The sequence below is a fragment of the Parambassis ranga genome, chromosome 2 (genome assembly GCF_900634625.1).
Source record: "Parambassis ranga chromosome 2, fParRan2.1, whole genome shotgun sequence".
NCBI classification, from domain to species: domain Eukaryota; kingdom Metazoa; phylum Chordata; class Actinopteri; family Ambassidae; genus Parambassis; species Parambassis ranga.
In genome coordinates, this window is record NC_041023.1 from 42,729,511 (window position 1) to 42,864,907 (window position 135,397).

Below are 135,397 nucleotides of genomic sequence, written 5' to 3' on the forward strand. Positions count from 1 at the left end.
CACCCTGCCTCACAGTCAACTACAGCAAATATAACTTGGAAGAGGATGCAGGCTTAAATCTGATGAGCTTATTTGGTGCCATTTGGTTTTGAATTGCACAGGCATTACTCAGCCAAACACCAGAGCAGAGAGAAAAACACTGCTGTGGACTGTCATGACAGTAAATCACTTTTAGTAGCGGTTCTGTTTGGAGGCTAGCTTTGGCTAATGTCTCCGAAAGCTTTCATTAATACATGCATCTATTTTGGCTACTTTGTATCTGATGCTTAGTGTATCCAGAGACAGGCCTTAGTCCCTAAAGAACCAAATAACGTCCACCAGTCCTCCAGTGGAACCTGCATCTACTTATGCCGTTTTCTCTCCTCCCTTCCTCCTCAGATGGCGTATAAGCCCTGGCTGTGCGCTCAGTATTTCCCCACCACCCAGCAGTGCTGTCAGAGGAGGGTACCGTGCCACCAGTACTGCCTGGAGGTCCAGCAGAGCTGTCCGTTCATCCTGCCCGACAACGACGACCTGATCCACGGTGGCAGCCCCAGCTTCATCTGCACAGGTTAATACCCCCTCACTGACACTTCCTGTGCACAGCATGTGTCTCCTGCCCCGATGTATTTTTGTCTTTATTTGTTATTGTATCAATTCATCCAGAATGTGTGTTCCTGTTCCAGGGAAAACAATCAGGTGTTTCTGAAGGCTTTCTGATGACATCTAGTGGCATCTTTGAGCACTGCAGAATACACAAGGACATTGTAACAGAGCACTGATGAATTGAATTTGTCCTGTCTCTCTGTATTTACTTCAGGTTATTCAATAATAATCACCAGTCTGAGAGGAGCAGACACCAGAACACAAGTTATCTGGACATGACTGAATATTTGTGACCTTTTTAACTCTACACTCGACACTCCATGAGTCTGCTTAGAAATAATAGATAAGTGATGCTTCTTTAAAGTTGCAGAATGTGCCTGAGAATCATCAGGTTCTTGAGGTTTCTTCAATATAATAAGAATCCATTTGTACAGAACATTAAAGAGGAGAATTATTTTAGTGTCACTGGTACAAGAATACCTACAGGGGAGTCAGGCAGGTGCTATTCAAACCCAGAGAAGAGGTCTAATCCACCAGATAAACCCACCCTCCATCTGCTCTCATCCTCCATCACATCCATCCTTCTGCTTTCGTTCAGCCAGGACTCACAGTGAGCAGTGACAGTTGTTGTTTTTTATGTCAGGCCTCTGTGTGGTTGTGGAGTTTAATTTGGGTCAAGCAAAGGGTCACCATGTCTGTTGACTCCATGAGGTCACTGGGGTCACTGAGGTCTGGGTGTTGTGATAGATGATTGATTTTTTTTTTACCCAGATTTAAACAGGATTCATAATCTGAAGGTTGATTCAGATGTTTTTGTCCTCTACAGGAATAAAAAATAAACCTGGATTTTATTTATGAAATGTATTTTTAGCAGTATACAACGAGGAAAAGTCAGCATCTTCATCTGGTGTAATCTTCTCCGCAGGGCTCTTGGGAGATCATCCATCAGGCGGCGAGGCGGAGTGCTGTGATGTCCGATGGGACTCCAAAATGGACAACCCTTCAGGCGGCACACTAAAAAGGACTGCTTCTTCCTGCCAGCCAGAGGCGGCCTCGGTCACCTCCGCCGCCACCCCGAGACTGTGCAGCGGGCGGCTGAAGATTTGCCTGCTGGCCCTCGTCCTCCTACACACTGTCATCATCATTTCAGCCTCCCATAATTCTACGTTGGTGGGCGTGGCTGCCATTTTCTCACCAGAGGAGAGTGCTTCTAATGAGGAGTGAACTCCGAGGCTGTGGCCCTCGCAGGAGGATTTTTGGCTTTTACAGTGTCATGGCTGCCAGGGACACATCTGGTGAGACGTGCTGGAAATGCCTCTACAATCAGCCGCCTGATGAACCATCAACCACAGGAAGTGGGAGGGTTTTAACTGGAGCTAAGGGTGCTGGGATTGGACACTGACCAAACCAAGATGTTTGAGAACCACCCCCCTAAAAGAACTGACCTCTTGCCACTTGAAACCTGCTCATTGTTTCTATTTCATCCAAATGTTTTCTAGCATACTGCCCCCCCCTTCCCGTCCTCCTCCCCCCCCCCCCCCCCCCTCCGTTTTCAGGTGTGTGTGTGTGTGTGTGTGTGGCATGTCAGAGGAGAAACGGACATTGATGAGTTGTGCGCTCTCACTCATCTTTACCTTTAGATTCTTTGCTGCACTTTTTTTCAGGTGCCAGAATGTTTTGACATATCAGCTGTGTTCCACCTTCTAGCCGCCATCACCTTAGAGACGTCTCCTTTACTCCCCTGTATGTGATGTTGCTCCAGGGCCTGCCAGGACCAGCGTATACCCATCACTCATGTCGGGTCTTGTTTCTCTGAAAACAGTGTGTGTTGTTCTTCTGTATTCTGATGTTCAGCTTGTGTTTTTTGTCACACCGGACCTTTTTTTTTTTTAACCCCTTACGACAGTACATGCCTACACATTTTTGGACCTTAAGTGCTCTGAGACTGGCTTGCTGGAGTGAAAAAGGTAGTGACGGTTCACAAATGCAGGGTGTTGCACATCACTACTGGACAGGAAGTAGTGTTATGTGGTTTCTAAAGTGTTCAGTTTACCTCATGCGTTGGCGGTGTTGCAGACAAGCGGCAGCGCGGTGGCTCATCTGAATGTCACACCGAGCGTTTAGACTTGTATCTGAGACTACAGGGACACTAGAGGACAGAGAAATGAAGCCAAAACACCGGGGGCCTCATATATCAATCATGTGTAGCAAGAACATAAGAGAGAGCATCTTTACTGAAAGATCTCCATGTTTACCTGAGAGAAAACTTTCCTAGAATTATTGTTGGTCTGAAAAAGTGCAAGAACCCCTTGTTCAGGTTCCTGAAGTTCTTGATAAATGAGGCCCCTCGGATCATTGAGTGCCTCTTTGCTGCATAAACCCACTGAGGCCCGTACTGGCAGAATAGGAGAACAGCTGGGGTTAGTGTCCTGCTATGTGACATCATCACTGCTGATGGCGTGGCTTTTCGGTATCAGCAGTCGGTGCAAGTGAACAGCCAGCTGATCAATCAAACAATCAATCAATCACACCGTTGACTCTTAAATCACCCTTAGGCGAGCTGATCAACTGCTATCTTTCACAGACTAGCAAAGGGCTGTGTTAGTGTCAGCGTACGAGGAGTGTGAGGAGTTTTCAAGGGCTGATCCATCCCATTTTGTTCTGTGTCCTGTTTCTTTTTCCTCTTTTGCATGGCTGCTGCTAGTAAAGTGACACACAGGGATTAGAAAGAGTTCTAACTGCCCTTTTAGCCAGAGACTGGACAGATAGAGGAGACTTATCCAAAGCTAACACTTGACACCGTGAGCAACTGGTGGTGACGTACCAAAAAAAAATGAAAGCGGAGGATGATAAATCTCTGTCCTCCTGTGATCAGCTAACGACAGACTGAAGTTTTGACTTTGCCTCCAAATTGGCTTCCTCATTTACAGCCTGACCTTACCTCGCCTCGGTGACCATCAATTTGCTCTTCACTGACACATCAGCGTGTCACATCCATGTTTGCCTCTAGTTTTTCAAGATCCAGTGCATAGACCCCCACCCTTGTCAGCTCCTTGTGTTCCACTCCCCTTTTTCTTGATATTATCGTGTGATGTGTTTTTTTTTGTTTTTATTTATCACCTTGAACTCTGTTAAAGAGAACTACATTCCCTTGAAGACAGCATCGGATGTAATAGGCCCCACACTTTGTGCTCCGTCCCCTTGAATTCTAGCTGTTCATGATCTGAGTCCTGTGGATCTATGCAGATGAACCCACCCCAGACTTACCCACCTGCATTCCCACAACCACTCACACGAAAAAAAAAACCCTGAACCCCCATCCTGTCCTTTCTGTTGTAAATATGTCCTGAGGATGTGGGATCCCAAAATGCCCCCCTCCTGCCTTCCCTGACCTCCTCATCCCCCCCTCCCACTGTTGGAATCTCACTGTGTTTTCTGTTCGCCTCCTTGGTTTTTGTCTGTTTTTTGAGATTTTTGCCGCATTTTTTTGTTGTCTAAAGCAGTGGTGTGAGTTGATGAGTAGGACTAAGTTGGATGTTAAAAAGATGATGAGGTCTTAAGAAAAATATATAAAAAATGAAGCTTGAATTGAGAAAAGGGTTTAAATATAGAGAAAAAATTATGATACCGTTGTCATATTGTCATACTAGAGATGCTTTAGTTTGCTAATTTACTTTCTTTTTTTTCTACAAAAGACTTGGATGAAATTATTTATAAAATGCGTCCCACGTCATGATCTTTTTTGGACGTAAAACAAATACATTTATTAACATTTTGTTCAAAAGAAAATAAATATAAATTATGTTAAACATTACTGGTGTTGGTGTTTTATTCCACGTCTTTACTGAAATGTATTTGTTAAAATAATTAAATAAACTTGATAGTAAAATATATTTTTTAACTTTAATGTTCGTCACTGAATTTTCAGCCAATCACATCGAGCCTATGTTATTAGCTTGTAAGCGCAATACCTGCTATATAGGCTAGCTCATATGTCTGTGGGCTAGCTAGTGTTAGCTAGAGCTACAGAAACAGCGTTGCGGTAGCAGTTTATTAGAAAGTTGCTTAAAACAATTTAGAAATTGCCCAAAGGTCACCAAAGAAGCTGATGGAAACAACATATATGACGTAATGCCTCAGACATGCACGTATTTTGTTGAAGATAGCTTCTGACTTTAGCATGCTAACAAGCTAACCGTGGACCATAACATATGCTACGACAGCGCTTCTTTTTGCCAGACGTCACGCCAGGCAGAAGTGCAGCTCTGTGCGGTAAGATTCACACACTTTATAATAACCACTACTTAGAATTTGTCCTTCTTAACAAAACTTTAAAAAGAAGTGACCAAGTCAGGTTAGACACTAGGTACTTTTAAGCACTGTCAGTTCACCTTTCTTCAGCTAAGTGTTGGCAAATTAGGGAAGTACAGTCATAATGATTGCCATAAAAATATGTCTATAGAAATATTATGCCATTACAAAATAAATGAGACTTTGCACATATGCACTGTTGAAATACAGGCTTCATTGATAAAAACACTTGCAGGTAATAACAGTCCCATTTCTCATATTGACCAGCAGGGGGCAGCATAGCATCAATGCTGAACTTAACCTACTGTATTTATTCCGTTTTATTCCACAGGATGGCTCAGATTTCACCACGGGAGGTTTTTCTTTTTCTGAGCGTACAACATAAAAAACACAATTCTGCTTTCAGGCATAATAAAAACAAGCTAAAGATTCAGTCAGGTTAATGGTTTGACTCAGTTTTACATTGAATACAAAAGGGAGAGATGCTTTTGTTTCCTTCTGCTTCTGCTTAGGCAGAAGGGGGCGTCATAAGACTTGATTTAGATCCAAGACTGTGCTGTCATGCCTGCACTAGTTCCTCCACAGCTTTATATGCATACTGAATTTGAATTTATAGGTGGTCTGGTGTAAATATATTGTACTCATAAAAAAAACAAAGGCACACTAAAACGTGTGCTTTTGGAAGAATCTCATACACAGAAAGGTGTTAATACCAATGAAAAAAAGCATAATTGTAGGGGCTGTCTGCATTATACTCACTCAATGTACAAAAACCTGCTCTCCTCACAGCAGGTCTGGCTGTTTTAGTGGTTTGACATCAATTTCCTCTGCGTTCCTTCACCATTTCATGCAGTCTGCCACAGCAGGGCTTGCACAATTCCCGTTCTTTTCTCTCTAAACCACATATCAACTGACCTGACATTTCCCCTTCTCATGGGGTCTTTGTCATAGCCCAGGCTGGAAGACATTTATACAGGAGTACTGGGGAAAAGAGGAGACACTTCTTGAACTCTGAGGTCTTGTTATACTAAGAACTGAAGGATTGTGTCTTCCTTTTATATAAACAAGATAAGTGTAGACAGATAATGCTTACCGGTATATGTTTTTATAAAGCTGTCCTCCACCAACACTAAAGAGCACCGTCTGTATTCTTGTGGTCACATGCTCCAAATGAATCGGAAATGCCAGCCTCCCTCCCACAGCTTGTCCTCTTGCTGCCCACTCTTATTTTCAGTCGCAGTTTATTTATTGAACAAACTGGCATCAGTGACGGCACACAATCCACCATCCACCCGATACCCAAGGAGGTTATATGCATCAGAAACCCTACTGCTGCAGCAGCAAGTTGGCGAGGTGACCAGAAAAACAATCTCCTGGCAGGCTGCATTTGTTGCCACTGTAGCCCGGGGGAGAACAGCTGGGGTTACTGCACTACATGCCTCTCAGAAGCTAGGCATTTTGACATCAGAGAGAATGAGAATACTGTGTTTACACCATCCTTTTTGTCTGAGGGAAGCGTAGAAACAAGGTGCGACACACACAACACCGCTCGAGTCCAGTGACTCTGCACTCTTATGTTGTGCCCGGCGGACACGCGTGTCACTTCCCATTTGTCTTGTGTGCTCTGTTGAACAAGCTTCAGGAGCCATTGTGTTTTCAGTCTGCAACAGCTCCTGCATCTTGAGGAACCCATTAAATTTTAACCATGTCATATGAGTTCCTTCATGTGTGTTTGAAAAATTGTTGTCGATGCTCACAATGAGAAACAATGTGGCAGGCATTTTTTGGCCTCTTGGTGGCACCACTGAAATATTATTATTTTTATAGGGTGTTTAATCTTTTATAAGTGCCACAGTGTGTGACATTTTTAATTGCACAGCTGAAGATAAAAACACCGGTGGCTCTAAATATCCTGAAGGAAGGACAGAAATCATCTCTCTTCTTGTTTTCTGTGTGTGAGAATCTGCACAAAGTCACAATTACCAGCTGGCTTGTGAGATGCTCAATCTAGCCGATATAAGTTCTTGTAAATCTCCTCCTGGAGCTGCTTTACACGTTTTGCCTCTGTCTGTGAATCATTCATAAACTGAGCACTGTATAGCTCCTCTATAAGGGACAGAAGCATCTTTCTTTCAGTGCACACTTATTTTTCTGCCTGTTGTACTGTAATCATTCTATTTTCCTCCTTTGTAAACATCTTAGGGGTCAACATGGGTTGCCTTAGAGACAACATCCTCGCAAGAGTGAGGGATACCAACACAGAAAATACAGCTGTGGATGAAGTGATGAAGCCATTTTCCCTTTATGTTTAATTAAATCTGATATTATTGTCATGTTTTCAGATTCAGCCTCAACATTAGGAAGCAGAATCACAATCAAGACGCACAGCATGACGCAACATAAAGGTCAGTCACATGGAGACGAGCTGGTCTTTATTTAGTGCAATGATTTTTCAATGATAGAGGTACACTTTTAGTTTAAATTGAAGGTTTATTGGGAATATTACTGGCTGCAGTGTCCGGAGAGACGCAAGAAGCATAAGTGCCACACTTTTTACCATCCTCAATCATACCTAGCACCCCCCTTGCTGAATGGAGGAGCTGCTGTAAGTCTTATTAGGGTAAATTTTCCTGCAAGTCGGTTGTCACATGATTTATTCCCTGTAGCAGTGTCTGCTGATTTTGACATTTGACTTTAAGAAATGATGCAAGCATTAAGAACCAGAAATAGGACCTGAAATTGCAGGTAATCACACCAATCAAAAGCTAACAAGTTGGCTGTATTATTCTCAGATAATTCCGGCCATTATAATCATGCAGGTCCTCCAACAAAGCAGGACAAATATATATATAAATACAAATGTCTCTAAAATAGCTCAGGAAAAATGTGTTAAAAATTTGCAGACATGCTTGAAATATGTGATTGCAGTGTGATGACAGCACAATACCTGCATTTCAAAATCAATGTGCTTCTCCCACACTGAGACTGTGTGTCGCTGACAGTCTGATTACGCAAATAGGACGGAGAAATGAGCGGGTGCGAACACCTAAAATCCCCACAGAGCACCCACACGCATCGAGTATAATCAGAAAAGTAGCAGAGAGCAGAGGGAAGTGTTTGCTGTGGAGAGACGAGAACAAAAAGCCCACCACGTAAAAACAATGTGTCCGTGAGTCAAGTAGCTACGGTATTCTGCTAAAAAATTAAGGTACGGTGTGTGTGTGTGTGTGTTTACTGAAGTCCTTCAACCCCTTTATAACATTTTCTCTACATAATGCTGGTGGTACTTTACCCATTAATCTTGAAATAATTTGAATATCCTTCAGTTTACTTCAAATCATGTAGTCATGACCTCTTTTGGCCTGGAGCTACAAAATAATGGCTTCTCTCTCTGTCAGATGACTCCTTTAATACCACAATGGAGGATACATGAAAAGTGTTAATGATGATCTTTTCTTTTATCTCAAGTATGAATAGTAATTTAGCATGGGTTGACAGCTGGAGTGTGTCAACCACATTTGAGGTTGCCGTTGATGCTTTCAGGTGCAAAGTATGCTTTCAGGATGCTCCTGGGAAAAGTATGGATTTTGATTTTAATCATCTCAATCACAGTGTAAACCCGTTTGAGTGAAATTATTTACACTGCTCAAAAAAAATACACTGTGTTATAGGGAACACTATAATAACACATCCTAGAGCTCAATGACTGAAATATTCCAGTTGAAAATCTTTCATTCATTACATAGTGGAATATGGGGAGAACAAAATAACATCAAAATGATCAAGGTAAGTCAATGTTATTATCTCATGGAGGTCTGAATTTGCAGAACCTCTCCTTTATAGGGCTTGTCTTGCTAATAACCTCTTATTTCTACCTGTTGTCTGTTCCATTTGCACAACAGCAGCAGAAACTGATTAACAATCAGTGTTGCTTCCTAACTGGACGGGCCGATTTCACAGAAATGTGATTGACTTGAAGCAGGGGTGTCCAAACTTTTTTCGGGGAGGGCCAGATTCGATAATGCAAAAATCTCCGAGGACCAACAGTCCCCGATGTCATTATTTTAAACAATAAAAAAATGCTGTTTTGTAATATATTACATCTTACACAGCAAATAACTAACATCTTAGCATTCAGATGAACAGATCACTTGTTATCTGAATTTACAGAATACATTTAAAACATTCAGAAACTGTGTGGTTGTGATAACAGAGCAACAGGCAAGGTATTGACTCTACTGTGAAGGTGAGATCTGATCACAGGTGGCAGGTCTGGTTTAAGAGCAGCAGCAGACATCAGTAAAATGTCAGGTAGACTAGGTGGGAGTCATTTAGTGCTGATCTCAAAGGGTCTTGTAATTTAATGTTTACACAGGTTTGCAGTGCATGCCAACGAGACATAATGACGTGCCTTACGACAGATGCGTACAGAATTACGGAGTCTTTTTACAAGAAGTGCCGCGTCTCATTGTACAGCTGACAGTTTAACAACAGAGAACGTTCAAGCAAAGACGGACCGCACCAATAAAACATCACAGCTTATAACAGACAGTCTGCTCACACGACACAAACTAATTCATTGTTTACAAGTGTTCGCATTTCTAACAAAAATAAGAATTGCCTGTTGATTTTGTATGGTTTACTTGGCTGGCGGGCCAAAAATAACACATTTTAAGATAGAAGCCGCGGGCCATAGAAAATCCGTCGTAGTTTGGACACTCCTGACTTAAAGTTAAATTCCCTTTATTTTTATGAGCAGTGTACACACATTTAAAGCAACACTAGGAGGAATTGCTCGCGGGGTCCCCCTACATCAGTCTGGTGAACGCTAGTGTCTTACACCTGTTGTGAAGTTTTTTCACAGGCACATTTGTTTACTAGCAGCAAAGGCAAACTCCTTCAAAGCTGGAGCTGTGTGCCTACACATGTCATCAAAACGGTTGTCAGTTACCTAGCATGTTAGCTCCCAGCTAGCATTCACCTTGCCTTACTGATCCAACTGTACATCAGATGGGCATCCCTCCTTGTCTTTCAGCTGTCGCCAGCGAGTAAAAGCCGGGCTTATATAAATCCTTTTTTTGAACTCTTGCTTTATTGCGCTCCGTACCTATAGGATGTGCTAATGCTCAGGAGTCTGTTGGTCTGAAGTGTCCCACCGTGGCAGGATCATTGCTTTGCTTTCTCTCACTGCGTGTTCAGTATGGTTGCCACAAGTTCTAAATAAGTGACCAAGTGGATTTAAAGTATTGACTTCACAGTAGCAGCAAGATCACAGCTTTAGAATGTGAGAGAAAACCAGGTAGCTGCAGGTGAAAGACCCACCAACCACCCCGTCAGTGACAGCACAGTGCTTTACAATGGCTGTATTCCCAGCACTGAGATGCGTGGGAAGCTATTGGTGGTGCTGCAGGCTTTGAAAACTGCAGCCTTTAGTGCTGTCTGAAGTATACTTGCCTGCACAGAAGCCCTCATAAATAAGTCAGTGTCTAAAGACGCAAAAAGGAATGAAATTAAACCATCAGTCAGCAGTTTGGAAGTTGAGGTTTTTCTGTGATGGATGAAAATCTACAGATAAACATGGGAGACACAGGCAATAAAAACTCATTAACAAGAATGCAGAAAGTCTGTTTACAGGATAGCTGAGATGTAATTAGTCTCCTTGTGTGAGTTAGATAATCATCAGACAACAAACTGTGTTAATGAGAGGACAATTTTGCAAAAATAACAGAATATCAGCAACCTGGCCGACAGACGGTTAAACAGTCAAACAGACAGAGTTGATGGAGTCATGAGGCTTAAGAAACTTTCAGAGTATAATTCATTCATGCTCAGACCACAATCTTTTACGGTTAGGTGGAGTAATGATGGAGGCTCTGCCTCATTTCCACAAATAGGCTCAGAAAAGGCACTTTTTAAAATGTTGCTTCCTTCCTGAAAAATTGACCTGATGTTGAGCGTGTGAGCCGCAGAAGTCAAAGATGTTTTACCTGCATGGAAATCCAAAGTTTTTACAGTAGTACAGCCTCACTGTAACACTTTAGAAGAGGGTGGTGTTGGTGGACTCAAATGATAATATAGAAGAATAATAGAATAATAGAAGAATAAATAAAATATATGACAATTCCACATGAAAACATATGGAATGAACACAAATAATGTAATAATGCCTGTGGCCATAGTCGCACATGGAGCAGATGGCTAACAGCGTTTTACTGTAACGACGCCTTTTTCATCCTAGATGTATGTATTTGTCCTAAACTGCCTCAGTGTTTCACAGATGGTTAGAGATAGGTGTGGGAACTGTGTGCAATAAACACCGAAGAGGAAGTCCACACGTGCGTCGAGTGTGCAACATTTTCACACCTTTAAAAGAAAATCTTCGGCCACACCGTGAGGGTGTAAGTGATAAAGTGAAAAATAAAAACAAACAGCGAGCACAAGAGTTTGTTTTTTGTTTTTTTTACATTAGCATGTGAGAGTTATCAGTGCAGTGTGAGGCCTGAGTTTTGGCCTCTCTCACACAGATGAATGATCCATCTATGGTTCCTTTATTCACTAAAATAATCAGCGTTAAAATATGGACTATTTTCAAGCAACTTCTGAAAAACTAAATTCCCCCATTCCACACTACAAAGTAATGACAAGATAAGGTCTATATTAGAGTCCATTTTGACACTTACTGGTCTGTAGAGTACGTCTTACTCTGCTTTGGTTGTCTGATCTTTGCCTTTGTTAACTATAGGTCAGAATTTAGTTTCCCTGAAGGAGGAACTTTAACACAGAACTCCTCACTTAACAGGTTTGGGGCTTCCGTCATCAAAAATGCACAGAAAATGAGACAAAGCAACATCTAAATGCTGTACAAAGAGGAGCATTAAATCACACTAAGGTTACTTAATCCTGTTTGTTTGAAGATGCGCGACAATGAGGCCTGTTGTTCTCCTTTTTTTTGTCCAAGACGACTGTGTAAACATTTCAAACCATAATCATCTCTTTGAAATTGGAGGGAGCTATCATATTTCTTTGAAAGGAATACCTCATTGTAGTGTTTTCTTTCCCCTCATAGCAGTGAGGCGAGATGTTGTTGCTCTTACATATGGTGCGTCCATCTGGGCTTTTGATCTTTTCAACAGCAGCGATGCTGCATGCTACATGCAAATCTGGCTGGATCATTTTTTTTCAATGCGAAGGCCACACGTGCAAATTGCTGCCTGAATAATGCAGATTACAAATGATATTTTCCTCATTTTATGCTAATATTTCTCCTTATATTGCTTCTTTGCACCCTCAAGTCCTAATTGTCCAACATACAATTTTAATACCGCCTTCTTCACCTTATTATATTTTACTTTGCGGTATTATATCACTAAAAAGAGGCCTGCATGAGTGTTAATGCTAGATGCAGGGTTTTCAAACCAGACTTATTGACTTAAATAAATATTAAAATAAGTCAAATGTTTGTAGATTTGACTCCCCTTCATCTTCAGCCTGTAAGCTAAAACAAATGTGTACAGCACAAAGAAGAGGTGAGGCATGTGACAAATGTTAACACTGAGAGCAGAGGAAGTTCTTTCCTTGGATGCTTCTAAGCTTGTGAAGTTGTTGTTCTTGTTTTTGTTGCTTTATTTCATCTAGGTTAGTGTCAGGCATCAACACTGCTTGGTTAGGTGTAGGTTAGAATCATAATTTGGGTAAAAATACACACGTTTTCCTTGTGCTAACTGTGTTTTTGCTAAGCTAGCTACTATGGAAAATGACCTGAATCAGTGAAAACATGAAACAATTATTTTTAGAGCACCTCTCTAAAATGTAGCATGTCAATAATTGGCTGAAATTCTAGGATGGTTTTATAGGAAAGAAAAAGCTGTGCTGATACCTCCATCTGTTTCAGGTGTTATGAACTCTCCCTTTTTCATTCGCGGCCGTGACTCCTCCTCACTTTCAGTCCCTCGGGCTCGTTGCCTGTCAGGATGATTGACACTCTCCCGCCAGGCATCTGAAGTCAAAACCTCTCTGCTGGATGATGGTTTTCTCTTGGGAGTTAAATTACGTTTCATATTCCACCTGCCACTCGGAGAAAATCTTTTACCCGATGCGGTGTCACATTTGTGACTTTTTACTCCAACACATGAATGAATAGTGAGAAAAAAAAAAGACGTTTATTCTCATTATTCTCATTTGAACATGCTTCAGAAACGAATGCCTCTGAAAATGCATGTGTGCTGAGGCAAATAGAAAATAAATCTCTGAGAAGTGAAGGTTTTAATCTCCTGACCTTCAAATTCTGAACCAATACATAATCACCTAGGACACTCAGGGCCTGAAGAAGGTGTACTCTTAATAAATCTTTTCATAAAGTGCAGCATAAGAAAGAAGGTAGCTCATACACAGTGTGATTTTGCAGTCACTTGCCAACGTTAGAAACCAAATATTGCAATGGAAAAAAAAATCCTCAAAAGAATTTGTGTTTATTTATGTCTACGCTTTAAGAAAAAAAGCTGCGGTATTTCTGGCTTTCTAATATTTAAAAAAAAAATTAATAGATGTGTTTTTATCTGTGTTTTTATGCAGCATGTGAGCTCTGAGTGAAGCTTCTCTCTCTGTTTACGCCGAACTTAATGAAATCCTAATCCTGCTGCTTTGATGTCGTACTGAGGGGATCGTTCCTCTCGGAGGGAAAACGTCAGCAATGTCGACCTGAGGGGCTGCATTAGACCTCATCTGAGAAATCCTTTGGAAGCTTCCAGGCACGTGTGGTATTTTCAGCCATTCATAGGTGCCTTAGCTGGCGACGTTCCAGTCTGATTTATGATTTCAAACTTTGTTCACCTTTTCGTCTGTTGCTCCATCTTTCATTCTGACTGTCCCTGCTGGCTCTCAGAGAGTCTCGGTGACTGAAGCCAGCAGCAGGCGGCCCTGTGCCAAGGTGCCATGTGGTGTGGCCTAGGAGATCACATTTTCATAATGAGGTGTCAGCGAGGATGACGGATGATGTCTCTCTTCCTCAGTTTGGACTCTAAGGTGCAGATACTTGGCAAACTCGGGCCAGAAGGAAACCAGAATGTGGCGGAAATGTGGGAGAAGTGGGCAGCATGACTACATGTTTCTTCCATGTCTCCCATTAATAAAGTCATCGGCTGTGACGCAAGCACAGAGAACTGCCTCAGTCCCTGATGTTACTGCCAGGATCGGTCTGATCTGTTGGTTTCTTTGAGATTAATAATGAGATTTCCACTGACTCACTGGTGCTGCTCATCACCCAGAAATTTTATTATGGTGATTTTGTGCTGTGAGTCAGTAAAAACTGTATTTACTGCTATTTTAAGTATACCTCTGGACTGGATTGTGTGCTTGCTTCTGTCTGCATCTGCTCTGAGGGCTCTAAATGTCACTGTATATGTCTTTGCTACAGGTGTGTGTTGTATATGTGGATCCCTGTTTGGTAGACCTTGAAGTGAAGCTTGGATTGATTAGATTTAGTCTTGTGTCTTGTTTAGTCGTGTGTTCGCCTGGTTTGACTCCGTGTCACGTAGTGCTTAACAGAACAGGCTGATTGCAGTGTTTTGAGGTGATTTTTCCACTGAGGATGAAGCCAAACTGAGACAGAAAACCATTTTTAGCCAGATTACGATGGCCGACACTCTAAATGTCACTGTGTCTTTGCTACAGGTGTGTGTTTTATATGCGGATCCCTGTTTATGAAACACAGGGAGACCCTGAAGTGAAGCTTGGATTGATGAGTTTTAGTCTTGTGTCTTGTTTTGTACTGCAGTGTTTTGAAGTGAAATCCACTTTTAGCCATATTATGATGGCCGACACATTTATGACCTCATCTATTTATGACATGTGTTTACTCAGTCAGAGAGTAAGTGTTGAGTCGAGCTGTGCTCCTGATAATAATTAAGATAATCAAGAAGGTTTTATCAAATGATCAGCCAGTTATTGTATGAAAACTGAAGGAGCGCAGTCTTGCTTTAATCTTAATGTCTGGATGGGGAAATACGTTAAATTTACCTTTATAAATAGTTTCATTTCATGTTGTGAGCCACCTACAGCTCATGATGCTGTTGTACCTTATACACAAACAAATTAAAAACAAGTGACACCCTGGTGTGCTGCTTGTTGGAACTGTAATAATTGCTGGCACTGTAATCATCCAGTTAATGAAGGTCCTGATGATGACACTTATTGCCAGTGACTGCAAAGATGGTCCCTTAATGAGAGCAGTGTTTGTTGCTGTTCATGGCGAGAGGTTTCTTACTGCTCCTTCATCTGCACTGACTGACCCTCACTGTGTTGGATTGAGTGAAGTTTACATCAAAAATGAGCAGAATTGGCCCAACTAGACACAGTTCTCAGATTATAAGCACACTTGTGAAAAGGCCCACAGAGAGGGGTGTAGTGGTGGTCTCATTTCAATTGTCTAAAAACCACATATGTCTTATCTTTGTTGCCTGGACTCGACTGTAGCAAACTCTGCTTCTGCTTAATTGCTTGTGGAAACCATAATTGCGCCAATATCAGTAAAGAGGCGTTAACCTTAGTTATAAATGGTGGTTTTAATTAGATAGCAAAATGATGACAAAGCTAGTGGCAAAGTCAGAGTGACAGCAGGGGGCATGTTAGATAAGCAAAGAGCCCGTTCTTTAAGTAGTCATCCTCCATTTTAGCCTGATACGTGTGTAAGCGAGTCCTTCTTTAATTAAAACATGTGACAAGAGCATTCTCAGGCTTAAAATAACAGTCATTTCCACTCCGGTTTTAATTTTAATGGGTTCCCATGTCACTCTCACCGGTCAGAAGAAGGATTTTTTGCAGAGGACGCCTTTCATCTGTTTGGCAAGACCATTGTGTTTGGAAAAAAAGAGCGTGATGTCAAATGATTCTTTAACATGCAACATCCTGAAGATGCGCCAGAGATGAGAGAGAGAGAGAGAGAGAGAGAAAAAACTGTTACACTGACACTTCTTCACACTCCCCTCTGGTGTAGGAAATGAATGCACAGTGCTTGCCAAGTGCAGCAAGCTGTTGGTCCTGGCTTAGAGATGGCTGGGACAGACCACATGAGCGCCAAAAGAAGGAAGTAGAAAGTCCAATCCCATTACTGTTTGCGCCTAAAACACAGGCCAAAGGATGAGTTTTGCCAGTTTAATGTGAAAATGTGCCAATCCCATCAAAAAGCTGAGAATTGCTGGGAGAGGAGATTCCCACATTTTGTCATTTAGGAAAACGGAGAATGCAGTGACATGGGACATGTATGGTCAGCATGAATACACATACATGCTAGCAAAGGTTTCATTCATATGCCCTCCATGCGTCAAAAAGCCGTCCATTCCTCACATTCTCACACCTCCCCAGCTGACTCGGTGCATTTATGTGTCACACCATTTACTTACGACAAATCTAAACCTAACGGAGAGTCTCAAGGTTAGACTTTAGCGCTGGACTGACTTTTAGATCAGAATAAAGAAATGTCTCTGTCCCCTCTCTCAGCGTTGACCTTTCACAGCTCGCTCTGTGGATTGGTACCACTCTAAAGCTAAGTTGAAAGGCTCTTATTAGATCTGAATTAGCCTCCCAGGACACAATAGGCTTTCTAGAACCTTCCATCACTGCTCTGTGTGTTGCTCACAATGTAAGGTGCCTAAAATGAACAGGAAAAAATGAATGGAACACTTCATGGCCTGAAGGCATACACACAAAAGGCCTGAACATACCTACAACACCTGAATGCTGCTCTGAGTCAGGAGCTATTATACAGTTTCGATTGAAAGTGACCTTTATTTATTTATGGATGCATTGATTCAAGCTGTCATCGCTTCCTTTTTGTTGTTTGCAAATCACCTCATGGAGAAGACCAGAAGAAAAACACACCCAGAGGTTAGAAATATAACTGAAAAGAAGATAAATGGGCTGTCTGTGCTGCTCAGTTGGGGGTGGTCGGTGTGGTAGGGCGGGATACAAGAGGAAAGCTGCATCCATTTACTCTGCTGTGGACTTCCATTACTGATCCCTGTGGCGGTACGTGGCCATGACGAATGGCACATAAAAGCGGCAGGGTAATGACATTACATACGCAGTGTGGGCACCTGCAGCTTGCAGGGACGGGGAAACACACTGCTGGCCGGAATTACAGATGAGATAGCAGCAGTGTGGTGCTGCATACCAGAGGAACCCCACATGTCAGAGTGTTAATCCCACGTTGTTGCCAGGAAAGGCGAAGCTGTGGTGCAAAGTTTCACAAACGATCCACAAACATGCACCCGCTGTGACTAGAGAGTGAACCATTAAATCAAAGGGCTGTGAAGCCAAAACAATAAACTGAAAGACCTTCAAAAGCACCAGGGTCATTGCAGTGTTGTGTAGCCATGTGTCCTGATAATAATTTGTTATCTTATAATAGGTGTATAGCTGTAAACATGTAGCTCTGATTCGTACTCAGTATATTTTGCTGTGTATGTTCCTGCTGTATAAAATATTTAAAAAGCCGGCACATCCTCCTGCACATAGTTTCTGTTTTTATACAGGCCAGCGTCCACAGCTCTGAAGGATAACTTGGGAAAAAAAATACTGTGTTTTTTCTCAGTTTTCTGCTCCGAGAGGACAGATTAGAGTTGCGGCTGTGCGCGTTACTATGACAACGACTCCAGAGCATTTGGCCTTTTTTTCTTCATCCTGGTCCGTGAAATGTGAGTTTGAACTTCCTGAGGGCTTCTCATCCCCCTGTGGACGTTGATTCATAGCACAGTGTACTCGCTGGGGAAGCCTGCCTGCCATGGATTGCTGCTGTTTTTTTATTCATCTGATCTTTTTTTAAATGAGCCATTTACACGTTGCATAATAATGCTGACAAATTTATACAAATAGAAGGGTTAGCAGGTGAATACGCATTTTTGTACTGTCTTTTAATATATGCGAGTATCAGTATGAGGTCCAAGTCTCGACCATCATCAGCTTCCATTGCTAATAAGAGCTATATTCATGATTTCATCACCTCCTCTCTGCGCCTGCTCAAACTTCTATTTACTGGAGTCTTTTTTATCTTCCCCTGAAACAAGTAAGACTTTACGCTGGCCTACATATCACCATTTAAGAAGTTGCCTTCGTGTCTTTCAGCCTTTGAGTAGGAGGAAATCCGAGCAAAAAAATTACCCTCATGAAAAGGAGCAGATGAGCGATGATTCTTTCAGGTACTGAACCTGTACGAGAAAACAAAAAACATATTCATTCGTGTGCCTGAGGGGAAACGCTACAAAAATCACTCTTTAAATATGAATTATTCTCTAAACGAAAAAACAATCCTCTGAATAATTTAGAGACAACTTTTATTTTTCTTTGCCGCTGGCTGAGAATCATGTAACTTTCCAGGAACTAAGAAAAGGAGCTTTGTTTGTTGCATATTTAAGTTTAGATTTTGTAAGCGAGTAATCCCTCAATTAAAGCAGAAATCCTTCAAATTAAAGTCAAAATCACAGTGAGTACTCTTCTTTTAGTGTGCCGTCCTTCCTTCACAGTTTTTTTATTCAAAATTTGTTCCACGTGTTGTGCTGTTTCTTTTCTTTCCCTGTGTGTCCCCTGAAGCACCTAATGGGATTCTTGTTGCAGAAGGTGGAGATTAGAGAGGAACCGGCAGTGTGCGCCGACTCATTTCAGTTTCAATTTGCATCTGGCATTGTTCTGAGGACGAGGTCAGAATTGGATTTCTCACCCTTGGAGGAGTGTTTCTACCTTATTTTTCAAGGCAGAGTTTACATTGACTGTGTCAGGGTGGGCGACAGTTTTTGTCACGAGACACCTGTGGAGCAGTGGTGCTGCTGATGGCTTTCAATGAGCTTCTCTAGCTAAGCAGGGATGAATGTAACTTTAACCAAATTTACTTTATTCAACACGAAAGTTCGTCTGTTTAGTAGTCGGCCATATTTGGCGCCCACCCGTGGCCATGCACTGAATGCATTTGTATCATTCCAACATGTTAGCCAAGAAACATCTGCTGTAAAGTAAAGAAGTCTATGAGGCCTTACTCATTTTTGGAGCCAGCCTCTAGAGGCCACTAGTGGCACTGCAGTTTTTGTTTTTCACGCTTTGTTGACTCAAAAATATATTCTGCATCACAGCAAAGAGTGCTTGAAGAAATGTTACGGGTGGACTGCAGCCAAAGCTGGTAATTGTACATGCTCTGTTGAGTGGAGAACATTGTCAGAAGTTATGTCTGCTGAAGTGGAGGAACACCAACACCAGCTACTGACTCCAAAAGAAAAATCTATTGATTGTTTTTGTTAAATAAATGTTGTCCTTGTTATGTGTGTTTATCTGTAGGGTCTGTTTCAAAGACAAGCAAACATTTGTTTGACTGGGCATGCAGGAAAATTGATCAGTTTCCACAGTTTTCCACATGGACTTGTTTGTTGAACATAATAAACAGCAAGTTTCTCCTCTAGCCAGGCATTTCCTTTGCTCATGATGCACACTGTGAAGGATTTATTTGTAAATCTGAAAGCTGTGTAATATATAAATCAAGACCAGCTTTGTATTAATAGGCATTCTTTTATTTTTAAACTCCTTTTAGAGACTACAGGCACATTTAAATTTGCAGGTCAAATGAATCTATGGCAAAAACATGGAAAACACTCACTGTCTCCTTCTGTAATTACAAAAACAAAGAGGATGCTGCCAGACTAGGAGTTTACAAGTAAATCTCCTCTGAGGATTTGTGTGTGACAGTTGACAGAGCCGAACTCGGTGCTACCTCTGCCACCGCCTGTGCGCTGATCTCGGACAGTGCTTGGCGCTTGCAAATCTGAGCTGTCACCCACACGCCATTGTCATTCATGTATTCAAACGCCTCTGCAGTGTAAAGAATAAAAAGCTGGATGGTAGCAGGGACAACTGGGGAGACATGAAAAAGGACAGAACCACAAAGTGACGGGATGTGACAGCACAAAGCTGTCAGAGCAGAGAGTATGTAGGACAAATTGCACTGCTTTACACAAATCCAGCTGTGTCTGTGCAGCTGAGGCCAGTTGATTAGTAAATATATTTATGCAGTGCTAAATTATTCACTGCAAATCTATGGTAGTTTATTTGATGGATATTGTGAATGAAATCATGATAGAAATAACAAACCCACACTTCGGATCATGTTGAATGGCTCATTTACAGTTTTGTACTTATAGTGCAACAGCCTGCATTTGGCCCACTCTTATGGTAACGCAGTTTGAGCTACTTGCTTTATTGTGTTAAGGCTTGTTGATGTTATTATCATTTTAAAAGACATTACAGGCTCACATCTGCTCTGTTAGTGCAGCCATTTGTGATCAGCTTTATAAAGGCCTGAAATCTGCACTGCAGGAGAGGCTTCCTGAGAAACACCTAATTAGGCTAAACCCGGGAACGGGAGCTTTGTTTGAAGGTAATGCTCAGAGTAATTGGCAGCAGTGCAGAAGGCAGAAAGTCCATAAAAGACACTGCAGCAGAGATAATTGAGCAGAAAAGGTAAGTTTGACTAAAGCACTTTTACGTGCCATTTGTCGAGAGGCTGGAAGCAATTAACAGCAAAAATCAGGCTTTCGTGGAACGACTACCTGTTCTTGTTCTGCTAATTTACCGCCTTAATGTCACTGTCAGCACTCAGCAACACGTTTGCAGTGAAGTTCAAGTTCAAGTTGAAGTTCAGTTTGATCCTACTGCAGGGTGTTGTTGCATATTGAAGTGTGTGGTCATCTTCTGTTTGTGACTTGACGGTTTTGGTGATCGGTGGAAACAGTGTTGAAATATTCAATCTATGTGTTTACTGTATGTAAAGCTTCGCTAAGTACCGGTATGTAAAGGGCTGCGCAGGAGGTGTGCAGGCTCAGGAATAAACTGCGTTTCAGAAGTCATTGGCTGAAATGGAATAGGGAGTGAGCTACTTTCCAGGTTTGTCACCAGTATGTCAGGCAGCATGCTGTTTTTGTAAATAAACATTCTTATTGAGGCCTGGTCCAAATGCTTACTTTTTTAGAAATACATGTAGAAAAGGTGAAAAACACCTCAAAGTTGCAAGTTTATCTTTATTAAATGTTCAACTGTGGACACAACAATGTGAGTACATTTACAATACAACATTGAACAAACATTGTTTAGAGCAATTCAAACACATATTCCATATATGCTAATGTTTACCTTCCCTGCTCCACACCATTCATGTAAATAAATCCTCTCAACAACCCTGAGAGATTAACATGAGGCCCTGTCTCCCTTGTTGTAGAGCTACATAAGACCAGTCTATTGGTTTTTGTGAATGGTTTTATTGGACTAAATTCAATTTCCGTGTTTTTTGTGGACTTTTTTTTTCTTTGGAAACATACATAGAATAAATAAATAAGTTAGACATGAAAACTGTTAATGATAATAGTATATAACAAAAAGTACTCCTTGGTAAGCAGTAACAATTTACCTTTGGCACACTCAGAACATAGAGACAAGTTTTTATATGTACACAAGAGTCGTGTTTTTCACTAAAATGTCTGGTGAAGAAACAAAGCCACACAAAGAGCACAGGCACTTGATGTTCTCTTCAGAATGCAACAAAGTGAGGGCTGCCAACGAGACAAAAGTGAAAGAACGTCACCAAACTGAAACAGCATTTTCTCCGCCTCGCATTCTGCAACCATGCACAGAGAATTTGAAGAAGACCTTTTAAGAAGGCCTCCTAATGAGGGCAGGGACATTACTCAGCACATGACTCAGCATATTAGTATGAAGAGTGACAAACAGAAGATTGAAGCAAGAAAACAGATGGTGCACACAGTAACTGCTGCCCAACAGCCACTGATGCAACCAGCCGGCTACCCCTTGCAGGCTCAGCAGGTGCCAGTGGTGCTGACAGTGGTGTAGCTGAACTTGGACATGGAGGTCGCCATGGACGTGCCCATTGAGATGGCGCCGATGCCCTCCTCTCCTCCTTCCTTCCTTCCGCAGCAGTAGCGGCAGAGACGGTTGCGACAGCAGCAGGCAAAGGTGGAGAGCAGCGCCTTGCGGAAGCGCGTGTTCATGAAGCAGTAAATGATGGGGTTGACGCAGGCTGAGGTGTAGGACAGCAGGTGGATGAAGGAGATGGGAGCTCCTGAGAGGGCACTGAAGGCAGACTTGGAGTCAAAGGCCTTCCAGGTGTTTACAGAGTAAAGGGGCATCCAGCAGATGAAGAAGAGCGCCACGATCACCATCAGCATGCGGATGACTCGCCTCTTGGCCTGCAGCTTGGCCTCAGATGTGTTGCTACGGGCACGCTCGGTCTTGGGCTGGACAGCACTGGACGTGGCAGAGACGGTGGGGAGCTCCACAGAGGAGGAGGGCTTTTTAGACACCTGGATGTAACAACCATCATCGTCGTCAGGCGGCCCTGTTAAGGCTCTGCCGACGCCGTTCTTCTGGCCTGCGGAGAGTATTAGAGGCTGTAAACATCCACACCAACGAGGAATGGAAGGTCATTATTTGTTGCATCACAGAGGAATGAAACGCTGTGCTCAGTGTTCAGCAACAGTTACTGCTGAAGGCTATTTCAGATGGTCTCAACCTTGATGATTCACACACAGGCCTGGACTCCATGGAAACTGCTGCTGCTGTCACACACAGTTACTACAGCAGTTACAAATCAGTTTCAGCTATAACAGGCTTATTCAGCCTTTTCAGTGGGAAATGATAGGATTAAAGCCAGGTATATTTTGGGATAGAACAGGTGCAAAACCTGTTGGTAGCCATAAATTATGTCATTCTGTGCCTGAGGTAAAGCAAACAAAATGACATTCCAATGAACATGTGTAAATGTAGAAGGAGTTTTACATTGTAAGGATTCATAAATCCTACAGTTTCTTGCCTCTCTAATGTAATCCACGGTGGCTCTATAACAAGTCAAAAAAGATTTATTCTCACCCCCTTTAAATCAATGTGAACAAGATACCTTTTTCGGTTTAAATTGAATTTATGATGGATCTCACCGGTGGTCTCACTGTTCTGGCCCAGCTCAAACTGAATGCCTCGGTAGAGCTCTCTGGAGATCAGACCGTAGGCTATAATCATCATCACTCCAGGGATAAAGAACAGGATGATCAGCAGCAGAACGTACCTGAAAAACAGCCCGAGGTGCAAAGAAAGAGGGAAAAAAGTCACTCAATCATTACTCAAAGTTGCTCGTAAACATTCTCCTTCATGCATGTGCTGGAGCGGTGCTGGAGGCTGTGCAGATGGTTGACCCTCCCAGCATTGTGTGTGTGTTTTATTTTTTCTTTTTTCTTGTGAAAGGTGCAGCAGCCTCTTGTGCCTTATCTGCAGCCTCTCTCTGCAGCTCATCTCTTCTTCTTTGGACTGTTCATTTAGCACTGAGGGTGTTCTTACTGATGCAATGTTTGCATACATCTACACATTTTATATAGTGCTGCTGCAACTTTAGTGGAATCGTATGAAACTGACTGAAAGCTTGCCAATCGTCTTCTTTTAATGTTGTGCTCACAAAAAGGTCAAAATCTGTTTATTCTACAGTCATATTTTTCTTAGAAAAAAATGAATGAAACAAACCCATGCTTACAAATTAGTCTCAATTCTAATATATCCAAAGATTCTATTGAAAACATACAACATGTGTATGTTACACATCTAAGAAGCCATTATTTGAGTCATTGTTGAGTGCTGCTAAGCTAGAAATTCAGTAAACATTCACAGAGCTGAGTCATTTTTTAAAGGTGATTTGTAGTTATAACTGTGATATTTTTAAGTCTTGTTGCTCTGATCATGCTGTTTCCACAAAGGTGCATGACTTTCCAGTGAAAAACGAGGTCTCCCAGGCTGACAGAGCCAGGCAGACCGGTTGAACCAGCTGAACCAGCCAGCTGCTGCTGTTCAAAAGAAGGTTATCGCCATCCGGTTTAACCCAGAAAACCTTTTCAACACGTCCTTATCACACCTCTTTTAACATATTGACTGTTTACACAGTTCATAGATGCCCTGTCTAGTTACACTCCATGTAAACACAGTCAGAGATGCTTTAATCCAACTTTGGAAAATGTTTTCTGCTGCTAAAGACCGGGTGTCATTTTCTGTCATTTCAATCACGGCTCCCTGGAGAGTGAGGATAGATGACACATCAAAGAAAAAGTTGGAGTGTAGTGCAAAAAAGCTGAACAAAACGATGACAGGGAGCCATTTCTGAACAGTGTAGGATGCTGAAAGACTCCCAATTGCGACTTTATCAGTATAGACCATCAAATGAATGTAACCTGTGAGCGAGGAGAAGGACGGACACAATTAATGTGAAACAAAAACTATAAAGCAAAAAAGATACAGATGTCACTTTGATGGTTAGAAATCTTTACCATCTCTTAAGTACATCTCCCTTTTGATTGGCCGTAATCAGAGAGCTTCCTGTTAAGTCACAGATGTGCACATCAGTGAGCAGATAAAAGCCGCAGCAGCAGCAGAGAGGAAGAGGCCTCGTTTCATACGTTCTCTGATATTCTAATGTCTTCCTGAGCAACTCTCTGAACTCTACTCAGCCTATACACACAAAACAAGCTTCAGTGGAAGCCTCTCATCCACAGGCTGGCTGTTTGATACCGAGGAAAATCTGTTGAACAAAAGCCGTGTGGACGCGGACATGTGGGAGTGTATGAAATGTTGAGGTGGATGTCTGTGCTTGTTTTGCCTGGACGGGGAAGCCCAGATGGATTGAGCTGAAACAGAGGGATGTATGAATGTTGAATATTCATGACTGTGTTTCCTTCCTACATCACCTGCCTGATTCCACCAGGAAGGACGTGTTTGGCTTATATTAATCATCAAAGAAAATGATATGCACATCCACATCTCATTGTAACACCTGTTGACAGAATTATTTAAAAAGCCTTTTTTCCCTCAAACATTTGCTTAAAGCACCATTTGACACTTTTAAGATCCCCTCCAGCATTTTTAGCAGTGACGGATTGATGTGACACCTGCAGCTGTAAAACCAGATTCCACCCAAACAGTGAAATGTGGCTGAACTTAAACTGTCAGGTGTTGGGCAGGTGTTTAACTGGACTGGATTTTTGCTTCTTGTGTATTAAATCTGGTAGCATTGCAGTTTTTGTCAGTGACTGCTGACTGCTTGTTGTAAAGCTGTTGATTATCTTTGATAAGCTGCAAGAGGGAATTGTCCAATTTCTGGTCTGGGGATGAGGATTTCAGACTTATGCATAAAACCTAACCACACAGGGGTTTTTGCTATTTGCATCAGGTTCGTTTTTTCTTTCTTTTGTGTGCTTAATTGATTAGATTTTATCTATTCTGAAAGTTGAAAACTGTAAACTCTAATCTGAATGGTACTGAACATTGGCCTAAATGAACGTCAGAAAGAGAGTCGATTATATTAATAAACACATTATCTGCTCATATTAAAATGTAATCAGTGGATGATTCTTCAGGGTACATTTGCTGCTCACTTTTGTGTGAAACCCTGAGTAATTCTTCCAAAATCATTACATTTGATCGGAAAAATTGGTTCATTATCTGTATTACAGCTCTTTTGTGGCTCGTCTAAAATGGATGCTTCCGTCTCTGCTTCATTAGGTGCCATTTTCCTGTGGTGAGAAGGTGTTCCCTCCTTACAGGCTGAGTATTCTAACCCCTAACCCTGGTGTAATTTAAAAGACAGAGATAAAGGGTGGCAGTGGATTCAAACTTGAAAGGTACTCTGTGACACAGGAACTTTTGACATCTGAGTCTTGACTTTCTTCCTCCTCCTCCTTCTCCTCCTGCTCGAGAGAGCAGACTAATTAACTGCTCTCCCACTGCCTCCTCACTTCCAGTGAAGCTTAAGAGCTTGATAGACAGTCAGAGAAAAGAGAACTCTTCAGAGTGTTTGACCACAAAAGGCTGTCGGCAAGTATTTGGCTTCTTCTTCATTTTAATTGCGCCATCCAGGAGGACCCATGTTGTTTATGTACAGAGCAGATCTATAAAAATCCCTGAGTGCGGTAGTATATGCCAAGATGATCAACACTTGGGGAGTTTTTTAACAACAAAGCAGCATTCATGGGTCCTCAGAGATGTGTAAATGGGTGGATGGATGTCTGTGGCCATTTCTCTCCTGACCTTTTCTGTAAGCTTTGTTCTTCCCTCCTTCTTAGCAAACAGTCAGGAGTGCAGAAACAGAATTATTTTCATTTAAAATTACAGCAGGGTGAGGGCAGACGTATTATCTATGTTATCACTGCCTAATGATGCACTCTCCACTACACGTTTCTAAGCTCCTCTCTTTGAGTACGACCCCCGCTGAGCCAAAAAACTGATCTATTTCATACTGTTTCTAATTAGGCCTCAACAGGAGCTGTCTGCTCACCTTTTCCATCTTTTAAAACTCTTAATGATTTCATTCACTCTTCTGTAACTACCTTTATAACTTTAGCTGCAGGCTCAATCCAGAAAATGACAAAGATTTAAGAATTTAATTTCTCTTATTTCCGTTGCCATGGATGTGTTCCTCTGGAGCAGAATTACTTCAAGTAAGTTGTGGCTGATATTTTACCAGCACTTCCTCCAAGTACGTGTATCCAGCAGCACCATTACCAACACTGGCCTGTGCCTCAATCAGCAACACGCTTATTTTCCAACTGTGAGCAATCAGTACAGAAACTGGGCTGATTGCATCGCTCCAAACACAAAAGCACTTCTAACCTATGTCTAAATTGCACTGAGTAATTTTATCCTTTATCCCTGCACTTACCAGGCCTGCTCAGCTTCGTGACTGGGCCAGAACAGGCGACATGTGTGACCCACTGTGCCGTTCTTCTTTGGGAAAGACCCGAGGGCGCTGTACACCGGGTAGGGAACCATGATTAAGAGCGACACAACCCAAGTAGCAGCGATGACGCGGTAGGCGTGGGATCGGGTCTGCCATGCGCGAGACTTCAGCGGGTTACAGATGGCGCTGTACCTCTCGATGGCGATGGCCACCAGGCTGAAGGTGGAGATGCTGACAGAGAGCCCTGCAGGACAGACAGAGACAAAGACTAATATTTATTTTCTTTCTTTAGTCTCCTCTATTTAAATGGCCTTTAAGCGTCTTGACACTTTTCCATGTTATGCATGAGGAACAAAAAACACAGAAACACAGTCACAAGATCCACTAATTAAACCTGTTGCTAATTAAACAGAAACACACCCTTGCAACACAAGCGCCTTCTAGGTGAAAGGCAAATAAATACTCCATCATCACCACATCAGACTGTTTTTTTAAAAGTATATATAATCCCATCTCCTTTGTCATTGTTCAAGGATGTGGCTTCCAAATTTCTTCGGAGGCCACGTCTCATTTGCATACATGAATATGCATATTCTGCAGTAGCGGCGCCAGCTCAGTCAGTGTAAAGCCTTAATGTTCTCAGAGCAAGACAAATAGCATTAATATACCTGCACACTAATCCTTTATGAGCAGCAACAACCTCACATATTAATCCCCATTCATTGTTCCTGCACGACGGAAGAACATATCCTGTCCAAACCACAGCGCTGAGTTATGGTTGAAGGGAGGAAGTCATTATGTTGCTACGAGCATGGTGCAATTCAATTTACAGAAACCATATTAAGCTTTTTTTTTGTGTGTGCAGGTCTCTCCTGCAGACCATTGATAAAAAAAAAACACAAACTTTCGATTGTGTTTTTTATCAGAAACTAAAAGATTAAGGAGTGATTTAGTCTGCAGAAAAAAGAACAGCGAGGATATTTGGGATTTGATGTGAAGTCTGATATAAGCGGGCGGCTTTATCTTATTCCTGCGCTGACAGAACAAAGCACTGACTTGTAAAGAACAAAGAGAACATCAGCGTCACAAAAAGATGTCAGAGCGCCTTTTTCTTCTCCTTGTGCATTATTAAAAGCATTTCAGCTCTCTGCTAGCAGGGTAATTTTTTTTGATTGCTGCTGCACCGACATGAAACCTGACAGGATACTACATCACGCTGAAACCACTGAAATGGAGAAGAGTGGTTACATACTGTAACTCTTGTTGCATGTGCACTGACACGGGGTTCGGTCTGCAGAATTGAAAAGTCTAAAATTCTAGGCTGAAGCTGTATCCCGTGGAGTGAATAATGATTATTTTACTCACGCTGAAACCAGAAGAACAGCCCTGAAGTGTGGCAAAGAAGAGCAGTAACCTAAACCTATTGATGTAAGCTTTTACTATGTTGCACTGCATATAAGTGTATATGTTAATGTGGACTAGCAGGGGGAATTGAGAGCTGGAGGTCAGTCTGTAGCCATCCAGGCTTACACCACACAAACTGTACGTTGACTGCTGGTCATCGAGCACAACCACCTCCAGCTCCAGCCAAGCAGACGGAGGTGGGTGGTGCAGTCGACACACGCAGATCTCAACCAAAAGAGTCTCGCACAATAAGTCTCTCACAGCCTCACGTCTCTTTCAAGTGCTAAGCACAGAAACAGCGAGAGAGAAGCAACTCACACACTAACGTTTAGTGTTTTTTTTTTTTCTTTTGTTGATGCTCGAAGGCGGTTTTGCCCGCTGCAGCATTGCCTCACACCGATTGTGGAAATGAGGTAGAAATTTTAGAGGAACAGTCGATGAAATTGAGCCAGAAGGAGTAAAAACTATAAATTATGTATCACTTTCGAGTGCTTTACAGTGTAAACAAACTGAAGCATATGTGAGCTTTAAAGGAATAATTCAGAAATATCTCCAGCAGAAAATGAGGTGATGAAGTCATGTAAACTGCATTAGGAGTCCTGTGGCATTGCTTTCTTATGAAGCAAAAACCAGCTCATTATGTTTGACAAAACAATGTATTGATATGCAGTTTATCCAGGCATGGATGCGTGAAGTAGCCTAGACCGTTTTAGAGAGTGAAGCCTGTGTGAAATAAAGCGTCATGCTGTTTTCAGACCTTACACTCTATCTGCTCTATCTCTCTTAAATTGATGATGCGGAGAAATTGTGTGTTCTTTTGTGGACCCCCAATTAATTATTCTATTCAAAGTTTAATTCCACTTCACCATTTGTTTTATTGAACAGAGAGTTATTAGAACTTTAAAGGAGAGAAAAGTGGAAACACTAGTGCACTAAAATACAATTTAAAACTAACAGCAGTGATGTATGCATCATTCTGTGGCATGCATTAATAGTCTATCTGTCATTAAGTGGACATGGGAGCATTTTTCACCTTTATTTGAATTCTAACTTACTGACTAATGAAAAGAATTAAACCTTATCTAAATGTGCCATTTAAATTCCAGGCAGTAAAGTGCAGTCATCTCTCTGTGCATATATATTACGCAGCGTGGACACTTTTCCATTATGTGCATCTCTTAGTTATTGTGTCCTGGGTGAGTTCTCAGACAGGCGTACTGATCAAAAGCTCCCCTCTCTGACACTAGGCAGTATTGTAAGGCTGACTCTGTTGCGGACAAGGCGCTGCAAAGTTAATTACCACTCAACTAACTGAACCAAATGCTCACATTTTCCCCTCTCTGCGCTGTATCTTCTCTGCACTCTAATCCCTTTTCTTGTCCATTAAAGTCGAGCTGGCGCTGGTCCAACTGATAACTGGCTTTTTGAGCGAAGCTGTGAAGTTTGGAATTGTGGTTCTCTCGACGCACCTCCACCTGGGAGAGAAAGATTTACATTCCTCAGCTGAGTAGTACGCCTATTAATTCTTCTTGCTTGCACGGAATTCTCAGCTGAGTGTTGCCTTGAAGGAACCTAAAGGCTTAAAAACTTCACAGATGGAACTGATGTGTTACAGGTGCCACATATTCAGCTGCTCTTATGTAAAGGTTTGCTGGAAGCTGTGTAAAACTGCAGTGCATTATGCAAACTACACCTCAGGGAAGGCCGACAGACTGAGCTGGTAAGTACGACCGGCCAAGAAAAACACAAATATGAATGCATAAATGTGATTGAAGACTACACACACACACACACACACAATATATTACAACATCGATCTTATAACTGCCGTCGAAACAGCACAAGGGCTATGATTCACATGATTATCGAGCTGGTGGTGGTGGATGGATAAAAGGGCCCGCAGAAGGATGGATGGTGTATTATATGTCTAATGGGCGTGTACTAACAGATCATTTTGAAAAGGGTAGTTTGTCACAGGTTTTCAAGCACAAAAATCGATGGGTAAGTTTGGCCGCAGTGATCCTGCTTATTGATCGATTTTGGGCTGATAGAAGAGCTCACTTATTGGAGCCTCCATTCAGACACTGATATGGATTTATGCTGATGTTCATATAGATGTTTCTCCCCAAAATGATTCGGGTCAGGCTGTTCCACACATGGGTACATATTTATAGATAAACAAGGTGCAGAAATGTGTGCTAAGTTTAATAAGAGCAGATAATGTGTTCATCACCGTAGTGCACCATTAGTGAGACTATTCCAGCCAGGAGATTGTAAATAAAGCTCCTGTGTGTGTCATGCTCTTTGTTGAGTGCCTCTTCTGGCTGTCTCTCAGTATGTGCTCCTGTTAGGTGTTTTTTCCACACAAGAGGTGGCGAGGTGTAGAATCCACCATAGTGATGTGATAAATGTGCAGTGGTTTGATATAAAAAATCCATTTAAAATATGTGTCTTGTGGTTCAGCTGGGTGAATACATGTTGCAATGGCTGTCAGGAGTGCTATTGAACCGCCTCAAATGGAGTTTGTGAGAAACGTAAAGGATATCAGAAAGAACTGTGATGGGTCTGCAGTGTGTCTGTTATGAAGGCGGCTCGTACTGTAGTCAGAAAGGAAGCTTTATCTGCAGATTCACAGCTTATTCCTGTAGTTAAGTGATCATTTCCCACCATTCATTAATTGTCAGGGAAACTACTCTGTAGGTTTTGCTTTCACTGAAATGGTGAGCATTAAATAACACAAAGTTTGTATTGAAAGAACAAGGCAGCTGTCCCTTCTGCCCTCCTTCTTATCACAGCCCACAGAGTCCAGTAATTGAAAAAGGAGATTCGGTGTGCCAATCCTCACAGACGGTGCATCGTATTTATGACAATAATAGGATTGTGAAGCTCACTGTTTAATAGCTTTTTTGAGTCATTCAGAGCCTAAAGTAAACCAAGGAGAAATTTCTGCAGCGGATCTCAGTTTCTTTGCCGTCTCTTGTGCTTCTGTCTGACTCAGGCCTCACGTGGCACCTTGACTCTAGCCTGACGGGAGCCAGCTCATCGCTAAGTCACACTCCTGAAGACGTGTGACTGTTCGAGCACTTTCAGCACGATAGTTACCTTCTGACAGGCAAAATGAAGCCTCTCTGCAAGACAGGCTCTGGTTAGATAGTGAGCAGTTATCAGGAGCAGTGGAAAGTCAGCCTCAAATAAGGACAGTCTTGGACTATAGTGATATAAAAACACATTAAAATCACTGTGTGCTAGACTGAAATGAACCGATCAGAGCCGTATCCATCGCAACAGGCAGTCCTTGAGAAAAAACAGACCATTACAGTCATGTTTGGAGAGAAACTCACCCATCAAGTAGGTGATAATCTTGCACATTGCCGCTCCAAAGATGAAGTCACCCAAAATGTTGGGGATGAGGGTGAATGGCATGCAGAAGATGGCCATCATCAGGTCGCTGACCGCCAGCGACAGCAGGAAGGAGTTGGTTACAGTCCGCATGCGCTTGTTCAGCATCAGCACCACAATGATCAGCAGGTTGCCGAAGGCGCTGAGCAGGAAGATGAGTGAGTAGAGCAGGATGCGGACCGAGTCCATCTCTGGCAGGGACACAGGAAGACAGACAGAGGACGGTGTCACATTACATAACATTAATACATAAAGAGACTGAATCAGGCTGTTCTCATGGGAAATAAGAATAAACGGCATTGAAGTCTATTAGACAACCAAATTACTTCAGCAAACATCTTGGCGTGCAACAGTGTCAATACTGCGCTGCTAGCCCTGAGAGGGAAAACAGTAATTAGAATAATCTCTAAGACAAAGTCAAACAGTATCATCATGTTGAGCCGGTCGAGTCAGGTGCTCTGCAGACTGGAAAAACGATGACAGTGAACTCTTCTCAACATACTTGCTCTCTCTGAATTTGTCTGTTTTTATTTAATGAACCACTTATCACAGTCAGAGGAGAGGGCAAAAAAAAACACAACAGGGGGTGAAAGAACGGCAAAGATGTAAAGTGACAAGATAAATGGGCTAACAGCTGCAAAAAGACAAAATACCCACAAGAGATGCAAAAAATTAGCCACAAACAGATGCAAATTACTATATACTATGACACAGTATAGTCTGCTGCCATCAGGAAAGAGACTGCGCAGCCTCTGGGCCAGGACCAGCAGACTGAGGGACAGCTTCATCCACCAGGCTGTCAGGAAGCTAAACTCTCTCTCTCTGCTGTGCCCCACTTTCTCCCCCTTTCCTCTACAAAAGAACCCTTTTTGTGTGTGCCTTGTAGGTACACTTTTTTTACACTTTATATTATATCTTAAGTTTTTAGTTATATGTTATATGTTGCGGAGTGAAGAGTAACGCAATTTCGATTCTCTGTATGTCCAGCACATATAGCAGATTTGATAATGCAGTAAAACAAGATGCAAAAACACAATTAGAAGGAATCTGTGACACTGAGAGGCCTGTATCAGCCCCGCCCCCTTTACTAAAAGTGTTTCTTATCATCTCATCCTTTCTGCGCTGCCATACAGCTGAGCAGCAGTGAAAGCAGGACGGCCCAGCCAGAGGCTTTTTGGGATGCTCCCTTCACTCACACTGGCCTGTCACAGCGACTCTGTTTGAGAATGAGAGTATCTGACAGGACAAGGTCGGGGGCCGGCCATGTGCTGCGCTGACTGAGCCTTCTGATTAAAGACAGAGACATGGGGAAGAGGGTCTGCAGCAGGGCCTGCAGACAGGACGCCACACTTCACCTTGAAGGCAAAGCAGTGCTCATGAGGAGCGGAAGCAGGACACAAACACACAGCTCATGTGCAGAAAGCAGCTTCATAAAGTGAATAAACTGCTTGGTAATGTCGCCCAGGAGGCTATTTTTATTTTTATAACTTCATCTTGTCCTCCCACACAGAGGGATGCTATTTAATGTGCTCTGATTGGACAAATATGTCAAAATTAAGCTGGATTTGTACATTTGTCCATGCACAGGGCTCTAGGTTTTTGTCTGTGCACCTCTGCATGCAAGGAAAGAGTGCACGTTTGGGCTTAAACTTGCTGTCACACAAGCTGGGGACAGCGCACAGCAAAGATATTATCCGAACCCAGGACCAGGATGCATGCTAATCCTCTCTGACACCTGAGCGACCACCTCTAACATGAATTATTCTTTTGATGAGAAAACCCTGTCTAAGAACGGCTTCATCAGCTCCTACGAGGGACATCCACTTTGTCTCAATCAATACAGGGTGCAGCTGTGGCACATCTGACAAGTTTACACAGTGGAACCGTGCATAATCAGTGCAGCTCCATGCAGGGGTGGGGCTCCTGTGGGCCTCCTTTGTGTTAGACTTGGTGCGAGTGAAAATGAAATGATGTCTTCATTGAGCAGCAGCGCTGTGTTGGCTCCCCTGAGCTTACTGACAGCAGGACAATTTACTTTGATTCCTATCACTCCCTGATGTGTGGCAGCTGTTTTCTCCTAAAAATACATCACAGATACAGAGACAGCGCTCACCTCGTATGTGGCGTGGACTGAGACGTCAAAACTACTGCTGTTTGTGTGTCCTTAGCTCTGTAGTGCAAACTGTAATTAAGTTTCCCCGCAGGGTTCATTAAAGTTTCATCATTATGTCTTATCTTTAGTAGAGGATTAGCATAACTTCATAGCTACAGTTAGCCATCTGAATGCTACTTATTGAGGAGTGTTTTTATGGCTGGATGTCATCTTGAGTAAATCGGTACAATAATCACGAGCTGTAATAACCTTTCATCACTGCCTGGCCATGAGGCTGTATTTCATAGTGAGATGATGAAATGTTCCACATTGTTAGAAATGACTGTCAGCTCTGTCCAAATCTAGTGATCCTCTGTAATTACAGTTGAGCAGAGAACCCTGTGGAAGTGAACCTGAGGAGCAGCCGACATGAGAGCAGAGTTTGTAGGAGTCAACAGCTAATTATAATAAAGAGCGAGCTGTTGACGGGGGTCCTACACATTTATTGCTAATAACTACTTTAATTATTGATTTTTAGCCATATTTCCAGGTCACAAATGAGCTCTTAAAGCCAGATCTGCTTGAGGAATGACTTTCTGTATTTATTGAGCATTAAATTAGTTAATTAACTTACTGCTGCTCAGTAATCCTCTCTCTTACAGTCCTTATTTGTCCAGTATGTTATATATCAGTGACATATTGGTTGATTGCCAATGCAACCAAATCAGACTGAGTTTTTGGCCATCTGGAAAAGTGGGCGGAGGTAAACACCACTACAAACTTCTCTGCTATTTTACCACAGCCAAACCGCATAACAATAAAACAGTAAGTTAATGCAGACATGAGGTAATCTGACAGTCATTACTGATCAATAATAAATATATTAGGCAAATCTAAGTTAGATTGATAGTTGATTAAGTTTTTTCTCTGATTTCTGGGCCTGTGCTAGTTATCACACACTTTTTTCCTGGTAAACATTTGTGGCTGTGTTTTTGGATCCGCTTCATTCTTAGCTATTAAACAAACACGTGGTATGAACGCCTCCTCGGCGTTAAAAGGTTTTCTTATTATTCGTGTCCATGCTGCCAAAAAAGTCAATATCTTCCATCAGAGAGCGCTCCCTATCTCTTTAAAGCCCTGTCATTCTGTTGCCGAGTTGCCACGGCTGATCAGACGCTGCGTCTTTCCAAATAGTGAGAGAGCTGACAGCATGTCTGTTATCCTAAAAGGTTTAATCAGGAGATAGGAATCAGGACAGGTCTGTGTGACCTCTTTATGTTGGGTTTACTCACAGTGGACTTCTTCTTATTATAGACTCTACACATTTCCACGCTGCATTACTGCAACTTGAAAAATAGCAGCATATTATAAACAGCAATTTAGCCTGGTGCACAGTGTGTGGAAGTCCATCCCACGTTTTATCACTGTAATGAGACTGCTAGTGTGACAGTCAGCACAATTCAACTCAATTAGTCTTCCCGCCATGCCACCCCATGAGAGATTAATATTGATCCTACATTAATTAGAATTTTTTTCGGAAAGCTGGAAAGAGCTTGTTTGCAGAGCACCAAGAAGCTCGACACATATTCAATTACCCACGGGTCCTGCCCTGCTGTTTCTGATCGGAAGCATCGTTCTGATTGGAAATCAAACAAATGAGCAGAAACCTCCTCAATACACAGTTGATAGTGTGTCCTGGTGCCTTTGTAATTTATTTAACAGAGCACTAATTCTCAAATAAGAGTTAAAACAAAAGAAAATTCAGACATCTGAAACTTGTTGAAGCTGATTCCCTGCTTTCCTCATTCACTTCGGTGCAGTTTAATTGGAACCACAGCTATTAGAGCAGCTGCCTCTTAAGGGATTTCCTGTATTGAATTAAACATTCAGCCGAGGTGTTTACCACATGAATCACTATGTAAAACAAGCCAGCAGTGAGTTATGCAGTGCAGTGCAACCACCATTTGGAGGTTCTGTGGAACATAGATAGTCTAAAGTTCATACAACTTCTTCAAACGTCACTGTTCGTGTATAATTTTATTAATGAGTCCTACTGAAAAGGGCCTGTATTGCAAATCAATACAGCTGCTTCACGGCCGAGGAATGCCGCACTTTTGAGGTGATTCTTCCCATGCTGCAGAGGCTTCACTGTAAGGTATGCGCTGCTTCCATTGAGTTAAGATAAAGCACTTATTGATTTCGATTTTTCTCATTAAATATACACACATTATCAGGGAGGAGGATTCCTCAGACACTCTCAGTGCTACTTGTTCTGTTCCACCAGGTCACTTCAAATTTTTCCAATTATTTCATCTGATTAGTGTGATCATGTTATGACAAGGTACATCACCGTGTAAATACCCAAAGGGAATAAGGTGGTAATTTCTTTCATAAGACGCTTCGCTCAGAAATTGGTTAGATATTAGAGACTCCCACTGTGTATGCAGTGCACGGCTTTTCTCTGCAGTAACAAGTCTCCCCCTCTCGCTCAGTGCCCGAGGCGACACGTTGGTTTCCCTCTGAAGAACAGTGTTCATTTAATGCTTATGAGATTCCTTTCATGATAACTTATCCTACATGAATTCAAAAGGACGGGGTGAGCTCAGCAAAGTGCCACTTTGAATCAGAGTGTCCAGGCAGAGCCAAGGTGTGGCTGCAGATGTTGCCTCACATAAGCAGGGCCCCCCGTCTGAACCGAGCTGCTCTCAGGAGTCCACAGTGATTACTATAATGTGATGTGTGTCAGGAGTTGTTTCACTTTTGTGTGATTGATTTCAGCCTGTTTAAAAAGCCAGTTGGTGGTCAACAGCTGGTAGTTATGGTGCCTTATTGTTTTGGAATTCTGAAATTAAAGGTTAATGTTAGAATTCGGTCATTTTTTTGAGGTTTCTGACTTTTTTTGACTGGAAGCCTGAAGTAAATTTGTAATTGAATTGAGATATTTCAATCCATTAATGAATAATTAGTCATTATAAAACAGCCTAAAACAGAACTTCTAGCACGTACTTTAAATATTAGTTTGGACAGACAGACAATTTAGCAAAAACAAAAGAGGAGTTAGCCTGCAGCTTTGACCACACAATGTCTTTAAAAGCGGACGCAGTTTGCCGAAACCCGGGATCGAACCAGGGACCTTTAGATCTTCAGTCTAACGCTCTCCCAACTGAGCTATTTCGGCCCTGACGCGAGTCTTGTAGGCGCCTAGCATCTGCGACATATTAAAAGTATTTAACGATATTTTTTTTGTGTGTCTGCATCTTTTTGCAAGCCAAGGGTAAAATCTACAATTTCCTAAAGTCATTTCATAAATGAACAGCGGTCCTTGCGCATGTGGCAGGGTGGGACTTTAATTTCCTGTCCCAGAGAGTAACATGAGGATAATGCACAAAACAACTCTCCTACTGTCTGTGAGTCATCTCACTGATAATTAAAACTGCTTTTCACACTGCATGCCCTGCTCTGCTGCTGCTCAGGCTGATTGGGGTGTTATTGATGCAGAGAGAAACAGCAGTAAATTGGGCTGCGTGGTGATTGACTGAGGCTGGAGGATTATAACTCACATTAAGATGGAGCACATGAAATGGTTAGAAGGTAAAATTAAATTACTGATTGCTTTTATTCTGCATGACTTGTTTTATATAAAAAAAAGAACTCATTTGTTTTGTTGAGATTGAAAAGAAAAATCCTACCTTTGGCTCTGGTGACCGGTCTGGGAAGCACTGAGCCGTTGGTGCAGCTCATGTTAAAGCCGGTAACTTCCATGCTGAGATTCCCCTGCACCGCACAGCCCGTGGAGCCCTCCACCTCGCTCCCGTTTACCGCCTGCAGAGCCATTCCTTCCCGGCGGTGATGAAAACAAACACACCTGCACGCACTGTTACAAACGCGCAGAAATCAGCTTGGCACTCTCGCCGTTTTCTTCATAACAGCCAGTGAAGAGGCGTTGTGGAACTTAAGGAGAGAGACAGAAGGAGTCCAAAGTGGAGTTCAGTGGGTTTTAAAATGTGTCACGGCGGAGTGTGGCAGGTTAAATGATGTGAAGTCGTAAGGGAAGCCAGGAAAAGCGCGCACAACGCCGGACTGTGGAGGAATGAGACTGCGCTGCTAAGGCAACTGAGGAGCTCCCTCTCTCTCTCTCTCTCTCTCTCTCTCTCTCTCTCTCTCTCTCTCTCTCTCTCTCTCACACACACACACACACACACACACTGAACTCACGACTGTCACATGCACTGCAACTCAAATGTTACATTTTCTAAGTCAGGCTAATGCTTCCATTGTCTTACATGTTGCTAATTTATGTTTTATGCAGCCACTTCACATTTACTTGTTTTCCCTGTTGCATCAACACAAGGGGGCGCTGTAAGCAAAACACAATAAGTGGAAGCAGCGGACTTCAGATTTGAGCAAAGTAGCAAAAATGGCTAAGCTAACAATCGGTTGAAAAACACACACATCTCAGGATAAGTTAGCTGTCAGTGTATTCATTGTTGTGTTAATGTGCAGCCATATTGACTAACCAGGCAGGGCCCAGGCCTTAATATAAAGTTATATGCAGTAATGTAGGAGGTGCATCTTCTGTGTTTAGGTATCATTATATTATTATTACTTTCATTATTTTTACCTGTATCCAGGCTTTGTAGGACACAGGGTGAGTGACAGCAGGCCACAGTTCAGAAGGCTTTAGAAAAGAGTAACCTTTTTTAAAATTGGTCATTTTAAACTTGAGGTTTTTCTTTCTTCTTTTTGCCTGTGTAATGTGTTTTATTTGGGTGTTTGGATGACCTGCTGGAATAAGGTGAGAGAGGGTCTGGGACTCCTGATGTGCAGCGTGATGGCTTTGTTTATGGAGAACAATCTCAAGAGTGCCTCAGGGTTTAGTTCAGTCCATGTGTTACATCTTGAGAAATGATACTGCTGATGCTTTCAAAAGTGTCCGGAGGCAGCAGGGGAGGAGGAGGAGGAGGAGGGGGAGTCAGTTTGTACTGTGGGGGAGGAAGGCTACACTGATATTTGTTAGGCGGTTGCTGTCAGTCCTGGTGATGTACTCTTATTACCTTTCTATTGCTCTTGCAGCATGTGTGGGAGGTGTGTGTGTGTGTGAAGCGAGCATGTGCTGGTGTGTTTTCCCCATAGCTTTTTAAAGCAATGCCAAAATTCTCTCCCTTCATCTTCCTCTGCAGCGTTCAGTGTTAAGAGTTTGGCAGCTGTGCCGCATTGATTTTAACTGTAAGAAGGTTGCGGCTCATGTCATGACCAGCATGTCTGATGGGATGGGGACTTTGTCTTTGGATACGTTGGCGTGTCAGAACATCCTTCCTAAAGTAAAAAACTAAATGCAACTGGCCTTTGACTTTGCACAAAGATTGATCACTCCACAGGCCATGGAGTATAGGTCATAACAGTGTACATGTGAAAAATTTTTGTGGCGATTTTTTTGTTTTTGCCTCTTTGCGCTGCATTTTTCGCCCTTTTGCCATGCACGAAAACTCACCAAACTTTGCACACTCATCAGGGGTGGCGAAAAATTTGATATTTTGTGGTCGCTGCAAATGGGCGGGGCAAAATGCCTCTACAGCGCCCCCTTGAAATTTTCAAAACACCCCTCGCATTTGGCTTAGTTTGGAGTAGATGCATGAAAATCGGTACACATGTATATTATACCAAGACACACCAAAAAGTCTCTTGACATCATGACCTTAACCCAACAGGAAGTCCGCCATCTTGGATGGAAAATGGCGATTTTGGCGATTTACACCATTGGTATGCGGGCGAATTCCTCCTAGAGATTTAGCCCGATTGACTTGAAATTTGCTGGAGGTCACCTAAAGGACCTGCTGATCATAAGTTATCAAAAGCTTTCTTCTAACTTAAAGGGCGTGGCCTCTGTGGCTCGCCAAAATCTGGTGACGATTCATGATTTCGCCAGGGCATAATAATACCAACATACATGAAGCCCTTTGTCCCAGTAAATGGGACGAGTCATTAGGTTCGACTTACTTATCTCTAATTACATATCTGATCAAATGAACACAACCTGATTGATCTTTTAAAGGTGTAATGAGTGAAGTGGGATAAACAGTAATTAATGCCTCTTCAGAGGTTTACAGTCCATAAAGATCAAACCTAGAATCATTTTAAATCAATGATCTCGAGTTTTCTGTTAAATATTCATTGCTTCACAGTTGGCACTTTTGAATCCAAATCTTTTCAACATTTGTAAATATCTTCACATCAAAATAATAAAAACGAAGCTCTGATACCATCTGATTTTCTATGTAGAGGGGTCTCTGGCAAGAAGACGGTTAGGAAACCCGTAACAGATGATGTGAATGTATCATCCACCGCAATCTGCTTCTCACATTGATAGAAGAGGGATCTTTGCTGCCAAGGCCTCGCTGCGCTCAGAATGTCTCAAAGTTTCAGAGGCTCCCCTTTGATTTGTGTAGTCCCAGTTCATGTATGCATAATCCCAGCTCTCATTATCTCTTCAACTGCAGGACTAACATGTAGCTGACAAGTCACAACCTTGCCATGTGAGAGGAAATCTACCTAATAGCTGTACAAGGACCTGAGGGCGAGTTGACTGACATTAGTTTGACGATTTCTGTTGCCAAGGGATATTCTCATACTCTTAATGAGCCCAGTTTAACATAAACAACACCCCACAGCTCCTCTGAGGCTCATTAATTACCATATTTAATATATTTCTGTTTATGTACAGGGTGCAGTATGTTAGTATGGTGTATCAAGGGGAAACGTGTTTTCAGAGATACAACCCTAAAGCTCACAATGGTTTCTTTTATCTGTAATTAGTGAGCTAAGAGTCAGGCCAGCTGTTTTCCCCATGCTTCCTCTTCTTAATGCCAAGATAAGCTGACCGTGTCCTGGCTTCATACTTAACAAACAAGTATGACAATGATATCAAACTTTTTAGGCAACACTTCACATAAACTTAGAGCCAAAACGTTCAGCTAGTTGACACTATCTTGCGAAACTTGATCTCTGTTTTATGTTGAAGTGAATTCACCTCAGTGTCATGTTACAAAAAGAAGAGGAAGAAACATTTCCAAGTAATGAAGTCAGGAGTTTGACAGAGAAGTGATGGCAAACACCTACTTACATGCACATGTAAATGCAGCTATAAGACATAATTTACTTCTTGACACAGCTTTTCAACAGGTTTACTGCACTTCATAAATCAAATGCTGCTGCAATGATTATAAAGGATTTGAAGTAAAACTAAAGGGAAGCACACATACAAAATTTAAGTTGCTATTAGTGGAGATAAGGTGTTTCCAAACATGCAGACGGCTCTGAGTCGCTCTCTCATCCAAAAGCATTACGGCTTTCATCCATCATTATGAGGAAAGAGGCTGTGATGTGTGCTGGGACACAAACACAGGGACAGGTCTTGTCTCTATATCTTACGAGCAGCTCATAAATAGACACGATGCACATGTCAGCAAAAAGAGTAGGAACAAAGAGTTGGGTTTGCTGGGGCGTTGTTAACACGCAAAGCGTTTTACAGGCAGGGTACAAACCACGCAGACAGAGAGCTCAGAATGAAGAGAAGACAGCGCTCCTACACTAATTAATCTCAGTGGACTGGTTTATATATACACCGTGGACGTGGTGAGGAAAGGCGACATCGTTTGTTTTGTTACAGCAACTTGTCTAAATAACGAGGAGGTTGACCGTTGGGATAAATACATCCTTCTTTATAGGGTGGACAGGTGTTAGCTTTTCTCTGCGCCATCATGTGTCAATCACAGTCACAGCTTGTTAGCTCTGTATGAAACATTACTGACCTCTGCTGGTCAGTTACTGCATCTACGTTTAAAGCCACAAAGGCACTACAGTCACCTGTTTGTACAAGTGGATGTTTTATAGCGTCTTATTATCATAATATAAATGACAGGATAGATAATCATAAACACATGTTAACTGAAAGAATATCAACGTGCACCCTTAACCTGAACATGTGCAGCTTTTATGTTTTTATGGCCATGTGCTGTTTGGACCAGGAGTGCATTCTTTACTTTTTCTCCCACATCTTTTGTAATCTTGTATGTCCTGTGTTTATACTATAAAAACATATTTCCATGTGTGGCTTTTACAACAAAACAGCAGCACTTTCTTGTGTTTTGAAGACTGTAAACAAGGCTTAGCAGTTTAGCTCATGTCCATTGAATCAATTAGCTTCCCAACCAAAAGGTCTAATTATGGCTTTAAACTCAGATTAAACATTAACCAACATAGTGATAACATGTGAGCTTTCAGTGGTCTGTGGCTGAGGCAAAGGTGCATCTTTATCTGATGCATGTCTCCTAAAAGACTCTCCTGAAATCAGTTTGGGTTCACAAAGTGACAATGCTTAACTCTGCTGGACTGAGCTTTGTGGTGCTGCTCTCAACAGTGGGAGCAGCCACGACAGGGAGGTGAGTTTTATATTAAAAAATGACTCATTGACTAATTTTATGTAAAAGTCAAAAATATAAAAATGATTAAAAATGTAGTTCAGATGTAGTTTTTAGCCAGATGTCTCTGCTTTTACCCTCCTAATGTGACTTGCTGGTAGTCCACTTGTTTTATGTAGTAAATAATCCTTTAAATGAGAAAAATAAATCCTGTATTTTTATGCAACAGAGCTGAGTATGACTACTACAAATACCATCCCATGACAGAGGTGAGAAGCTCCAGTCACTGCCCTCACACACACTTTGACTTTTTGACAGATCACTACACACACATTCTAACATGTAACGGTTGCAGATCACTGCCTGGATGAATCAGATGGTGAAGGAGAACCCGTCTGTGGTGACTATTGCGGACTATGGACGTTCTTATGAAAACAGGACTATTAGTTTGCTCAAGGTAATCTGAATTTCAAATGATAAAGGAGACAGAAGGATGTTAGTGTGTGCTGATGTTTGAGTGTGTTTTTCCAGATTGGCCTGAAGACTGGGCTCAAAAAGAAAGCCGTGTGGATGGATTGTGGCATACATGCCAGGGAATGGATCGCTCCAGCCTTCTGTCAGTACTTTGTCAGACAGGTAGGACGCTTGCCTTCACTTACACACGTCCTATATCCTCCACTTTATCAAAATGAGCCTGATATTTTTGTTTTTTGCTCCATCAAAACAGATTCTGCAAACTTACAAAACAGACATGAAAATGCAAAGAATGTTGAATAACATGGACTTCTACGTCACGCCAGTGCTCAATGTAGATGGCTACATCTACTCCTGGAAGAATAGCACGGTCGGTGCACGTATCTGATGGATATTTATTAATTAATACTTGTGCTCTAGGACTTAAGCCACAGGTCAACAGGATATGATTAGATAATGAAGAGACATTAAATAGGATGTAATGAAAGAAATATTTCTGATGCATGATGTATTTTATAACTCACCCAATCAGACTCGCTTGTGGAGGAAGAACAGGTCGCCAGGAGCCGCAGGCTGCTCTTGTTATGGCACCGATCTCAACCGCAACTTTGATGCCAACTGGGGCAGTGAGTGTTCTCTGGTGAAATCTGTAGCTCTAACTGGTACATACTAGTTGTGTATTGTAAATACTGTGTGATGGTGCATTTACAGCGGTCGGAGTCTCAGATGACTGCTGTTCAAACATCTACTGTGGCACCAAAGCCTCGTCTGAGCCCGAGACCCGAGCCGTAACGGACTTTATAAGAAACCTAAAGGACGAGTTTCTGTGTTTCCTCACCATCCACTCCTACGGCCAGCTGCTCCTGATTCCCTATGGACACCCCAACATCATGGCCCCCAACTACAATGAGCTGGTATTTACATTTACACATACAATGATGGCATCATAACATCTCAGGATACACAGCATTGAAGGCTCCGTATGCATACGTCCACCTTAATAAACACAATATTGCCATAGAAACTCAGCTGCAGATCACAAAACCCACATTACAAATGAGCCAATTGTTAAATTGATTTCAGGGTTTTGAATACAGTGTGTATGGAGCATTAGGACTTCACACAGCGTATACACTCCATGGCAGTGTGACAGATGTCATTAACACGACTAAGCCTGGTCAGACCTGCTCTGCTGAGACAGAGCTGTGAAGCACTGATAGTGGGGAAATGAAGGCCTGGAAGGAGAGACTTAGGCAGGTAATAACCTACTGGAGCCGTCTTCCAAAGAGAATTATGCAAACAGGATTATTTCCAAAGGTGTAGCAGAGAGGAGCTAGTGTGCTCTCTGAAACCAAACATTCATCTTCATCTTGGCAGGTTGCAGAGTCACATCAGGCTTCTATGGATGAGACTGGATTATCCTGTGGCAAAAGTGTCAAATTCTGCAGTTGAAAAGTCATTTAGAGACAGTGTGTGTGCTCCCCGGGTGGTTGTTGTTCCTATCTGACTTGCAACAACATGCAAAACAGCATGAGCTTGCAGGACACAAAAAGAAGAATTCTGCATTCTGCAGTGAAACAGTTTAATTAAAAGTCTGGCTCCTCAGATGGAGGTGGGGCTCGGTGCAGCAGAAGCCATCCGTCGGGTCCATGGAAAGGAATATGTTGTAGGAACCTCACCAGCTGTCTTGTGTATGTACCCATCCCTGATAATCGTTTTGATTTTGATTTTACTGCCAGTAATCTGATTAACTATTTCCTCAGACCCCAACTCTGGCTCCTCCAGAGATTGGGCTCGGATGCAGGGGATCCCCTTCACCTACACCTTTGAGCTGAGGGATAATGGCACGTTCGGCTTCGAGCTTCCCCAGGATCAGATCCAGCCTACCTGCGAGGAGGCGTACAGCGGCGCACTGCACATTATCTCCTACGCCCACGACATGACCTTTAATGCTGCAGCCGCCACCGCCACTGCCACTTTTTGGACCGCACTGCTGGCACTGGGTGTCACTGGCGTCTCCCTTATGTAAGGGAGGAGAGCTGTGATATGAGGCCCCAGCTTTCAGCTCTTAAGTCTGTATCAGACTCTCATAAATTATGATGTATAAATTGTGGAAGTATCTATTAAATCAATAATAATTCATCCTTGTCTCAAAGAAATGTTTGAATGTTCTGAAACATCAATAAAAAGCACAGCTTATCTTCTGTATTTGCACAAATGTTGTAAAGAAGGTTGTAACAGACACTTTCAGGGCTCAGACTGTGTGTTTCTGAATGGTTGGAAGCCTTGTTGTCTCAGGCCAGCCAGCGGCAGGAAGAGCTGCTGCTCTGGAGGGAACTCATCCCATCGTGTCCACGTCCAGCCTGCCAAAGTAGAAGAAGAAGGCCACATCGTCATCATCTTCAGCTCAGGTAGGTGCTTAAATAGACAGCAGCGTTACCTCACGTACCCTCATTCTTCTCTGGTTCCAGGTTCTGTGGCTCTCCTGACAGCTTCCTGTCCAGTTCCCCCTGCATGATGATGGTGACGTAGTGGTACTGCTCCTCCAGTCTGATGGAGTTCACCACTGACGCAAAGCGGACGTTCATTAAACGCACACCAGCTTCCTCCAGCACCTCTCTGTGAGCACATTCCTCCCACGTTTCCCTTTCATTGACAAAAAAAAGTCACATGCACAACAAGGCGTTAATGCAGGTCACATGTCAGATCCACCCACGTGTTCTATACATTCAGACATTTAATGTATGAAGTGCTCATCCTCTCTTGAAATGGCTGGACTTTTATTTTGAAAGGTCTACACACCAAACTCCATTTAAAATACATCTCATTATTATTACATTTAATGGTTGTATGTAACAGTATAAATCTATAACATGTTTAAATGTTGTACTCAGTAATACACACGCTGTATCAGATTTATGAATGGATTCCTACCCGAACTCCAGATGACCGCCGGGGAGCTGGTACGTCCCTTTGCCCATTTCACTCCTCCGCTTCCCCAGAAGAACACAGCCTGGGTGGGCAGAGTCTGTCACCAGCACCCCGACCCCGACCCCCGGACGTTTAACTGGTTTATTTGACATCTGTACGAACTCAGATGTACGAGACGAGTTAGCTAAACGCGGCTCATGCTACACTGTAGAAAGTAACACAAGAGGATTCCATGCTGTGTACTTCCGGGTTTGTTATTTTAGTTTGACGGACTACTTTTGAAAGAGATGCGTTGCTGCCATCTAGTGGCCACATATGTATAGTGGTCAGCTCCAATCACTGCAATTAGCATCTGTAAAACGGTATGACTATAATTTAGACATAATTTGCCTATTTATACAGTAAATTACAGTTTTTGTAAAAATGTATAAAATTAATAATGCTCTTTAGATGTTTATTGTAGGGTTGAAGTAAACATTTTATTTATACTGTACGCAATGGTTAAAACCACAGATTAACATAACCCAAGTAAAGTTATCTCACCCAGAACTGGAAGAAACATAAGTGCATGATTCCTCTCACTCCCTTTGTAATAAATGATAATGATTGGTCGTTCCTGGCATTGAGCAGTTTTCCATTGACACTTGTTTATCTTGCTCAACCTGCCTGGTGGCTCTGGCTCCACCCAGCTCACTTCTGCCTGTTCTCACCTCACAGACATCATTTTCTTCCTGTGTGTCCAGGTGAAACACTTGTACTTCTTACGTCTCTGGATCTCTTTCCTCTGTTTCAGAGCTTACCCTGTTCTTTGTTTTGTGGATTGTGTCATCATGAGTGCCAAGCTGTGGACAGAGGAACAGTTTAACTGCCCCGTGTGTCTGGACCTCCCAAATGATCCGGTCACCATCCCATGTGGTCACAGCTATTGCATGGCCTGTATCAAGGACTACTGGAGCAAGGATGACCCCAAAGGGATCTACAGCTGTCCTCAGTGCCGCCAGACCTTCTGCCCTAAGCCCTCACTCTCCAGGAACACAATGCTGGCCGAAGCTGTGGAGCAGCTGCGCAAAGGGAACCTCAAATCTGATGTACGTGACTCTATCCGCAGTGCCCGTGGGGTCTCCTCCTCCTCTTCCTCATCTAGATCCAAAGGAAAGCTGTCCTCCGCAGCTGTGCTGTGTGACATGTGCAAAGGAGAGGAGCGAGCAGCAGTGAAAAGCTGCCTGGTGTGTATGAGCTCCTACTGTGAGGCCCACCTGAAGCCCCACCAGACCAAGAAGGCCCTGAAGCAGCATGAGCTCATCGCACCCACAAGCAATCTGGCTGATAAGATCTGCACCCAGCACAAGTACCTGCAGGAGCTGTTCTGTCGCCAGTGTAAGGTGTTCGTCTGCTGGCTGTGCACCAGTAACCAGCATAAAGGCCACGACTGTGTGTCCACCAAGGCTGAGAGGCTGGAGAGACAGGTACACAAGTCAAAACCATAAAGTATTTATTTCTACTAAACATCTTCATTTGTGAGGGGTTCAGCCTTCTAGCAGGCCTCCTGTAAGCTCTCCATTGTTGTGTCTAATAGGTTTCTGTTAAAGGTGTCGTCCTCTCTTCCTTTTGTGCATCCTAGCCAGGCTGAAGACATTCCTAACTACATTCCTGTACATTCATAATGCTCCACCCTCTCATGCCATGTCACCCTTACAGCGCTTCCTTGAGTTTGTGCCTGTCTGTGGGATTTGTTTGTGATGGGGTTGTTGTGTCTTCTTGCAGAAAGTACTAACAGAGATGCAGGCAGAGAACCAGCAAAGGCTTAAAGACAGAGAGCAGGAGCTGAAGGACTTGAAGAAGATGATGGAGCTGATGAAGGTTTGTAAAAAGCAGAAGAGTTGTCAGCATAGAAAGCTTTTTATTTCCTATTAAAGCTGTGTATTTGTTGAACAGCAGTCTACAGGCAAGGTGCATGATGACACAGAGCAGGTGCTGGTGGAGCTGCAGCGCTCAGTGGAGCGTCTACAGGAGCTGCTGCAGGAGGTGCTGGATAAGGCCAGCCAGGAGAAAATGGGCCAAGCCCAGGAGGTTGCTGACAAACTTGAAGCTGAGATAAAGGAGCTGAAGAAGAGGGACACTGAGATGAAGGACCTGGCTTGCTGTGAAGACCACATCCACTACCTGCAGGTAGGCTCCCTGAAGCATTTTCACCACATGGTACAAATCAGAAAGGGAGTCAACAGCTCTGACATCCCTCTTCAGCGCCATTCACGCCTCAATTCATGTCAGCTTTGGGTTGTTAATGAGCTGTTAGCCATGTGAGTATCGACTGAGTCACCACCCACAGATGGCCTCAACTAAAAACCTACAAAGTCTCCAGTCGTCTAAACTGAAACTCCAGTTGCTTTCAGCCTGTCTGTGTGTGGGATGGGGGTTTCTGTTTCAATCAGGCTCAGTTGTTTTTTCACACTGGTTGGCTGCCATGTTTGTTTTTTTTGCAGCCGAAATAGCTCAGTTGGGAGAGCGTTAGACTGAAGATCTAAAGGTCCCTGGTTCGATCCCGGGTTTCGGCATTTATGTTGAACTACCTGACTACTAGTCAGTCTTTGGTGATGAGTGATTTTCTGAGCCTCAAGGTTGGAGTTTTATGGTTCTCACGTTTTTCCATCAGACCTGTGAGTTTATGTGCAGCCCCCTCGAGTCTGGAGATCTGCCTTCAGTGCACGTCAATCCTGATGCTTCTTTTGAGCCTGTGCGAGACTACATCTTGGACCTACAAGAGCGTGTGGAGGATCTGTGCAACCAGGAGCTTAGCAAGATCACCAAACAAGGTTGGTCACTCCTGTTTACTGACATATGTGGTAAGGATCTTTTTTCATCATATTGTCTGCTCTCTTTCAGTCAACGACACCACACTGTTCACTCTTGGAGATGGTGAGTTCCACTCGTTGCCTTCTTTTCAATAAAAAGTTTGTAGAAACTTTAAACTTAACTATGACTTTGCTCATGTCATTTAGCCAACAGGAGCACGGGACAGAAAGGAGGGATATTTAAATGTGAGTGTTGTATTTTATTTTGAAATCTGAACAAAGAGAATGAAAAAAAGAAAGACACCGATTCTTCTTTCTCTAGTGTTTTCTGGTTTGGGTTCCCGTGGCACAAACACCCGTTCAGCAGGTATGTTCAGTGTTTTTCTGCCTATATTTAATCCACCATGACTTTATTCATAATGGTTTCAATCATTTTCTACAGCTTCCACACCCAGTATCTCAGTTGGAGTGCGAAGTACGGACAGACGAGGAGTTGGTACTGTACATATTTGTTAAGCTACATGTGACAATAGTAAAAGCAGCTCAGTGACATGACAGACAATGTCTCTGCTTCAGGTACAGGCCTCAAAAGTCAGGATGTGAGGAGCAGAGACACACCAAGAGGTGAGAATTGGCTTCTGTTAGCTTGGAGGAAGTTGTAGAAAAATTTTGTGTGTGTGTGTGTGTGTGTGTAGGTTTAAAAATGTGTTTTCCTTGTTGTAGATCGAGGCAACACACACTCACCCAGGTTAAGGGACCGACAGAGGAGAGAGGAAAGAGAGACAGGTAAGTAAGCTCAGATCAGTTTGTACTCAAGCCACGGAAAAAACCCTGACCTCACATGTCTCTCAAATAGGGAGGGAGACCAACCTCCAGCCCAGACCCAGCCCCACCCCCAGCCGCAGGGAGTCTCAGTCTCTCTGGAGCAGGTCCAGTCAGAGCCGAACTGCCCCTGCAGCAACACCAGCTCCGACTCCAGTCCCTGCTACTCCAGCTCCAGCTCCAGCTTCAACTGGAGGTGTGTTCACATTGTTTCTGTTATTTTTTAATAGTGAAGCTCTGACAAACAGAAAGTGACGCTCTGTTTTTCATTGATCAGGTTTCAGTCGTATGTCATCAATCACCAGCATCTTCCGCTCCCATCGCCGTGGTGCTAACCAGGCCCAGGCTGCTCCAGCCAGTAACACAGAGTCTGCAGGAGGAAATCCATGTAAGTCCTGTGTGGTAGAAAAGTCCTCATTTATAGGACATAAAGCTGATGTCAGTGTGGTCGAATTTATTTGTTTTACATTCATAAGGGGGGATGGCTGCCCTGTCAGAAACACCAACAGAAGGTAAGATGGCTGTAAATACAAACTGAATGTGTCATAATGGCACGGTCAATGACTGAACACAGGCGTGTCTAATGCTGCTTTCCTATTGGTCAGTTAACCCCAGTCTCTTCTTGGACTGCCCCACCCCAGATGCCAATAATCATGCTCCTGCCTTTCCTGCATGTGAGTTTAAAAAAAGGTTTATTATAATAAAAACAATGTAAATACACAAAATCATGAAAATCACGTGTTTGATTTTTCAGTGAGAGAAATAAACATCGACAGCATCCAAGCTCCAGAGCCAAGGACCAGAGAGGAATTCCTGCAATGTGAGCACTGACTTTACAAAACAGATCTGTGTCCATGACAACAGAGAATTCTCTGTGAAATTATTTAAGAATATGTAAACAATTCTGCACCAAATCTTTTTTCTAGATGCTGTAAACTTGACCCTCGACCCAAACACAACACACAAACGGTTGACCCTCACCGAGGGCAACACAAAAGCCATCCTGCAGGGAGCTGCGCAGCCATACCCCGACAACCCTCAGCGCTTCGACGGCTGGACTCAGGTGATGTGCCACAGTCCGCTATATACACAACGCTGCTACTGGGAGGTAGAGTGGAGAGGCCGCGGCTCCTCCATGGGCGTAGCTTACGGGGCGATGTGCAGGAAGGGCTCCGATGCCAGGTCAGGACTCGGCTACAATGCTCAGTCCTGGACGCTGGAGCTATCGGACACCTGCTGCTCAGCCATGCACGACAATGAGAAGAAGGACATACCGGTCACCTATTCCCCACGTCTGGGCATCTATCTGGACCTCTCTGCGGGGACGCTGGCGTTCTACAGTGTAGCTGAAAACATGACACACCTTCACACCTTCCGCGCCAACTTCACTCAGCCGCTGTACGCCGCCTTTGGGGTGGGGAGTGGAGTCGGGGTGGGTCTGGACTTCGCACTTGGACAGTTTACCTCAAGTTCTGATAGCATCAAGATCTGTCAGATGTGAGATTGCAGGAGGGACGACTGACTGACCACACTGACTGAAACTACTCATGGACACTGAAAATCAGTCAAAGTTTCTGATCTGATCTATTTTGGTTCAGACTGAAATATCTCAAAAAGCATTTGAACAGTTTGACATGAATCATAATAACACAGGAAGACAGACATTTAGTTTCCATTGATTTATTTTAAAAAAGAGGCAACTGAATAATGGTCACGGAGGGATGATGATGATGATGTTGGGAGGGAGAGATATGAAGTCATCTCAGATATTTGATATTTGAACTGCTTCACAAAGAAAGACTGGATCTGACCGCTGAATGGAAAAGATCACTGGATGTGCCTTCTTTTAACTTTCTCTACTTGATTTTTTTAAATACATTGCTGCTAATGAGCTCTAAATGCATCACATGTAACCCTGAAAATTCTTCAAAAATAAAAATAATAGCTTGATCTGGATTCCCTTCATGTGGAAAGCAAAAAAAAAATAATAATAATAACATATATGAAAATCTTACACCAAAATGTTAGCATTGTAACAGGCACACATTATGCAAGCTTTTCCTTATTAATATGTTAATAAAAAATAAAAGTGCAGTCACAGATTAATGGATGTTAGGAGCAGCAAGTCTCAAGGTTGAAGGGTCACAGGGAGACACGCACAAAGCTTCATTATTACTATAATATGAGGAAAATCTATATCTAATAATCTAATATATTGTACTGATACAAACAGAAAACCTGGATGTGATGCACAACTAAAATCTGTGGTTTTTTTCCCCCTCTTAAAACTCTGACCCTGAAGGCCTCACAGGCCTGAGACAAGCTTGATGGCTAAAAACTGAAAACCAGTGCTGTGACACTGAGCAGTGATCCTCAAATGAGCACAACCTTAAAACCCCTTCTGAGTGCAACTATATACAAACATGGCTTAACCAAATCAGGACAGTGCTGGCTTCTACATAAGGCCTCATACTGTTAAAAAACACATAAAACGCCAGGACCTGAAGGAAAAGGCAGACCCCTTTTTTTTTGTTTATTTTCTTGAGACTGCCTCCCTGGCGTCTTGATTTGGTTTTGACCTTTCAGCCTGGCCCCACCTGTCTGCCAAACAGGTGCATGCTGGGACCTGTAGGCAACGTTGCTTTTCATGCAGACGCTCAGGCAGCTGCACATGGACGGTTACCAGACATCCGTGCAACAAAGGACTACTGAAAAACCCATTATATAATATTAAAACTGGCATGGTCCGACTACGAGATTAGCCTGGCAGTATGCTGTTAAACCAGCTAAATGTCTTCTAGCTAGTCCTGAAGTAATAAAAGCAACGTCTCTTCTGACTCTGAAGGCTTGTGTTAGTGAGGCAGATGTCCTTTAGCATGATACAGACTAAAGCTTTTCCAACCCACGACAGAACAAGCCCTTGAAGCAGTAAAACCCTGGATACTCAGCCTTCCTCTATTCACCGTCTTCTTTTCTCTTCTGATAAATACCGGACTTGCTTTCATACCCTTTCCTCACTCTTTTCTAATCCACTTCCACAAACCCTCATACACTTACACATTGTTCTTTCTTGCTCTCCTCTCCCTGTAGCTGAATACCCAAAGCCTCGCAGAAGAACCACTAAAACACAAAACACAAAAACTTAATTCGGAGACAAGCTAAGGCCTTTTTTACTAGCATCATGGCAGACATCTACTAACACAGACTCCGCGGTATCACTAAAAACAGTCAGTTTAGTTGTGCTTAAAAATGAAGTCATAAAAAGGAAGGATTGTTCTGCCCACTGATGCCCTGACTTCTCTCTCCAAAAAGCAAAACGGGGAGGTCTATCTGCCTCCACCACCTCAGCGTTTGGCTGAGCTTGATGAGGGGTAGGAGACTGAAGCAAGATGCCGGCGATGCTGTTTTAAGTTTCCCCATGACGGTGGGGGGAGAGCTAAGGAGGTGGGGTGAGGGAGAGGTGCACGGTGTCCGGATGGCTTTCCAGTTTGGGCGCCGATCATAGCTGGGAGGCTCTGGTTGCGCCTCAGGCCGTCCAGCAGGCTCCCCCCGCCTGCCGACACAAAAGTTGCAGAATCCTGGCGCAGCACCGTGGCGTCAGACTCTGACCCGTGAAGGACCTTGGTGAATCCTAACCGCCGCAGCCGCTCCACTAGGCCCACATTGGCTGGGTCGGGCTTGGCTCGGCCTGCCTTAGGTGAGGAAACTAGGGCTGGGGTGTCCTGGGAGGAGCTTGGCAGGTCAGGATGTGGGGCACGGCCCAGGTTCAACCCATAAACGTCTTGGAGAAAAAGCTCTGCGGGCCGTGATGCAAGGAAATTGTCAGCTGGGTGTTGGCGGGACTCGAGTGGCACTGGGGAGGGAGGAGGTGAGTGGGAGGGGGAGTTAGGTGGTGTGCCTGGCAGAAGGCGGAAGAGGGGCTGGCGTGTTGTGGGCTTCGGGGATGAAGGGGGTTTGTCAGTGGAGACTTGTGCAGAGATACCCCTTTCCAGGACTAGTTTAGCCAGGCCGCCTGGGGGCGCAGCAGACCGTCGAAGGGGGAAAGAGTCACCCAGGCTCAGTCTGCAGGGAGTCACAGGGGTGCTGGGCCCGGTCCTCATGGAGCTGGGGGTGTTGGCCAAAAGGGGTGACTGAGAACTAGAAAACAGAGACAAACACAAAAGATGAAGCAGAGATGTGAATTAAATGTGTGCTGTTGAATATCTGTCCTGTGAACGTACCTTTGGGTGACCTGTGTGACGTCACTCGGGTGTAGGATGCGACAGGTGGTGAAGGTGTAGGTGGAGAAGGTGGAGCTCTGACACTTTCCTGGGTTTTGAACTGAACACAAATCAAACTGACTCAGACTGCGAGTTTTTGACACACTGAAAGCTTCTATTTAAATATTAAAAGTGTTATTTACCAGATAAAGATGTTGTTGTTGTTGTTGTTGTTGTTGTTGAGGTGCTGACTTGACTTTGTGATTGCACTGTGGCTGTAGAGGCTCCTGGAATAGGCTGAGCCGATGGGCTGGACTTCTCTGTGACATGACGGGGTGTTAGAAGGAGGTCTGACTGGACTGAGGAGGACGCAACAGGTGTCCCAAGTGATGTCAGGTTGGTGACGGTAAGAGGAGTGACGGGGAGAGGTGACACTGAATGTTTTCTGTCCTTTCTTTCCTCAGGTGTGGATGAACAGCGCACCTTGAACGTGATCCCACCTTCCTCTTCTTCCTCATCATCTTCCTCCTTACTCCGCTCTGCCACACCTTTCTCCAGGACAGCCATCTTTCTCTGTTCCTCGTCCTCCTCATCCTCCTCCATGTCAGACAGGTGGTATACATCATCCTGAGCCAGGGGGCGGAAACCTTTGGTCACTACCCCTGGGTGTGGGTCCAAGATGGTGGCCAGGTGAGGTTTGGCCAGCTGCTGCCAGTGGTGGAGTGTCAGGGAGCCTGAGGAGTAAAATGAGTAAGACTGCTGTAGAACTGATGTAACAGAACCTGAAACAGTAAACGGGACCTGATAATATACCTTCCATGGGTTTGACAATCTGAAGCTTCTCAGGGAGGAACGTCTTAAAAACACTGGAGCTGAAGGAGATGTCTGATAGGTTGGAGAAGGAGGAGAACACACTGCCCATTGGTGAGCTGCAGCTGCTGCCCTCCCCATCCTTGTCCGCTGCTGCCACGGCCTGCAGCTTCTTCTCACGCTCCGTCTGGAAGAACTGACGCTCGCAGAGGAAGTTCTGCCGCCGCAGTGACAGGCGGTGGAGTGCTTTGGTGAGGTCGTTTCCTCCTGGAGAGCCAGGCTGGCCCATTTTCACCTCCTCGCTGCAGACACAGACACATGTTGACACCCTGACACTTCTTCCAGAGAAGGAAGCCATTATTCTTCATCACTCACCCAGTAGACTGGAAGGGCTGTGCCGTCATGACAAGAGAGCTCCGACCAGAACCAGGGATGGGAGGTGTGGCTGAAGCCGGCCGCGATGCAGTGGCCTTGACAGAGCGGACTGTTTGGAAAACTCGCTTCTGAGAAATTCTGCAAAGAGAAAAGGACAAAGGTCAAAGGTCGAAGTAGACTACTGAATGAGAGGCTCCATTTAAGATGGTGCTGGTGTTACCTTTGGTCCTGAAAGGCGGTCTCTTCCTCTACACTCAGCTCTCTCCTCATGGTGCCCTCGATCTCTGCTGCCAGGGAGTCCTGTTTACACAGACACAAGTTTGCTTCTGAGTTCTCCTTGTGTTGAGCAAAGTTAAACTCAAACTGTGTTTGAGTTGAACTCTCACCATCGGGTAGAGGCCGTAGGAAAGATGCCGTCTCAGCCCGGCAGAGGGAGTGTTTTTACTCCGAAGCTCTTTGATCTCCTCCTGTGACTCGTGGAGCATCTCCACACACTCTACGTTCCTCTCTGCCAGCTCGTTCAGCTACAGCATACGCACACACAAAACTGTCAGTTGCACGGTCTTCAAAAAATGCACATAGCAGCTTGTTGTTTGTTGTGCTTGTGTGAGACTGCACCTCTGCTGTGAGCTGTCTCTGGGCATCTTTGGAGGCCTGCAGGTGGATCCTCAGCTCCTCCTTCTCCAGAGCCAGCTAGAAAGACAACACAGGGTTTACACAAACACACACACACACACAGTCCGTGTTTGTAGTTAACCTGTGCCTACCTCCTTCACTCTGTGTTGCAGCTCTACAATCTGGGAGAGCAGCTGAGCGATCTCCTCCTGGTGTCTGAGAAGCTCCTCGTTTTTGTGAGACAGCTCGTCTGTCAGAGACACCATCTGGGTGTTGGACTCACCTGAGACGAGGTATATGCCACATGAGATAATAAAATTACATTTCTGACCTGTAATTGAGTTGAATGTGTGACTCACGCAGTTCCTTGACACAGTCGTTCACTAGCTGCTGCTCCTTCTCCTCATAGGAGATGGTATCCCTCTTCAGCTGACATGCCTGAAGCAGACAAACTTTTATAACACCAACCACAAAGGTAACGTCTCCTTCAGGACTGTAATAACTTCCTGAGAACTACCTACCTCAGACCTCAGTGTCAGGTTCTCCTCCTCCAGCTCCTGCAGTTTGTTCTGCAGAGACTCCAGCTGGCTGAGCGCGGCAGCGGCGGTGGCCCCCCCCAGCGGCTGAGGCTGCCGCAGGGGGGTAGACACACTGGAGTCGGTCTCGCTCTCCTCCGAGGCACTGGCCACCATGCGAAGCAGCTCGTCCTTTTTACTAAGCTCATGCTGCAGCTGGTGGACCTGGACAGTGAGGAGGTGGGTTTCAGTTCCTGTAGTAGAAACATTTAATTTCTCTAATAAGATAAGCTGATGTACATTATTGTACCTGGTCCAGAGTCTGTGCTAGCTGCTCCTCTAAGGCCTCATTGCGTTCCTGCAGCAGATGATTTCTTTGCAGAAGTGACTGACCGATCCGAGCTGCCAGCTCCAGGTCTCTGTCCCGCTGTCCAATAACAACACACGACACCCAGGGTCAACAAAGCTGCTTCTTCATGGAGAGAGCCTACACTTGTGTCGAATGAATCAACACCTACCTCAGCCAAAAGGTGCGTGACCACTTCGATATCATTGTAAGTCTTAGTCATCTGCTCCACGCGGTCTGCACTGAGGACTGCACAGAAGGAACAGTGTTACACATGCAACTCAGAAAACACACTCTGGTATGTGCATGCAAATGTGCAAACAAGCAACAATTAAAAAAAAAACTAAAAAAAAAACACAAAAGCACCACATCACTCTAAAACTAATAGACACACAACTTGAACATGCCAAGTTTACTACTTAATACAACATTCAAACAACACGAGCAGTGGGGTTGCTAGTGGTCTGAATGTAAGAGAAACATTCACTTTAATTTAGTCAAAAAGAGACCACTCACGCTGCAATCAGTGCTACAGTACTACAAGCCATCTACAGCAGATCTATGCTATGTGAACGTCTTATCTGCTGTTATCTACATGCGAAAATTGATACAGGTGCTCCCAGTCTAAGTCGCTCTCAAACACTGCAGATAAATGAGTTTATTAAGCAGAACAGGCAGGTAAGGGGGGAGAGAGAGAGAGAGAGAGAGTGATACCTTTGGAGAGGCTCTGAGAGCCGGGATGGGAATAGGAAGAAGGCTCCAAAGCAAGATATGCTAGTGAGAGACGGAGAGAAGAAGGAACAGTTCAGCAGGAGGGACAGAGCATCACAGAGGGAGAAGTGAGAAGCAGAGAGTGAAAGCTGAGGCTTTAATAAATCAACATTAGTTTGTCGAGAGGAGCTACACATCAATTAGTCTGGTCCACTTTTAGCACCTGAGTGGGTGTCAGCGGCGCTGCACAGCTCCCAGTTCCACCTGTTCAAAGAAAAGTGACACTGGCCTAACAACATCTAGTCTGTTAAAAAAAAACATCAGGAAGAACTGCTGATTTAATTTCAGATACAGAGAAAATAACAACTACAAGTCCTGATAGATTTTCCTTTTTTCAGATTTAGTTTCCATTTCAGCAAAGGATTAAATGCAACAAGCAGAACAGATGAGTGCAGTAATCTGAGGCCCACTGTGACCTCTGGATGTGGACGCTGCACTCTCCTCCAACAACCAGGCAAGTAAAAATAACCGCTGAGCAGCTATCTTTGTTTGATACAGGAAGACAGTAATGGAACACACACTCTAGATACAATGTCACACAGACATAAATTGTCCCTTTACCTGCTGGATGGAACATGGTGGCGTCATTGTGTCCCTTGTTGGATTTGATCGTGATCTACCACACATGAATGACTTACAAAAACAAAGTGACTGCACAGCTTCAAAGTGTAAAACGAGGATAATCCTTTTGATATTGATTCATGGGGTAGGCGCACTCTGGACCCTTTAAGTCGTAGCCGTCTGGACTTTTGGCACCAATAAACTCCAGCTGCAGATACTGTATTAGACATATTTTCAGCTGCAGCTGTCTGCTGTTTTGTTTTACAGCTCTCGCTTCCAATTTCACACCACGACACAAAAACACACCTGAGATGCTTCAGCATGCTTCTCACATATCACTTTATATTTATATTTCTGATGAGCAGGGGCCATTTAGATATTTACATGCCATTGCCTCTCTGCAGGTCTCTATTTATATGCTGTGTTTGATTATACTCTACAGAAGTGGGGCAAACCGGAATATGAAACTAAGCCTCCCTCACTGTGCCCCTTCTCCTGCACGTGCGACACACATTTCTTTCATTTCATTATTACGCCTGTTCCTGCCGTGCACCGCAATCTGTTTTTCTCTGAAAGTGGCTTTGCTGCAGTTTTTCAGTCAAAGTCACTGAAGACGACTTTTCTCACACAAACAAATCTTTCGAGGACACAAAAGCAGAAAGCAAACAAACGCAGGACGTTGTGCCTCTCCAACATTGCTCCCGCATACCACAAGTTTTTTTTTGAATGTAAACAACACAGAGACCAGCCCACTTCCTGTCTTTCAAGTAACACTTTCCCCTCCACCCGTCTCATTCTGTCTGACCCTTGCCAACATGACTACAGCTCGCCCCTTCTCTCTGGCTATCACACACACATACTGCAGTACAGTGCCATCTGCACTCACCTTCCATGGCAAAGTTATCGTACGCCTCCTCATTGTGGATGTTAAACACCGGCATAGTCCTTCTCTGCTGTCTACTGCCTCGTCCTCTGCCTCTATCTGTCCTCTCTGCAGCCCCGCTCACCCCCCCCCCTCTCTCATCACTGTCTGTCCCGTGACTCCGGCCCTGGCTTTGAACTCAGCTGCACTTAACTCTGGCTGGATCACTAGATTCCTCTCTCACTCACTCACACACACACTCACAGTGTCAAACACTGTCACAAACAAACAGACACAATGACGACCCCTGTGTCAAATAATATCCACTGTAAATCCCTGTGATTGTAATTGAACTGGATTTGCACTGTATAAAATGAGTCCCTCACGTGCCTAACACACTCAGATGCGCCATCTGCTCAATGATGTCACTGCAGGCTTAACCAATCAAAAGACACCAAAACAAAGTGGTGATTTATCCATCTATATCTGTGCATGAGCAGCAGTTTTTCCCGAAGCACTTACTCATGTAGCGAAACGTCTCCTCAGCCAGTAGGGGGGAGATGGCGTTGTTCTGGACAGGCCCTTCGTCTGGAGAGCAGCTCGGGGACACCACCCAGTCCTGGCTGTCTGAGAGGTACACAGAGCCGGAGCCGGCCGAACCAGAGCCCACTGAGCCAGAGCCATAGTGCTTCCCACTGCTGCCCAGCCCCTCGTCTGGATAGAGAACATATCAACAAAGTATATTCACTAAAAAACATGCATTAAATATTAAGCAGGAAAATGATGATGGCTGCTTTTGAGATTTGAGCGTGGGCTGAGGAAGCATTTCACCGAGTGTGTGTGGGTGTGTGTGTGTTCTCTTGGCTTGGGCACTGTACGAGCCAATGTCCTTCCACTTGAGCAAATATGTGGTTTACTGGGACAGATGGGGCTAATAATAGCATCAGGCCTGAAGACAGAGCAGCCTCGGGGAAGTGTGACAGCAGCAGTTAAAACTGTAAATCCTGCATCCAAAAACATCCAACCTGTCTCTGTGCTCGACTCTTTCTTCTCCACAGCCCGGGGTTTGACCTCAAACATGTCCTGTCCTTGGAGCTGGGGATCGGGGGAGAATCCCCACCCACACAAACACAAAGCTGGACAGAAGACGGAAGTCGCTATCGCTGTGACATCACATCCTGTTCTTGCGCTGAAGGGTGGTGCCTATGCACCCCTTTACCTGCAACAGAGGAGAGATGTGCAATGAGGACATGAAACCTAATGAGGCAGATTGGAGAAGGTAATTATGAAGACCATACACAGACTGCTGTTGGACAATTCAGCCACTTGTTATTCACCTCCATTCAAGGTCAGTCATTAAGAATTATTGCCACAAGAAGAGAGTAGTAGAAAGCTGCTCAGCTGCTTTGAATGAGGCATCAGATTCTGGGGGGGTCTGAGGGGGAAAGCCTGACCGGTCTCACTTCCTGTTGCAGTGACTCCATGGGGACCTTAAAGGGATGGCTGGAGGAATGAGACAGGATGTGCATAGCAACAGTGAAAACTACATATTTTTAAAGTAAGTACTATACGCCCACCACCATCAGCATCACTGACCTTAGTGCTTGGTCTGTGCACGCAGAGACACATGCATGTGTATGAGTGAGCATGCCTGTGTAAAGAGAGTCCTTAGGCAACATTCAACCTCTGCTTACATAACAGTACAGGAGATTAAAGGAGATGTGATGCACGCAATGCTACTGCTGCTTGCCATTAGAGGCCTGGCAGATATACTGACCCAGTAAAGACCCAGGTATTGACTGACATATACTGGACGTATAACAGTTTGCATTAGGCTTTGAAACAAGTGTATGCACAGTCATCTTCCAAATGCATTCTTCTTCTTTTCCTTAAATGTAAATGGCAGTGTCTGTGAGTCATCTAGTAACACAGACAGACAGCATCACCATGTAGAATAACACACATCCACAACCATTGTTTGGTTTTAAAAGCCTGGATAATAAAATCTGACCCAGAAACCACCACTTAATGTGACATTACAGCAAGGTAAAATCCGCTGCAGCACTGAAAGTGACTCACAAGCAGGGACTGTCTGCTAACATATCCTTTCAAATCTGAGCTGCATATTCAGCTGATGCTCTAATCCAAAGTGACCTGCAACCTGTGCAGCATCATAAAACCAGTGTCTGCACTGAGACCCTACAGAGCAAACTGGACAGGGACTTGAAAATTCACCTTAAAGCCAAAAAATAGGACATGGCATGTGACACCGTCTGGACCAGAGGATTTATTTACATAACCAAAAATCTGTGACTGGAACATCCTCATCATGCCATGCCAATGGAATTACCCAAATACTAATCTGATCTGACTACCAGCAGAATTCCACCTCCCTTTTATCTACAAGCTGAACAAAGCTTTTAGCCGTTTTACATGGAAACCTTGAAAGACAATTATCATTTTTCAAATTGTTTTTATGAAAGAAACATGTAACAACTATTGTAAAGGGGGTCATTTAAAAGGATGGATAGCCGAACTTTAGCAGGCTAGCTAACATGTATTATTACATTATAAAACTAGAGTTTATTTACAGGGGAAAAATTGACGCTGGAGATTCTTTACATTAAATATTACTCATTAGATGGCTTCGCGATCGGATGCCAGCTTCACCGTTGCTTAGCATTGCGTAAGCTAACGATGCCATCGCTAGCTTAAACCGACAGCATTCCTCGCGCAAAGATCTATATATAAATTAAATATAATATTTGAATATTTATAAAGCTCACCCTGTTTCAGTATGATTCCAAAGCATGGGTAATTCCAGAGGTACATGCGGTGTCTGTCAAACCCTTCACCAAACCCTCAAACAATAGAGGTGAAGGAAGGGAGGGAGCTGACAAACAGCTCAGTGCGTCATCAAGTGGTGACAGTTGGCCTGTGACGTTTATATTGTGCGTCAGATGTCTGTGTCAAATTAAAAGTCCCCCTTAACGGGTATATCTTCTCGTTGGGTTATTGTGCGGCGCTTTGTTAACATTAAAACTTACTTGATCATACTTTAGACTAATAATTATATAATGTGATCTGTATGAACAACAAATTGTTAAGATTATCGAACGCTCCTCTGTGTTTTTAACTTGTTTACGTCGAAGCAGCAGAGAGGAGAAGGTAAGTAGCTTCTGTTTGTTACATGTAATATAGAGCTCCTACCAGAGCAGTATTTTAACATTAGCCAACATTAGCTTCTAATATGGGACGCATAATCGTTCTTTAATTTAATATTTATCTGTCTTTAATATCTATTACCTGGTTTAGCTAACATGGCTGCAACGCTGACAATTATTTTATAGATGTGTTGTGAAATTATTAATTTTTTTGGACTCTAGTCAACGACTTTATCAACATGGCCTACTTTTAGTGGACCATAAACAAATCCGCCATTATAAAATATATTCACTGTTCATCAGCAACTCTGTTTATCCAGGATTCACCCACATCTTTCATCCTGATGTCCGCAGCTCTGCCTCTGCTGGCCGGGGACTCCCTCGGTGATCAGCTGATGCAGCCAGGTAAGCGGACGATTTGATGAATGGCTGAGGCTGGATGTATGGATGCTGCTGGCTGCTTTCTAGTATGAGCGGGGCGAATTCTCCGTGTGTGTGTGTTTGTCTCATATTACACTGCTGCGCTTCATCCTGTTGTCTCCTTCCATCGCTGTCGCGTCTCCTGCAGCCTGTGAGCGGATGAATGCCAAAGCCTGTGGTTTTACCGTCGCCAAAAGGACTCCATGTCTTTCTTGGTAAGAATAATGTCACGCTCCGTGTTTTTTTGCTTGATACCTCCGTGTCGCTTAAATGTGACCAGTAGTCACGAATCATGTGATCAGTGCTGTTAGTAGGAGAATGAGGGTTAGATTAGTAGTGTCAGGCTCCAGTGATGTGTAAATAAAAGTAGCATATACAAGTGAAATAGTTCAACATGCTGCTGACATCCTGATTGATCCATTTTGTATCATGACCGCTGTGAAGTTAGTTTTCGGGTCTTTAAATGCTCCTTTTTTCTGTTTTATATTAATATTTTTATTTTAAAAGTGATTTTGGCTTTTCGTGAGTACTTTTAGGTGATGTGTGTTACCTGCTTTCTGCGGTGAAGACTGTGTTTGAAGTGTTTTACAGCTAATATTTCTGCAGGTTTGCAAGCCTGAGTCTAAAAGGTGTAACACCTCTGTATGTATTCATTTACTAATGAAAGTTAATATATATCTAATGAGTGCATCTAACTACGTGTGCAGCTCTCCTCTCGCTCTGTTGGGACACATCTGTCAGTCCCCCTGTTATCATCTCTGATTCCCACCCTGCTCACCACTAAAATGAGTTCAGATTGTCCAATGCTTGCTTCTCTGCCTCATCTCTGACCCTTCCAATGTGGTGCGAGGCAGCACATCAGCCTCCCCACACTCCCACACTCTGTGTTTGCACTCCTCCTCTTCCTCCTCCTCCTGTAGGGCATGTCTCACATGTGCTCCCCCCCCTCCCTTCACCAGGACTGTTCCTGCATCTCCCACTCTCAGGTCCAGCCCATGGACATAGAGGAACGCTATGAGGACACCAGCCACCAGTTCCTGGTCAGTAGCCATGACACTGTCAGCATGAAGACAGATGTCACACTGTTGCATCACATCATCATTACTCTTTTGTTGGGTTATCTGGAGTCACCTTGCAGTTCTCTAGAATGCTTTGATCTAAAGGGATATAGAGTTTCTGTGACAAGGCTCCTCCAGAGTTCCCCCTAAAATTTCTGTTGTTTTAAAGCAGATAACACATTTAATAGTGTTATTGACCAGCTTCATAATAACTATTAATGTGTGTGATACAGACACAAAGAATGTCAGTGATTCACATTATGCAGGTGTGTCTGCATCACTGCAAAAATCCCCCCCCCCCTTTTGCACAGTGTCACAGTGCCACCTGCTGGTGGTCACTCGCCTGTCGAAAGCAGGCTCCCTCTGTGCTGTAGCCATCATCCATGAATTCTGCTGTGGAGGCAGAGTGTCTGCACGAGGAGCCAAATATGGATGCAGTTCCACGTGATTCAAAGTGTGCTTTCTGTTGAGATTGCATTATGTGTGTGTGTGTGTATGTATGTATGCAGAGCTGTGACGGTTCTGAATACACTCTGCAAGGCCCGGCAGGTGGCGATGACATCACTGGGCTGTCAGCTGAGCCAGCCCACTACCAGCTGCTATCTGAGCTGGGTGAGAGCACTATAAACACAGCATTAAAACAAACATCATACACTGTTTGTCATGATCTTCATGTGGAGTCACTGTGTCACAGGCAGGGGCTTCAATAATCTGAGCCTAGTCAACATGGCACGCCACATCCCTACTGGGCAGCTGGTGGCGGTCAAACAAACCAACCTAGATGAGTGCACGGAGGAGGAGCTGCTGCAGCTCATGGTGAACTGCACCCTCTGCAGTGACATTTAATTTAAAGGACATGTTTGTGGTTTTAAAAGCTTCTCTCCATCCAGAACGAGGTCCTGCTGTCCCGACTCTTCCGTCACCCCAACCTGCTTACATCTCGCCTGGTCTTCAGCTCTTGCTGCCAGCTGTGGGTCCTGACACCACTCATGGCTTATGGTACTGCTGCTCCTCCTCAGCCAATAAGGTCAGCACTGTATTATTGCACTCTCAAAGAGTATTGCCTCCCTTTTTTTTGCATGTAGGCTCTGCAGACAGCTTACTGAAGACACATTTCCCAGATGGAATGAGTGAATCCCTGATAGCATATCTGCTGTATGGTGTGCTGAAAGCATTGGAGTACCTGCACCGGATGGGCTATGTTCACCGGTCAGTATTAGACAGTATGAGATTATGCATTACAATAAGAGAATAAACTGTGAATGACTTTGAGTTTTTTGTATCAGGGGGGTGAAGGCCAGTCATATCCTGCTGTCAGGGGAGGGACGCGTCTACCTCTCAGGGCTCCACAGTGTTTACAGTATGATGCGTGAGGGGAAGAGGATGAGGGCTGTGTTCGACATGCCCCACCACAGCCCATCACTGCTGCCCTGGCTCAGCCCCGAGCTGCTGCGACAGGTCAGGACTGATTCCATCAGACATGAGCCCCTCCTGAGTATCCACCTCCTCAGCCTCTGAATGTTCTCCTCAGCAGGACCTGCATGGTTACGGGGTGAAGTCAGACATCTACAGTTTGGGTATCGTGGCCTGTGAGCTGGTTAGTGGCAGGGTGCCTTTCCAGGACATGCCCCCCACTCAGGTAATACTCTGTTTGGGTAAAGGATCCGTTTTTGTGTCTGTTTTTCTTCAGAATGTTTAATCCTTGTACACAGATGCTGCTTCAGAAGCTGCGTGGCTCCCACTGCTGCCTGCTGGACGTGGCTCCCTTCCCTCTGGGAGAGCTGGGTGGGCTGAAGGTGTCACGGTCCGGGGTAGACTCTGGCATTGGGGAGAGCGTAGCCACAGGAAGCCTAACACACAGCACCACTGCTCCCCCTGCAGACCGTCCTCAGAGCCCTGGACCCAAAAATCACTCAGCCACGTTACACAACCTGGTCCAGCTGTGTCTGCAGCAGCAGCCTGAACGCAGGTCTGCTAACAGATACTATCACATTCATACACACTACAAAGGCACACTTTAACTCTTGGCTCTGTGTTCCATAGACCCTCAGCATCAGAACTGTTGACACACGCCTTCTTCAAGCAGGTAGTGTGGCTCAGCTTTTGTTGTTTTGTTGCTTTTGTTGTGAATGAGTGTGAGTCTGTCTGCTGTGTTACAGGTGAAGAGGCACACCAGAGACTCCTTCCTCAGCCTCATGTACCCAGCAGTGCCCCTCACCAGCCCTGAGGACCCTCCAGTATCCAGCCCCCCTGCCCCCTCGTCCTCCTCTGGCAACGCTCCTCTATCAGCCTCTGCTGACCCTGCAGATGCTGTGTGGGACTTCTCCTAACCCTACCTAGTAAGCCAAACAAGACAATCGAAGCAAAGCAATGAGGCCAAATATTACTGTGCTATTATTTTTTTTAAATATTAACCCGACTCTCTGAGCCTTTTTTAAAATAGTTTTGTAGTTTTTTATGTGTTCGTCTGATCATATGGAGATTTTGGATCACTGAGGCGACTGTGAAAGTGCTGGATAAAACAAGCTGCTCCGACCACGCAGTAAGGATGCATTAGATACAGTGATGGACTGAGTATTAGAACAAAAGTCTCATCACACGCTTCATCTGGGGCAAAACACCTGGGAAACAGCTGTATATAAAACACTAACTGTGGTAAAGAGGGTGGATTTATCCTTTAATATGTTATTATGTATTCAGACTGTGAATACTGAGGTACCTAAAAACAAGAATTGCAGCACACATGTGCATATATATTCATCTGAATGGAATATTTGCAGAAGAAGTTTTCTCTGATCTGATTTTTGCTCCTTCTACCTCCACAGCTTACTCAAAAATCACCTTTTAAGGTTTTCCTTCAGTATTAAAGTAACTAACTATGGGTTATTGTGTTTGTATCCATGGATATATAGCAAAGAGGTACTTCTGCTTGCTCATCTGACACACTGTTAACGGTTATTTTGCCAACAAGTATTAGAGGGGTATGAAAAGGAGGGTTTAAGCTGTCACTCATCAGTTCAGAAGTTCAGAAAACTGTCTACACTCCGCTGTACTTTTCTGCTGTCTGTATGTGCACATAGTGTTCCTGTACAGTCATCTTAAAGGGTGTCCTTGTGCACAAGGGGTAAACTGTGCTGTGAAAAATAAGAGCACATGAGCAATAGAATATTCAATATCTAGTGTTTCATGTAGCAGTTAGAGGAAAATCATCAGTGATGTATCAACAAATTTCTACTGTGCTCTGTGACCACTTATCCAACAATTGCCTTTTTATGTTTGAATGAAACCTGCATTCAAATTATGTCAAACTCGTGTAACTGTGATTAAGTGTACTGTGTATGACAACTGTGATTTACAGTACATGTCAAACATGGTAGCTGTAGCCTGAGCCTTATATATACCCATATTATAATGATATAGTATCTATGTGTATATTTAAAAAAAACATATTTCCAAAATTGTGTTTTGACTTATTTTATTTGTATTGTTTTATTTTATTTTATTTTATGATAACAGAAACAAGTGTACATGGCTCCACTTCTCCTCTACTCCACTAGAAGGCAGTAGTACATCAAAACAGAATAGTGGGGCTCTGCAAGGAACCCAGCCCCTAGCAACCACGTCGATCCACATCGACAACGTAAAGCAGAAAAACTGTCGCAAACACACAGAGCGTTATGCTAAAAAATTACAAGTACATTTCGCATTATTTGGCAATATTTGTTTCCATGTATTTATAAAACACAGAAGAAATGTGTATAAAAGCGCTTTATAAGCCTAAACAAGTTATCTTTGCTCGTAGTATTTTGTAGTAGTAGCTGCAGTGGGTTGTGTATCCGGTTTAATCTTTCAAATTAAAAGCGCCGCGTAATGCGTCTAATTTTTAAAGCATAATTTATTCCACAATAATAATTAGAACGCTCCTCTATTGCTACTGATAAAGTCGGTTGTTAGATTTAACATATTTACTTGTATAGTTGTGTGGTTTAAGTAGTGTTTTTTTGTGCGTTGAAGCAACCCCCTCTTATTCTGAGTTAAATCTCAGACAGGAAGTTGCTAGCTTGCTAGCTTGACGCAGCAACAACAACTCTGGAGACGGCGTCAGTGACAGTTGGTCTTTTCCTTACACAGGTGAGTGGTGTTCAAGTTGTCGACGGTTTAAATGTTACTTCTCACGTTTTCGTAATTGTGTTTTTTATCATGTGAGCCCTATGTCGTCCGGTTCGCTCCGGTGGACGAGGCGTTTTTGTCACATGAGGAGGAGGAGGAGGAGAAAAGGGGGGCTTATAAAATAGAAATAGGCTTTTTTTTGACAGTTAGCTTTTTTAGCTAGCTTGACCAGGTAAAGTCGAATCATAGTGGTGTACAGCGGGCGAGTTTTGCAGTGGACATTATTAATGTTGTAGTTACAGCAGATCCGCCTCAGTATGTGTGCGCTCAGAGCCAGTAGGGCAGCTCAAAGTGCACACTGCACAGGGTTACTGGAGGTATTTTGGTCATGCTAGCTTCGCCATTTGTCTTGGTGAAAACATCCGCCTCCATGATGTGTAAATATCTCTGGTGTTATCCTTGACAGAAGCTGAGGAGGAAGAAAAGGGAGAGCTGGAAGCATAAGTGGACATAGAGGCCTCAGCTCTGTTATGGAATAAGTTTATTTGGCTTCGTCACACAGCTCATCCATATTTGCTTACACACCCTGCTAAAGAGTTGGACCGTCATGATGTTGGGCTCATGACTGGAAACCATGAAGCAGCCTGGGAAGTGACCTCCGTGGACACTACAGCCTAAAGGTGCCACTCATTGGCACCATGGCATCCAACGAGAGACTGTACGAGGTCTGGATGCTCTACTGCACCAAGGTAAGGTGTTTTTCTCTGGTGCACACAATCACACACACACTGTGCTGACACATAGTTTAAAGCAGACTCAATTGTAACACAATGTCGGTTGCCAATAGTTTCTGATGGCATTATATTTATGTCTCATGATGTGGTGATGCTGCAGAGATGAATGAAAGCCACTGGAGTACAGACAGCACCTCTTGAGTCAGCTGTTGGCTAGATTTAATTCACTCTGAGATAAAGCATGTGTACGTCCTGCTGTCCAATCAAAACGGCCTGCCTGAGCTGCGCCTCACGTGAGCCTGGCTGCAGTCGCACACTTTCTTCCCTCTGTAATCCCCCACAATAACACACAGTACACACAACCCTGTCTGTGGTATTTACCCCCAATGGGAGCAAAGCTGCTGTTCTTCTGTTCAGGATATGAGAAGTAAAGCATCCGAATGCTGACACACCTCACTCACAGCCACTTGTGAAAATGCCACTGACTGCTGCAAACATACACACTGCATTTGTTCTGGCAGGGCTGTGTGTAAGCAGTGACTTGAAGGATCATTTCATTTTATTCTGGCTTTGAGCCATTCTGCAACAGAGATGCAGAGAGAGGCATTTTAATTTACTTGTGTAGCGTCCTGTCTCTGAGCAGCAGAAATGTCAGGTATGCCTGGCGGCAGTGTCTCTACGCTATACATACATATATGTGTGATTGTGTGAGAGAGAGAGAGAGAGAGTGAGAGGGTTGCCAGGAGCAGTCACGTGGATGACTTGACCAGACCCCCTGTGTCTCACTGCCAGCTTCTTGTTGTCTCAGCTCAGTACAACAGTTGTTCTTATCTTTTTTTCATGTAGGAAAACATAAGCAGTGTTTTAATCTAATGATTGGCGATAGCAGAGACGTCACTGCCTTTCAGTGTCAAAGGTCCGAGGAGGAGTCAGTATTGTTGAAAGTGGATGCTGTCTATAGAAAACCAGCTCGTCCTGTTTGATGAAAGAGGCATCGGTTTGTTTATCTGTCTCTGTAGGTCCTTATCACTCACCTGACTTCCCGTTGGTGAAAGAGGAAGTGTTTGTATTTGAGCAGATGCGTAACTCTTGAATTCAGGACAGCATGACATTGGGAAAATATGTCCGTATTTCCAGCCAGCAGTGGCAGCTGTCCTGCTGGCATATTGATGATGAGGTCAGAAATTGTTGGTTGAGCAGCTGTGGCATTGATGTCAGTGTGTGGATGGAGACTGGTGCTACAGTTTCTAAGAAAACTTGGTTCTATGGTCCTGGTACTGGGAAAAATTCTCCCAGTATTTTCCAGTGTCCTGAGCAGTTCTGTGAAACTGTTTCATTAAAATTACACCAATTATCATCAGGGAACTGTGAAAAGAGACTTGAAATGTACCATATGAACAATAATTTAAGCTTAAAATTGGGATTTGCACTAAATTTGAACCAAATATCAGTATATCAGTGCAACTATTAAGCCATGGTTGACCCTTTCTGTCACATGACAATAATTAGAGAGTATTCAGCTCATCTGAAGGCTTTTTTTCTGCAGCTGATGTGCAGAGTACAGGCTGAAACAATGCAAGACGTTGAATGGGAAAAAACTGAAAAATGCACCCACAGTGGATGAAACGGTTACAGTGTGCAGTTAAATCTGCCTGAATATATATCTAATGTAGTTCCAGGTTTAATGTTGTGTTTAACAGTTATAATGGGAATCTGCAGAGGCTGACTGCAGCTAAGACTGTTACATAACCAACTATCCTCTTAGGCGCCTGTCATTGGTTCGTGCTACAGCAGACGGAGCTGCTGGTTGCTGCTGGGTTACAGTGGCAGCATTCCTTCTCTGTCACCACTGTATTATGCAGAAGAACTCCTCCGAGAAAGTGGAGGGTTAAGCAGACTTTTAACTAATGCCTGTTACACTCTTTGTCTGCTGCAGAAAAGCCCTTTTAATTCCCATCCACAGGGAACATGCCTCAACAGCCAGGGGCATCATTTCACCCTTCAGTGAAGAAGTCCTCCATCCGTCATCTGCTCCCTGCCCGATGAGACACTTCCTGAGTGGATTGGAGAAAACAGCAGTAATTTGCATAAACCTCTGCACTTAAAGGTTGCAGAGAGAGGATTGGAGGAGAGGGAAAATAAACCCAAACAGTCAATGGAGGAGAAGGAGGAGGAGAAAGTGCCACGGTTTCACATATTTGCTCAAGCAGATTACTCAGGTTTTTTTCGGCCTTTGTGCCTCTTTGCATGTTGCAGCCTAATCTCACACGCACACTTTAACACAAGCTCACACACTCTCCTCCTTCAGGCTAACTTTCTTTCTCACTGTTACACTGCTCCTCATTTTCCATCATGCTATGAATATCTTTGGAATAACACTGATGTCACTGATGTATCAGACAAGCCTCGTGTGGTTTTAGCCCCTCCCACTGGCCTCTATAAATACACCTCTGGTGGTGATGTCATGATGGATGATGTTGGGACGGAAGCAGAAAGACCACAGCCGTCCTATAAACCTCCGAGGAGGAGACCTTTAAATGCTGTGGTTTTAGTGACTGTGCCACTAAAATCAGGTCACCCTCAGCTGTGCACACCGGCCACGCCTGTCTGTCTGGAGGTCAATTATTTTTCTTTTGATCGATTCACAGCTGTCCATAGAATCGGCACTCATCTTAGTTGATCTGTGCTGTTTCTCAGAGGTCAGCTCAAACAGATCTTTAGGAATGTGATGTAGTGGCTCTTCTCTAATATGATAATGGCACTGGAGCGGCATGTGATCCCCTCATGGGAATTGTGTGTGCACAGGGACAAGGTGACTGTTGTAAAGTCAGGGATCTACCCATGATGAAGGCCAAGCATGAATAGAGTCGTGTACAGCAGGGTGTGTCCCTCAATGTGCCACAGTCCAAACCCTCAATGGGCATCTGTGCTCCCAAGCTGCTGCCTAAAAGAGGACATTCTTACACACACACACACACACAGTCTCTCAGTCTCAGCTAGTAGCAAGCTCAGCCACTTGAGAGTGAAGCTGCTGGCTTAAATGATCATCCTTTAATTTTCTGGCATTCACATGAAGACAATAGAGAATTTGTGGCTTAGAACAGAAGCTAGTAATAGTTTTGCTGTACAGTTAAAGGGACAGTTCACCCCAAAATCAAATTATATAGTGAGTATTTCTGATTTCTGTTGGGTGCAGTCTGGTTGAAAATATTCCTTACATGAACATATTATTCCTACGTGGCTGTTGCTTCTTTTTCCTCCCTCTTTCCCTCTTTTTCTCTCTCTCACACACACAGACCAGCGTTGCAAGATTGCTCTGATGACTTCACTGGTTTCCTGCTTTGTTCTGGCTGATTCCCACTCTGACACGCAGACAGAAGCAGTCAGCCTTCCAGCCCCCTTCCTCTTTCTTTAGCCAGTTTTTTTCCAGTGTTTTTCTCCCTCACTTTTAAGCTCTAATCTTTCATGTGGAGGGAATAACTTGATAAGGGGTTGCCTGTGATTTCTGTGCTGCTGTGCCTCAGATATCATTCATTTTAAATGTGTTTATCTAAATTAATGGCTGCGGGATCCAGTGCTGTTTAAGCTACACCACCAAATGAACAATAAACCGACTACTGGTGTGATTATAATCTGTTGTGATTAACTCATCAGCCCTCCTTGACCTACATTTCTTGCTCCAGATGGCCCTAAGTCTTCAGTGTGTGTTTGTGTGTGTGTCATCATCATTAGCTGCAGTCCTCCAGCTTTACCTGCAGATGCAATTACTACAGTACACACCCTTCCATTATGTTAGAAGATTACATACGTAATGACATGAATGATAGAATATGTGTTGTTAGGCCACGTGTTAGATGATAGTAGGACGAAAACAGTGACCACATACAGTTGCTGAGCTGGTCCAGTTTTTTACTCAGATGTTGCCTTGCCATTCCTCCTCTGGGCGTCGTTTCTGGAATTTAGGCAGTGTTGATCAGCCGGTTGCTTGAAACTCAGAATGCAGCCGGGCCCGTTTTCCCTCCACTCAGACAGGTGCATGCCCTGACGAGATAAGACACACACTCACCTGATGGAGACATTCCAGGTGTTTGGCATGCTTTGCAAGCAGCTTCATAAACCATTAATAGACCTCCGGTCACTTTGAATCAGTGTCTGGGAGGAGAAGTGACAGAGGACACTTACGTTTATTTTAAGCATGACATAACTGACTGTATTGTTCTCTGTTCTCAGAGGGATCCAGACTACTTGAAGCTATGGCTGGAGATTTTCATCAGCTCGTATGAGCGATGCCTCGATGTGGACTTTGAAAAGCCATCATCAAGGTATGGCTGTGTTCACCCTTGCATTTACTAATACACCAGTTTTCAACAGTGGGAGTTAGTTTGAGAGGAGCTACGTCTGTTTCTTCAACACCACCCAAAATAGCACAGCCACAACAGATGCTTGTAGAGCAGAGTGGTTGCAGGTGATGCTCTAAATTTGTAAATACAGATAACGGAGAGAGTGCTATGGAATAAGGTGGAGGAATTGGAGTGGTTAAGCTCTTTCTTCCTCTGTCAGTTTCTCTTTCTTGTCCTTTTCTCCTCATCTCATCTCCTCTCCATCCCCTCCCCTCCTTCTGCTGCTACATCTGTCCTGCTTTTCCCACTGTGTGGATTTGGCTGCATTCTCTCTTTCATACGAGCAGTGCAGCACACATGCAGTGAATGCCTGAATGCACCCGGTGTGTGTGTTTGTATGATTGAGGTGGCCTGCTGCTGCAGATGATTTCTGATCATGCTGCTTTGTGGTTGGGATGCCTCTGTGTGTCTCCAGGCCAGAGGAGGTTCCCCCGGTGCTGACGCTCCTCCCAGACAACATCCTGCAGGTTTTGCGCCACCAGCTCCTGCAGTGTGTCCAGAAGGCCTCAGATGGCTTGGAGCCCGAGCAGCAGAATCTGGCACTGCTGCTGCTCAAGTTCCTCATCATCATCTGCAGGTTAGGAGGATTTGCAGCATACAGTACACATGCGGAAAGAACAAAATGTTTCCAAAGTAACTTGTACGTTTCTGAAAGGAACCTGTCCAACGTGGAGGAGATTGGTTCTTGCTCTTACATCAATAACATCATAACCATGACGACACTGTACATTCAGCAGGTCTGACTCTGTTGCACTGATTTCTGTTTAACCTGTGTTCTCCAATAATAAACAACAGATTTTCCTCTCTGTTTGTGGTGTCACAGCTGAAGAGTAAGACCAAAGAGAAGGAGATGGCCGACCAGAGTCAGGCAGAAGAGTTTGTTCGTCATGCGCTGGCCTTCTGTGAGAGCCTCTATGACCCGTACCGCAACTGGAGACATCGGACCTGCGGGTAACAACTCAAGCCTTTCTACAGCAATAAAGCCCTGCCAGTGTTTTTCCTATAAGCAGTGCCGGTTTAAAATAAAGTGCTCATCACCTCGTCCTGTTTGTGTTTGTCTCCAGGGAGCAGCTGGGTACAGTGGAGAGGAGCAGGCAGAAGTATAAGGCAGCTCAGCTCACTGTGGAGTTTGTTCCTTTTTTTTACCGTAAGTCTTTTTATGAGTGGTCACTCTCTCTGCCTCTCCTCCTGCCTCCTCCTCCTTCTCCTCTTTCCTCTCTGGGTCCCATTCAATCCGTTCTTTGTGTCCTCGCTCTGTTTGCCAGGCGTTGAGATGAGCAGATAGTGAATGGTGTCTGTCAAGCCACTTCAGCAACGCTGGCGGCCATTTTGAATAAATACTTTCTTCTGTCCTGGGTTGTATGTGTGGTTGGTTGCTGTGGTTTGGCACCAAAGATAACAACCAAGACCCAAACAGACAGACTGTGTCTTCTTATTCTGTGTGCCAGCTTTATTTAGCTCATTTAAATAGTGATGTTTAGGATAAACAGAGCAGACATCACGGAGCCAAAATGTCAGATGTCTTCGCTGCAGTCCGATGTGTTGACAGATGAGTTAATGGATGACTGAGACCAAGCATGACCCAGAGGTTACCAGCAGCACTGCCACATGCCTGTATGTGTGTGCGATATCTTATCTGGCCTGCAGACTTCATTAACTGTCCTTCATCTGTGTTTTGTTTGGAGGAAAAAGCACAGGAAGTCGCACAGTTTGCTGTGAGCTGTAGTTTTGTTTTGTGGTAAAGATGTGTCTGCATGTGTTGCAGAGTGCTTCCAGGAGAGTGAGCACCTGAAGGAGAGCCTGAAGTGCTGCCTGCTGCACCTGTTTGGAGCCATAGTAGCAGGGGATCAGGTAAGACATGGAGTTGAGTGACTTCTGTTCTTTATATCTTGACTAACTTGCTTTGACTAACCTTTACATATCTGCTTTCGTGGCAGAGGAACGCTCTGCTCGCCATCTCCCCGGCCACCATGGAGGTGTTGATGCGGGTGCTGGCTGACTGCTCCATGGGTAGCTGCTCCTCAGATGAGGGCGAAGACTGGGACAGTGAAGCCCCAGATCGCAAGGCGCTGCTGACCTTGGGCTGCCTGCGGGAGGTGGTGCAGCGCCTCTTGGCCTCCAGCTCTGACCAGCGGCAGGTGGAAATCGCCTCCGTGCTGGAAAACTACTTTAAGCTGCTCAACTCAGACCCAGCAGCGGCCGTCGCTGCTCATCAGCAGCAGCAACAACAAGCTAAAGGCAGAGTGCCGACACTGGGTCGACACTGGGAGAGCCGATTTGTGGCGCTGCAAGTGCACATGCTCGGTAAGGTCTTCATTAACACGCCGCGCTGATTCCTCCTCTGTCAGTGTCTCACTGTGTTTGTTTGATTCCAGACACTATCAGGGACATGTTCCTGTGCTCAGACAGGCCTGTACTACAAGCCATCTTCCTCAACAGCAACTGCTTTGAACATCTGACACGACTGCTGCAGAACAGCAAGGTAAAAGGCATTGTGCTTATTTATAGCCTGAAGACTAAGCTCAGACAGAATCTAGTGTTTGATCATTCTGTTTTTAGACAAATTTTAATGTTCTAGGAGCTGAATTTAGGGTTTGTGGAGCTTATAATTGTCGTCCAGACTGATCCACCCTGTATTTACCTCATTAGAGCATTGTGCCCACCTTGCATGTTTACCACCTTTGCAGCAGGCCTGGATCACCAACACGCCTCCACAATGCTGAGGGTCATGGCTTCTAACCTCTCACCCTCTTCCTCCACTGACAACCCACACACTGCCTCCTTTCTCTCCCTCAGCATCCCCCACATGCTCTGTTGACATGTTGCCTGTTGTGTGTGTGTGTGTCAGCTGGTTAATGCTAGGTGCACGGCGGCAGACAAGGACCAGAAAGATATAACCAACAACAGGTTACTGACAGGAGAGGGGGACACTCAGGTACCGGCGAGAAAGCCCCACCAAACCCTCCCCACCCACACCCCTCACCCTCATCTGCTGCTGCCCATCACCTTCACCCCACCAGACCCACCTGGCCGCTCCACAGCAAGACCCTCGTGCTGAAAATTATTTATTAGGTCTTTGACCTAGAAAGGTCACCTCAGCTGTCACTCCACTCACAGAGGCACCTTTTATCAAGTATAATCCTTCCATTGATCTGAATACAGATGGACAGACATGCACACACTGATTTGCCTTTGTTTTAGAGCAGCTGTAACCTGATGCAGCACAGATGCAGCAGCCTATTTGTCGGGTTTAGAGCATTTGTCGTTTCCATAGCCACCAATAGACTAGACGTCTTGCTGTGGAGCGACCTCCTTCACAGCTGTGTGATTTATTTTATTACCATTTTCAGTTTCCTCCCCTCCTTCCCCTCCACATTGTCCTGGTTTTTGCGGTATACTGTGGGCTCCACTGGAATGCTGTCACAATGGAATGGTGTGTGTACTCACAGAGGTTATCTGTACTCTGTGATGCTGATTTGAGTGTTTTGTTTTTTTTAATACATTTTTTTGCCACCACAGTCCCTCTCCAGCTGGTCCGAGAATTACTTAAAGTAACAGAACAGGACGGAGCTGGATGGAGATGTGTTTACATGTCATGGTTTTGCTCGGGTTGCATGCTTTGATTGTGTGTGCGGTACATCTTTGTGTGTGTGTGTGTACCTGGAGGTGGGTGTTTTGTGAGCTTCCTGCTTCAGCCATATCTTCATGCTAACTGGAGCAGAAAGATAACACTCACTATAAACATCTGCAAGTTTTGATGCCAGTGATTTTACTCACTTTTTGCACTAATTTAAAAAGTCTTCGGTCTCCTCTCTCCATTTTACCTTGATGCATGTTATTTTTAGGGCCTTACAAAGCGTGCTGCATGCTAGACGCCCGTATAAATAACATTCATCTGGAATAAGAGGAGATTTTGTTGTCCAATCATCTAAAAGTGGAAATGAAGTAATCAGCTGTGAGTGTGTGGCTGACAAGTCTGAGTTTCTCTCAGGTGTTTCAAGGGCGACTAGACTCACTTGCTGTAGCGACCATCAAAGCCCTGACAACGGTGATGCTCAAATCGCCAGCTGCGAAGGTAACAGTCGCCCTCTGAGTTGGATCCTCTTGGCTATATTCATTGTTTGAATTGTTCTGTTGCTTTTTTTGTCTTCTTTTTCTCCCTGTAGGAAGTTTTTAAGGAGAGGATTGGTTACAATCACCTGTACGAAGTGCTCATCTCTCTTGGCCAGCCATCCCGACACCTTCTGAAAGAGCTGATGAACATGGTGAGGTTTTCTTAGATTTTTGACAAATGATATTGAACCCACAGTCTCTGACCTTTGTGCGCTCTGCGTCAAGGCAGTGGAGGGTGAGCACACCTCTGTGGGCCTCCTGGGCATCAGTAACGTGGAGCCATTGCTGCTGCTGGTCCAGTGGCTGCCAGAGCTGGATTCATCGGAGCACCAGCTCTTCACCGCCGACTGGCTCCGCAGGCTTAGCTGCCTCAACCGACAGACCCGTGCAACCTGTGTCAACGCCGCCATGGTCATGCAAGCCCTCGCTGCGCTTGAGCGTCACGAACGGCTGCACCGAGCGTGCGCCGAAAGCCTGCTGGGATTAGTCGGCTCGCTCGGCTCTCAGTCTCTGAGTGCAAGGGAACTGCTCGGACTCCTGCGCCTCCTCAGGCCACCAGAGTCTGGCCAAGCACATCCATACGTAGGCCCTGCATTGAGAGCCCTCCTGGCTGTGGTACGGAAACAGGGCTTGGAAAGTGCTATGCAGTACTTTGACCTTTCGCCCAGCATGGCTGGCATCGTAGTTCCCACGGTACAGCGATGGCCTGGGTCTGCCTTCAGCTTCTTCGCCTGGCTGTCCCTAGACCAGGACCAGCTGGGCCCAACCAGCAAAGACAAGAGGAAACAGCTCTACAGGTGAAGACTGAACTCTGGATGGAAATTCCTCATTTGAGAGGGTCAAAGTATTTTTTGTGTTGTGTAGCAGGGGAGGATGATGATCATTTTTTTATGTATTCTGTGCAGCTTTTTCACTCCAGGAGGGACAGGGTTTGAGGCCTTCATAAGCTCAGCAGGTGTGCTGGTGGTGGCTGTTTGCACCAAGAAGGAGTACGTCACAGTCATGCTGCCTGACTTCTGCTTCTGTGACTCTCTGTGGGTGAGTCCAGTGCAGTGACCTCACTTATTTAAATACATCAAGAGTCAGTGGAGTCACATTGTGTTTGCATTTCCGTCAACAGCACAGTGTCAGTGTGGCACACATACCTGGAAAGAGACCATTTGGACAGAGTATGGTCCACATTTATGTAGATGGACAGCTGAAACTGTCAGCACCCCTCAAATACCCGACCATGACGGAGGTGAGATCCTAATCCACCTGCCAGTCCAACCACATTTTCCTGCTTTTGATGTTCATGTGTTTCTCTGTGTTCTCCATCCACAGCCATTCACTTCCTGTTGCATTGGCTCAGCAGGCCACCGCACCACCACTCCTCCCCCCTCTCAGATCCCAGACCCTCCATTCTCCTCGGCAACCACACCCACCACCCGCTCCTCACTGGGCGGCATCCTGTCACCGCAGACCTGGGGAGGACTGCTGGGAGGAAAGCCTGAGTCTGTGACCAAACTGATCTCAGCAGGGACACAGGACAGCGAGTGGGGAAGCCCCACATCCCTGCAGGGACAGCTGGGGAGCGTCATGGTGTTTCATGAACCCCTGCAGCACAGCCACGTAAAGGCCATCTGTAGTGCCGGTAAGCAGAATATGAAAATATAAGATGAGAGAAGAAAAGAAGCAGAGAATGAAAAAAACAGCTCTCAATGATTTTCTTCCACACAGGTCCAAACTGCATCTCCCCATTTAAAGCCCAGGAATCAGAATTTGGTGATCTTTCAACTAAACTGCTGCTGCACTACTCACCCAAGGTGACTACACCACTGTGGCTGTCTCTCCTGAAAGCATTGTTTTGTGTTAAAGTTCACATAAACCTCCTCACTGAACAGATCTCTTTGTTCCACAGGCATGTCAGAACCCCATCTGCCTGGATCTGTCTCCAAACACGCTGCACGGACGCCTGACGGGGAAAAAAGTAATCAACTGGGACATCAAGGTGAAAAGAAATTGTTGCGTAATTGTTCTGGGCACAGAGGAGTATTTCTACCTGCACCGCATGTGTTAACATTGACTGTGCATTGACTGCAGGATATGATCAACTGTGTGGGCGGGCTGCCGGTGCTCTTTCCTATATTGGAGCAGTTGGCCCTGGTGACGCCTGATCAGCAGAGCAGTGATCCAGCTGCGAGGTCAGACTTCATCACGCCGGATGTGACCACACCGGCTGAAGGTGACTGGGTCATTCTGCCATCTAACAGGGCTTCAGGTGTGTTCTCTTCACTGTCACTTGGAAGCACTCCGTCAGTATGGAGCATGTGGGGAAATGTGTGTTTGTTTTCTGTCTCAGAGGCACGCCTGGAGAAGAATCTGGTGGCCACTTTCCTGCTGGTAATGAAGCACTTCCTGCAGAGACACCCCATCAACCAGGAGAACCTGCTTCACTCTCACGGTGTGGGTACACTGGGAGCCCTGCTGCAGAAGGTACGTCATCATAGCAGACGATGCCAAAACGACATAAGCCTCTGTTATTTTTCATACTCTTCCAACTGGATTAGTTTGACTCAACAAGGAGGAATTATGAGTCTGTACTTTTCATACAAAGGACCCTTTATGACATTAAATGTGCTGTACAGGAGTAGCTGTTGCCTTTGTCTCGGTCCTTCACTCTTTAGTCTTCAGCTGCCTTTCCTCTTGTGTCTTTTGTCTGCCACACCCTATAACTGGCAGATAACCAAATAAACCACTAATGTGTTTCACTTTCATGCTCCTTATCCGTTTATGGAGTTACAGGCATTATATATCTTTACACCTGCTCGCTAACAAGCCTCATCTTTGTTTCATTTTTATATCATGTGTGCTGACTGTGACCATTTGTGTAGCTCTATATGAGGTGTTTGTGTGTGTGTGTTTAGCTGCCTGCAGGTCACGTGGACGTCAGCGTGCTGGTTGCAATGCAGCTGCTAATAGAGCAGGTAACGTATGAGAAGAACCAGGCGCTGCTGCAGCAGCTTCACACTCATCTGCTGTTCAATTTCAACATCTGGAACAAAGGAGACTTCCCTCTACGCATAGGTGTGTGTGTGTGTGTTGGGCAAATCATAAATATTCCTCTCTTCAGACTGTGATTGAGACCCTGTGCTTGCTTCTAATAAAGGCCATATCCAGTACATGTCCACTGTCATCAAAGACAACAGGAAGCAGTTCAGGAAAAAAAATGGAGTTCAGTTTCTGTTGGACACCATGCGCCTCTATTACGGGTAAGACTCCCAGAGTTCATAGTTCATTAATCTTCCACAAAAAGTTTCACTGGATGATTGTGTAACTTGTTTTTTTAGTAAGAGCGCTAACAAAGAGAGCGACCTGAGCGAAGATGACATTCGCACCATCCGGGCGTCTCTCTGCGGCCTCATCAAGTACTACATCAGCAAGGGCATGTCACAGGAGGAGATGCACAGCCTTCTGGGATACATTGCTGCCATTGGAGATGAAGACCAGGTGAGACAGCTTTTACAGCAAGTCAGCAGCTTGTAAAAAAAAAAAAGATATTAGTCCAGTGTGAAAATTTGGAGTAGGTCAGATTATTATTAGTGCGTGCCTGCCAAATGACCCATATATTGTGCAATTGCTTAATCCCAACAACTCTTGCCATTATAGGATTAGGAAATGAGAGATTTTGTGTTCCTGCCTTCCTCTTTCTTCTTTCTTTCTCTCTGCATTATTTTTACACATTTTCCTCACTGAAACATCACCTGCCATTCCATTGCAGATCAAGACTTTTTCTCAGCTCCGGCTCATTTTTCCATCTGTCACTTTGCATATCCTCTTACACTGCAGTTCTATATGTGGAAGCTTACGTCACCTACAATTAACTTATGGTCAATATAATGACAGGATCTTCCTCTGCTGTTAGGCATCTGCCACAACTTTCATACCATTAATCCATTCTTCCTGCTGAGTTAAGTTTTCACACCTGATAAGAAACTAGGTTATTCAGGATTTACACGGTGCATAAATCTGTAATTGCAGCCCTAGAAGTGCAGTCATTCTGGGGTAATGCTGAGTTGTGGCTGTGTGTGTGTGTTGCAGCTCTGTGGCCTCCTGGAGTTGTTATTTAGCCTTCTCCAGAGCAGTCCTGCCAGGGACCAGCTCTTCCTGCTGCTCTTTGAGCCCGGAGCGGCCGACTCCAGCTACGCTCTTCTTCTTAACAACAAATATTCAGATCGCCTGCGAGAGCTCGTCTTCAAGGTAGGTTTATGTCCTGGTGTTGCTGTTGTTTTGCGAGAGAGATTTTATGATCCAAACTTTTTCTCTCGTCATGCAGCTGTTTGAGCGCATGCTGCGCTGTGACCGGGTCTATGAGAAGAATAAGCAGCGATTGCGACTGAGGGAGGCGGGTTATTCTGGGCTGTCACTGCTCTTCTCTGAGCTTCACATCACACCCTCCTTAATCCGCTGTCTCCTCAACCAGGTCCTCCACACAGGTTAGTGTCTGACTGGCTTTTTTTGTGGTCTAGTGGCCAAAGAGCAGGGGTGCTTTTTCTTTACTGCATTCAGTTACAGCTTTTTTTCCATTACGTGATTGCTCACTGAAGTAATCAATTTTAGATAAGGCATTTCTTTTAACTGAGGAGCTTAAATTCAGCGATGTTTGTACATAGTACTGAAGAAAGACTGAACAAAAAAAACAAAAGGACAGATTGGTGCAGCAGGAATTACTCCCCTGACTGTCATTAGGGAAAGAAGGGAGGCACTAACCAATACTGCTGTTTTCAGCAATCAGATGTAATGGCATATGTATGTGTATCTGAAATCTGCAGATCAAATAGTGAACTACAAGGACCTAATGGCTCTGGTCCAGCTCACTCACCGGGCCGGACCCAGTGTACGCCTCATCGTCTGCAAGAGGGTAAGGAGACATCTGGACTCATATTGATAGCAGTGGACATAGAAAATGAATGAAGCTCCCAGCAATCAAATAATGCCATCAAGTACTCTCCATCCTTTCACACTCATTAGAGATTAATTCTCATCTGTGTGCAGGTGTACCAGCTGCTTCAGTCACAACAGGATGCTGCTGTTCAGATCTCAAAGCAGCAGTGCTGGCAGGACACCCTCATGCGCCTCTACCTGCGTGGTGAAGGCTCCTTGCCACTGCGAAGCTCTGACACGGTCAGCACGTGCAGCCTGGACCTGAGCCGGACCAGTGGCAGCAACCGCCTAGAGCTGCCACTGGAGCGGAGAGCGCGGGCGGGCAGCGCCACCCGCCTGGACCGCCTGGAGGATGACCGTATCAGCATTGGAGACAACCGCTCCGTAGACAGCCTGGAGAATGGCGATGTCATCTCGCTCCTGGACACGCCATCGTCCTCTGCCTCCACCGAGCCACAGCTTCACGGGAAGCCCTGGGTAGTGGGGAAATCAGGTGGTTTGACGCTGGATCTGTCCCACCTTCAGGCCTATGAGTGCGGTGAGAGTGGAAGCCAGACGCCTGGGAGCATGCCCAGCACACCGTCACCACTGGAGACCTCAAAACCTTTCCCAGGTAGCACCAGCGATCGAGAGACAACATCCACCCTGACTGAAGACAGCTTCCTGTTTAGTGACAACATCTCACTGGGAGAGTCCTTCAACAATGCTGAGGTAAGACTTTGGACTCTGCATTTTATTCGGTGGTCTGTATTCTGAGTCATTCATCTCAGGTTGGCAGAGGTGCAAGACATTTATTATACAGCATCTAGTGTGTCATTGTGAATGTAGGGCTTGCAGTGCAGATTTCACTTAATTTGATCTTTGATCTGCTGTCGCCCCCTAGAGGGCAGAAGAGGAGCTGTGCAACATGCTGCTAGAGATTGTGCTGTGTGTGATGTGGCGTGGCGTGGAGGGGTCTGATGATTCAGCGTGGCTGGAGCGTGGTCAGGTCTTCTCGGCTCTCACCAAACTGGGGACTGCCAATGAGTTGCTGCTTCCAGTTGACCAAATCAAGCTCAGGTCAGCAGGTGACACAAGTGATAAGAGCAGTACATCCAAAGACAAACATTCTGATCGTGTTCCTCTCCTCTCTGTCCATTGTAGTCTAATGGAGCGCATGTTGGAGTGGGCGGTGAGCGATAACCGCGAGGCCTCAGCTGCTACGTTGCCCCAGCACACAGAGAACGCGGTCCGTTTGCTCCACATGGTGCAAGACTTCCTGCAGGCAGAAGGCCTGGTCAATCCTGCCCTGTGGACGGAGAAGGTTCTGGAGGAGACTGTGACACTGATGGACAGCCTCATGGTGTGGTACTCTGCTGGCACTCAGTGGTTCCAGCTCTCCCAGGTCGGCCTGAGGCTTCTCTTGGGATTCATGGCTCAGGAGGACCCTGAGGTGAGCTTCTACTTTGTTATCCATCATGTGTGTTGTTGTGTGCCTGTGCACAATCAATCACTTCATCAATCACTTCTGTCCTAGGTGTGTGCCATGGCTACCGCCAAGCTCAACGGCATCCTGCAGACCAAGGAGGTATCCAGCCAGGATGAGGCCTGCTACCTGCTGGGAAAGGTGGAGGGAATCCTGCGGCGCTCCATCCAGGAGCAGACGGAGGAGACGTACTCCTTCCTCGTCCCGCTGCTGCGGACGCTGCTCTCCAAAGTCCACCGACTGCTCTACATGGAGCTGCACCTGCCTCAGCTCCCCGACACCAACGGCAGCCCGTCCTTTTTTGAGGACTTCCAGTTGTACTGCAACTCACCCGAGTGGCGTGTCTACCTTGACAAATATGTACGAGTCAGATGTGCAGAGATGCTGTTGTTGCTATTTAAGGATGAAAACTTTTCTGACTTTCATTGTCTTTTGTCCTCAGATTATTCCGTACATGAAGCAGTATGAGATTGAAACATTCAGTCAGGGTCATGAGACCATGGCCCTCTACTGGAAAGAGTGCTATGAGGCTTTCATGGTCAGCTTACATAAGAGAGAGAGGGAAAGGGGCGAGAGCAAAATCCGCTTCCAGGTTAGCTGTCTCACTTGTACACTTATAATCATTTCTGCTGAAATGTCTTCCACTCATACAACACTTCTTATCCTTCAGGAACAGTTTGTGGAGCCTTTCTCACGCCGTGGCCGCCAGGAGAACCTGCGCTACAACAGCATGTTGAAGCAGCAGCACAGCCAAAACAGCGCCATTGTCAGGCAGTGGAAGACAGCACGTCGGGGTCTGGTGTGTGAAAGGGGGCCCTGGGCAGACAGGTACAAGCATGAAAGGAAAATATCGAGTAATTATACGTGTCACATCTGCAGATGCATCAGACTTGTTTTGTCTTTAACAGGCAGCAGGATGAGATGCACTGGCGGGTGTCCAGTGCTGAGAACTACTCCCGCATGAGGCTGAAGTTGGTCCGTAATTACAACTTTGATCCTCACAGAGAAGCCAGCGCTCTGAGAGACAACCTAGGTAAGAAAACACAACCTTTGTGGCTTAGTCTAGAGTAGTAGAGTTTAAGATACTACCTGGCAAAAACCTCCAGCGATAATCTTGTGAAGATAAACTGTAAGGCCCCAAAAAACCTCCTTTAAGACCTCTGCGTGCTTTGTGAGGATTCCATGTTCTGATATGACCATGTATCAGATTAAAAATAAGATAACACTCTGCTGCTGTACTCCTATAATCCACAACAATTTAAACTTCATAGACTGAAATCACTGAACTGAGCTGTTAATGCGAGATGTTACGCTCTTGTCAGGTTTACTTTTACAGTCCTGTCAGCCCTCTACAAGCTTGCCAAAAGATCATTTTCAGCACTGCCATGTCATATTAACTCCTGCACCGTGCCTCTGCTCAGTTTTTTAACCACATGTCTCCTTGGCTTCGCTCAGGTGTCCATCAGCAGCGCATAAACCCAGAGTCTCTGCTGCTGGAAGCTGTGAAACAAGTCAAAGTCAGCGATCTGGAAGATGACATCCTGGAGCTGCCGGAGGATGATCCTGCTGCGTCCAACAACCAGTTAGTCAGAGGATAACGGCACCCACAGAGCAACCAGAATACGATGAATTATTGAGGTGTTGTTCCTTCTCTGCAGGGTTGAAGCTGAGGAGGCAGGTCAGAAGGAGAAGTTGGTGTTGTGGGAGGACTGTGAGCTGGTTACCGTGGTGGATGTGGTCCCTGGTCGGCTAGAACTCACCACACAGCACATCTACTTCTATGACAGCAGCCAGGAGAAAGAGGAGGGTGAGGAGAAAGCTAGATTAGAAAAGGTAGCATCAATTATTCATATGTGTTGTTACTAACAGTTTTTTCCTGAAGGAGTGGGCCATGACTTCAAATGGCCGCTGTCTCAGATCAGAGAGGTCCACCTCAGGCGGTACAACCTGCGTCGCTCCGCTCTGGAGATCTTCCTCATCGATCAGACCAATTACTTCCTCAACTTCAAGAAAGAGGTAGCTTTACTGGTTAACTGTGTATTAGCAGCAAAGGAAATAAGTAAATTGATGTTTTTATTGACAGGCAAGAAACAAAGTGTACAGCCGCATGTTGATGCTGCGGTCCCTCAGCCTGTATGGAACCCGCTCACCTCAGGAGCTCCTGAAGGCCTCTGGACTCACACAGGTGAAGACACAGACACAGGAAACAGGAAGCATTTTGATAGACTCAGTCATTTATAAATACTGCTTTTTCACAGAAATGGGTGAACCGGGAGATTTCCAACTTTGACTACTTGATGCAGCTCAACACCATTGCAGGAAGGACCTACAACAATCTGGCTCAGTACCCAGTGGTATGTCGGCCTCATTTCATCTGTCAGGACGTCCATGGTTGACGGAACATTAATATTTGAGTGTGTGTTTCCAGTTTCCGTGGATTCTAGCTGACTACACCTCAGAGGAGCTAGACCTGTCTGATCCCCGGGTGTTCAGGGACCTGTCAAAGCCAGTGGCAGTGCTCAATGAGCGCAACGCCAAGGCTGTCAGAGAGAAGTATGTTTGAGTCATCATCCAAATGATGAAGAAATGTGTGAGCGGTCAGAGACAGTTTTAAATATGTCCATCAGGTATGAAAGTTTCGAGGATCCAACTGGGACCATCGACAGGTTTCACTATGGCACACACTACTCCAATGCTGCCGGGGTGATGCACTACCTGATCAGGGTGGAGCCCTTCACTTCGCTGCACATTCAGCTGCAGAGCGGACGGTGAGGAACGGTCACCTGAACAACATTATAGCAATGATGCATGCACGTGTCAGAGCTTCATGTCTGCCCTCTCCATTCAGGTTTGACTGTGCCGACCGTCAGTTCCACTCCATCCCAGCAACGTGGCAGACCCTCATGGACAACCCCAACGACGTCAAAGAGCTCATCCCTGAGTTCTTCTATTTCCCAGAATTTCTAGAGAACCAAAATGGTAAGTGTTCACTTCAAACTTAGGACAAATAAAATATCAATTCTTATAATAGTAAGTGTGTGTGTTTTCTCTGTTTTTCAGGCTTTGATCTGGGCCGGCTGCAGATCTCCAAGGAGAGGGTAAATAATGTAATTCTGCCTAAATGGGCCAAATCCCCTGAAGACTTCATCTACAAGCACCGCAAGGCTCTGGTGAGACTCTGCAAGGATTATTCCTATAAGATACACAGAGCAGTGCCTGAGACTGAAACCTTTTGTTGTCTGTTGTTGTATCAGGAGTCAGAGTACGTCTCAGCCCACCTCCATGAGTGGATTGATCTCATCTTTGGCTACAAACAGAGGGGGCCTGCAGCTGTGGAGGCTCTCAATGTCTTCTACTACTGCACATATGAGGGTAAATTGAATCTGCAGTAATGTTGCCTATTTTCTGCCTGTAGATATGTAACATGTTGGTGTTGCAGGAGCGGTGGATTTGGACGCCATCACTGATGAAAAGGAGCGTAAAGCTCTGGAAGGCATGATCAGCAACTTTGGTCAAACACCATGCCAGTTACTGAAGGTACAAATGCACCTGAGCTGCGTAACAAGAGAAAAACATACAAAACAAGTAATCTAATTCAGACTTTGTGTTTAGGAGCCCCATCCTGTGCGTCTGTCCCAGGAGGAAGTGGAGAAGAGGAAGGCTCAGCTGGACACATGTCCTTTCAGCATGTTTGAACACCTCAGTGATCTCAAGTCCTTCTTTGTGGAGGTCTGATCAGACTGCTTCTAATTTATCTTCCAGTTTTTGTCCCAATCAGAATGAGTTAGGAATAACTTCCCTTCTCTTTCTGCAGGGCATCAGTGATAACATACCACTGGTTAAGGTGGTGGTGCCAAAGAATCAGTCTCATTCCTTCATCACACAGGGCAGCCCTGACACCATGGTGAGCCGCGACGCCTGCTCTGTCTGTGCTGTACTGTTTTTTTTTTATTTTTTTCCCTGGAAAAAGTGAGTGACGTCTTTGTGGCGTTTCCTTGCTTTGTCACCAGGTAACAGTGAGTCAGAACTGCCTGGTTGGGACTCACGGGTGGCTGCCTTACAACAAGAATATCTCCAACTACTTTACCTTCATTAAGGACCCCACAGTGTCCAACGCCAAGTGAGAATGAAGCACCCAGCAGAAACATTGATTCTCTTCCTTTAGCACCTGAAAATTCATCTCTGTTTTCACCACTAGAACCCAGCGTTTGCTATCAGGACCCTTTGCCCCCGGCGTAGAGGTCACAGCGGCGCTGTTTGTGGTCTCTCATGATGGAAAGCTGCTCTTCAGTGGCGGCCACTGGGACAACAGCCTTCGGGTCACCTCACTGGTTAAAAGCAAGACTGTGGGACAGCACATCCGACACATGGGTGAGTAAAAATCTGCATCTTTACTATTTATCCACGAAACTTAAAAGTAATAATTGATCTTCTCTCTGTCAGACATCGTGACCTGCTTGTCAACTGACCACTGTGGCATCCACCTGATCTCTGGCTCCAGGGACACCACCTGCATGGTGTGGCAGGTTCTGCAGCAGGTATGACTCATGTACACAGCAACACGGCTTCATTTTCAGCTCTTCCTGTCATCTCAGCATGTTTCCTTTACCTGCAGGGTGGAGCTCCAGTGGGTCTCTGTCCCAAACCCATTCAGGTGCTGTACGGACATACAGATGAGGTGGTGAGCGTCAGCATTAGCACAGAGCTGGATATGGCTGTGTCTGGATCAAGGGTGAGCACACACACACACACACACACACACACACACACACACACTAGCTGAGTAGTAAGGTGGTGTGTTTGTGTCCTGACATGCTTCCTCTCTCTTTTTGCTGCAGGACGGCACAGTCATCATCCACACGGTGCGGCGGGGTCAGTACATGCGCTGCTTGCGGCCACCGTGTGACAGTTCCTTGCCGCTCTCCATTCTCCACCTAGCTGTGTCCTGGGAGGGTCACTTGCTGGTTCATACCTGCCTGGAGGGCAAAGCAACACTGAAGGTACATGCACACACTCAGAGAGGACTTCTGGAGAAAATCATCATCAACTTAACTTCTGTTTCCTGCTGTCGTCAGGATAAAAACGCCCTCCATCTTTACTCTGTAAATGGGAAGCACCTCTGCAGTGAGCCTCTGAAGGAGCAGGTGACAGACATGTGCGTTTCAGGGGAGTATGTTGTCGTGGGCAGCGAGCAGGGTTACCTGTCCATCCGTGATCTTTACAGGTAAACTACAAACAAACTCTGACTTCCACGTGTTCCATCTGCAGATGTTAATACCAGTTTCTCCCGTGCAGCCTGTCTCTGTGCACTGAGCCCATGGCCATGCGGGTGCCGGTGCATTGCGTCTCCGTCACCAAGGAGCAGAGCCATGTTCTGGTGGGCCTGGAGGATGGCAAGCTGATCATCGTGGGTGTAGGCAAGCCGGCGGAGGTAAAGCACTCGCTGCGGAACTACATCGCTCAGAGCCTTGAGGGATCGCCGCTCATGGCTTCCCCCCTGCTGGCCCCGCTTCGAGCTCGCTCACCAACCCGCCTGTTGCACCAGCGTGACCGGCTGGTGTTCAGCCCCACTTCCAGCTCCCAGAAACGCTAGCAGCTCTTCCTAGCTCTCACCTCATTGCTGTAGATCTCTCCTGCTGCACACATTGCATTTGCTTTCCTCTTAGAGCCACCGTCACCTCTCTGTCTCAGGGATGGCTTCACTCCTCCCCCATATCTCACACACACACACACACACTGATTTCTGAGATTTGACACATTCCTTCAGCACACTGTGACATTGTACCTCGTTCGGAGTATTTGACTTGATTTGACTGTTTACCTGAAGTGTTTTGTTTTTTAGTGTGCTCTTCAGACAAATATGCTGTGAAACAAACTAATTAACGCTTCTGCAAACTCAAGCCATAATACCGGTGTAGCTAATGACAAACACTACTAACCATATGTTGTAAATAGGGTTATAATATAGAGTTTTATACTGAGTGATCGCACCTTCCTCCTCTTCATCTTTTCAGTTCAGATTGACTTATACCATGTGAATCAAGCTTTGCTGCTTGTTTATTGCCTCTCAGCTCCAATGAACTAATCAATCACTCATAAATCATATCCCTCCTTTTTTTCCTTCTTCTCCTTTTGTTTCCTTCGACTTCACACTTCTCTCCTCCTCCTGCTCCTCCTCCTCCTCCACTCTTCCTAGATGCGTTCGGGCCAGATCACACGGAAGCTGTGGGGCTCCAGCAAGAGACTGACCCAGATCTCCTCAGGAGAGACGGTGTACAACACCCAGCACGACCACAACTGACCCGTCCCCCAAACCGTCCCCTCCATTCCCGCACCTTCTTCACCTCCATGTCTGTCCATCAGCAAACAGGTCGCCTCACTTTTTTCTCAGTCTCGCCTGTCTGCGTGTTGATCTTTCTGTGTGTTCACATCATGGCGCTGGCGCTGTGGTCTTACCAGCTTCATCAACATCACCATTCCCTCTCCAGTCCTTTATTGTTTTTACTACACAGTTACCCTGTTGATAAGACTGGCTGTTCTCTATATATGTGTGTGTGTGTGTGTGTGTGTGTGTGTGTGCATGCACTCTCTAAAACTATTGTTTCAAGTGGCCTTTCGTCCCCCCTCTTCTTAGTTTGCCTTTGATGCAGTCAGGCAGGCCTGTGCTCTGTAGGCTTTTTATGGTTGCCTCAATGCTGCCACCTAGCAGCCTTATGCAGTACAACAGCTCCACCACTCAAGACCAAACTCTCTGCCTTTTCTATGTGTTTTTATATGTGTGTGTGTTCTTTTTTTATTGTTAAATTAATGCATGTGCTGTCTGTTCATATGCATGGTTACCTTTGAGATTAGATAGGAAACAGTGGTGAATATGCAGTGACTACACTACAATGTTAAACAGCATCTGTATGATCAGAGAAAATCGGCATCACATCCCTCTGTGTATCATCTTACTTGAATCAATGTTTATTTATAAGTAAAAGTAGCAGTTTTTTAATCAGACGCTGTCTCTTCATGACTAGAGGCAGCAGTTGGGCATATTTTAAACTCCTGACTGTTCACACACATGTAAAATAAACAAGAAGGAGAAATTCTCAAGGGCTTTATGAGATGTCAGTGTTAGCAGCAATACAGCTCCTTCATTGGCGCTTCTATCTCTCGTCTTCCTCCTCCCTTTCCCCTCCTGCTGTCGAGTTTTCCTTTTATGGGGCATCCAGAGTGTTTGCATGTCTTGACTAGAGTGTGTGTGTATGTTTTCTGAGTGAACGGGAGATTGTGTGATTCATATTTTTGCACCATGTGTAAGGACATTTGTACATTAACAAATTTCACCCTACATTGTGATTTGTGTGTTAAGTTATTTAAAGATAACAGCAAGGTGGAGACCAGTCTGTGTCCAAAATGGTTCCCTTCATTTCCACCACTGTTTGATTTATTCCACGACTGCAACGGAGTGCCTTTATTCCAGTGTGGTGTTGACGTAGAGCTCATCTTAAGCAGCATTCCACCAGTTGAACCTCCACAGAAAATTCTGTGTCTTGAGCTACATTCTCTGTGACTGTCACCAAAATGGATGTGTGTATATCTGTGATTATTTATGAATACGGTATATGATGTACAGCCTGATTTTGATTTTAGACTTATTTTGCACTTTCCAGGTACTAAATTGTTTTAACTTGGCTCCCTAATCTGTACAAACTGCTTTGTATACACAAGTGGAAGATGATCATTAAAGTATAAATTTAAATGTGAACATGTCTGATGTCCATGTCTGTGTGAATGAATGACACATGGAAACTTGAATAATATGCAGAGTTTTATTCATGGAGACATTGGTGTGTCCTTGTGGTTTTTCAGGCAGAGATGGGGTACGAGCAGATGGACGCTCTCTCCAGCTCACAGTCAGATGCAGTCCACCAGCTCTCATCTGCAGGAGTGAGTAGGGACAGATATATAAGACACACTGCAGCAACACAGGGCAAAGATCATCATTTACAGTTGTATCAACTGATCCTTTTAATTTATGCCACACTTATGTAATGGAGGTGTTTGATTAGGATTTGACTGTGTGAACGCTCTCACCAATCTTGAACATCTCCACACAGACTGGTTTGTCAGTGTGGACGTTGGGGTGCCCGGGCATCCAGTCACTGTAAGTCCACTCTGAGCCGTCTAACCAGGACGCCTGCTGCTCCTAAAAGTGTGCACACTTGGTATCAGTTCAGCTGGCCTCCATTTTTAAATCATAGTTCAAAGGTCAATGTTTCATCAAGGTAAGAATAACACTATCTGTAGATAAGGTATCTGATGGCACTCTCCTTGGCCTGCTCTCAATGTTTAACTTTTCATGATGCCACTGCTCCGTCAGAGAATAATCACGTTTCCCTTTCTGTCAAAATAAAGAGTGTTTCAGGCTGAGGATAAGAACTTGCCTCGACCATGGCTCCCAGCCAGGTCAGCACAGGATTTGTCCCACCGCCCTTGGTCACCAGGGAAACTAGGCGGGAATGCAGATCTCTGCTGGTTACAGATGCAAGCTCAGCATTAGGGGCCAGAGCTCTGCATGTGCTCTGTGTGGAAACAAACAAGACAGGAAATGTTATAATTGTGAGACAAACACAGATATTTTGAAATAGCAGAATTGGTCACCTGAGCATGCTTGAACGACAGCGGAGTGGGGTTGAACTCGTAGCAGTTTTCATTGATGATCTCACCCTTACATGCTACTGTCTGTGTGTGGACACTGTGGGTGGAGGGCTCAGTTCCCTGTCTAAAACCTTTAGGAATTGTAAGAATGGGTTCAGTTCCTTGTCTGAAATCTTCAGGGATTTGAGAAGAAGGGTGGGTTTCTTGCCTAAAGCCCTTTGAGACTGTAAGAACAGGCTCTGTTCCCTGCCTGAAACCTTGTGGGATTCTAAGAATGGGTTCAGTGCCCTGCCTGAAACCTTGTGGGATTCTAAGAATGGGTTCAGTGCCCTGTCTAAAGCCCTCAGGGATCTGAAGAGAGGGTTCTGTTCCCTGCTTAAAGCCTTCTGGAATGTGATAAGATTGTTCAGTTCCCTGTTTGAACCCAACTGAAATGGACATCTTGGGTTCGGTTCCCTGTCTGAAACCATCTGGGATGGACATCTTGGGTTCGGTTCCCTGCCTGAAACCATCTGGGATGGACATCTTGGGTTCAGTTCCCTGTCTGAAACCATCTGGGATGGACATCTTGGGTTCAGTTCCCTGTCTGAAACCATCTGGGATGGACATCTTGGGCTCAGTTCCCTGCCTGAAACCATCTGGGATGGACATCTTGGGTTCAGTTCCCTGTCTGAAACCATCTGGGATGGACATCTTGGGCTCAGTTCCCTGCCTGAAACCATCTGGGATGGACATCTTGGGTTCGGTTCCCTGCCTGAAACCATCTGGGATGGACATCTTGGGTTCGGTTCCCTGCCTGAAACCATCTGGGATGGACATCTTAGGTTCGGTTCCCTGTCTGAAACCATCTTGGATGGACATCTTGGGTTCGGTTCCCTGTCTAAAACCATCTGGGATGGACATCTTGGGTTCGGTTCCCTGTCTGAAACCATCTGGGATGGACATCTTGAGTTCGGTTCCCTGTCTGAAACCATCTGGGATGGACATCTTGGGCTCAGTTCCCTGTCTGAAACCAGCTAGGAGATAGGAGGTGGAGGGCTCCTCCATGCGGACCCATCCACCACCATTCCTCTGGGATGGAACATCAGCGGGGACTGGAACACAAGATGAGAAAACACTGTTGTTATTTAGCTAACCAAGCTGCACTGAGTATTTTTAAGAAGGGTTTCCTCACCCTCATCAGTCAGCCAGGCTCGTCTCTCCATCTCTCCTGATCCACTGTACACGGCTAAAGGAGAACATGTTTCATCTTTGTTTTGTTATCTCCTGACAGACAGTGTCTCACTGTGCCTCTACTCACCTGCCCTCCTCTCCATCTCACTGACAACTTCCTGTGCCAGGCCGGTGTTCAGGTCCACGAGGACTCTCCTGGAGGGCTCGGTTCCTTGTCTGAAGTCATCAGGGATGCCGTCACGGACGTCGTAGTGCTCTGTGCCCTGTCTGAAGCCATCTGGGAGCCTGTAGGTGGATGAAGATTCCTGCAGAGCTCTGGGAGCTGCGATGGGGGCGGCTTGCAGGCCTGCAGAGGATGATACAGTGATGATACAGTACGTCTATTAGATCAATAATTAACTTTTGTGCCAGACTAATATATAGGCCAGAGCTTTTCTTTAACAGTGTCATAAATCAGTAATGGTCAAAGTCTGCACTCTAGGGAGGTGCATCACATTGATCACATAACTGTTCTGCTGCCATGGCAACAAAACACAAATATTTTAGAACATTTAGTAAAGTTGTTTACCAGATTTTTTAAAAAAAGACTTTCATTCAATCTAACATAAAACACTGACTCACTTAAAAATATGTACATTTTTTTTCTAAATAAGTCCAGGTGTGCATATTAGAGAAAGGTGTGGTGTGGTCTTACCTGACAGTGTCAGGAACAGCACAACTAACTCTATCATCCTGTCAAATACAGATTAGAAAAAACACAGTTTTAGCTACTTTATATTCCATCCAACACACAGGCCATGTGTCAGTATTCTCAGCTGTGTGTGTCTTACCTGAGTCTGCAGATGAACAGTGAGCAGCTCAGGGAGGAACGCTGGCCCGTTAATATGCACCTCTGTGGCCATAAATCTCAATCTAATAACTCCCGGATTACTGATTAATCCAGCCTGCCGTACTGATATTAGGTGATCTTTGTATTCCTGATAAAGATTTGAACACAATCCTAATAATGCTGATGACGTCACTTTAAGTGCTTTATAAGTCTCTAATTAGGATAATATACTGGTTTTCCTTCAGGGCTGTTTAGTCATGGAATTGTGTGTTTTTCTTCAGGGCTTTTTAACAGCTTCCTCTGAATCAACACAACTGTCCTTCGGGGTGTGTGTTTGTGTGTGTGTGTGTGTGTGTGTGTGTGTCTAACTCCCATGATGCTCACATCTTGTTTTCCGGGTCCTGTGAATACGTGAAAGGTGAACGGCACTCGGTTTATTCGAGGCCTCCTCATGTTTGTGCAGGTTACAACACACGGGAAGCGTGAATGTGAAGGCCACTAAAGGTTGTTGTGGAGGTAAAGAGGAGTGTTTGCAGCTCATGTTTGTTTTATTTGTCACATATATAATAGTACGTTCCTCTAACAGTTCAATAGTTTACGGTTTGTCATTTAATCTCTGTTTTCTGTCTCCATGTGTCAGGGTAGAAGTGCATGAAGGTCCACAGCATGGAAACCTTCGACCTTAATTGAGATGCACTCGGTTTATGACCGCGTTACACTGCGGGGCGGTTACTCTGCCTCCCTCACGCCGTAACATACTGGGAAACTCCGCCTCACCGGGTCACGCTGTAACACAAAACGATTCACACACTGGCTGCCCTGCACGTGCACGGGCACGGGGCACCCTCGTTTGGTGGCGTCACACTGGCAAATATGAGCGAGCACGCAACAGGAAGAGCGGCGGCTCCGCCTTCAAAATAAAAGTAGGAAATTAAATGAACACTAATAATAATAACGTAATATTAAATATCTCGATTGCATGAGATGAAACCTTCGTAATTTATGAAGGAGATAACTTTGAAGATAACTTAAACTTCAGGGCGTTGAATTCTTCATAATAAAATATGACACTTGTTGTTCAAAGCGTTTATTTTGACACGGGAGCAGGAAGTACAGCGCATGTGTAGTTTAACATCCGGGACCTCCCTTCGACCTGACCACTTAAACTTGAGCAGTAGGCTTCCAGATGAAAGTGGCCGTCTACTCCTGGATCCGACAATCAATTAGCTAATTGCTCCTATCGGAAGCAGAGTTTACGCAATGAGAGTTTGAGGGATTTACAGGAGCACGTCAAGCCGAGAACCGAACAGATCGGCACAAGTGTCAGAGTGAAGCCAGCGTTCGCCGCACCAGTGTAGTTTTTATTGTTCGTGTTTCAAGTTTTAACTTCAGATGGCTTTAGTGTTCGCGTTAAGACAGCTGGCTCATGTCCGACTGCCAGAGTACTCACGGCGGACAGCGGCAGCGAGCTGGGGCGCTTGGCTGACGGGTCAAAGGAGTTTCAAGACCGGCACACAGCCACTGAGGTATGTCCTCCCAGTCCTCCCACCGATCATGTGCAAGCCAAACTGGAATGTGACGTTGGTTATGTGGCCTCCACCCGGCAGAGCGTCTTTAAACATTACTACATGTGCGCTTAGTGTGATGAGGTTCCCCGCTAGGGTCCACAGCGCTGACCTCAGCTGCCCCTCAGGGCCACACGGTTCTTGGAATTGCGCAATGAGCCTGTTAAAATCCGCTCAACAGATGAGGGGAAATGTGCTGCTGGCACCGTGTTTCTGCTTACTAATCAGGATGTTTGATCACGTTCACGAAAAAAATGCAAATCTAGTCCAATTGGACTGAGCTGAACTGCAGCTAACCTGTGTGTAATATTGTGTAAACATTATAATGTGAACCATTGATGCTTAACAGTGTCAGTTTAAAACATACATTTACTTGTTCCATCCTCAGAGTTTTAATTTGTATACGGGTATAAAGTGTTTACACTTTATTTAGATGAGCATTTTTGAGCAAGCTGTCAGCCTGTTGACTATGTCCCTGTTGGCTCTTATCATCATTTTCAGTTAAAAATCCAGTCTGATGTGGTTTTTCATGTTTTGTCTTAAAAGTTCATCTGGTGCAGGAGGGATTACACGGGGTTCCAAGAGGCCCTGGGATTTCTGTGGATCACTGGGTTTAGTGACTACTGGTGTACTTTTCGCCTGTAAAACATTCCACAAGTCAACATGAGCTCATTTGCTTTTTAGTAAAGTCTGCACAGGAACAATAAATGATTTCTAGATGATTTAATGTGCGGCAAGAGCTTATATACAAGTTATAGTTTCTGTTTTGTGCATTGTAAGCAAAGACAAGTCCGCACATCTGTCTTCAGCTGCAGGAAAATGCTCCACTAAATGTTTTTACCCTTTTTAAAAACCAGTTGTGTGTTGTTGTTTCAGGTCAAACAGCAAGGTTACAGTACACTTCGTCAACAGAGACGGGGAGAAGATCACAGTGAAAGGCTCGCCTGGAGACTCTCTGTTAGATGTTGTCATTAATGAAGACCTTGACTTTGATGGCTTTGGTATGGAGACACGCATGGATGTGTGGTTTTTATACACTGAGCACTGAGCTAATCAGCCATCACTGTGTGTGTTTTACAGGAGCATGTGAGGGAACGCTGGCCTGCTCCACCTGCCATCTGATCTTTGATGAGGAAGTGTACCAGAAGCTGGGGCCCATCACAGACGAGGAGATGGACATGCTTGATTTAGCTTACGGCCTTACTGACACGTAAATAAGCACACATGCAGCATGAGTGGAGTAATGTTGATGCTAAACAACTTGTTTAGAAAGTGAAGCTTCAGCTAAGTTAAGCTGGGGACACGCTACACGATTTCCTGTCAGGCAAATCTGCACCAGTCTGCACTAGCTGTGGACAATGGTCATATGTAGTCTGCACCAACAACTGTGTGTGAGGGGACCAGACCTGAGCTGACCTCAGCCGCAGTTATTCAGGCATTTCTCAGAATTTTTGTTAATGCCCCCCCCCCCCACACACACACACAAAATCTGTTAAGACTGGGAAAGCCCTGTAGTGTTTCCCCAGCGTTAATAAGATTTATCAGAGCTAATAAGTGAGGCAAAAGGAGTTTGCTCCGATCAACACCGTGCATGCAGAACCTGACAACAAACTTACAATGTATTGTATGTTTCTGCTGCAGGTCTCGTTTGGGCTGCCAGATCTGCCTCACAAAAGCCCTGGAGGGCATGGTGGCCCGGGTGCCTGAGAGCGTCGCTGACATCCGACAAAGCAAAGACGGCTCGTTGTAGACAGCGAGGACGTGTTCATCTGTCAGTACTGCTGTTCTGGAAGACTGTGGCTTACTTTTTATAGACATTTACTCTTAACATTCTTGCCACCAGATATTTATGATATAAGCTGCTGTTAGCGAAGTTTGATCTGTTTATTTTAATCATTGTAAAACAGGTGTGCCTCTGTGGAGCCCTCAGGCCGTCACTGCTGTGGGTTACACTCAGAATGAACACTTCCCTTTATTCACAGTTTTATTTGTGTATAAAGTCGTTCACAGCTGCTTGTATGAGGTGAAAGAAAAGGTGACTGAAAAACAGCCAATTGGAAATGTACTGGTACTTACATCCCTCCTGATGTATTTTCTTTACAGCATATGTACACTTATTAAATATTTCATGTAATCAAATAATGTAAAAATCATGTAATTGTACATAGCTGGAACACGTATCTGTGTAGACTAATAAAAAACTTTTTTGGAACTGTCAGTTTGGTTACAATGACTGTTACTTCTGGGGTTGTGTGTCATCGGTGAGCATGGGCACTGTGAGGTGGAGGTCAAAGGTGGAGTGGGTGGAGGTTGAGGTGGGGGTGATGGGCTGCATTGTAAAATGCAACCTGTACCCAATTTTGTGAAAGTTGGTGGTTTTATGTGGTTTGTTAATTAGTGTGTTAGTTCGTTGTGAACAGGGATGAAGCCACGTTGTGAACGCCAGATGGCGCACATCCTCACCAAAAAAAGTTTGAAGAGGAATTACATTATGTCCTTCAAAATATGTTCAAACACATTCTAAGCTTTGTGAATGTGTGCAATAAAAGTACAGAGGTACACTATATGTGTGGCTGATGTAGTCTTATTTAAATATCTATTTAAACACACTAGTTATGTGTCGGATGTTTTTCTCTATTGAAGTATTTAGTTACATAAAATACGGAGTGGAGGTGAAGTGAAGTAAGTAGGGGTGGGGTGAGGTGAAGTAAGTAGGGGTGGGGTGAGGTGAGTAGGGGGTGATATGAGGTGGGGTTAGGTGAAGTGAGTAGGGGTGATATGAGGTGGGGTGGGGTGAGGGGAGTAGGGGTGAAATGAGGTGAGGTGGGGTTAGGTGAAGTACGTAGGGGTGAGGTGAGGTGAAGTAAGTAGGGGTGAGGTGAGGTGAGGAGGGGTGGGGTGAAGTGAGTAGGGGTAAGGTGGGGTAAAGTGAGGTGAGGTGGGGTGAAGTGAGTAGAGGTGGGGTGGGGTGAGGTGAGGAGGGGTGGAGGTGAGGTGAAGTGGGGTGAAATGAGTAGGGGTGGGGTGAGTAGGGGTGAAGTGAGTAGAGGTGGGGTGGGGTGAGGTGAGGAGGGGTGAAGTGAGGTGAAGTAAGTAGGGGTGGAGGTGAGGAGGGGTGGGGTGAAGTAAGTAGGGGTGAGGTGGGGTAAAGTGAGGTGAGGTGACGTGGGGTGAAGTGAGTGGAGGTGGGGTGGGGTGAGGTGAGGAGGGGTGGAGGTGAGGTGAAGTGGGGTGAAATGAGTAGGGGTGGGGTGAGTAGGGGTGAGTTGGGGTGAAGTGAGGTGGTGTCTCGGCTGACCAGTAGAGGGCAACAGATACGTTTACTTAGGAAGAACGGGTAGGGGACTGCTCTGTTGTTGTGTGGGACCAGGTTTGGTTCTTGAGGCTGCTCATGCTTTTTGAAGTTACACACTCAACAGTCAAAGTGAAGAGTGAAAGGCAAACCGAGAAGGTCTCCAAATGTCTGGGAGAATAGCTCAGAGGGTTAAGGAGCTGGTCTGTTGTTCTGTGGGAATGGGTTCAGTTCCTGTAGCATCCCATGTTTTTTGAAGTTAAACGCTCAATGGTCAAAGTGAAGAGAGAAAGGCGAGCCGAGAAGATGCCTGAGTACCTGAAAGAATAGTGCAGGTGTTAAGGCAGTGGGTCACACTCCTGGGGTGCCAGGTTTGATCCCTGGTGGGTGATTGGAGGTCAGGAGGTGGTGGCAGACTGGGGAAGACTGTGGCAGAGGGGACAAAAAAGGGGTGTTGGACCCCTGAGAGTTGGGGCTATGAAGTAGGGCATTATGCTAAATTTTTTGAAAAACGGGTGTCGTTTTATGTTTCAAAATATGTAAATAGTACGGTAATATACATAGCTAAACCATTATATATTACCCATTATATATAATATACATATTTATGTATATTTATATATTGTCTGCCATCTCCAGCTCCTCCAACACCCAGAATTGAACCTGGCACCCCAGGAGCATGATCCATTCTCTAAACCCTCTGAGCTATTCTCCCAGACATGTGGAGTCCTTCTCGGTTTGCCTTTTACTCTTCACTTTGACTGTTGGGCGTTTTCCCCTCAAAAACAGATCAGCAGTTTCCGGAACCAAACCCGGTCCCACAGAACTACAGAGCCCTGTTACTGAGCTGTTTCTTCAGATGTCACATAAGAATACAACTTGCTTAGACTGTGTGAATGGATTGTTCAGACTTTTATTTGAATGCTGTATCAAATAATAAAATGGGTTTTTTCTTGTTTTGTTTTGTTTTGTTTTAAATACGCAAACATTTATCTTGACCCCATCGGATGGATCTGGAAGAAAAAAAAACAACAGAAGAAGAATCATGTTGTGTTTTCTGCAAATTCATATGTTTAAAGTCCATCAGTGCTTCCCAAGTAGCATCTTTAACCAACGGCGGTGACTTCCGCATGTCGTGACGTCACGTGCATACCCTCTATTCACAACAAACTAGCATGCTAGTTAGCATACCACATAAAAACAACATTTAGCCAAACTGAAGTGAAGGAACGCGCGTGGCATTTGTTTCATCCCTGTGTTAACTGCAAAACGTAAGAAAATATCGCAGTTTATTTACCGCTACGTTTTTTTTTATTCCGGGTGTAGCATCATGCTAATGAGCTAGCCACAGCCACGGCCTGCTCTGCCTCCTTCTTCAGCGTGTAAACTTTTCCACGATGGACGCTTTTCACGTTGTACTCTGCATACATCGTAGATATTAATCCACAGAAGCACAGATACAATTTCACACGCACAAAGTGTGAGTCTTCTTTCTCAGTGCGTGTTAGTTACACACAAGAACAGCACTACTTCTTCTCTGCTATTACCTGTTCTTTGAAAGTAAACGTATCTGTTGCCCTCTACTGGTCAGCATGAGAAACAGCTCCCTCACGTCACCTCAGCCTGTGCAGACCTGCTCTTCACGCTGCTGAAAAACACACTTTCATACTTTACATCAAGGCTCATATGTTGATAATAATTACAACCTCTCACACATTTTACTCTGTCCTCATTCATTGTAAATTTATATATCAAAACCTTAATATTTTATTTTAACACTTGTGTGAGGATGTGCTGCTGAGAGCTGAGGAGAGAGCAATATGAACCAAAACTAGAGGCTGCAATGCTAGGTCAGTCCACAGGAGGGCAGAGTTTGGGAAGCATCAGAACAGAAATAAAAAAACTTTCCCACAGCTGCTTTATTTTATGTTCAGATGCAGGTTTTTACAGTTAAATTTGACTTTTTCTCAAAGGCTGTAAGTAAAGCTTTACAACGTCATTGTTGGCAACAAGTTTCTTACTGCAGTGTGTATAAATCACTGTTAGTGTTAGCATAGCAGCTAAATGTCCTTCACAAATGCTACAGTTGGCATAAGCAGCAAAAACTCAGCTAACTTAACACTATCACAAGTCTGTCACTTATAATTGTAGTCATAGGTAACGTTAACAATTATGCTATCATGTACCAGTTGCCCGTTGTGTGTTTAAACTCTACTTGTTCATCCAAGAAGGCAACAGCAGGTAGATTGTAATTGGCAGGTTTAACAAAGTGACCAAATCCGGTAACAGTCCTTTAAAGTTAAAAAAAAACAGGTTCAAAGCTTGAAGTTCGTAAAGTCCAGTCCGTGTTGCTGCAGGGTGAAGCCTGGTGGTGCTTCAGACGTAGGACTCTTCAGCCAGAAGAAGCTGTTCAAAGTCGGGCTCTGCTTTGGGGTCGCTGCATCTCTTCAGCCACTCTCTGCGGCTCTCCACCAGAGCGAGCGCCACCTGCTGACTGCTCTGAGGGTTGCTGCGTGGGTGAGAGGAGAAGTAGTCCCTCACAGCTTTGGTGGCAGATGGAGAGAGGCAGAACTGCTCCTCGGCTGCGTCTCCCTGTGCATCCACCTGCGACACCTTCAGTCCTGGGTCGCTGGGCAGCCTGGTGCGAGTCAGGGTGGCTGCTCGCTCCACCACCTGCTGTCCCGGTTCTGACCCTCTGCGCTGAAACAGCCTAGCTTTGCCTGCTTCCTCCTCCACAGAGTGAGACTTGGATTGTCTGAACAGGGACAAAGAGGGACCACTCTGCTTGTAGAATAAAGATGGTGATGTCAGCTTGGGTGGAGTGCCCTCAGTATTGTTGAGCTGTGAGGACGTGAACCAGGTAGCTTTAGGTAGCTGCAGGTTTCCAGTGGAGTGATGATGCGGGACGCTTTTCAGATGTCTCCCTCTTACGTGGCCTCCTCCTGAGCTTCTGGTGGTCTTGTTTTTAGCCGCTTGTTTCTTGCTGGGTTTTTCTGTGACCTCCCCCTGTAGGCACAAAGGGTGGAGAATCAAACTTGTGTTTACTACTTAGTGTTGAATAGGATAATATGAATATTTCTGACTTGGGTTGATACTGTAGTCGTGTCATTAAAGGTGGGCCAACTCACCTCGGTTTTGTCCCCTTCAGCTGTCTCCAAGGTGTCTTGCTGGGTGAGTGACAGCCTCCGGTCTTTCTTCAGCCAAGAGTTTGGGTGGAGGCCCCTGTGTGCTTTGTATGCCCCCCGATTGACTGGTTCTTTGGGTGGAGAGTCTGGATGTTCAGCAGAGGGCAGGGCAGAGCTGACGGTGTATTGTGACGGGGACACAGAGGTGGAGGTCAGATGTGTCTTGGTTGGGTGGTGGGGTCTGGTGGTTTGGTCGCTCCCGAGGGAGTCCAGAGAGTCGTGGGAGGATCGTGTGTGAGCAGGGGACACTGGGGTGGAGGACAGGCTAGAGGAGCTGTATTTCAGAACTGCTGATGCTGCTGCTGACTCATCTCCACCCCTCCTGACCTGACCTCTGGAGTGACTTTCAATGAGTCTGCAGTAGTTCTTCGAAAGCCCGTCTTCACCATCTTCATCATCACCAGTGAGGCCGTCTGTACTTCCTGAGGTGCACGGACGAAAACTGCTCATGTAGGTGATAGCCGGCTCTGAGCGGCGCCTCTGATGCATGTGCTGACCTTCCAAGGACAGCGACTCCAGGGTGGAGGAGGTGTCCACCACTGGCGCATCACGTCTCCCCAGTGGGCGTAACTTCAGGCCCCTTGTTTGTTTGTTGTGCACATCAGGGTCGGTGTCTTGGTCGTAGTCACTAAACGTGAGGATGGAGTCCAGGCTGCCTTGCAGTGGTTTGGGATGGAGGAGTCGTCTGGCACAGATGCCTGGTGACCCACCGCTGCTGTTGTCCAGCTCGTTCTCCAGACTGTCGTAGGATGAGTCGGTCAGAGGGTACACCCAGGACTCTGAAGAAGAGAAGAAGACGTCCAGAAACAACACAATAAACGGAATATTTATCATCTGCACAACAAACCTGTGAGTATGTGCGTACCTGATTCTGTCTCCTCGCTGCTTCGTCTCTGTGGAGGCCCTCCAAACAGGGAGGACGGCTCCTCCCCGAGGATCTGCTGACTGTGTTCGATCATGAACTTCACCAGCTCACAGACCTGCGGCACAGACAACAAACAGGCAACAGTTTCTTAGCAGCCACTCTGTGTTAGAGCTCTATTTTTGTGTTTTTATGGCCTGCAGACAAAAATAACAAACCTCTCTTTGCTAATCAGCATCAGGCAGACGTGTTTCATAATGTTGCAGCATTAGACAGCCTGCTCTCTGTGAGGTCAGACTCCACACTGTGCATGTGTTTGCTGTGTAAGCTCACCTTTTTAGTTCCTTCTCCCTCCACCTCAGGGCTGCATGGCACTCCAGGAGGCCAAAGCATGCTGGGAGCGATGCACACTGACAAATTGAAACTGGTCATCTGGTTTTCATGGGCGTTGCCTTGGATACCGTGCAGCATGGCTAACAGGTAGCGGAGCAGCAGGGCGTTCTCTTTGGGGAGCCGACAGATCATCCTGCAGGATGAGGACGTAAACGTCAGGGCTTCATCATGTGACACTGGAAGGTGGGGTGATAGAGCATGTTACCTCTGTATGTCCTGCACCTGCTCTTCTTCTTCTTCCTCCTCTTCCAGCACGTCCATCCATTCTTCATGAAGCTCACAGCTCAGCAGGCTGCCGGGGATGCTGCGCAGGAAATCCTAAACAAACACAAAGCAATATAATAAGTGTGTAAATGTCAGATCTCTGCTGGTGTGACACAGTTTACGCACTCGTGCACAGAAGCTCTGTAATCCCTGCAGATAATATCAGATTATAATCCAGATTACACTAACAAGCCGATGAACAGCTCGTCCTGCTAACGTAGCTGATTCATGTTGTGCTTACAGAGGGGGTCAGTAAGGTAACACGCTCAGCCCCGCCTCACCTTAAAGACTCCAGCGATGATGAAGACGTGGTCTCGTGTTAGAGGAAGCTGAACCCCTCCGGCATCCAGAGAGTCCCGCAGCTCCCTAACAGCCCTAGCACCCGCAGGGCGGCGGAAGATCCCCCGCGTCCACGGACCCTCATGGTACAGAAACGTCAGCATGTCCTGATGAGACAGAAGTGTCTTTACATCTGCAGTTTTCTGCTGAAGCAACGTGTGGGTTGGTGTGCATGCTCACCATGACCGGCTTTGGCAGAGCGTCATCCACACAGACGGAGCTCAGAGGCTGGCTGAACAAGCAGCCACGAGGGGCGAGAGACAGCTCATTCAGGTGAGATCCAGAGCCTCGCCAGAAGGCCCAGGTGATGAGCGAGCGCCTCCGTTTGAAGGACTTCTGGGACAAAACTGAAGAAATGCAAAGAATGAAGTCGGTCTGCCAGCACTGAGCTCCACACTGAGCACCGAACCTCACCTGCAGACACGTCCTGCTGCTGCGGTTCCACAGGCCGTGGCTTCAGGATGAACTGACACTGCTTGTTCACCTGCAGCTGCTCCATCTGCATGGCCTTCTGCCTCTCCTCCGGGGCTGCAGCAGTATCTCTGCCTCCACCTCCGCCCGCCTGAGGCACGTTTTGCCTCACATGACTCATCTGGATGCTGAAGGGGAACTCATGACCTGAGAAGGAGAAGCAAAGGAGCTACACCTCAGCCCTGTTTCCAGGTGTACACCTTTCATCGTAAACCTACTGACCAATCAGAGGATAGGGTGTGTTGTCCCTTTTGGAGATGACCCACAGCTGGAAGTCCTTCACATTTCCCTTCACAGATACACACACAAAAACAAAGTCAAAAAACCCAGAGTGGGCCACATGCTGCTCACATGCTTCTCTGTGTTTTATAAGAAAGTGAACTTTTGTGACTTCACCCTGAGCAACAGTCTGAACACAAACACAGAATCCACTCACTATGATGCCAAACTGCTGCAGAGCCAGCCGGATCACCTCGTTGGTCGAATCAGAGTTGCTGACTGGGAGCGTCTTGGTCTGATGGGATGAGAGGGCAGCTGAATGTCACTCACTCTGCAGCCCACACATTCATCATATCAATTACACCATCAGTCCACTTACTACTGCAAATGTGTTGATGCCCTTCCCGTACACTCTCAGAGGGATGGTTTTCGGTTGCTCCTTCTCTTTCTCCTCTTTTATTCGACTGCAGGCGAAACAAAGATATTTCTCTCTCTCACACACAAATCATGAATCATTATGAACACATGGGAGTCACTCACCTTTTAAGGATGGAGAGCCACCTTTCTTTCTGCTCTGTAGAGCTGAGGAGAAGCACATCCATGAGCATTAAAACTCCCCTCTTCCACCTGATGACCAACAACTACAACCAGTCTGATTTACATTCATTTATCTGAAAGAAAACTTTACAGGTGTAGTCCCCACCACACTGATAATTAAACACGAACACCTCCACCCTTCTTGTTCTTCAGCCTGGGTTAATAAATGCATCACTGAGAATGTTTTTGTTCTGTTAGGATGTACTTCCTGTAGGAAAGGCATGATAAATAAAACCCCTGATGTGTTAGAGTTTCTGTTGAAATACAAAGAGGCGCTGATGTAAGGCAGCCTGAACAAGGAGAGTGTTTCATCCATGTTTCATCCATGTTACTGACTCCTAGACACTCCTCAGATATTACAGATGTGTGTGTTTTTACACCATAATCACATCCCTCCTCCCTTTGTGTGTGTTACCTAAACATGGCCACACAGTTCCAGGTGGGCCAGCCCATGACGAAGCTCCTCTCTGGGCTGGTGCTTCCCTCACACACTTCGTCCATGCAGCTGGCTGTCCACATCTCACACACACACACCTGGGCCTTCTGTTTAAAGTGGTTAGCTGACCTACAGAGAGAGAGAGAGAGAGAACACAGACGCACACACTCGTAATGACAACTTTGACCCAGGCATTAACCTGATTTAGCAGTGAAGGACACATACACACACACACTGTGCTTACTTGGCTTTGGCAACCACCAGGATGTCAGTGAAGAGGAAGAGGTGTCTGTCCTGCGTCTGCATCCCTGTCTTCAACTGAGCATGTCCGTGGAGAAGAAAGGACCTATCGGGGTCAGTCAGGAAGGACTGGACCAACGGGCACGTCTCTGGACACACAGAAACCAGGAAGGTCTCTCTGGAAGACACACAGTGTCCAAAATCATGTCCCCTGTAACTCTGACCTCCTCTTATGTAACACATTAGTTTGTTTTCAATCAGCGTGACCGCCTGCTAATGTCAAGCAGCAGCTAACTCATTGGTCCAAACCAATCTGACTGAAAGTTTACAACGCCAGTTATCTTGGATGGTAAGTGTTTCTTATTCAATTATTCCTCAGATCTTCATCTATCTAAACATCAAAGCAATCTTCATCATGAAAATTTCAGCTGGTTAACACGGTTCATGAACAGGTAAAAGGAAAAAAAACTGATGTTGGTATGCTATAAGCTGTTAGCATAACAAAGCATAGTGCTTTACTGTGGATCAGTGAGGAGCTTTTTAATGAGGTTACTTCTTCCTCACTTTCCCCCATCCATATGTCCAAAGACAGACACTATTAATAGACGCCTGATCCTCTGATAAGACTGGCAACAGGAGGATTATCTATCCGAGTGCATCCAACACCTCGTTCAGGCGTGCATGTGTGTGAGAGCGTGGCCTCTGCACAGAGGAGGCCTGGCAGTGACTGAGCTACTCACACTCACAGTGATAGAAGCCGGCAGAGGTGTTTTCTGCCTTCATATCGACATGTGTGAACAACTTGAGCCCTAAATGTGTCTTAGAGTACCTGGAGAGAGTCTTGGACCTGGTGAGTGCCTTGGTGATGACCAGAGATGGAGCAGACTGTCGCCGATAACTCTGCGACTTCATCCGCTACAAAAAAAAGACAGACCCACATTACAGTAGTGACTCTGTGCTTGTGTCATGTTTGCACTCTCCTCATCGGTTACATAAGCATCCCAATATTCAGCACAATCACCAGGCTGACTGCGGCCTCCAAAAGGACAGGGAGAGCAGAGGAATGTCAGATGAGTTTAGCCAGGAGGCCGCCTCGGTCAGCCATGACACCCGGAACCTTTCTCACACTGAGCTGAATTTACGTCATAATATTGAAATCCTACTTTTCTTAAACGCCATGCTTTTATCTCAGTAAAGGTCACATGGTTGACCTTTGCCTTGCATGCACCCTGTGATCACTTCTATAGCGATGCATCTCATAGCTGTTGACCTCATTGTGGTGCTACAGTCAACATCTGTGGGTGGCCACAGTCAGTGAGATTTATCCTGTTAATCCTGCACACAACTCGGTCACCTACACATAACAAACACAAGCCCAAACGAGCAGGGCAACATCAGTCCGTCTCTCCGTGCACATCCACACGTTTGTGACATTTCACAATGTAATACCAGGAATTTAACCAGCTCACACAGTGCTGAGACATTCCTTACAGCCATGACAACACAATGTTACTATTCAGCCCTAAAAATAAACCCACATGCATGGAGATGTGGCATTTTATGAAAAAAAAATCAATTTCTATTCAACCACACATCAGGTCTTACAGCTGAGTGTCTTTGATAGGCTACAGAAAGTGTTTGTATGAAAACAGCAGCAGGTCTGCGCAGTGAAATCATAAAGACACCTTAATAAAGGAACCCTGTCACAACCCTGTGACTGACATCATCAGAGCTGCAGGTGACCATTATTCCCCTAATCCGTCAGCTGTAAACAAACTTTATAAATAAATTATAATCGATCAATTGTGCAAAATCTGACCAAGTTCCATATCATAAAAAATAAACACAATTAAAGCTATTATTATTGAACTTTAACGTGATTCATTCACAAAAAAATAACAAACAGAAAGTCTTTGTCAATTTAACCATTAATTAACACTTTATTTAAAAGTATACAATCATAATTCATAAGCTGTATTTGACCCAGGTTTGCTGACTGATTACTTGGACTGCAAAAAGTGCAAAAAGAGGGATAAAACCAAGCGGAAAGTACAGCTACATTTTAAATGTAAGTGTTTAGTGCGTTTGGTTCTACAGGCGCCTCCATAATATCCTCTTTGTTTATGCGCAGCAGCACCATCCTAAAACATTCCAGGCGCTGCTGCGGCTGTTTGCCTGCTTTCACGGAGGCTGGTGTCAGTCTGGTGAAAAGCCTTGAACCCTGAACTGACCTCCCGCCCTGCCGCGCCTCGTCCTGACCCCTGTGTGTCAGGTTAGGCAAACTGTCGCTCCGTTACGCGTACAGTTCCGCGTTAGTTCAACCAAAAAAAGACAAGTATTCACATGGCAGCTGCTTTTTCTCTGTCATTAAATTCATCATCTGACATAAACATGAAAACTTGTTGGAGACGGCACCTGGACACATACCCGTTTGTTTTCCTGCTGCCCTGCGCCCCGGCTCAGGCCGTCCTGCTGCTGCGGAGACATCCTGTCCATTCAGCCTCCAGACGACCTGCGGCTCACTGTCCTTCCGTCCCCAGGTGATACAGCGGAGAAAGAAATCCCATTAATGACCTCCGTCTCCCAAAACAGCTCACCATGTCAAGACGCGTGTGAAGAAGGCGCAGAAAACTTTCTTTTACGCATGTATACAAAACGTGACCTGCGTGGAGAAAAACTGAGACTAGAATGGTGAAGTTAGCAGCAAAGTTTTCTCAGCCTCTCTGTCTGCGTCTGTGTGTCCATCAATGAGCGGCTGTGCTGTAACCGACGGCAGCTCCTGTCTGGATTATCAGCTGCTGTGCCACCTCTTAATGCGTCTTTACGCATAGAACGGAGGCGGCGCCAAAACGCAGCAAAAATAGGTCTACCTATTTTTACTTATTGTTCTATTCATGGACTATTAGTGTTAAACTAAAACAAACAATAGTTGAGGCCGGTTGCACAGGGACTCAGATTAGGTTTTTATAAACTTTCTGCCACCACTGGAGTGAAACGGTAAAAAAAAGGTGCAAAACTTTTTAATCCACATGCGACCTCTCAGATTTATTTTAAAAGGAAAGTTTAAACACACAGGTGAGCTAGGAATCCTGGGAACATGTAACAAAATTAGTGTTTCCAATCCAAAGGTTATCACATTAGATGCAGATGCTCACTGTCTGTACAGTAGCTGCAGGCTCTGAGAAAACATGATTAGTCTCTGGGAAACGAGCATGAACAGCACTGATGACAATCTAGGCCATACATGTGTAATATAGGACACCTTTAAACCTTAAATGTCATTGTATTACATTCAGAATGCAGATACTGCTCTGCAAAGTGGTGACAAAAAAAGTTATGGTAAAAATGTAAGGTGGAAGAAACAGAAGAGCACAGAAACAAAGACAAAAAGATTACAAACATATGTCGGAAGAAAAAAATTAACTTTCGTCCCACAAATCGATTGTCCTTGTAAAAACAGAAGTGGGCCACAAACTGGGCTACAAAAGAAAAAAGGAGGCCACGGAGTGAAGAGCAGACACACAGAAGTATTCCTTCCCCAAATTGGCCACAATCAGCCCCGTTAAAAGTGGATCAGTGCAATGATTACCTTCTATCCTGTTGATAATGAGCAGCCTTGGGCAAGGCAAAGAAAAGCAACGCGGCCGTCTTCACCGGCTCCCTGAGACAAACACACATTCCCAACCATTAAAGTGCCACTCTGAAGTGTCACTCACACACTCTGAATGAGGGTTGGTTCATCCTTCAGTGAAGTTTATGGAGCAATCACAAAGACACACAACCTACAGATGTTTTGTTTGTGGAGCATCAGCACCAGCAAAGGTGCTGCAACACAAGAGTTCAGGGAGATATATATTTTGAAAGGTTAAAAGTTTATTTTTTAAATAAAAAACACAGTCTCATTCACACCACAGAAAACATGTACAAATTATAAATGACAAAAAAAAGTTTGTTTTAGCAAACATACGGTTAAAATGAAATAAAAATGGAGGCTGCCACAGTGACAAACATCCTCGATAAGTTAGTATCTTCTGCGTTTGTTATTTGGTCCCTCAAAGACTCCTCCAACAGGACTACCCCGACCAAATCCTGGTGCCTGTCCCCCTTGGGGGCCCAACTGCGGAGCCGGCTGCTGTTGCTGCTGCTGCAGGTGGTGCTGCTTTGGGGACTCCACCTCTGGCCGCCCCCCCATCGGTGCGCCTTGTGGGTATCTTTCGTTTCGCTGAGTTTGTTTATTCACCATCACAACAGACGAGTGTGGTTGGTACCAGGTCCCCCGTAGAGGCGTAAAAGAAGTGAATCACACACATTAGTTAGGTTTATGACAACCTAAAAATCTCATTTACTGTTTTAGCAATGATATGTTACCATGGGTCCGTTCTCCGACATTAATGGCATGCCTGTGTTCGCTGCTCCCTCCAGGCCGACGGCTCCTTGCCTGGCAGCCACGGCCATCATATGACCCTGGTTAGCACTGGGCCCCGCAGAGGCCTGGTTAAAGCCATCTACACGCAAAACAGTGGAGCATCGGATTGTTATAATTGGTATATAATTGGTTAGCTGAAAGTGGAATTTAAATAAAACCTTTTTGTCAGGAAAATGATTAGGGATGATCGGGTTACAGATCAGATGAAGAGGATGAACTTTAAAATAAAACATAAAAATCCATCAGTATCATGTGAAACGTTTATGCATCTGAAATGGTCTGCGCATCCCAAGAAATTAATTTGAGTAACATGTCTGGACAACAACATCCTTCACTGAAGACACGAAAACAGCAAAAGAAAAAAACAAGACAGCACTGTGTTTGTGCTTTGCATCCCATGTGACTCACAGAATTACTGCTACACACTAAACATTTTGAGTTCACTGGGGATGTAGGACACACACACACAGATAACTTCATAAATTGACCTGGTTTTTTTATCAACTAGTCGTCACACAGATATGCCCATACCTCCCATATTAACAGCTCCATGTGGGCCCAGATCACCAACTCTCATTTCCTGTTCCCTCTGAAAGAAGTGAAGAAGAGCCTTCAGCTTTGCAAAGTCACATGTGAAGCTGACTGCATGGATGGGTAATGACGGAAAAGATGGTAAACACTTTGGAATCAGACGGGCAAAACTAAGACAAAGAGGACAGCTGGCAACAAATAAGAAACTCTGGAGACAAAGGAGATAAACTCAAAACTATGTTCATGACACCAGACAGAGGGCAGAGGAGTGTTCTGCGTCAGCAACACCAATAACACATTGATTTTTCCACATGCCCTCACTATTGATACATTTTATTCTCACAGTAACAGCTACACTGCCACGCCATCATCTCTCACTCTGTCACACACATAATCCTGCAGCCGACAGCCAATTGCACGTCATCTAAGGTCTCAGTGTTGGTTAGACATGCAGGTAAATCAAACACTAGAGGGCAGCAGAGCTACAATTTAAATGTAGATGTTAAAAAGAAAGGTAAATATATGAGAAGCCTCGTGATGGAGCCATGATCAAAGATGTTTTTTTAGAAGACAGTGTGATAGTTAAACCACTTACAAAACATTTATACAACCTCCACATAAGCTAAACACCGACAGTTATTGATGCTAAAAGGCCAAAAGTGCTTTTGTTGTGCATGGATTGTAAAAACAAATGTGTCAGTAAAGATGGAGCCCCCTACTGAGAATGCATCAGCATACTTTTGTAATGTTTTGTTGTGTTTATAAAGCTTGGAGGCTTCAAACAATCTGTAACAACACTAGAACTAAACCCTGCAGACTCAGTGACTATGACACTGAAAAAAAAGCAGTGACCTGAGGAAGCTAATGTGTGTTTGTCAAGTAAAACATCAGCCTTAAGTCTTTTGATGCATGTCATGTAGACAAAGTTTAACTAGTGGACATGCGTGTGTGTGTGTGTGTGTGTGTGTGTGTGTGTGTGTGTGTGTGAGACGACTCACGTTCTCCATGTAGTTGGGTTTGAAACCCTCTGGTTGTTGTCTGAGCTCCTCCTGCTCTCTGCTGTGCCTCATCATCTCCTCCTCTCTCCTCCTTCTCTCCTCCTCATGCCTACAGAGAGAGAAAATAAGATAAATAAAATAAAAAGTACAGAGAGGTAGGGAGAATGCACAAAAGTGAAATTAACAGGGACACACACCTCATCTCTATCTGCTTTCGTCTCTGGAGCTCCTGGTTACGCAGCTCCTCCAGCCTCCTCAGCTCCTCCTGACGCCTCATTAGATCTAACGGAACGAAAGAAATCACAACAAATAAAGACAGATGAAGTATAAAACCAACAATAATATCAAAAATGAGGACATTAGGGCTTAAAGTTAGCACCTTGTCTCATTAGCATGAGCTGATGTTCGTGTTTGGCCGCCTCCAGCTCAGCCTCCAGCTTCTCTTTGGCCTCTCTGATGTTCTTGTCCACCTGCTCTCTCTGCTGCTTCTCCATCTCATCCAGAGCTTTCCAGCGAGACGAGAACTCAAACTCAAACGTGCCTGGCTGGGCAAAATGTGGAGTCTGCTCTCGTTCCCTGTGGAGGATGTTAAAATAGTAACCAAAGTTCAACAAAGACAGAAATCTGTCTCAGTCTCCACACTACTCACTTATAGTACTTTGGAGTTTTCTGCAGCAGTTTTTCAGACAGGCCGTCCTCGTCGTCAAAATGCTCCGAGGGCTCCACAATAGCTGGACAAGGAGTCCTGAAGGAAAAGGACAGCGTGTTAAAACTTCCAGCTGTCATTAGGCAGTGAGTGAAACAGCATCTGCTTACGTGGTGAGCAGCAGGGCTCGCTCTGTGCAGCACTCCAGGGCTTTACGTGCCGACACTTTGTTTGCAAACTCCACAATGCCTTTCCCTGTGGGACGGCCGCGGTCATCTGTCACAACAACGGCCCGCTCCACTGGACCAAACTGGGAAAATGCCTGAGGACAACGCAAGGTGGTTTTCACATCCAGGATCAGAACTAAATCTTGATTTCACCGCATCAGCAGAGGCGGAATCACCTGTACCTGTTCCAGCACTTCATTTGTGACAACGGGCAGCAGATTTCGCACCATGAGGGCAGCACTGTGGGTGGCAAAGCGGATCCTGAGTGGCCTGTTGTTCAAAATGGTTCCATCCAGCTCAGTTTTGGCAATCTCAGCCAGTGTCCGGGTTTCCTGGAGGACACATAAGCAAGAGAGAAAGGCGGTGAGAGGATGTTATTCCCCAAAAGTCTATCTGACAGTTTGCAAAAGGAAATAATTTAATATACAAAAATCTGACATCACAGCACAGACCTGTACAGACTTAAAACTACCAAAAATATAAAGCTGATATTACACTATTGATACTAACCAGCATCTTTTGCTAAAGCTAACATAGCATCTTGCTAGCACAACATTCCACACATTTCTGTCAACAACAACCATGAATAATTATAGCACCACTTTACAGATGAAAAAGATAATTTGTGATTTACCAAACGAATGAAGCCGAAGCCTCGCTCTCTGTTGATGAACACCTCGTTAACGTTCCCATATTTAGCAAACATGCTTGTAAATTTCTCCTCCGGTATATCCACCGGCAGATTCCCGACAAACAGGCGAGAGCGCTGGGTAAACGTCTTCTCACCGGGCTTTCGAAAACTCGTTAGGTCCCAGGTCATTTCTGTGGGAGCTTCGCTGCTTCCTTCTGCGGGTCCGTCGGTTTGTTCGGCCGGGGGGGAGTGCTGAGGCGGCGGGGCAGGACTGTCTTTGTTTGCCGGGGACTGCTCCGCGGCCGGGGAGTCGGTACTGGTTCTGGTCGACTGAGGAGAGTCACTACTTAGCATGTTTGCTTGTTGCATATTTCGGTTCTCCATGTGCGGAAATGTTGGCGTTATGTGAAGAAAATTTGATGTGAAACGCCGGTTCTCTCCGGTGCAGGACTCCACACAACCGCTTCCAGTTTGTTTGATGGCGTTCGATGCGCGCGCAGCTTAGAGTCAAATCTCGCGAGATTTGGGTCGGTTTTCTCAATCCTCCGTGATTTCAGAGAAATGCAATTTCTGCACATACAATGCCCCCTTTTTTACACATAAAATTTTATATGCAACTTTAAATTGTAGTTAATTATAAACAGCACCATATTGTACTAAACTTAGAGAAAGAAAAAAATGTAAGAAGTTATTCAGATTGTCTCATAATAAAAGCTGCAAATTGCACATTAAAGAATAAACATAAAATAATAATGCCAAAGTTTGTCTAAAGAAATGAAACATTTGACTTTGTCTTTTTGTAATTTGAGGCAGGATCTACTAAAAGCCTTTTCCAAGCTGAACTGGCCATCTGTCCCCATATCTGTGGACTTAAATTCCACTATTTGACAAGGGTCTGAAGGGCTGTTATCTCCTTCCTTACTATCCTGTTAGAGATCACATATCCGTCAGGTCAGAGGGCTGCTGCCTGTCATTGATGAGGCCATGTAGCAGCACACCACGTCTTTCAATAAAGGAATGTGAACAAGGCAGCAGTTTGTGGGGCGTGTTATTTAGTAAGAGGCCTACAGGAAGAATGTGAGGGCAGGATTGTTTTGGAAATGACCCTGAAAGAGATATGCAAGAAACCATAGAGCACATATCCCCCAGTGATGTGTGTTTATAGGTCTATGTAAAAAGATAAAAAGTATAACACACACACACACATGGGCTACAAAAAACACATGCATACTTAAATATAGTGTTATTTACATATGCATGTAAATAACACGAGACCTTGATGGATATGTGTCTAAAATTATCAATTAAAAAAACGAGTAAAAAGGTCTAAATAAAACAAAAATAATAAATATAAATTATTTAATACCTTTGTAAAAATAGGAACACAATACAACAAACTAACTAAAGAAAATAAAAATAACATTTGTTTTGCTGTTAATCGGAGTAGTAATGACGTCCTGTGACGCACCGCACCCTCCTCCTCCTCCTCTTCCTCCTCGCGGAGCAGCAGCGGACTACAGTTTCTGATTTTCCTCCGGGGGCCAGCGGAGCGCCGAGCGGGGTTAACGAGCAATAAAAGCCGGTGAGTTTGATCAACGCGCTGTTTGAGTGAATTCAAGTTTTAGTGATTTTTTAAAAATGCAATTAAACTTTCATTGAGGATATAAAAGTCATTTTAGTCACATTTTAGGATTTAGTAAACAGTCGTGTTAAGGAGTTTATTAAGAGAAAACCTGAAGCTGAGCTGTAGATGATGCACATACAGCTGTGTGGAATATTACTCACATTTAGTGTCCATCTGGATGTTCAGCTCTCTGCTGTGACTTTTATCATTTGTTATATTTTCTGGGATGCACAGCTCAGCAAGCACCTCAGTGAAGTCTGACAGTCGTGCAGAGACTCAGTGAACCCTGATGGATCAACAGCAAAGATACACGAGCTGTTTTCATGCAGTCTGAGCATGGAGAGGCAGCCGAAAAGCAGCAGTTGGAGAAGTTAAGCAGCTGCCACATGTGTGTCTGCTCAACAGGACTGAGCTGCTGCACTTCAAAGGCGACCCCGGTGGTCTGATCAAGTGTTCGTTTGACACACATGACCAATTAGTGAGCAGGAGTGTGTGAAGAAGCAGAAAAGCATGTTGTCCCTTCACTTTTTTAACCTCTGTAAACTCCATCCTCTTGTTGTCAGGGGAGACCGATTCAGATCCAGCTCTCCTTCGGACTCTTTCAGGCTGCAGAGCTGATTGAACCTCTGAGTGATATAAACCCTCTTCATCTGTATCCCCCTCCAACTGTAACAGGGAGCCATTGTGCCTAATCCCTGCTCTCCTGCTCTCTCAGACTGCATCCATCACACAGCTTATCATTAGCAGCTCTACAGTAGCCCCTGATGAATGCATGTGCACGGACTGGGGGCCTTTCATCATCATTTAATTAAGTTTCCCTCACACAGAAGAAAGCAGGAACATCTCAGTGCTTTCAGAGAATCGGAGCGTCGGTATTGTTGGAGCCGTCTTACTGGGGCGTGCATAATGCAAAGAAAACAAGCGTTTACAACCACACAGCCTGCACAGTGCCTTAGGTGAAAATGTGAAGTACTGAACTCAGAGCTGATCTTACACACATGTGCTGATGGGTCCAAACCAGGTCATCTGGTGTTTAATTCACTGACTGACATCTCAGTGAATCCAAGAGGAGGACACAGAAAGCTCAGCAGATCTTATAACCCACTGCAGGACACAGAACAGGGACAATTCATGCTCAGATCTCCGGATGGAAGCCGGAGCTGACTCCGCAGGCGCCTTTGACATTTAAGTAATGAAGCATGCTCACAGCATGAAGCTGCACTGCTGTGAGGTTTAAAGGTGCTGTTTCAAAGCTGCAATATCTGCTACACATTCTCACTCCCTCAGTGCATGCAGGTACTCTGGGATGATGATGGAGACCTGGCCAACAGTGGCCTGGGCCCTGCTGCTGACCGCCATCGCCGAGCGAGTGAGAGGCGTGCAGTCACGGGAATTCACCATGAAGGACATCGTTCAGCTGCACCCATCGAGTAAGAACATTGTTTCTCTATTTCTTCCATTCAATACTCCTAAAAGAATCCAGAAAAGGTGATTCCTTTAGCTTGAACAATGACTTTGAGGTGACTGTGTGTGCTTTGTCTGACCATGAGACCCGTAGCTGTCCCAAAACACTGGTTTGTTACTGTCCCACACACACTCTTAGCTTCACGCCAGCTTAATAACGAAAAAAAAAAGCAGAAACACTAATGAGACATGCCACAATCTTAATACACCTGCTCCTGCCTGCCCGGGGCCCTCCGAGGTCAAAATGAGCTGCTGGAATGCAGCAGATATCACATGACAGCGAGGTGGAAACCTCTGAGTGCTGCAGGAGGAGAGAAAAGAGGGGAATTCTTCCCCAGAATGCACTGGGATTGTTGATATATATCCTCCACAGGGCTCCAACCACCACTTTCAGCCAGCATCTACCTGATGACCAGAGAACTATGGGAATTCAAGAAACAACCAACAACAAGACAAGCCTACATCTTTGTAAACAAAGTGACACAGGTGTGTGTGTCTGTCCTCCACAGCTACGCCTCACCCTGGTGGCTTCAAGTGCTTCACATGTCAGGACGCTGCAGACAACTACGAGTGCAACCGCTGGGCGCCGGACGTCTACTGCCCACGGGGTGAGTTACTCTGAATGGGTGTATACACACACACACACAGAGGATACACAAATAATAGTGACACCTAGTGGTGAGATGTCTCTGCCTCTTCACTGCATAGATGTCTTAAAAACTGTCCTCCAGATACCAGATACTGTTACACACTGCACATGATGGACAGCCGAGGAGACAGCATATCAGTGACCAAACGCTGCGCCACCCTGACCGAGTGCCAGTTCACCGGCTGCGCTGACATCACTGATAATGGCTCCCAGGTACATGTTGATATTATATCATGACACACACAGGGTTTCATGCTAAACTGCAGCGTCTGCTCCATCAGGTGTGCTCGTCCTGCTGTGAGGGGAACATCTGCAACTTGCTGGTGCCCCAAAACAACAGCAGCGCCATCTTCTCCTCCAAGTCTCCTGTGGTCGGCTCAGGGAGGAGGCTTCATACACCACCTATGTGCTACACCTGCATCATCATCATTATCATCATCATCCTCACAGCTGTCTGAGAGTCCTTTCAATGCATTTTTAATTTATTTATGTTTAAATTATAACAGTACTGTTTACCAAATCCATAATGTACAACATCCAATTAAAAACTGGACACTCACACATCTGTGTTTGAGTTTTCATTCAACAGAATAATAGTGAATTGGTGTGCAGTACATATAATCCGCCACTAGGTGGTGACAAATGCCCGCCAGGGTTTTGTTTAAATCCTATTGATCGATCTGGTTTTGGTAGGATACTGAGAAAGGAACAGGACCTGCAGCTGTGGCATCCATTAGTCTTTGTGGGCTGCTCTCCACAGGATGATGTGAAGACCCCTTCCTCCTCTTCCTCCTCCTACCCTGACCTCCCCTCCACTGTCTAAAAAGAGAAGAACTCAGACAATATTAGCTCAAAAAACATGAAGTCCAAAGTGTTTTCAGGATAATACATTATCAATATACAAAAACATTCATTCTATGGTTATTATACAGTACTCTTGTGTCCTTCCTTTGACATCTGTGTATGATCTCCACCTACCACTGTGTCTTCTCTAACAGTCCCATTCAACCGTCATCTGTGCGCCAGCATATGAAACCTGAGTGCGGATTACAGGTGATCCACACTGCTGGCACGTCCTGAAAAGTCCAAACACACAGGACTGGTACACCACTGCCTTCGGCTCCTGACAGTCGTCCCTGGATTCGTCAGACTTGGTTGTGGACGGTGGTTCGAAGTGTGAGCTTCTGTGAGGAGGGTCTGGACGTCTGGAGCTGCAGGTTTCCTGTTTGACAGATGGAAGTTCTGTTGTTGCCTACAGTGAATAGATGATGTGACTTTTACCATGCGAATATTGTATGTTTATGTATGGACCTCTTTTTTGTTGCATTTAGCTTATTAATTATTGTGTCAGTTTAGTCAGTGACACAGTAAAATTACTGTGGGGGACACGTATGTTTTATTGCACTTCCAACATCCCTGCTGTGGATTAATAATCCGTTTCTAACCTCAGATTGTTCTGTTGTTCTGCAGTGACACAGTAAATAAACGCGACTGAAGTGTGGTTACTCTCACCTTTCCTCCCTTCCACAGCGGACCTCTCATCCAGAGGCCCCACGAAGAGCTCTTCAGTGATATTGTGTCATGCGCATTACCGCAATAAGAGACTATTCTCATGACTCCAAATTGTTTTTCCATGATCCCGACTCGGGTTGTGTAGGGATTACACTTCAGAATACTTTAAATGTTATTAAAGAAAAAGTTTTTAAACTAAATTATAGGTTTTTATAAATTAGGTCCGTTCTATATCCTGGCTTAACTGGGTACAATAATTTACCGTAAATGCTGCTGCTGTAGCCTGGCAGCACACACTACACCTTGGCAAGAAAAGACTTTTTTTTTGCACTGTAGTACTTCAGTGGAAACAAGTTTTATTATTTCTGAGCAACAAATAACAATACTGCAGCATGTTGAACATTGTCTGATCTGACCTTTCAGAAAATGTTTGTGTTTCAATCTTCTCCTGTGAGCGAGCACCAGCAGCCGGAGGACTTCTGAAGGGTTTCCAGTTCATAAATAGTCATATAGATCACACTCTATATATTAACATTCAGGACACTTTGGACACACTGTGACATTTTCAGAGTGTGTTTCTTCCTGGATGTAGTGCAGGATGAGACCTATCAGTCAGACGCAGCACCGGCATCTCCCTGGCTGCTTTGTGTTATAGTAGGACAAACCTCACACACACCCATCCACATATACACCACCTCCACATATACACCACCTCCATCACAGGTCTACCTCCAAGCTTATTCAGATCATAAACAGAGGCCTTCTGTTTGGAGCTGATTCTACATAATATTAAAATATTATTAAGCCTATTCCTCATCATCAAATACATTTGAAAGTCCTTGTAATCTTGCAATAGCAGCACTGTGAGTAGGTGCATTGGTAAAAACAGTCCCTACAAACAAAGGCGTTCCCCTCAAGATGTGGCGAATAACAGTACAGGAGCCCGACACCTCAATGTGGAAACCCAGATTTTGCAGCTGCTCGTCTGTTTGCAGTGAGGTCTGACTTGATGGAGAAGCGAAAAACTGTTGGGGAGCATAATGAAAATGATCAAAGCTTCTAAGAAATTTGAGAATCATTGTACGAATTCTTAGAAAACACAGAAAAAAACACTCACTGCTTCTCCTGTTGCCGGGTCGATGAAGTCTGCCCAGTATCCTGCCGTCCACAGAGCAAAACACATCTCCTTTGCACCGCTTACAAACTGCAGTTGGAGAATCACAATCAGCAGCTGCAACTTCTTCAATTCTAATGATAAACTATGAGAAAACCCACTTTGTGCAACAGCTGTTTGTTGTCCTGCTCTGCTGCAGCATCCGCACAGCCCCTCTGCCTCTCTGTAACCGTCACCACTGTGATGGAGGCGGTGGGCGCAGAGGGGAACAACAGCTCCAGATCTGACACAAAAATATGTAATATATTGAAGTTTTCAGCTCCAGTTTATGTCCATGTATGTAAGCACAATAAGATATTTTTACCTTTCCTTAACAGCTCAGGGCAGGAACTCACAGAGCAATCTGTTTCTGTGTGATTGAAGTACTGCTCAGCTTTGTGAACTCTAGTGGACATAGGACCAAGTTTTCCCTGACAAACAAACACACATTTGTAACACACTGCTTTGTTATTAATAACATGCTACAATTCTGTCTTTTCAAAAACATACTTGGAATTCATTGATAAACTGGGCCAGAATGAACTGGTGTCTCTCTATGCTGCTGGGAGTCGTCAGCACGTCAGGAACCGTCCTGTGGACCGGAGCCTTCTTTTGGTCTTCTATGCCTTCCAAGTGACAGTCAAACCCAACATTACCCGGTAACTGGAAGCGCTGGTCCTGAGGTCCAAAGGGTCCCATGTTCTCATCAGGCCACACAGTTCTTGGACCTAGAGGGACATGACACAATCACCATCCTGTCTCTGCACAATGTTCAATAGAGCAGCATAGTTTGGACTCACCTGAGGCTGTGTGTGAAACAGCTACATAAGGCTCATCTGAGCTTGCAGCAGAGAAAGTTCGGGTTCTACCGACCCTCAGAGAAGCAAGAGCCGGATGACCAGCAGCTTGAGAGAGGACCAACCTGCCCCGACCACACAGCACCTACAGAGGGATGAAAAATGTATTACAAAACGACAAGTTTTATTAGTAAGCATGGCTGTCTGTAACTTTATACTTCTGCAGAAAGTTTTAATTTAAAAAGCAAAAATCAGAAGGAAAACTCTAAGCAATAATTGAGTAATTGTGAACAATTGTTTTCCTGTCGTAAGACATTATGTAATAATTGCTGTTTACAAATACTTGCTTTCTACTTTTTGCTGATGTAACATTACAACAATCCAATAATCCCTTATAAATAAAGGGATTGTTTCTCTGATAAGGCTGCTGGATATCTATCATCAATTGATCAGCTTGAAAAGCCTGCGCCTAAGTAAATTGGCGACTTTTTAAATAAAATTTGGCGTATTTTGGTGAGGTTAGCAGGGGTGCTAATCAACGTACAGTTAGCTAACATTAGCAGGACACGAGTTGGTGACACTTACGCTGCTGGACATCGTGGCTCGTCTCCTTCACCCTTTATCTTGTGTGAACCTGATGGATAAAACAAGACAAAAACAAGCCTGTAAACTACAACTAGCCACGTTAGCCTATTGTAGTTAGCATGGCTGCCATGATGCAAGAATTGCTAACACAAGATTTCAAAACAGCTAACTTTAGCAGCAGCTATCGGTAGCGGTCGCTCAGCTGACTTGTGGATTTGACACTTTCGCTTTTCCTACATTATTAAAAGTCTGCCCACTCACATCATCAGACCAAATAAACCACAAACGTCTTAATGCATTTCATAAAAAAGTACAACTAAACTTAATTTTACATTAGTATATCGTTAAACGTACATGTTGTTCTTACCTTTCAACCTACACTGAAAACAACGACGGAAAGTGACGAAGGACAAAATAATCAAGCGCATTTACGGCTGCTTCTTCTGCAGGAGATTTTATTTAGACCCATAGCGCCCTCTTGTGTTGGGGCTGATCGATGTTTTAAAAGCGATTTTCTGTTTTTTTTTCATCTTTTACTTTGTTCTTTTATTTGAGCCAAATATTGCATATTCTTCATATGTCATAAATAAAAATAAAATAAAATAAAATAAATTAAAATAAAATAAAAATATAAATATCATTATAAATATACTTATAAATATATGAAGTGGTCCATTTGCTTTGCTTTGTGTGATTTTTATCATTCCTATAGCTCATTATTTGCATTTTGCATTTAAAGAGTTTTCTGTACAGTAATTTTAATTGTCATGGCAAATATCACCACAAGATGGCAGCAAGTCAACACCTTGTGCTGAAGCTTTTAAGTATCACGCATGTTACAGTCTTTAAAAAGTTGTCTGCCTGCTTTAAATTGCACACGGTGTTGCTCAGAGATAAAACAAGAAGTATAGCATTTCAATATATATCAGCAGCAAGAGAGACTTTTTGTGTAAATGCCTGGATGTCCCTAAACTCTGCCGGGCCTTACCCTGGCTGACCTTTGAATACTGTCTGCACTAAATGACTGTGTTGTGTTTATACTTCCTGTGAGAAGCTGTGCAGAAAAGGCACACACTCAGCAGAATCCCTGCTTTGATCGATAAAGTTTACAAAGCCAGAATGAAAGAGTTGTCCTGACGTCACTTGCTGTCAGAAGAGGCGAAGGACAAGGACAGCTAGCATTTGCTGGCGTAGTCACATCCCTTTGGCTGACTTGGACACAGTGATTGACACTTTCTCTGAGCTGACAGGATATGCAGTGGGAGTTTACCCTGGGACCAACATGCTTCACTCACTGTGGGCAGCTGTGTGTGTGTCTGTAAGGACGCAGAACTTGGCTGTCAGTGAGTCTCCCACAGGATAATTTGTAGCAGCATTCACCATAGATGGAGCCCCTGTGGGAGGCACACACACACACACACACACACAGACACACACTGATAAACATGCACCAGCATCCTGAAGGAGCGAGCAAATGAATTCCTCATCTCGGGCTCTCCACAGTGCTTTCACATGGAGGTGGTTACCTGATAGGAAATGCAGTACAGTGTGACTTTTACAGCTTTTATTAACAAATATAAACAGTTAATTGTAAGTTTCAGTGCACATAAAGGCATCTATGGACTGTTATTGTTAGCATTTACCCATACATGCCTGACTTTTAGTAATATTAGCTTAGCAGAGGCTAGAAGAGCTGGCCCGCTCACTTCTAAGGATCATAAGTTAGCTCACAGAGACATGCAGCTCTCCCTGTGTAAACTAAATGGTGATTTAAACTGTTTATCTGGGCCTGGACAGCAGCGTCTGAGGAATCTGTGAGTGCAGTGAAGCCCTGAGAGCTCCACACAGAGCCACAGGACCATTGTTTTCATGGTTTCAGGGGCTGATCTTGGACTTTATGAGGTCATACCCCTTATTAAATGGTGTTAATAAGTTAAATATAACAACCAGCTTCCATTTTCCTGGTTGCGATGTCTACTCTGACTGAGCCATCTCTGGGTCACAAAATGCTAATTTTCTAAAATTTTCTAAAAATTTTCTAAAATCTGAAAAGTAAATCCTGCAGAGTGAGGAACATGTAGTCCACTCGTTCTCTAACTTCACAGATTTGTCTCATCCCTTGAAGGGACTCAACAGCAGTGACAGACAGTGCGGGTCAGAATAACAGGATATCAGTGTGTATGGCTGCACCTGACGCTCGTTTGTGGAAGGCTCCTCCAAAACGCTCTGAGCGCTGTCAGTGCTGCTGAACTGCACAATTAGGCCTTTTCCCCAGTTGTGAGCCTCAGGGCTGCAGTCACTAATGAGGCAGCAGTGTGTGTGTGCTGCACGCATACATTTATGTATATGCACAGACAGCCGCGGGTGTGCAGCTGCAGCTCCAACCAGTGATTGCTGGTGGATTTTAATATGCAGGTAAACTGTGTCGACACCACACCTGAGGAGCCGCTGCTTTATGCAGCAAAGACTTCATTAAAATTCAGGTGAGCCGTAATTATGAGGAGGATAATTACTACACGGTTTGCACATGAGAACACTCAGGCATGTGGCCACCTCCTCATTTAAGCCTTTTTACATATCATGAATGCAATCTATTCCTCCCAGCCAGAGACGCTGTGAGGAGGGCTGCATGCTTTCACTGTGAGGCAATGTGCCTCCTCCTTCAGCTGCCTCACAAGAAGTCTGGCAGAGAGTTAGCACTACATGAAGAAGAAGGAGCACAGTACAAGAGCAAAGTCTGCCTTTATTATCTGACATGTTTGTCTGTGAAATGAGATGCAGTGACTGCCACAGCCAGGAGGGAACATTTAACACCGCTGGAACTGGCTGTGTTGTATCCTCCCTTCTTTTTTTTGCCCTTAAACCACATTTCAGTTCTTCCTGCTGACCTTTAAACCAGCCAATGAAACAGCTCCCTCTCATACCTGCGAGAGATGTTTGTGCATCTAAAGCCTCCGCCCTCGTGCACATCCAGCCTTATCATCTTTCAGAGACCAGAGGCGAGGTGCAGGGTGACATTTCTATAAAACCTTGCCTCTGTCTGTTTGGCTCGCTGAGATTGTGTAAAAATACCAAATTCTGTCACGTCTGCCGCGCCGAAAAACACACCGAGTGAGTGAGCAGGAGCTTAAACTGTGTGTTTCATGGTCTCTCTAAAAAGAAGGAAAACAGCTTGAAATGGAATGGAAGTGCTTCTCCACAGTTTGACAGTTTGGGCTGTGTTAACTGTCACCTCAGCTGCAGGAGAGCACTTTGGTATCAGGAGCAGAAAAAAGGGTCACGTCACCCTGATTTCATAATTCTTTCCTTTTCTTCAAGACTAAGACTTACCACTATTATGTGTCACTTCACCCTTTATATTCATAAACATATTTCTTTACTCTCAAAAAATGTCAACTTTGTCCTCTAAACCTTACAACTTTGGCCTTTACTTGGTCAAAATAATGTTAGAATGCACTAGCTTCCGGAATTAGCATATATTAGCATAAGAGATTATAAGAATGTAATTGGATCTTCATGTGTGACATCATCTGTACTCCATAACAAAGACATTAAAACAAAACATGCATATGTGCAGCACACCTTCAGGCTGAATGACAGGAGGTGGCATTGTGATGACTGTGTGGCCCACTGGGGGTGTGGGAGTGGGACTTATGATGGCCCCACTAACCCGTGCCTTCAGCTTTCATTGATAGCGCCTGTTAGATCAGTGCGGGTGCCATGGGGGGCGCCACCGAGACTCTAACACGGGCTGATGGGATTTCACACTCAGCGACCAAAGGTGGAGCATTAGCTATATAAAATAGACTCACATGCAGCTAAACAAGCGAGTTGTTGATGTCTCGTTGGCTCTGACACACACTCTGATGATGCAGCTGTGTGTCACATGCACACGCCTCACTGAGCACAGGAGGACGTAACAATCAATAATTCTAACAGGTTCTACTCGCTGTATGAAATGTATCTGAGTGCACTCACACTAAGCAGGGTGGAAGCTAACGTTAGCGGACAACTGGAGGTGTCCCTCACACATCAGCTGCCGCAGGGTTGCTTTAACTCTTCATGGTTGGATTACACATGCCAGTGTGATACCACGCCGACGGCCACAGCACCTCTGAGGAGCACAAAGGTCAAAGGCTGCGGGTTCCTTACAGCTTTTAAACGTGTTTGCTATTTCAGGTCAAATTATGACAACAAACCACAACAACGGAAAAGAATTATTCTGCCGTTAAGGACCATCAAAATCCACAAATAAATCGTTTTCACTGACAAGGGTCTGTAAAAAAATGAAAGCTCAGCAGTCATGTGACATCTGCAGCCTTTGGAGTGAAAGAGGCTCTTTTTGCTCTGCAGAATCATTAAATAAAAGCCATTGTGACATATCAGCGTGCACACATGCCATTTCCTCTTTTAACGACTCTTGCCGGCACACTTCACTAGGTTTTGTGTTTTCCAGTCTGCAGGCAGGGCTGTACAGTGAAGAGCACTGAAGCGTGACCACTTCGCCGTGCCGTTAGCCGACTCTGTCTCCTGGCGCAGGAATGCATGTGTACACGGCGTGCCAGACAAGGTGAGAGGGCTGACCCCTTCTCAATCAGACAGGGGCAACGATCCGGCTGGCGCTGACCTAATTTGGAGGGGTATCTCTCTGATCTGCTCACATTACTGTCAGCGACAGAATCCCTGCAGCTGTTAGCAGAGACAGGTGCGGAGGTGATGGTGTGTCAAACATTAGTCCACATTTAGGCCAAGCTAAGGTCACACTGACGTGATTTTTCTGAAATATAGACCAAAAAACCCATAAAGCACGCACATCTGTGAGGATCCGTGCAGGGCTACATCAGCCTAAGTGTCCCTGTGCTCTCATGAATATGAAAAGCAGGCACACTGTATCGTTTGTGGTATTGATTGGCTGCATAATTCAAAAGGTCATCACAACACAATCCATTTGATTGAACCTGACTTAAATAATATAATAAAGATGTATTTTACTCTGCATAAGGTAAGAAGAAACCTCCACAAAAGATGATCCATAAGAACAGGAGACATTTTGGGACTGTTCTTCTCACTCTTCTCCCACTGGATTAGGTCCATTGATTTACCTCACTGCACCTCGAGGTCAAAAATCGGCTGTTTGCCCAATCAATGGCCACCTTACTGCTGCTTGTCTGCCAATCAATAGACCTATACCTGCTTTAATTTTTCCACATGTAACACAATGTCTATCTATCTAACAAAGCTGAAACCGGTCAGGCGTTCTACAAAAATCAATATTCTGAGATCATAACAACCTCAGTGTTTCTGGGGAGGTTACTCCTCATTTTGGAGGAGCATGATGGACACAACGCTTCTACAGCAGGTGGAAAACAACAAAACCACCCACTCCAGCTCACTGCGAAGCCTTCATTGTCTAAATTGTGCACCATGATGACTAGACCAGATAAGTAAATAAAGACAATAGGCTGCCTCGAGGTTAGATAAGGTGGTGAGGGAGCACAAGGTCGCCTCAGAGGGGGGAAGGAAACCCACAGTGGGCCTTTAATGAGGTGCACCAAACAGCCACGGTGTAATCTGTCATTAACTATTATCACAATTACAGCAGGGTTCATTGATAGTCTTGTTTCTTATCATTGTAATGGCTGAAAACAACTGTGATGAGAGGCTGAAAGACACTAAAACAGCAAGACATTACAAAAGCAAATGAGCTCTAATGACCCAACATGAAGCGCTGAGAACAGCTAGCATGATTTTAGCTGCACATTAAAGGTGACGATAACCCGATCAGCACACAGGGACAGTCAGTGACCGCCCGGCGCCCTCACTGTGCCGTCACAGCGCAGCATGCAGGGCCACATGAGGGAGATGAATGCACTCTGACAGCACGTTACGAAGCCTCTCGGCCGGCCGGCATCGTTTGTTTCAGAGGGCGGTGAAGGACACACAAACACATATTTATGGTCACTGTAAATTCCAAATGTGAAGCCAACTAGAAGGAGATTAGCTTATGCTAGCAGCTACCTAACAGTTTAACATCATTTTTAATGATATTTCTGTTTGTCACATTTCTTCCAAAGTTTTATTAGTAAAATAAAATATCATTTTTTTCTCACATTATGCCTGCACGGCTTAACCCTGATAATTTATGGGGACAATTACTTGTCATTTTGTGCATCCAGTGGAGCGCCCGGATGCGCAGGCATGTGTGGAATCTGTGTAATTATCTTCTGCTCTGAAGAGCCTCAAATAATTGTGAGCGTGAATGCAGCAGAGCTCCTCCATCTCCTGCTGCTGTCGCCTGGTTAGAATAAAGGCTCTACCCTTTAGCTCTGCACACACAATGCACACACACACACACAGTGTGCAGCAGGAGATGAGGGTCAAGGACAGGTGGGACCTCAGAGAGGAAACATTGTTGAGAGCTTTTTGAAAACAGAGAGGGGAGAATGAAAGAAAGCTATCAGAAGAAGCAGCTGGATTGGTTGTGACAAGGCACTGATGGGATAGAGAGGCTCCACCAATATAGAAAGCCCTGCCATCAGCACTTCTCTGCCTTCAGGTAATGGGCAAATAACATGAATTCACTTCCTAGCTGATGCACCGGCTGCGACGGTGCGGCTGTGATTCCTGTGAGAGTGCTTTCCTTTGTTGCCTCTTGGAGCAACAAGAGAGAAGCAGCAGCAGCCGTTCCTCCCAGCGGATAAACTTCCATTTTTCTGTGCCGCCGCCCTGCATGTTTTCGCTGAGCATCCAAATGAGGAGAAAAGGGAAATGTGTTCCCTGCTGCACAAAAACACAGTGATGTGAAGCAGCTCAGATCCCCCCCCCCACACACACACACACACAGATAGAGGCGAGGAGCTTTTTCTGATTCACAGCCACAAGCCAAGCCTCACTCAATTACCCAGTGCCATTTTTCTGACCTTGCACAAGATAGTAATGACCTCAGCGCCCCGCTGAGCTCCTCTTCTTTCCTTCCTTTTTCTTCGCAGCACGATCTGATTGATGCCACTGCTAACACCCTGACCTCATGTTAAACACAAATCCTTTCCTGAGCCTCCATCTCAACACCTCCTCCTCCGTCATTAACCCATGCTACATGCTATATAACCTCCACTCACAGCCAAAACGGCAAGGATGCATATTAGCAGCATGCATTATGTATGCTGCTGCTGCTGCTGCAGGGGAGACAACAAGAAAGCAACACACATCCTGAAAGCACACTGCAGTGTGTGTGTGTGTGTGTGTGTGTGTGTGTGCACCCTGAACCTAAACACAACCATAGTCACCTGCTCCAGCCTCATTCGATATGTTCAAAAATTAGATTTTAAAGGCTCACTTCTGCAATTAAAGAGTCCATATGTAGGAATTTCAAGAATATGATGTTGAATTAATTTTACATTTTTTAAAGTTGCACACACACCCATACACCATTTTAACCGTTAAGGTTAAAATGCCACAAATATGTTGTGCTGTTGCATCATGGGAAATGCAGTTTCCCCCATTTTTATCGTAATTTCTTGATTTATTTTTAATGATGTGTTTTATTTTGTACTTTTTCTGAAAGTTTATGCTCAGGGTGCTCTGATTGAGATTATCACTGTTTTGTTTACACTCACTGACTAAATGAGTTTTCTCAGTCAGACCACATTAACGCTGCTCTCTTCATTACTTCATTACTGCACCCCAAATAGCTGCAGGCTGCGCCGACATTAAACTATAATGCCTTGATGAGCGGTGACAGCGAGCGGGCTGCCGCCTCTGATTAAAACACACACACACACACACACACACACACACCTCAGAGCTGACAGGCAGTGATGCGAGCACTGTCTAATGAAGTACGGCTCCATATTTAATATGTCAGCTGGTTGTGTGTCAGTGTGACGCTGATACAGAAGCAGTGCTACACTGACACCCCGAGGCCTCTGTGTCACTCTCCTTCTACACCATCAGGTCAGAAATACAGCTGCTGCTTCCTAATATCTGCATTTATCAGAAATGAGTGTAACATTCTGAGATTATGGTGCAAAAAAAGCAGCAAAACAAGTGTATTTACAGACAGAAAGCAGCCTTATCATCACTTTACAGTCTGCAGAGTGTTGGCTCTGTGAGATATCATTTTCAGCTTCCTGCAGGGAATATGCCACTGTTCATTTAATCTGCGGCTTCCCTCAAAGAGATGGAAAACAAAGGAGGCATGCACGGCTCATATTTCATTAAATCAGTGGGAGACCAGAAAGCAATCAATGCAAATCGCCACTTTGCCGCTCCCTTATCCTTCAGACCCAGAAATGTAGGGACAGAGATCAGACCGTGTGACTGACAGCTGCGAGCGGTGAAGGACGAAGCTCCTCTCCTCTCCTCTATAAGGGTTTCTGTGCATCATCCATAATGTTTCAAAGACGTCTCTGCTGTGCAGCATCCAATGAGTGTCACAGGATGTGACAGCAGGCTGTGGAGACCACTGTGCTCTGCACTGACACACTGTCCACTCGCATCAGCAGCACCGGCCCCCACTGTGGGCCTGTCACTATTCCGCCTTTAACCACCTGCTCGGAGGGGGGAAATAAAGCAGCTATGGCAACACCTGCCCACATCTGGAGCCTCTGTTGCCACCCAGTCGCTGTTTTTATGGGTCACAGGATCATTTTTCTGATGGTCGGCTGCAGCAGCTCTGTTATTCTCAGGAGAGGAGGGAACCAATGTGTTTTTTAAACGTTCATTTTAGCATCTTTCATCTTGTTGTTTGGATTTATGGCTTAGATGTTTTGGTTAAAAATTGAGCACATCTACAGTCTACACAGGTACAGTAATGCTACAGAGCCACCACCTCCTGTAACGATAATGCAGAGATCAGCCTCTGTGATGAAATCACAGCAGTTATCTCTTTCTTGGTCACAGTTTTCATCACCAAATGAAATAAAGTGGAGCATGTTGTGATGTGAGCTCTGCAGAGATCACAAGCTGGGAGATAAAACGCTGAAAATGAGCTGATTTAACAGACACTGAGTATACACAGGACCCACTTTGTGACTTTTTTTACTGAAATTCTGTGATTGTTTTCTCATAGTTTTTCTGGGACACACTGTATCTTCCAATTTTCTGCAAAATGTCAAAAGTGGTGTTGAGGTGTGAAAGCTGCGGCTGCCTTTTCATTGCTTTGGTAATAAGATTTGGAAATCAAGCACCTCAAAGAGCAGAACAAACGTCTGAAAAATCATAAAAGTCAAACAGTATGTTTAATTTAAAACTTTTCCATTTGCAGAGCCACAGTGCAAACAAGGAGAGCAGAGCAGGCAGAAGCACGCGTCCCACCGAATGCAGCCGTGTTTGCAGGACAAAGTGAACAAGTGGAGCGTCTGATGCTGCACTTTTATAATTGTTTCAAAGAGAAATTCTCATTTTCTCCTCACAGCGGTTAACATGCTGCCAATGAGACCAGATTAGATGGAGCAAAAAGCAGACGTACAGAAAACAGAGAGGATTCAATTTCCTCTTAATGCTCCCCAAATGACTGTAACATCTCATTGAAATTGTACTTTAAAATTCATTTACCACAGCAGATCCTTATTGTTGTGCTTTGAATTAGTCCTAATGATCCTACAGTGAAATATTCTGCCGGTGTGTGATGCTAAATATACCATTAAATGACAGCTATGGTGTTTAAGGGATCATAATGCAGCGACTAGTCGTTGACGTGGAGCCTCATCCTGCTAATGACTTGGTCATTTAAGGACCACTCACTTTTTTTAAGTGCAGCCCTGCAGGACGTTGATGACCCCCCCCCCCCCCCCCCCCCCCAGACAGCAGCCTGCTGCCTCTGCAGAGCTCAGCCTGACTCAGCAGCAGCCCCACCGAGCTACATGTCACCACGTTTTAAGAGAAACTGCTCCAATGCACATGCATGCAGCCATGTTAGGGAGCTCCAGGTGCCAAAAAACCTGGAGGTGACCCCAGCACATCATGTAAAACGTGTAAGACGCTGCACTCCCACACAGCAGCTGCTCCTCCAGCCTGCGACTCAGACAATCTGCTGCTCACTCACATCTTCTATATGTGAGGAGATGTAAAGGTGCATATATATATATACACCCGACACACACACACACACACAGAAAGAGTGAGGCCAAGCCTCTCTCGTGACTTAATCCTGATTCGCTCGTCTTCCAGGAAACAAGCCACTCTAACGACTCTGCACATGAGAGATATGCCGCCTGCAACTACAAAACAAAGCACAACACAGAAAGCACAAAGAGCCTGGAGCCTCAGTCTGGATGCTTTTATCATGAAAGAGCTGCAGCTGGACTTCAAACTGACTGCAGACACCAGAACTTGTTTTTTTTTTTTTTTACTTTTGGGTGACATAGTACAACTCCTGTGTGTGTGTGTTGTGTTTGTTTTCTTGTAATTATACACAGAAAAGAACAAATGCTTCACTGTAACAGCGCCTTATTGTCATTCTAATCTAAATCAACTCAACACAAAGCATCATCACAAAGCTAATCACCCCTCCGAGAGCCAACAAGTTACACTTAAGCAGTCCCAAAGCATCCATTACAAAACATCACATTTACAGAGAATGCCACATCTGCTGCTAACGGGTGGATTATGAAACCCGGGCGCAGACTCAGACATCGCCCTCAGTTGTTTTGTGGCTTTTTTTTGTGTCACTGTTCAGCTCCACACTTGATAAAAACACAAATATCGTGGCTGTGTAATATTATCTGAACCCTCAGCAGTTTCAGGGGGGGTTTCCACTCCTGTCACAGTTTTAATCACTGTGGGCTCAGTGTCGGCTGCACCACTACACCTCTATGGAAACAACACAGAGAATGAGAACATTGTTTTCTGCCTGTTTTTACATGCAAAACAATAAAAGTTTCATCATGGACTCACATGACTAAAAAACATCCATCTTCTCACATACATGAACACACACTGTAACACTGACATCTCAGGTCCTCCCAAGGACTTTGTCTACCGTCACCAGAGGGCAAAGTGTGTTTACGCATGTGTGCGAGTCGAGGAGGACGTCATGTTTACACAATCTGACAAGCAAATCTATAGCGCAGGAGAGAAACGCTCAGCCACTGGAGTAAAAGTCTGCAGCCTCAGAATGTGAAAAGATAAGTCTTCAGTAAAAAAAGCGTCTCAGATGTGACAGATCTGGGTCTCCACCAGCGTGGAAAAATCGTCTCAGACTCGTACAAGTGAAGTCACAACAACTCGCTGTCGTATTCCTGCTCTGTGCCGCCGTCAGCGTTCAGGATTTCAGGTTTAAATAAGTCAAGCTGCTTCTGCTGCGTGTAGCACAAACACACACTAAGACTGTTTCTAGACTTTCACACTCACACACTCCCCTGCTTCAATGTTTTCCTTCTAAGATGTTTACAACTTCAAACATGCCAAACCTTCCTCTCACACACACATTATAAGCAACATCATCACCCACCATGCTACAATGTCATCACTGCCACAGGATGTGTGTGTGTGATGCACAGTGACTGTGCTCCCAAGGACACAGAGACCATAGAAGTGGTGACATATTTGGGTTATTTGGGGGGAAACCAGAGCAGGAAACATGATTTCAGGGCTGGTTTGTGATTCTGGAGCAGGATGACACATAAAGTTAAAAAAAGCTGTCATTTTTGTGTCATTTATTAAAATACCTGAACTAGAAACCCCTCATTAGTGTGAAAATCAGTAATAAGTGTAAAAGTAATCATGCTTTTGTCCATAGCAACAGTCCACTAGACTTAGCAACGGTCAGTTCTTTCAAAATAACACACTGTAATCAGCACAGCGCTCCAAGAACGAATAATAACAGCCATTTAATGGGACAATAACATTGGAATAAGATGAGCAAGTTGAATATTTTTTACCAGATTGGACAAAATTGTGCTTAATGATCAGAACTGCATCCCTAGCAACGGCTTGGTTTACATAGCAACCGGCTGTTAATTGCCAGGAAGTCCTTGAACTCATCAGTCCTGCCCTGTGTTAACACCAAACATCTAATACACTGACTCTTCTCTTCGGTGTGTCCTTTTGCTTATTCATCTCTGCTACACTTTCCCAACATGTCAGCAGCTTAGCTCGTCGCTCCTCTTTGGAGAATCACTTGAAAGCAGCGTCTGACACTGCTGGTTACACTCCCACTGCCGTCGCCCAGGCTCTCACAGTGGGTAGGAAAACACAGGAGATAATAACTACCGTGTCAAACCTGGAGCGAGATCAAAGCAGCAGCGCTGACAGAACCCCTCTCACCAACACAGCAGCATTACACACATAATTTACATGTTATGCAATGTGGTGGCTGGCATGTCACCACAGTCCCAAAGGTTCTCAAGGAAATGTTGTTGTTTGCTTTGCCTGACAAGTAAAGGCTGAATCACCTCCAGCTGCAGAGTTTGGACTTAATAGATCTTCTGTGGTGCAGAGTGATTCTTAAAAAGCTTTTCAGTCAGTTCTCTGCAAGCTGAAGACAAATTGTGTTTTCATCAGCGGTAAAGAGATGCACCTGAAGCGTTTTTTAATTAGTCATATTTCTGAGGCAGAGCACTCCACGCAGGAGCGTCTCCTGTGTTTATCTCCTCACCCACACACACACACACATGTGTGTGTTCACATTAGGAAATCTGCCATCAGTTGTGTTTTAAAGGGAAGTGAGGATGTTTAGAGAGCTCGGCCTTCTCTGCTTTATATTTTGAACTTGAAGTGGGAAAAAGGGGAGCGGTGCTGGTGGGAGGAGGAGATGCACTTCCTGTGAACCTGGAAGGATGTGAGAGGCGCTTTACACACACACACACACACACACACACTCATTTTGATTGTTGTATGACACGTATTGATCACATGAAGACGAAATGAGCAGGATGTGGTCAAATGTCTGTCATCTGATGCTGAGCTGCAGGAGGAGGAGGAGGCAGCCATATTGATCACTGCAAGTGTCTCTTTAGCTTTACACATCATATCCATTAGCTTAGAAAGCTTCACAACATGCCCTCCTTTGATCCATTATTAATGACTGTATTGCTTTTTATGTGTGTGTGTGTGAGGATTTTTTTGTGGCTGCAGCTTTAAATTGTAACATCTCAACTTGCTTTGGAGCCTCAAGTGGCCACACGAGGAACTGCAGCAGCTGTGATAATGAGTGTGGCAAATGCTCTCAGGTTTTTTTTGTGGGTATTGTAGTCAATAATCACTGATTAAAAATGGACACAAACCTGTGTTTTAATCTCTGAGAACACATGCGTCTGTTTGTCAGGGTACATGTGAGGGTTTTTGATATAAAAATCCTCTTTTGTTCTGCACTGTTTTGGAATACAGGCATTGATAGCGCAGCCAATCACCAAGGGACACAAGGTAACAAGACAGAAAAGACATTTTTCATTTTAATGGGACTATTAAGGGATCTCTTAGGGGACCTCTTTGAATGTCTGACATTAAAGCAACGCAAAGCAATTTCACATGCTGGCAGTGGCAAATGGAAGCCAGAGATAAGTGCTGGGAATGTAATGAGTTTAGAAATACAGCAGCAAGACTTCAGTGAATTGGGTTTATACCCAATCTAGGCAAAAGGTCAGAATATTGGTATTTTCTGGAACACAGAACCACCAGCAATCATGTAATATTAAATCTCATATTTGGGCCCAGCTTCCTTCTTTACAACCTGAGGGAGCGGAGACAGATTTCTCCTCAGCGTCCATTTGTTTCATCCAGAATGACCTACAAGTGATCTTCCAGGTGTTGTCCCAGCACCTGATGTTCAAGCGCGCCTGCAGGATTTCGCGAGGGGTAACTTCCTAATTTTCCAGATGGTTGGGGAAATCCCGAGAGTTTCCTCTGAAATATGCAGAGTGACAGTCCTCCCCTTGTTTAATTGAGTTTCAGTTTTTGGGCCCCACCTCACGGGGACTTTGAGTCATCCATAACCTCGCTGAGTTTTAATTGCTTCTGGCTGTGGAGCACCTCGGGGAGGAAACTGGCAGCCGTACAGGATTCCTGCGTTAGGAGGTACTCGCAGCGCTAAAAGGCTTCATTTCACCCATAATGCAGAGAATAAGCGTGTTTATAAACGTTCTGAGCGCCTCTTTACAACGTCAGAGTGTCAAATGTGTTTCTGCAGGTTTAGAGGGCGCACTCAGGCCTGTGTGTGTCTGTTATCCCACAAATTAACAAGGCAATTATGCCCCATTTCCAGCTTGTGTAATCCATCATGATTGCACAGCAGAGAAGCCTTTCCAATGGCATATAAACATGTCTGAAGTGAGAGGCTGCTTCACTCCTTTGTTGAAAGAGGGGCCTTGATTTTTTGATTTTTTCTCTCTGGTGGCTTTTGTGCTGCGTTCTGCACTGATACCATCAGCAGAGGAGTCTCCTCGAGCGCACAAAGCACCGCTGCAGCTTTTCACCTTGAGTCCAGGCAGCGTAACGCAGAGTTTGTTGCCTGTGCTACAGTCACATGTGCATGTGAATGTTCTGGAGACGGTTTCTAATAATAGTGTTGCTCCTTCCATCTGTGATCCATCCTCAATCTGCAGCTTTGCTCATAGATGACTGATAGGTGAAGAGTCAGTAGGCTGCACGCCGCTGATAAGCCAAGTCCGCACAACCCAATGGACTCACCTCTAATCTCCACTCACAGTTTGATTCTGCTGGTTTCTCTCTGTGTGTGTGTGTGTGTTGAGTTTTCTAACCTTGACATTTTTTTCTCAGAAAGAGGAGCTGGCGCAAAGGCAGAGCGACTGTTTACACGCTGACCCTGTAATAAGTTGTAACACTGCAAAACACACATTTTTAGGCCTTTAAACAACACACAGTGAACACATCAGGCGCCCCCTGTGGTCGTATATAAATAACATTTAAAATGTGTTTATCAGGTGGGATTTGTCACCATGGTAGCTGAAAAAGAAGCAGAGAGATGAGAAAATGTTCTCTCTCTAAAATAAACAGCCGCCATCTTCCTCACTTCCTCCTCCTGCACATCAGCTCAACATGCCCGGCCCTACAATTTATGAGGAAACACTGTACCAGTACCTGGTTGCACCACTTGGTGGCATCTTGCTGTTAATACCATAAAGTTAAAGGCGTGTTTGGTGAGAGCCAGTGATCAGACAGCACAGCTTCTACCCTGATCCATCCCTCTTGGCAGATGCTAATGATGGACTCCACTTGGGCAGCAGTGGCTCAGTGGTAGAGCAGGGTTGTCCAATAACTGGAAG

The 135,397-nt window shown here is 44.8% G+C and overlaps 14 protein-coding genes, 1 long non-coding RNA gene and 2 other non-coding genes across 30 annotated transcripts in view; 8 read left to right on the forward strand and 9 right to left on the reverse strand.

Annotated features, from left to right (window-relative positions):
• The window catches only part of nalf1a (NALCN channel auxiliary factor 1a), a 16,582-nt gene extending 12,499 nt beyond the window's left edge, over positions 1-4,083 (forward strand). The window contains exons 2-3 of the mRNA XM_028398176.1: positions 379-550; positions 1,511-4,083. Of these exons, the coding sequence (XP_028253977.1) occupies positions 379-550; positions 1,511-1,809 (471 nt within the window). The 3' untranslated portion in view covers positions 1,810-4,083. The remainder of the gene's footprint in view (positions 1-378; positions 551-1,510) is intronic.
• Positions 4,084-20,968: 16,885 nt separating this feature from the next.
• cckbra (cholecystokinin B receptor a) lies at positions 20,969-37,376 on the reverse strand. The gene is made up of 5 exons (XM_028398900.1): positions 37,232-37,376; positions 31,393-31,641; positions 26,630-26,891; positions 22,872-22,999; positions 20,969-22,309 (listed from the first exon to the last, which is right to left on the reverse strand). The coding sequence occupies exons 1-5, from the start codon at positions 37,374-37,376 to the stop codon at positions 21,738-21,740; spliced, it is 1,356 nt and encodes a 451-aa protein (XP_028254701.1). The 3' UTR covers positions 20,969-21,737.
• On the reverse strand, positions 36,648-36,720 carry trnaf-gaa (transfer RNA phenylalanine (anticodon GAA)). Its single transcript has one exon. It is a non-coding gene; the product is annotated as a tRNA-Phe (tRNA).
• Positions 37,377-41,771: 4,395 nt separating the features above from the next.
• On the forward strand, positions 41,772-44,482 carry LOC114428607 (carboxypeptidase O-like). The gene is made up of 9 exons (XM_028397180.1): positions 41,772-41,980; positions 42,189-42,228; positions 42,315-42,416; positions 42,491-42,595; positions 42,687-42,803; positions 42,966-43,059; positions 43,145-43,347; positions 44,040-44,124; positions 44,197-44,482. Exons 1-9 carry the CDS (start codon positions 41,913-41,915, stop codon positions 44,460-44,462), a joined length of 1,080 nt encoding a protein of 359 aa, XP_028252981.1. The 5' UTR covers positions 41,772-41,912; the 3' UTR covers positions 44,463-44,482.
• Positions 44,483-44,623: 141 nt separating this feature from the next.
• Positions 44,624-45,619, reverse strand: nudt15 (nudix (nucleoside diphosphate linked moiety X)-type motif 15). Its single transcript, XM_028397194.1, has 3 exons — positions 45,368-45,619; positions 44,883-45,079; positions 44,624-44,796 (listed from the first exon to the last, which is right to left on the reverse strand). Exons 1-3 carry the CDS (start codon positions 45,514-45,516, stop codon positions 44,681-44,683), a joined length of 462 nt encoding a protein of 153 aa, XP_028252995.1. The 5' UTR covers positions 45,517-45,619; the 3' UTR covers positions 44,624-44,680.
• Positions 45,620-46,109: 490 nt separating this feature from the next.
• trim25l (tripartite motif containing 25, like) lies at positions 46,110-50,678 on the forward strand. Its single transcript, XM_028430032.1, has 16 exons — positions 46,110-46,830; positions 47,129-47,224; positions 47,300-47,533; positions 48,018-48,177; positions 48,248-48,280; positions 48,364-48,402; positions 48,479-48,523; positions 48,599-48,652; positions 48,733-48,780; positions 48,880-48,942; positions 49,013-49,174; positions 49,256-49,366; positions 49,455-49,490; positions 49,584-49,652; positions 49,733-49,798; positions 49,905-50,678. Exons 1-16 carry the CDS (start codon positions 46,195-46,197, stop codon positions 50,477-50,479), a joined length of 2,427 nt encoding a protein of 808 aa, XP_028285833.1. The 5' UTR covers positions 46,110-46,194; the 3' UTR covers positions 50,480-50,678.
• trnaf-gaa (transfer RNA phenylalanine (anticodon GAA)) lies at positions 47,847-47,919 on the forward strand. The gene has a single exon. It is a non-coding gene; the product is annotated as a tRNA-Phe (tRNA).
• trak2 (trafficking protein, kinesin binding 2) lies at positions 50,643-60,955 on the reverse strand. 5 transcript variants are annotated; one of them, XM_028430012.1, is made up of 19 exons: positions 60,819-60,955; positions 59,629-59,683; positions 59,370-59,522; positions 59,058-59,251; positions 58,555-58,746; positions 56,553-56,612; positions 56,011-56,087; positions 55,803-55,919; positions 55,499-55,717; positions 55,337-55,415; positions 55,130-55,260; positions 54,981-55,055; positions 54,749-54,886; positions 54,583-54,662; positions 54,363-54,500; positions 53,991-54,289; positions 53,381-53,911; positions 53,199-53,298; positions 50,643-53,115 (listed from the first exon to the last, which is right to left on the reverse strand). In XM_028430012.1, the coding sequence occupies exons 4-19, from the start codon at positions 59,110-59,112 to the stop codon at positions 52,323-52,325; spliced, it is 3,084 nt and encodes a 1,027-aa protein (XP_028285813.1). In that variant the 5' UTR covers positions 59,113-59,251; positions 59,370-59,522; positions 59,629-59,683; positions 60,819-60,955; the 3' UTR covers positions 50,643-52,322. The 5 variants fall into 5 exon arrangements, with proteins under 5 accessions (XP_028285813.1, XP_028285804.1, XP_028285793.1 ...); XM_028430003.1 differs by having other exon boundaries at positions 59,370-59,535; XM_028429992.1 differs by lacking the exon at positions 59,629-59,683 and having other exon boundaries at positions 59,370-59,535; positions 60,819-60,945.
• A 33-nt stretch (positions 60,956-60,988) lies between these two features.
• On the forward strand, positions 60,989-66,070 carry stradb (STE20 related adaptor beta). 4 transcript variants are annotated; one of them, XM_028400621.1, is made up of 13 exons: positions 60,989-61,200; positions 61,517-61,601; positions 61,765-61,831; positions 62,576-62,656; positions 63,184-63,286; positions 63,369-63,490; positions 63,565-63,673; positions 63,760-63,883; positions 63,961-64,132; positions 64,209-64,313; positions 64,387-64,643; positions 64,718-64,760; positions 64,834-66,070. In XM_028400621.1, the coding sequence occupies exons 3-13, from the start codon at positions 61,820-61,822 to the stop codon at positions 65,002-65,004; spliced, it is 1,299 nt and encodes a 432-aa protein (XP_028256422.1). In that variant the 5' UTR covers positions 60,989-61,200; positions 61,517-61,601; positions 61,765-61,819; the 3' UTR covers positions 65,005-66,070. The 4 variants fall into 4 exon arrangements, with proteins under 4 accessions (XP_028256422.1, XP_028256421.1, XP_028256423.1 ...); XM_028400620.1 differs by having other exon boundaries at positions 61,551-61,601; XM_028400622.1 differs by lacking the exon at positions 61,765-61,831 and having other exon boundaries at positions 61,551-61,601.
• Positions 66,071-66,728: 658 nt separating this feature from the next.
• On the forward strand, positions 66,729-90,172 carry nbeal1 (neurobeachin-like 1). 2 transcript variants are annotated; one of them, XM_028400736.1, is made up of 55 exons: positions 66,729-66,805; positions 67,251-67,533; positions 71,749-71,840; positions 72,334-72,495; positions 72,574-72,655; positions 72,742-72,869; positions 72,983-73,065; positions 73,684-73,769; positions 73,856-74,222; positions 74,294-74,400; positions 74,767-74,853; positions 75,910-75,993; positions 76,085-76,183; positions 76,257-76,828; positions 76,937-77,069; positions 77,152-77,271; positions 77,355-77,664; positions 77,751-77,836; positions 77,932-78,021; positions 78,114-78,291; positions 78,373-78,506; positions 78,938-79,097; positions 79,180-79,282; positions 79,361-79,520; positions 80,112-80,270; positions 80,347-80,506; positions 80,843-80,931; positions 81,066-81,665; positions 81,838-82,013; positions 82,098-82,386; positions 82,471-82,779; positions 82,862-83,011; positions 83,090-83,247; positions 83,328-83,452; positions 83,875-84,001; positions 84,078-84,226; positions 84,302-84,435; positions 84,503-84,604; positions 84,678-84,773; positions 84,848-84,972; positions 85,047-85,187; positions 85,268-85,398; positions 85,480-85,589; positions 85,674-85,791; positions 85,859-85,956; positions 86,032-86,148; positions 86,234-86,323; positions 86,430-86,539; positions 86,618-86,790; positions 86,863-86,957; positions 87,035-87,151; positions 87,258-87,419; positions 87,495-87,643; positions 87,715-87,850; positions 88,616-90,172. In XM_028400736.1, the coding sequence occupies exons 2-55, from the start codon at positions 67,483-67,485 to the stop codon at positions 88,718-88,720; spliced, it is 8,274 nt and encodes a 2,757-aa protein (XP_028256537.1). In that variant the 5' UTR covers positions 66,729-66,805; positions 67,251-67,482; the 3' UTR covers positions 88,721-90,172. The 2 variants fall into 2 exon arrangements, with proteins under 2 accessions (XP_028256537.1, XP_028256538.1); XM_028400737.1 differs by lacking the exon at positions 74,767-74,853.
• Positions 90,173-90,222: 50 nt separating this feature from the next.
• Positions 90,223-93,674, reverse strand: LOC114432617 (uncharacterized). Of its 2 annotated transcripts, XM_028400739.1 has the most exons (9): positions 93,069-93,674; positions 92,933-92,970; positions 92,366-92,584; positions 92,240-92,293; positions 92,037-92,159; positions 91,069-91,742; positions 90,852-90,989; positions 90,502-90,613; positions 90,223-90,346 (listed from the first exon to the last, which is right to left on the reverse strand). In XM_028400739.1, exons 2-9 carry the CDS (start codon positions 92,967-92,969, stop codon positions 90,273-90,275), a joined length of 1,431 nt encoding a protein of 476 aa, XP_028256540.1. In that variant the 5' UTR covers position 92,970; positions 93,069-93,674; the 3' UTR covers positions 90,223-90,272. The 2 variants fall into 2 exon arrangements, with proteins under 2 accessions (XP_028256540.1, XP_028256539.1); XM_028400738.1 differs by having other exon boundaries at positions 91,069-92,159.
• Positions 93,675-93,985: 311 nt separating this feature from the next.
• On the forward strand, positions 93,986-96,850 carry LOC114432618 (adrenodoxin-like). The gene is made up of 4 exons (XM_028400740.1): positions 93,986-94,593; positions 95,509-95,633; positions 95,713-95,842; positions 96,274-96,850. The coding sequence occupies exons 1-4, from the start codon at positions 94,460-94,462 to the stop codon at positions 96,380-96,382; spliced, it is 498 nt and encodes a 165-aa protein (XP_028256541.1). The 5' UTR covers positions 93,986-94,459; the 3' UTR covers positions 96,383-96,850.
• A 1,967-nt stretch (positions 96,851-98,817) lies between these two features.
• On the reverse strand, positions 98,818-99,465 carry LOC114432266 (uncharacterized). Its single transcript, XR_003670238.1, has 2 exons — positions 99,222-99,465; positions 98,818-98,937 (listed from the first exon to the last, which is right to left on the reverse strand). It is a non-coding gene; the product is annotated as an uncharacterized LOC114432266 (long non-coding RNA).
• An 835-nt stretch (positions 99,466-100,300) lies between these two features.
• Positions 100,301-107,664, reverse strand: LOC114444915 (rho GTPase-activating protein 20-like). The gene is made up of 16 exons (XM_028419814.1): positions 107,358-107,664; positions 105,760-105,845; positions 104,935-105,108; positions 104,670-104,819; positions 104,198-104,239; positions 104,037-104,121; positions 103,875-103,952; positions 103,661-103,727; positions 103,382-103,585; positions 103,148-103,314; positions 102,910-103,074; positions 102,570-102,682; positions 102,305-102,497; positions 101,975-102,089; positions 101,053-101,888; positions 100,301-100,930 (listed from the first exon to the last, which is right to left on the reverse strand). The coding sequence occupies exons 1-16, from the start codon at positions 107,424-107,426 to the stop codon at positions 100,301-100,303; spliced, it is 3,174 nt and encodes a 1,057-aa protein (XP_028275615.1). The 5' UTR covers positions 107,427-107,664.
• Positions 107,665-108,835: 1,171 nt separating this feature from the next.
• Positions 108,836-112,876, reverse strand: pspc1 (paraspeckle component 1). 4 transcript variants are annotated; one of them, XR_003669431.1, is made up of 11 exons: positions 112,393-112,876; positions 111,941-112,090; positions 111,702-111,853; positions 111,535-111,630; positions 111,265-111,461; positions 111,083-111,167; positions 110,886-110,994; positions 109,888-109,945; positions 109,515-109,573; positions 109,299-109,435; positions 109,020-109,152 (listed from the first exon to the last, which is right to left on the reverse strand). XR_003669431.1 is itself a non-coding variant. In XM_028394878.1 (10 exons), the coding sequence occupies exons 1-10, from the start codon at positions 112,771-112,773 to the stop codon at positions 108,952-108,954; spliced, it is 1,566 nt and encodes a 521-aa protein (XP_028250679.1). In that variant the 5' UTR covers positions 112,774-112,876; the 3' UTR covers positions 108,836-108,951. The 4 variants fall into 4 exon arrangements, 2 of the variants coding, with proteins under 2 accessions (XP_028250679.1, XP_028250695.1); XM_028394878.1 differs by lacking the exon at positions 109,515-109,573 and having other exon boundaries at positions 108,836-109,152; XR_003669432.1 differs by lacking the exons at positions 109,515-109,573; positions 109,888-109,945.
• Positions 112,877-115,325: 2,449 nt separating this feature from the next.
• lypd6 (LY6/PLAUR domain containing 6) lies at positions 115,326-116,584 on the forward strand. The gene is made up of 4 exons (XM_028419825.1): positions 115,326-115,443; positions 115,987-116,085; positions 116,209-116,339; positions 116,408-116,584. The coding sequence occupies exons 1-4, from the start codon at positions 115,326-115,328 to the stop codon at positions 116,582-116,584; spliced, it is 525 nt and encodes a 174-aa protein (XP_028275626.1).
• A 1,390-nt stretch (positions 116,585-117,974) lies between these two features.
• On the reverse strand, positions 117,975-120,632 carry mmadhca (metabolism of cobalamin associated Da). 2 transcript variants are annotated; one of them, XR_003670006.1, is made up of 9 exons: positions 120,541-120,632; positions 120,174-120,222; positions 119,592-119,733; positions 119,302-119,519; positions 119,117-119,222; positions 118,914-119,035; positions 118,756-118,842; positions 118,351-118,663; positions 117,975-118,269 (listed from the first exon to the last, which is right to left on the reverse strand). XR_003670006.1 is itself a non-coding variant. In XM_028398670.1 (8 exons), the coding sequence occupies exons 2-8, from the start codon at positions 120,183-120,185 to the stop codon at positions 118,445-118,447; spliced, it is 906 nt and encodes a 301-aa protein (XP_028254471.1). In that variant the 5' UTR covers positions 120,186-120,222; positions 120,541-120,632; the 3' UTR covers positions 117,975-118,444. The 2 variants fall into 2 exon arrangements, 1 of the variants encoding a protein (XP_028254471.1); XM_028398670.1 differs by having other exon boundaries at positions 117,975-118,663.
• Positions 120,633-135,397: the final 14,765 nt, after the last annotated feature.

Excerpts from the sequence above, each read along its gene's own strand:
- trak2 (XM_028430012.1), bottom strand. The coding sequence starts at position 59,112 with ATGTTTGAGGTCAAACCCCGGGCTGTGGAGAAGAAAGAGTCGAGCACA. Across the intron at positions 56,613-58,554 it reads GGAGACGTTTCGCTACATGA|CATATCTTGCTTTGGAGCCT; the intron begins GTAAGTGCTTCG and ends GTCTCTCACTAG. Across the intron at positions 55,261-55,336 it reads CGACTGTGTCAAGGAACTGC|GTGAGTCCAACACCCAGATG; the intron begins GTGAGTCACACA and ends ACCTCGTCTCAG.
- nudt15 (XM_028397194.1), bottom strand. The coding sequence starts at position 45,516 with ATGTCAAATAAACCAGTTAAACGTCCGGGGGTCGGGGTCGGGGTGCTG. Across the intron at positions 45,080-45,367 it reads GGCGGTCATCTGGAGTTCGG|GGAAACGTGGGAGGAATGTG; the intron begins GTAGGAATCCAT and ends TGTCAATGAAAG. Across the intron at positions 44,797-44,882 it reads GGAACCAGAGAAGAATGAGG|GCTGGACGTGGACACGATGG; the intron begins GTACGTGAGGTA and ends CTACTTTGGCAG.
- nbeal1 (XM_028400736.1), top strand. The coding sequence starts at position 67,483 with ATGGCATCCAACGAGAGACTGTACGAGGTCTGGATGCTCTACTGCACC. Across the intron at positions 84,227-84,301 it reads CAGCCAGGAGAAAGAGGAGG|GAGTGGGCCATGACTTCAAA; the intron begins GTGAGGAGAAAG and ends TTTTTCCTGAAG. Across the intron at positions 86,540-86,617 it reads CCCACAGTGTCCAACGCCAA|AACCCAGCGTTTGCTATCAG; the intron begins GTGAGAATGAAG and ends TTTCACCACTAG.
- trim25l (XM_028430032.1), top strand. The coding sequence starts at position 46,195 with ATGAGTGCCAAGCTGTGGACAGAGGAACAGTTTAACTGCCCCGTGTGT. Across the intron at positions 48,403-48,478 it reads GAAAGGAGGGATATTTAAAT|TGTTTTCTGGTTTGGGTTCC; the intron begins GTGAGTGTTGTA and ends TTCTTTCTCTAG. Across the intron at positions 48,781-48,879 it reads GAGCAGAGACACACCAAGAG|ATCGAGGCAACACACACTCA; the intron begins GTGAGAATTGGC and ends TCCTTGTTGTAG.
- pspc1 (XM_028394878.1), bottom strand. The coding sequence starts at position 112,773 with ATGGAGAACCGAAATATGCAACAAGCAAACATGCTAAGTAGTGACTCT. Across the intron at positions 111,854-111,940 it reads CAAATGAAGTGCTGGAACAG|GCATTTTCCCAGTTTGGTCC; the intron begins GTACAGGTGATT and ends CGTTGTCCTCAG. Across the intron at positions 111,631-111,701 it reads CGAGCCCTGCTGCTCACCAC|GACTCCTTGTCCAGCTATTG; the intron begins GTAAGCAGATGC and ends CTTTTCCTTCAG.
- lypd6 (XM_028419825.1), top strand. The coding sequence starts at position 115,326 with ATGGAGACCTGGCCAACAGTGGCCTGGGCCCTGCTGCTGACCGCCATC. Across the intron at positions 116,086-116,208 it reads GGACGTCTACTGCCCACGGG|ATACCAGATACTGTTACACA; the intron begins GTGAGTTACTCT and ends ACTGTCCTCCAG. Across the intron at positions 116,340-116,407 it reads TCACTGATAATGGCTCCCAG|GTGTGCTCGTCCTGCTGTGA; the intron begins GTACATGTTGAT and ends CTGCTCCATCAG.
- LOC114428607 (XM_028397180.1), top strand. The coding sequence starts at position 41,913 with ATGCTTAACTCTGCTGGACTGAGCTTTGTGGTGCTGCTCTCAACAGTG. Across the intron at positions 42,229-42,314 it reads AATACCATCCCATGACAGAG|ATCACTGCCTGGATGAATCA; the intron begins GTGAGAAGCTCC and ends TAACGGTTGCAG. Across the intron at positions 42,596-42,686 it reads GTCAGTACTTTGTCAGACAG|ATTCTGCAAACTTACAAAAC; the intron begins GTAGGACGCTTG and ends CCATCAAAACAG.
- LOC114432618 (XM_028400740.1), top strand. The coding sequence starts at position 94,460 with ATGGCTTTAGTGTTCGCGTTAAGACAGCTGGCTCATGTCCGACTGCCA. Across the intron at positions 94,594-95,508 it reads ACCGGCACACAGCCACTGAG|GTCAAACAGCAAGGTTACAG; the intron begins GTATGTCCTCCC and ends TTGTTGTTTCAG. Across the intron at positions 95,634-95,712 it reads CCTTGACTTTGATGGCTTTG|GAGCATGTGAGGGAACGCTG; the intron begins GTATGGAGACAC and ends TGTGTTTTACAG.
- LOC114444915 (XM_028419814.1), bottom strand. The coding sequence starts at position 107,426 with ATGGACAGGATGTCTCCGCAGCAGCAGGACGGCCTGAGCCGGGGCGCA. Across the intron at positions 105,109-105,759 it reads AGGTCCAAGACTCTCTCCAG|AGAGACCTTCCTGGTTTCTG; the intron begins GTACTCTAAGAC and ends TGTGTCTTCCAG. Across the intron at positions 101,889-101,974 it reads CAGCGAGGAGACAGAATCAG|AGTCCTGGGTGTACCCTCTG; the intron begins GTACGCACATAC and ends TCTCTTCTTCAG.
- cckbra (XM_028398900.1), bottom strand. The coding sequence starts at position 37,376 with ATGGCTCTGCAGGCGGTAAACGGGAGCGAGGTGGAGGGCTCCACGGGC. Across the intron at positions 26,892-31,392 it reads GATTATCACCTACTTGATGG|GGCTCTCTGTCAGCATCTCC; the intron begins GTGAGTTTCTCT and ends TCTGTCCTGCAG. Across the intron at positions 23,000-26,629 it reads CACGAAGCTGAGCAGGCCTG|GTACGTTCTGCTGCTGATCA; the intron begins GTAAGTGCAGGG and ends GCTGTTTTTCAG.
- LOC114432617 (XM_028400738.1), bottom strand. The coding sequence starts at position 92,969 with ATGATAGAGTTAGTTGTGCTGTTCCTGACACTGTCAG. Across the intron at positions 92,585-92,932 it reads GCTGTTCCTGACACTGTCAG|GCCTGCAAGCCGCCCCCATC; the intron begins GTAAGACCACAC and ends CATCCTCTGCAG. Across the intron at positions 92,160-92,239 it reads AGCCTGGCTGACTGATGAGG|TCCCCGCTGATGTTCCATCC; the intron begins GTGAGGAAACCC and ends CTTGTGTTCCAG.
- mmadhca (XM_028398670.1), bottom strand. Across the intron at positions 119,036-119,116 it reads CCCTGAGCTGTTAAGGAAAG|ATCTGGAGCTGTTGTTCCCC; the intron begins GTAAAAATATCT and ends TTTTTGTGTCAG. Across the intron at positions 118,843-118,913 it reads ACAAACAGCTGTTGCACAAA|TTTGTAAGCGGTGCAAAGGA; the intron begins GTGGGTTTTCTC and ends CTCCAACTGCAG.
- stradb (XM_028400621.1), top strand. Across the intron at positions 64,133-64,208 it reads GCCCCGAGCTGCTGCGACAG|GACCTGCATGGTTACGGGGT; the intron begins GTCAGGACTGAT and ends TCTCCTCAGCAG. Across the intron at positions 64,761-64,833 it reads CACACGCCTTCTTCAAGCAG|GTGAAGAGGCACACCAGAGA; the intron begins GTAGTGTGGCTC and ends GCTGTGTTACAG.